General features: G+C 44.5%; 2 protein-coding genes and 1 long non-coding RNA gene across 4 annotated transcripts; 2 read left to right on the forward strand and 1 right to left on the reverse strand.

Annotated features, from left to right (window-relative positions):
- Positions 1–26,155: 26,155 nt before the first annotated feature.
- Positions 26,156–31,256, reverse strand: LOC132867922 (uncharacterized). The gene is made up of 3 exons (XR_009650787.1): positions 31,076–31,256; positions 27,688–27,894; positions 26,156–27,561 (listed from the first exon to the last, which is right to left on the reverse strand). It is a non-coding gene; the product is annotated as an uncharacterized LOC132867922 (long non-coding RNA).
- A 22,672-nt stretch (positions 31,257–53,928) lies between these two features.
- On the forward strand, positions 53,929–55,870 carry LOC132867923 (coagulation factor XIII A chain-like). Its single transcript, XM_060900889.1, has 4 exons — positions 53,929–54,283; positions 54,618–54,778; positions 55,179–55,315; positions 55,525–55,870. Exons 1-4 carry the CDS (start codon positions 53,986–53,988, stop codon positions 55,664–55,666), a joined length of 738 nt encoding a protein of 245 aa, XP_060756872.1. The 5' UTR covers positions 53,929–53,985; the 3' UTR covers positions 55,667–55,870.
- A 2,151-nt stretch (positions 55,871–58,021) lies between these two features.
- Positions 58,022–111,945, forward strand: LOC132867245 (polyunsaturated fatty acid lipoxygenase ALOX15B-like). 2 transcript variants are annotated; one of them, XM_060900045.1, is made up of 15 exons: positions 58,022–58,120; positions 84,209–84,365; positions 89,626–89,827; positions 90,151–90,232; positions 90,355–90,477; positions 95,463–95,566; positions 95,673–95,842; positions 95,977–96,120; positions 96,284–96,487; positions 102,866–102,952; positions 104,113–104,282; positions 104,388–104,509; positions 108,441–108,541; positions 110,454–110,624; positions 111,071–111,945. In XM_060900045.1, the coding sequence occupies exons 2-15, from the start codon at positions 84,216–84,218 to the stop codon at positions 111,248–111,250; spliced, it is 2,010 nt and encodes a 669-aa protein (XP_060756028.1). In that variant the 5' UTR covers positions 58,022–58,120; positions 84,209–84,215; the 3' UTR covers positions 111,251–111,945. The 2 variants fall into 2 exon arrangements, with proteins under 2 accessions (XP_060756028.1, XP_060756027.1); XM_060900044.1 differs by lacking the exon at positions 58,022–58,120 and adding an exon at positions 83,644–83,753.
- The last annotated feature ends 20,705 nt before the right edge of the window (positions 111,946–132,650 follow it).

The following is a 132,650-nucleotide window of genomic DNA, read 5'->3' on the forward strand; positions in this document are numbered from 1 at the left end:
AAATGCAGAGGCAACGGTCTTTAAAATTTCATCGTTTTGAGATGGACGAGTATCTCCAAAGACATACTGACTGCAGGCTATGTGTGTGTTTCTTTCTGCATGGATCAGGACATATTGCACCATTCAATTTTGTAGTATTCAGGCTTGCAAAGGGACCGCATGGCAAAGCATCTGTTATGACATGTCATGGGTTCTTTCCATAGTCATGGTGTGACAGCCATAAAAAAAACAACCACATGTTAACCTCTAGGGTGGGAAGACATTTTAGCGCACATGACAGAGACAGGGGAAGGAGAAGGAAACAGTGCGTGCGTGTGTGTGTATGTGTGTGTGTGTGGAGGAGAGAGAGGAAGAAGGAGAAAAGAAAGAATGAGTGTAAGATAGACAGAGCACGAGACAGAGGAAGTCGAGGACTTAACATAGAAAGCGATGCTGCCAGAGAAAGCAGGGTAGCATGAACAGCGAGCAGTGGAGCAATGTCATGCTGGGTTTACGATTATAGGGGTTAAACCTCTCTCTGTTGAGGCCCGACGGCCATCACAGAGATAGAGTAGAACCCCCGACACAGTCGGAGCCTGTGTGTCCTTCCTCGGGCGCTTCAGCATTGCACTATGATTGCTGTCCAAGCATGCTGCACCATCAGTAACAGAGCCCTGACACAATCAATGCCTGCAGATCTGATCTGCCATCGGCTGGCTGAACTATTCCCCTCCCCCCCCGTCCTCCCATTTGCAATTGTTGTGCTGACCGTAATGGCTATTGAGGGGGCTCCCAGGCCAAATAGATGATCCACAAGTCTAAATTACTCACAGAGTCCCTGATCGGTGGGAGCAGGCAGCGTGGCGACGTGCAGCCAATGAGGTGCAGTGTCAATTCCTGTCAAAAAGAGGACAAATGAATGACAGTGCCGGCACTGTTTATGCTCCCACCACCGCCTTTTAAGCCCATGCCGATGGGACAATGAGAGGTTAATTCATCACCAAACGCCAGTGTGCTACCACATAGTAGAAAGAGGGAGAGAGAGAGAGAGAGAGAGAGAGAGAGTGAGAAAAGAAATACGTTAGGAAGCATGCTAGCACAACCAGCGTGTCTCTCCAAATGCGCCGCATGATGGGCACGTTCAACAGCATGCATTTTTAACGGGCTGCCACTGCTCTCAGGGCTCCATTAGCAGCAGAGGGTCAGAGTGGCCCCATCTAGCGGGAGGGAAGATCTGGAGGGGGGTTGTGGGGGGGACGGAGTTGCTGTGAGTGCAGTGTCACCGTGTCCAAATGCAGATTCGGCCAGTGGAATTAGACGAGAAGCAAACCCCTCTGTTCCCAAGCTGTGACAGCCCCAAGAAAGCCACCATCTGCACCCACAAGCCTATCATGCCCACCGCAAAGCCTGCTCACAAAATAACGGGCTCCCATTCACCAAAAAATCTGGGTAGACCAATATTTCAGCGCCCTAGGGGAGTAGCCATAAAAAAGACAAACACACACACACACACACACACACCTGGTGCCCACTCCTTGTGCTCTCCAGGCAGCACAGAACATGCCCAGCACAAATCCCTCTGCTCCCCTCTCCTCACATGTCCCTTCATTCTGATGCTGCTCTTTTCAGATTGGCCCTAGCAGAGGAACTTTGCTTTTTTATGCCTCCGCAGCCGTTTCGGGTTGTCCGTGCGTCCGTCCGTCCGTCCGTCCCGAAACCTTGTGAACGCGATATCTCCAAGGCTAATGAAAGGAATTTCACCAAACTTTCACCATTTGTGCACTTTGGGACAAACATAAACTGATTAGATTTTGAGATCAAAAGGTCTAAGGTCAAGGTCACTGTGAGGTCAAATGTCTGTCCGAAAACCTTGTGAACACAATGTCTCCAAGGTTGATACAAGTAATTTCACCAGGTCAAGATTACTGTGAGGTCAAATGTCCATCCCCAAATCACAACTGAATAAGGCGTGTAGTCTACCGGGCGGAGGCATCCCCATCGACGCCATGGATAGACTCGAAAATGTCATGGGAAGTTAAAGGAACGGCCCTCTCCTGGCTCAGATCTTATTTAACTGATCGCTATCAGTTTGTTGATGTACAACCCCGATTCCAAAAAAGTTGGGACAAAGTACAAATTGTAAATAAAAATGGAATGCAATGATGTGGAAGTTTCAAAACTCCATATTTTATTCAGAATAGAACATAGATGACATATCAAATGTTTAAACTGAGAAAATGCATAATTTAAAGAGAAAAATTAGGTGATTTTTAAATTTCATGACAACAACACATCTCAAAGTTGGGACAAGGCCATGTTTAGCAATGTGAGACATCCCCTTTTCTCTTTACAACAGTCTGTAAATGTCTGGGGACTGAGGAGACAAGTTGCTCAGGTTGAGGGATAGGAATGTTAACCCATTCTTGTCTAATGTAGGATTCTAGTTGCTCAACTGTCTTAGGTCTTTTTTGTCGTATCTTCCGTTTTATGATGCGCCAAATGTTTTCTATGGGTGAAAGATCTGGACTGCAGCGTGGCCAGTTCAGTACCCGGACCCTTCTTCTACGCAGCCATGATGCTGTAATCGATGCAGTATGTGGTTTGGCATTGTCATGTTGGAAAATGCAAGGTCTTCCCTGAAAGAGATGTCGTCTGGATGGGAGCATATGTTGCTCTAGAACCTGGATATACCTTTCAGCATTGATGGTGTCTTTCCAGATGTGTAAGCTGCCCATGCCACACATACTCATGCAACCCCATACCATCAGAGATGCAGGCTTCTGAACTGAGCGCTGATAACAACTTGAATCGTCCTTCTCCTCTTTAGTCTGAATGACACGGCGTCCCTGATTTCCATGAAGAACTTCAAATTTTGATTCGTCTGACCACAGAACAGTTTTCCACTTTGCCATAGTTCATTTTAAATGAGCCTTGGCCCAGAGAAGACGTCTGCGCTTCTGGATCATGTTTAGATACGGCTTCTTCTTTGAACTATAGAGTTTTAGCCGGCAATGGCGGATGGCATGGTGAATTGTGTTCACAGATAATGTTCTCTGGAAATATTCCTGAGCCCATTTTGTGATTTCCAATACAAAAGCATGCCTGTATGTGATGCAGTGCCGTCTAAGGGCCCAAAGATCACGGGCACCCAGTATGGTTTTCCGGCCTTGACCCTTACGCACAGAGATTCGTCCAGATTCTCTGAATCTTTTGATGATATTATGCACTGTAGATGATGATATGTTCAAACTCTTTGCAATTTTACACTGTCGAACTCCTTGCTGATATTGCTCCACTATTTGTCGGCACAGAATTAGGGGGATTGGTGATCCTCTTCCCATCTTTACTTCTGAGAGCCGCTGCCACTCCAAGATGCTCTTTTTATCCCCAGTCATGTTAATGACCTATTGCCAATTGACCTAATGAGTTGCAGTTTGGTCCTCCAGCTGTTCCTTTTTTGTACCTTTAACTTTTCCAGCCTCTTATTGCCCCTGTCCCAACTTTTTTGAGATGTGTTGCTTTCATGAAATTTCAAATGAGCCAATATTTGGCATGAAATTTCAAAATGTCTCACTTTCAACATTTGATATGTTGTCTGTGTTCTATTGTGAATGCAATATCAGTTTTTGAGATTCGTAAATTATTGCATTCCGTTTTTATTTACAATTTGTACTTTGTCCCAACTTTTTTTGGAATCAGGGTTGTAGTATTGGGTTCTCTGAACTTGTTCAGTGCGGAAATGCAGAATGGCATGGTTTATTGACATGATACCAATCTACAACATGAAGGAATACCACATTGTTAAAACTGGCTTAAGCATGGGAATCGGCCTATCAGGAAGTTTCCACCTGTTTTTCCACATGTATTTCTTCCTAAGTGTGCCATCTGTGTAGGTGTACCTGCAGTTTAAAAGCAAGCCCACTCATTCTCTCCTTGTCTGTCTTCTGAGTCCTGCTTGTAGCCATTGAGAACACTAGTTTGATCAACACTCAGACTTCAGAAGACATTGAAAATATTCTGGTAATCATTAGTGGCTGAGCTTTTTCATATTTTTTTCAGTAGTAACTAATGCTACTACTGCAAATACTAATACTATTCATTTGACCTTGACAGTATGAAGTTTTATCATTCATTACTCAGACCTTCCACCATTACAAAGAATTTCAACAGAAATCAAACCACTATGAAAACTCTACTTGTCTCATGGTCTTCCTCCTTTTCTCAATCCCTAATCATCTCACTCACTCATTCTCTCTCTCTCTCAGTCATTCACATAGTCACTCACTCACTTGTATATTCACTCACTCAGACACTCACTCACTTACATATTCGCTCACTCACTTACATATTCACTCTCACTATCATAGTCACTTACTGTATATTCACACACTCAGATTCACTCACTCATTCATACACATGAATTCACACACTTATTGAATCACTCTACTCACATGCTCACTCACTCACTTGCTTATTCACTCACTCACAAACTCTCTCCTCCTCCCACCGTACAGAATAACGATGGTGATCTACACAGTGATGGTGTACACGGGGAAGAGAGCCTTGGCTGGGACAACAAGCTACATCTCCATCAAATTCCATGGTCCCCAGAAGGAGAGTGATGAAAAGGATTTGGATACAGGACTCTGCTCTGGCTTTTGGCAAGGATCAGTAGGTGCACACATATGGCAGCAAGAGCTGAGGAGGCTAATTGGTAGCCTACAGATGTTCACTATGGTTGACAGTATGTTGTCAAGGACCAGACAGGAGAGGAGATCAAATGCACTCAAACCACAGTTTAATAATAACAGGGGAAAAGGGAGTTGGGAGAATGTGTGTAGTTCAGTGGCAGGAGGACTGAGAGGCAGGGATGGCTGGTGGGAGCGTGGTGGTGATGTCTGAGGTCTCCCATCCAAGTACTGACCAGGTCCAACCCTGCCTAGCTTCTGAGATCAGACAGGATCAGGCATTGTCAGAGAGTTGTGGCTGTAGGCTGACAGCACTTGGGTTTCAGGCAGTCTCCCAGCAGTAGTCCCTCAGCAGGCTGGAGTTAGTGAGCAGGCTGGAACACAGAGTCACAGATCAGATAGCAAGATAGGGGACAGAAATGCAGGGTCAGGTTACTGGGGCTGACGAGTAGGGCTCCAGGCAGGGCTGCTCACACCGGGCTGATGGAGAGGCAGGCGAGCAGCAGGGCTGGGCAAGCTGGAGATCAGGTGAAGGTACATGAGAGGCAGGGTCGACAAGACAGAAGGCAGATCAGGTTACCGGGGCTGGAGAGCATACAGAGTCAGACGGAACAGAATATCGTCAGGAGTCAGAGTAGTAGGAACACAGAGCAGGTTATCACGCTGGAAGTTGCAGACGATCTGACACTGAGGCTTGGGAGAACTGCAGCTTAAATACACACAGGGGGGAAGCAGGTGATCGGCAACAGCCAATGACAGTCACTGAAAGTTAATAAGAGGAAGTGAGAGCGGGCGTGGCTGGTAATGCTGAGTGGAGATGTTACCTGAAGAGAGAAGCCCACAGGTAGGACCATGACAGAACCCCCCCCCCCCAAGGGACGGCTCCAGAAGTCCCTAGCCACAGATCCACCAAGACGGGCGGGAGGAGGGGGAATACCGGTGGAGGGTCAGAACTCCTCTGACCGGTCAGGGTCCAAGGCCTCAGGATCTGGTTCAGAATTGGACTCGGGGACAGTAGCGGTTGGCGCATCGTCATTCCGACAAGGACCCCTTGGTCGACTCCTCCGGTTGGCCGGCTGGTCCGGATGCAGGCGATGAAAGGTGCTGATGAGGGTACGGTCTAAAATTCTCCCAGCAGGAACCCACATCCTCTCCTCAGGACCATAGCCCTCCCAATCCACCAGGTATTGGAGGCCCCTGCCCCTGCGCCGTGACTTCAGCAGTCGCCGGACGGAGTAGACCGGGCCACCATTGATGAGGCGAGGAGGAGGAGGAGAAGGTGCAGCTGGGACCAGCGGGCTCTCGTGCACTGGCTTAATCTTTGAGACGTGGAAGGTGGGGTGCACTCTCATAGACTTGGGCAGTCGGAGCCGGACAGCAGACTGGCTGATTATCCTCTGGATCGGAAATGGTCCGACAAACCGAGGTGCCAGCTTACGAGACTCCACCTGGAGGGGCAGGTCCTTGGCTGACAACCACACCTTCTGGCCCACCCAGTAGGTGGGCACAGGCGTCCTCTGCCGGTTGGCTCCAATGGAGTAGCTGGTGACTGACTTGAGGAGTGCAGCGCGGGCTTGAGACCAGGTGCGGCGGCATCGGCGTGCATAGGTGAGGGCAGACGGGCAGGTGACCTCTCCCTCCTGGCTGGGGAACAGGGGTGGTTGGTAGCCATACACGCAGTGGAATGGGGACAGTCCAGTGGCTGAGCTGGTGAGGGAGTTGTGAGAGTATTCCACCCACAGCAGGTGCTCACACCAGGCCCTAGGGTTGCGTGACACCATGCACCGAAGTGCCTTCTCCAACTCCTGGTTAGTCCGCTCAGACTGGCCGTTGGACTGGGGTCGGAATCCGGAGGTGAGGCTGGCGGTGGCCCCGAGCAGGTGACAGAATTCCTTCCAGAAAGAGGAGGTGAATTGCGGCCCCCGGGCCAAAACGATGTCCCTGGGCAGCCCATGGATGCGGAAGACCTGCTGCAGGACGATCTGGGCGGTCTCTTTGGCCGATGGTAGTTTTGGGAGGGGAACAAAGTGTACCATCTTGCTAAAACAGTCCACGATGGTGAGTATGACAGTCATCCCATTAGAAGGGGGCAGACCCGTAACAAAATCCAGGGAAATGTGGGACCAGGGTCGCATAGGCACAGGCAGAGGCTGGAGCAAACCGGCAGGAGGCCGGCTGGAGGATTTATTCTGATTACAGGTAGGGCAGGCTCGGATGAAGTCTCGCACATCCCTGCTCATAGATGGCCACCAGAACCATTGGGCGAGCAGGTGGTAGGTGCGAGTGGAACCAGGGTGGCAGGCTAGACGGGAGTCGTGTCCCCATTGTATAACCTGGGATCGCAGGTCTTCAGGAACAAAGAGGCGACTTGCAGGGCATGCACTGGGGCTGGGTTGGTCACAGAGGGCTTCCCGCACTCGTTCTTTGATGTCCCAGATCAGAGCAGCAACGATACAGGGGTCAGGTAGGATTGGAGCCGGATCCTTGGAGAAGGCATCATCCTTCTGGAACTGGCGGGAGAGTGCGTCAGGCTTGGTGTTGCGAGATCCAGGCCGGTATGAAAGGGTGAAATTGAATCTGGTGAAAAAGAGAGCCCAGCGGGCCTGTCTGGGGTTGAGTCTTTTGGCGTTGCGGATGTATTCCAGATTCATATGGTCTGTTCAGACCAGGAATGGGACTACGCACCCCTCCAGCCAGTGACGCCATTCCTCCAGGGTGAGCTTGACCGCCAGCAGTTCCCGGTTGCCTATGTCGTAATTGCGTTCGGCCGGCGATAGCCGGTGGGAGAAGAACGCACAGGGGTGGAGTTTGTTGTCATCTGCTGACCTCTGTGAGAGCACTGCCCCAACTCCCACATCTGAGGCGTCCACCTCAACGATGAATTGCCGCTCCGCATCTGGCATCTGGAGGACGGGAGCAGTGGTGAACCGAGCCTTGAGGGTGGCAAAGGCTTCGTTGGCAGCCGGAGTCCAGGTGAAGAGCTGTTTGGTGCTGGTCAAGGTGGTGAGGGGTGACACAACAGTGCTGTAATTACGATTGAATTTCCTGTAGAAATTAGCAAAGCCCAGGAACTGCTGAAGCTTCTTCCTGCTCTCTGGTACTGGCCATGAAGTCACTGCTGAGACTTTGGCAGGGTCCATCTGGATGCTCCCCTCTGCCACGATGTACCCCAGGAACACCACAGACTTGGTGTGAAACTCACACTTCTCTGCCTTGACGAAGAGGGAGTTTTCAAGGAGACGACGGAGCACTTGCTGGACATGCTGGGTGTGTTCGGACAGGGTTTTAGAGAAGATCAGGATGTCATCGAGGAAAACGAACACGAACTTGTTCAACATATCTCACAGGACATCATTCACCAGAGCCTGGAATACCGCTGGCACGTTGGTAAGGCCAAACGGCATCACCCGGTATTCATAGTAACCGGTGGGGGTGTTGAACGCGGTCTTCCACTCGTCTCCCTCCCTTATCCGAACCAGGTGGTAGGCATTCTGGAGATCGAGTTTGGTGAAGATCGTGGCTCCCTGGAGCAGCTCGAAGGCGGAGGTAAGCAGTGGGAGAGGGTATCGGTTCTTGACGATGATGTCGTTGAGACCCCTGTAATCGATGCAGGGGCGCAGGGATCCATCCTTCTTTCCCACGAAGAAGAACCCAGCGCCGGCGGGAGAAGAGGATGGACAGATGAGGCTGGCAGCCAGAGAGTCACTGATGTAGGTCCCCATCGCCTTCCTTTCCGGGGCGGACAGAGAGTAGAGACGGCCCTTGGGTGGTGCAGTGCCTGGGAGTAGATCAATGGAGCAGTCGTAGGGCCGGTAAGGAGGCAAGGAAGTGGCCTTGGCTTTGCTGAATACCTCCCAAAGGCTGTGATAACACACTGGGACATTAGTGAGGTCGGGGGCAGAGCTGGCAGGTGGAGTACGAGGGGTTAGAGTGGAGGCTCGTAAGCAGGTCCGGTGTCAGTCCTTGCCCCATTCTCTTATCGCTCCAGTGGCCCAGTCGAGGTGAGGACTGTGCTGGCGGAGCCATGGATAGCCCAGGATGAGAGGTTGGCCGGGGGAATGGAGCAGGTGAAACTGGATGGTTTCACGGTGGTTGCCTGACAGACTCATTGGGACAGGGGCAGTGAGGCAGGTGACGGAGCCAAGGAGATGGCCATCCAGCGCCCTGGCTGGAACGGGAGAGGATAAGCGATGGCTTTGCAGACCCAACTGGTGCGCAAGCTCGGTATCCATGATGTTAGCCTCGGCGCCAGAGTCAACCAGGGCGGCCAGGGTGTGGGTGGAATCCGACAGATGAAGGCAAACTTGGAGCATAGGTTTCTGGCTGGTGGAGGATTGGATGATCATTGAGCTCAGCTGGGCCCCTCCTATGTCCGGTGAGCTCGAGCTTCTCCATGCGCTGATGACTGACTGAGTCTGGCGGGCCCTCTCTTGTCGACGGGTCTGGACCCAGCGGTCAATGCGGACGGCCAGGGCAATGGCCTCATCGAGTGTCAACGGTTGTTCATACGAGACCAATTCGTCCTTCATGTAGTCGGTCAGGCTGTGCAGAAAGGCGTCCACCAGCGCCTGCATGTTCCACTTGCTGCGCCGGGCCAAGGTCCAGAAATCGATCGAGTAGTCAGCCACTGTTCGTCTGCCTTGGCGAATACTCATCAGTCCTTCGGATGCCTCTACCGCCGACGAGCCCAGGTCGAAGACCTTAATCATCTCCGCTGCAAACAGGGAGAAGGAGGCACACGCCGGTGTCTGGCGTTCATACTCAGCAGTCCCCCACAGGCGGGCGCAGCCAGTCAGATGAGTGATGGCGAAGGCCACCTTCGCTGCCTCCGACGTGAAGGTTCTAGGCTGCAGGTCGAACAGCAACCGGCAGCTGGTCAGGAAAGCACGGACTTGGGAGGGGTCACTGTCAAAACGCTCCGGACTGCCGACCTTGGGTTCCGGGGCATCGAGTGCAGCAGGAGCACCTCCCGGAGCTGGCCAGTCAACGGCGGGTATGACAGGGGCTGATGCAACAAGGGGCGGTGATGGTTGACTCGGAGGAGCAGGGGGTACTAGGGCGGTGAGCAGCTGGAGTGCTTGGTCCAGTCATTGTTGCTGCTGACCAAGCTGGATCAGGGCTGCAACGTCAGCAGACATCTGACTGATATCTCCTTTGGTGTGTTGCAGCCGGTCTAGGGCAGAGGGTTCGGGCGCTGACTCCATGTCTTGGTCAGATCGTTCTGTCAAGGACCGGAGAGGAGATCAAATGTACTCAAACCACAGTTTAATAATAACAACAGGGGAAAAGGGAGTTGGGAGAATGTGTGTGAAGTTCAGTGGCAGGAGGACTGAGAGGCAGGTGGGAGCATGGTGGTGACGTCTGAGGTCTCCCATCCAAGTACTGACCAGGCCTGACCCTGCTTAGCTTCTGAGATCAGACAGGATCAGGTGTTGTCAGAGAGGTGTGACAGCACTTGGGTTTCAGGCAGTCTCCCAGCAGTAGTCCCTCAGCAGGCTGGAGTTAGTGAGCAGGCTGGAACACAGAGTCACAGATCAGATAGCAAGATAGGGGACAGAAATGCAGGGTCAGGTTACCGGGGCTGAAGAGTAGGGCTCCAGGCAGGGCTGCTCACACCGGGCTGATGGAGAGGCAGGCGAGCAGCAGGGCTGGGCAAGCTGGAGATCAGGCGAAGGTACAGGAGAGGCAGGCAAGAGGCAGAGTCGACAGGACAGAAGGCAGATCAGGTTACCGGGGTTGGACAGCAGACAGAGTCAGACAGAACAGAATATCATCATGAGTCAGAGTAGTAGGACCACAGAGCAGGTTATCACGCTAGAAGTTGCAGACGATCTGACACTGAGGCTTGGGCAAACTGCAGCTTAAATACACACAGGGGGGAAGCAGGTGATCGGCAACAGCCAATGACAGTCACTGAAAGTTAATAAGAGGAAGTGAGAGCGGGCGTGGCTGGTAATGCTGAGTGGAGCTGTTACCTGAAGAGAGAAGCCCACAGGTAGGACCATGACACATGCTAATTGTATGTAATATATATATATATTTTTTTTTCAAAACTGAATTGCCTAAATGTGCTTACATGAAATGTATTTTTAAATAAAAAAGCTCTACCAAGGCTCTCAAGTTTTGAATGCAGGCAAGAGTGACACCCCCCCCCCCCCCCCCCCCCGTTGGGGGGGCCGGTTGGACGGGTCGCAGGAATGGGGGAGAAGTGTTGCTGTTATTAATAACTGCTCAGACTTGCAGAAGAAAGGATAACACACGGCACTGACAATTCAACCGAATACAAAGTCTTTATTCAATTTCCGTGTATTGAAATAAGTGTATGTATGTGTGTGAGAGAGAGAGCAGAGAGAGAGATTATGACTGGTGTTTATTGTAAGTGTTTGTTGCCTTTTTGAAGTCCTTCATCATTTGTGTTGTTGACTCCCACTTAAAACAGTTCGGCTCAAGTCCAGCCATTTTCAGGGTCATGATACAGGCCAATGTCCCGTCCAGAGACAAGCTGTTTCGGGTTGAGGTTTTGTTCAGACTGACCATTGAAAATACCCTCTCGACATCAGCATTTGAATGAGGAAGCACCAAAACCAAGGTTGTTATCTTTGATAACCTCCCAAATTGGTTCAAGCCAGTCGCCTTTGAAAAAGGAACCAAGGGCCTCTATTACTTCCTTTTATCTTAATAATGAGCAAGTCATGTGTGCAAAAAAATTTCTTACTTTGTTCTTTTTTGAGGACATTCTTCCCTAAAACTCCTCAACGTCAAAGGATGTTGGGTCCTGTAATCTGTAATAGTCAGACTTTCCTCTTCCCTATATCTTCCCCTAGAGTCACGCAGTTTCTATATTATGAACAATAAAAACTTAATCTTTCACAAACGGGTCTTTCATAACTGCTGACAAGTTAAAAAAAAATCTTCACTCTTACTGGTATTCACATGCTGCTTTAAACACATGTTAGTGTCGCTGTTATTATTACTGACCAGCGTCTGTTATTGCCTGTGAACAAGTGGAGCGGCTCGCCAGGGGATCATTTAAACAGGTGTAATACAGCTCAGCTCCTGTAAAACCTTACCATGTCCATGCTAATTATCTGGGCAACATTCTCTCACAGCAGGCAAGTTGTCATTTCTTGTGTCAACAAGACACATTAGACAAGACAGAAGCCTTAGCATCGAGGTCTACCGGAAACCCACCCACACAGACCAGTACCTACTCTTCGACTCTCACCACCCATTGGAACACAAATTGGGGGTCATTAGGACCTTGCAACACAGGGCTCAGAACATCCCTACAACGGTAGACAGAAAAGAGAAGGAGCAGAATCACATCAAGAAAGCACTTCAGAACTGCGGGTATGCCAACTGGTCTTTCTTCAAGAGCAGAAAAAGGAACATAACAGACAAGGAGGATAACAGGAACAAACGCAAGAATATTGTCATTCCCTACATTTCTGGCCTATCTGAGAAACTCAGGAGGATCTTCTGCAAACACAACATTCCGGTACATTTCAGACCCAGTAACACCCTGAAGCAGAAACTGGTCCACCCTAAGAACAGAATAGCCAGGCACAAACAGAACAATGTAGTGTATGCTATTCAGTGCAGTGAGGAATGCATGAACTCATATATTGGTGAAACAAAACAACTGCTTCACGGGCGTATGGCTCAACACAGGAGAGCCAGTTCCTCAGGCCAGGACTCTGCTGCCTACCTTCATCTTAACAACAAAGGACACTCATTTCAAGATTGCAACGTACGCATTTTAGCCAGAGAGGATCGTTGGTATGAGCAAGAAGCCATTTTTGTCAACCTGGAATGGCCATCACTGAACAGAAGTGGGGGTCTAAGGCTACATCCACACGACAACGGCAACGAGATGTTATTTAAAAAAATATCACGGCCAAATGGGCAACGATCAGTAAAATATCAGGTCCATATGACAACGCAACGCTTGCTGAAAACGATGCAATACACATGCCACACCTCTAGGGGCGCTGTAAGACGGTCCCTTCGGAGACACCAGAACAATAGAAGAAGTAAGGACGCATGCGCATAAACTATTATGTGCGAGACTTCATATTAGCCACAAAGTCAGAAAAATCTGTTCGTAAAATTGCATTATAATGACCAAATACAATGAAAAGTATTTTTCCAGTCTCACCTGTGAAAGGTAATCCCATGTGATCTCGTTTAGACAGTAAACCTGTTGGTACAGTTAAATGCAGCACATGAATGAGGCATCTTTATTCTCCGCTTTGACCTATCCAATATGGCGGCGAGGATGATGTATGATTCTACGCAGAAGGCGGCGTCTTTAATGGTCCGGAATAAATTGAATGCTACACGTTGATGGATTAATTTGTTCTTCTACACCCTTTTTGAGGAATGTATTGTAGGACTTAAACCAACATCTGAAGAGGTGAGATCGCTCCTTTTTTTCCCTATTTTTGCTGGTGGGATTGACTCTGCCCTAAGGGCAGTCTCTCTCTCTCTCTCTCTCTCTCTCTCACTTTGCACCATTACACAATAAATATTCACAGTGAAAATATTTTGTAAGCTCGTTTCATGAACCAAGTTATAGGATTTGTTGACAACTCGCATCGAGTTTGTTACACTTCTACCCGGTGTGAAGCACTGACAGTCATGTGGTTGTGACGTCATCGTAAACAAATCCGTTCTACTCATCCAGACGACTTCGCAACGGCAACGTTGCCAGATTTTTCCACTCTGGAACCCGTTCTCAAAAGATTGCGTTTTGGGGCACCCAAAACGCCGGTGCCGTGTGGACGCCAGGCCGAAACGATAAACAATTGTATCGGATTCACCTGAATCCGTTGCCGTGTGGACAGGGCCTAAGACATCATTTATCAGCCACCTAGTCCTTGGCACACTTCCCAGATAACTGAATGCACACCAAAACTCAGCTGTTTTCAGTGATTCACAGGAGGACAGAGAGAATCAGCATTCCATCGATCACCTTAACGGGCAATCCATTGATCACCCTAACGACTCTCGAGGCCGTTCACATCCAGCCCCCATTGACCCACACCAACAGGATGACTCAACCACACCTTAGATGAGCTTTTCATCCATGAGAGGATAAATACCTGATACTCCCTATTAGTCAGACAAAACTGAAGAAGCCTTTCGGATGAGAGGTGAAACATCTTCAAGAATCTTCAAGCAAGTCCAGTTGCTCTCTTTTACCACCCACAGCATTTGGATTTGCTAGTCTTTGGTCCAATGAAAAATGCCGTCACATTTTTCTTCTTGCAGTGTCTTCCCATCTAAACAGAAATGTTGAAATGCCAAAAATGAGAACTAGGCCTAAAAAGTGTTTCTGCAGTTATTACAGAATCAGTAGGATTTATATTTTCCTTAAATTATTGCATAGGAATGACATACAGTGTGTTTCCATGCAGGGAGATAGCAGAGGTAGAACTCATACTTACAATGGCAATGATGTTTGATATTGATGTATATTTCTAAATACTATCATTCATTATCTTGAACTGCAATTATTCTTTTTTGAGAGTAATGCACATACAGTAATACTATGCTATTTGCACCCAGGTGTATATAGTCAAAAATGCTGTTTGCACTCGGTCGCGGTCGGCATAGTAAATGTGGCTATTTACACCCAAGTGTACATAGCATAGAATAGCAGAGACAAGCACCCGGGTGTCTGTAGCATACAATGCTACTTACACCCAAGCATACTTATGTGTATGGAAACAGCATAAGTCTTGATTTGCTTTCTGAAGTGGAAAGTGGGGGTGCTTCCTTAAGAGGCCAAGCTGAGTCTGCTACTGAGCAGGCATCACAGCAATATAATGCAGTTGTAGCCTAATGCCATTTCCATGTCAAAAGTACTGTATTCCTACATAAGAACTGCAAAGTATTCCTGTCTGAGAATGAGGCTCTGAAAGATAATTATGTATACCTTTCTTACAAAGTCCTGCTCCTCTACAAATCATTTGCACAATCTCAATAACTTTCTGTTCTCCTCACACCTACAGTCCCCTGGTCCTCCAATTAAGACCATTTGACCATCCCTCACACCCGATTGGGAGAGAGCTTCCATGTTGGTGCCCTCTGTGGAGCAAGCTACTCCTCTCCATCTGTTATCGCTCTTTTTTGGGCCTGTGCATAACACACCTAAAAGCACACCTTTTCAGCATGGCCTTTGTTCTCTAAACCCCTCCCTCCAACTCAGTCAAACCTTGGATATCTTGAAAGGCACAAAATGAAACCACTTGATTGTTGTTACTATTGTGCATTTTTATGAAGAATTTCAAAGGAATCAGATTTTGATATCTCTATCAAAATCTGATTCCTTTGAAATTCTTCATATTCAAGTCAAGTTTATTTGTATAGCGCTTTTAACAATAAACATTGTCGCAAAGCAGCTTTACATAATTTGAACGACTTAAAACATGAGCTAATTTTATCCCTAATCTATCCCCAATGAGCAAGCCTGCGGCGACGGTGGCAAGGAAAAACTCCCTCAGACGACATGAGGAAGAAACCTCGAGAGGAACCAGACTCAAAAGGGAACCCATCCTCATTTGGGCAACAACAGACAGCATGACTATAACATTAACAGTTTTAACATGAAGACAGTTTCGTTGATGTTGTAACTCTTCATTGATGGAAACTTGAGTGCAAAACTGTTCATGACAACTGCAGTCCTAAAGTTAGCAAGTCAACTGTAGTCCTCAGTCATAAAAGCATTACTGTAAGAGTCCAATGCGTCCTCCAGGTGTAACTTCCAACTGTCCTCATGGGGCCATCCTCCACAGGAGCAATGCGATAAGATTCCAACCAGACACAGGGCACCAGGATGGATCAAGCAGGTCCGAGGGGCAGAAGAGGTCAGCATCTCGATCCCAGGACCGACATGTAACTCAGAGAGACAGATTGGGGGGGGGAAACACAGGTTGTTAGGCATGCCCTAAAAATGACACAAGTATTAAGTCTGTGTGGTAGGCTCGCAGAGACGAGAGTCTTGACATCAGGCATAATACACAACAATGGCATGTTAATATGGTTAAAAAATATCATGAGCCTGCTCTGGCTGGATACCTGATTGGGTGATGGGAGCACACTCCTCAGCAATGATGGGATGCAGATGGGACCCTTAGGGCTGGCCAAGACAATTCAGTTACATTTCACCGGATCTGGGACATGCGACAGAATGTCTGACAGCCGATTCCCTGCAGGCTATGATAGCCATTCGAGGTCTCCACCCTCTCCACCAAAAGATTTCCTGTTGACTCCATGTATCTCAGAGGGACAGATTTGGGGGGAGGGGGGGAGAGAGGGAAAGAAAACACAGGTTGTTAGGTATGTCCAATGCCACCTGAATAAGTAGGAACAGTATACATATTGCACTGAGTACAAGCAGGGACTCCGGCAACTAACTATGACAGCATAACTAAAAGGGGAGAGCCAGAAGGCATGAGGGAGCCCCAGGACATAAAGCAGCCAGCCACTACACCATCAACAAACTCGAGTGAGCAAGCGAGTGGGGACTGACAGCATCCATACATCCCAGTTTACCAAAACACTCTATGTCTGAGGACCCTCCAGATCTACACCTTTACCTCATAAACACCATTAACAAAAGGCTTGACTAAACACTGAGACTGTGTCTGATTCCCGAACATTACATGGAAGGCTGTTCCATAACTGTGGGGCTTTGTAAGAAAAGGTTCTGCCCCCTGATGTAGCCTTCACTATACGAGGTACCAGCAGATAGCCTGCACCTTTTGATCTAAGTAGGTGTGGTGGGTCATAGAAGACCAGAAGTTCACTCAGGTACTGTGGTGCGAGACAATTCAGTGCTTTAAAGGTCAATAGTAGTATTTTATAATCAATATGAAATTTGATTGGGAGCCAATGCAGTGTGGATAAGACAGGCGTGATGTGGTCGTATTTTCTAGTTCTAGTAAGGACTCTTGCTGCTGCATTTTGAGCTAACTGGAGCTTGTTTATGCACTTATTGGAACATCCAGACAGTAAGGCGTTACAATAATCCAACCTGGAGGTAACGAAAGCATGAACTAGTTTTTCCACGTCATGTAGTGACATTAAATTTCTTAGCAATATTTCTGAGATGAAAGAAAGCTATCCAGGTAATGTTATCAATGTGAGTTTCAAATGAAAGACTGGGATCAATAATCACTCTGAGGTCTTTTACTGCTGCACGTGAAGAAACAGAAAGGCCATCCAGAGTCACTGTGTAATCAGAAAACTTACTTCTAGCTGCATGTGGTCCTAGTACAAGTACTTCAGTCTTGTCAGAGTTAAGCAGAAGGAAATTAATAAGCATCCAGTGTCTAATGTCCTTAACACATTCCTCAATTATATAAAGCTGGTGTCTCATCAGGTTTTGCAGAAACATACAACTGTGTGTCATCAGCATAACAGTGGAAACTAATACAATGTTTATGAATAATATCACCCAGAGGTAAGATATATAGAGAAAAAAGCAGTGGACCCAAGACAGAACCTTGTGGAACACCAAACTGTACCTCAGTACATCTAGAAATATCACCATTTATATCATTTATATCAGCAGATATTAATATAGGTAATACATGTAATGTCAAAAACACTGGTTCTTTCTGCCCATCAGTCAGTCAGTCAGTCTGTATTTATTTTAAATTGATTTACACACTGACATTAACATGTAAATTAGCAGTTGGCTGTCTTGTGTATTTTCTAATCACGTGGCACTGTGATTTTAAAAGAATGATATAAAAAACATTTACGCAATTGCTGTCACAGCCATGAGGACAGGGTTGAACCCAAGCACAGACTCCGAGTAAGGAGCAAACTTAGTTTTAATGCAGAACCACTGGAGACTTCTCAGACAATCCAGGAATTACATTTGAGATTGATTAAACAAGGACTAGCCAAACAGCAGCAGAGCCAAACCGTAGACACAAGGCTCTGACTAGGCCAAGCCGCATAGACTTAACTGACAAAATAATCCTGCAAGGAGCAGCACACAAGACTGGGTTTAAATACATACGAATTAACAAGACTAACAAGGTTAACAAGACACAGGTGAGGATGAAACAAGGTAATGATCAAACAAGGCACAGGTGAGGGGCAGAGACATGGACACAGTGGATAAGTACATGACTGGTATAAACAAAGAGCACATGGCAGACACAGGAAATGACTCAACCAAAACAGGAAGTGACAGATAAGACAAACAGACAGGGCAAAACAAAAGCACTAAACTACAAGACAAGGAGAAAAACACGAAATACAAAAACAATCAACACAGGATCCTGACAATTGCAACATGGGAAGAAACAGCTTCATGATGAGGCCACACCAATTTAATTAGTTGGTTCTCAGATTTTTTCAGGAAAAATATGACGCGAACGAGCAAAATTAAAAAAAAAATGCTCTGATGGTAAAATTAGCGGTGGAAATAGACCAAACAATATAGGCAAACTAGTAAACAGATAGGCTAAATAAACGATTGAATTACAGTCAATTAAACATCTACAATGCACAGAAAAAAAGATTTGACCAGGAATAGGCTACTTCACTGTTAAGGTTTTGCTGGGATTCGAACCTGGTTCGTTGGTGTGATAATCCAGCAAACCCCCACTAGGCCACCAGGGGGATGACTCAAATGCAGAGGCGTGAGGCGGAAGTAGAAAAAGAATCAAAAGGTTTATTTAAACTATATACACTATATACAGGGCAAAACAAAAGACAAAAAAAAAACAAAGAGTATAATCCAAAAGAAAAGCAAAGTGCAAAAATACAAAAGCTAAGAAGATCAAAAAACACAGTACAAAGGAAACTGGAGATAAACATAACAGCACAAAGACTCCGTGACAAGAGGACTGAACTCAGGGGTATAAATACACAAACTAATTAAGGACACAGGTGAAGATAATTAGGCAATTAACACAAACACAAAACACAGGAACAGTGGCGGCCTCTAGAGGCCAAAATAAACACGACATGAAAAGGAAATAACAGCGGCCTCTAGAGGCCAAAACAGTCCTAGTCCTAACAGGACCCCCCCCTCTAGGAGCGTCTCCTGACGTTCCCAGGGCGATCCGGATGGGCCGAATGGAAGTCCCGACATAGTTCTTTATCAAGGACATCCCGAGCAGGAACCCAGCAGCGCTCCTCAGGACCATAGCCCTCCCAGTCCACCAGATATTGCAACCCGCCGCGGACCCGGCGGGAGTCAAGCAGGCGATTCACAGTGAACACAGTCTGCCCCTGGAAGATGCGGGGGGGTGGGGGGTTCCTAGGGGCAGGGGCATACGTAGATGTCAGTACGGGCCGTAACAGGGAAACATGGAAAGTGGGGTTGATCCTCAGAGTCCGGGGCAACTGGAGCCGGTAGGAGACAGGGTTCACCCTGCGCACCACCTTGAAGGGGCCAATGTAGCGAGGAGCAAGCTTGCGGTTCTCCACCCGCAGTGGAAGGTCCTTAGTGGACAGCCAAACACGCTGCCCAGGGCGGAAAGCGTGTGCAGGTCTTCTATGGTGGTTGGCCTGAGTCTGGTTGGTTCTGGAGGTCTGTATGAGGGTCTTCCTGACCTTGCTCCAGGTCTTGCGACACCGTCTCACATATTGGTTGACCGAGGGCACCCCCGCGTCCTCCTCCTGGTCCGGGAACAGAGGTGGCTGGAACCCGAATTGGCACTGGAATGGCGACAGCTTGGTGGCCGATGACTGCAGGGTGTTGTGGGCGTACTCCGCCCATGGCAGCCAGGTGCTCCACGATGTCGGGTTATCCATAGCCAGGCCTCGCAGGGTGGTTTCCAGGTCCTGGTTGAGCCTCTCCGTCTGACCATTGGACTGTGGGTGAAACCCAGAGGAGAGGCTGGCAGTGGCTCCGATGACCTTGCAGAACCCGTGCCACACTCGGGAGGAGAACTGGGGCCCTCGGTCTGAGACGATGTCCTGTGGAAGACCAAAGACTCGGAAGACATGATTAAACAAAAGTTTCGCAGTTTCAAGAGCAGAGGGGAGTTTGCACAGTGGTATGAAGCGGCAGGCCTTGGAGAATCTGTCAACTAAGACCAAAATGACCGTGTTACCTTGTGACTCAGGGAGACCCGTGATAAAGTCGACTGCCACGTGGGACCAGGGACGCCGGGGAATGGTCAGAGGATGCAGGAGACCCTGGGGACGCTGTCGTGGGTTCTTGGTTCTGGTGCAAACCTCACAGGACAGGACAAATGACCTTACTTCCTTCTCCATGTTAGGCCACCAGAAGCGTCTTTTCAGGAAGTCCAGGGTCCTCCGAGCTCCCGGGTGGGCGGTGAGAGGGGAAGAGTGACCCCACTGGAGAACCTTGGCCCGGGCTTGATGTGGGACGTACAAGAGGCCTGGTGGCCCCGTCCCAGGACCGGGGTCCTGGCGTTGGGCTCGTCGGACAGCCTCCTCAATACCCCAGCGGACAGGGGCCACAATCCGGGACACAGGGATAATAGGCCCGACTTCATTCTCCCTGTTAGTGGCAGAGAACAGTCTGGACAGTGCGTCAGGTTTGGTGTTCTTGGAGCCGGGGCGGTATGAGAGGGTGAAGTCAAACCGACTGAAAAACAGGGCCCACCTAGCCTGTCGAGGGTTCAGTCTCTTGGCTTGCTGGAGGTACTCCAGGTTCTTGTGGTCAGTCCAAACCAGGAATGGATGTTGTGCTCCCTCCAGCCAGTGCCTCCACTCCTCAAGGGCCAGTTTGACCGCTAGCAGTTCTCGATCCCCCACATCGTACCGGGACTCAGCAGGACTCAGGCGGTGGGAGAAGTAAGCGCAGGGGTGCAGCTTTCCTTCCGAACGTTGAGAGAGCACCGCGCCGACACCACTGTCCGAGGCGTCCACCTCCACGATGAATGGTTGGGAGGTGTCCGGGAGAACCAGAATGGGTGCCGTGCAGAAGCGGTCCTTGAGGTCTTTGAACGCCTTTTCTGCCTGAGGAGACCAGCCATAAGATCCACCTGTCCCTTTGGTGAGGTCAGACATGGGTGCTGCCACAGAACTGAAGTTCCTGATGAACTTGCGGTAGAAGTTAGCGAATCCTAAGAACCGCTGAACCTCCTTAACGGACTTGGGAGTAGGCCAATCCCGGACGGCCAGGGTCTTGGCAGGGTCCATTTGGAGTTGGCCTGTCCGTACAATAAATCCCAGAAAGGAGACCTCGGGAACATGAAATTCGCATTTCTGGGCCTTGGCAAACAGATTGTTCTGTAGCAGCCTCTGGAGAACCTGGCGGACATGGTGGCGGTGCTCCTGCACGGTCTTGGAAAAGATAAGGATGTCGTCGAGGTAGACAAAAACGTATAGGTTAATCATGTCCCTTAAGACGTCGTTGATTAGGGCCTGAAAAACAGCTGGTGCGTTGGTGAGTCCGAAGGGCATCACCTGGTATTCGTAGTGCCCAGACGGGGTGTTAAAGGCAGTCTTCCACTCGTCTCCCTGTCGGATACGGATGAGGTGGTATGCGTTCCGTAGGTCCAACTTGGTGAAGACGGTGGCGCCTTGGAGCAGGTCGAAAGCTGTGGACATCAGCGGAAGGGGATATCGGTTGCGCACAGTGATCTTATTCAGGCCCCTGTAATCAATACATGGTCGGAGCCCCCCATCCTTCTTGCCGACAAAGAAGAAGCCGGCTCCAGCAGGTGAAGTGGAGGGTCAAATAAACCCAGAGACCAGGGCATCTTTGAGGTATTCCTCCATGGCCTTGCGTTCTGGCTGAGAGAGTGAAAACAGTCTGCCACGAGGAGGGGTAGTCCCAGGGAGCAAGTCGATGGCACAGTCGTAGGCCCGGTGCGGAGGAAGAACGGCGGCCCTGCTCTTGCTGAATACCTCCTTGAGATCCCAGTACTCTGTGGGAACTTGAGATAACTCGGTGAGATCAGGGGGCTCGGCAGGAGACACAGGAGAGCTAGAGAGCAGACAAGAGGCATGGCATGCAGGGCCCCATTCCACAACCTGGCTTGTTACCCAGTCTATGCGAGGGTTGTGGCGAGTAAGCCAAGGAAGGCCTAGAATAACTGGGAACTCAGGTGAAGGAATCAGGTGCAGGGATATTTCTTCCTTGTGACCTTGAGACTGGAGGAAAACAGGAGAAGTAACTTGGGTGACTCTTCCATCACCTAACGCTTGGCCATCGAGGGCAGACACAGACAGTGGGACTTCAAGAGGTGCAGTCGGAATATTGATGCTTTGGGCGAAGTGAATATCCATAAAGTTCCCAGCCGCCCCTGAGTCTATCAAAGCTTGACAAGAGTGGACAGACTCACCCCAGGAGATGGAGACCGGGATGTAGATTCCTTGACCAGGGAGTCCGGGAGAGAGGGTAGGCCCCGTCACAACCCTCCCTCGGCTGGACGGGGCGGTCCTTTTCCCAAGAGTTCGGGACATGATGCTCGGAAGTGACCAGGCTTGCCACAGTAGATGCAGCACTTGTCCCTCCTTCTGCGCTCCCTCTCAGATGCGGAGAGGCGAGTACGACCCACTTGCATGGGTTCTGGACAGTCACTGAAGGAGGTAGACGGTCTCCAGGTAGAGGTAGGGAGGCTGGGGGGGCTCAAGGCTTGGTGGCGTTCTCTCATCCTGTTGTCCAGACGAATAGCATGTGAGATGAGGGTTTCGAGGTCACTTGGGCATCCAATAGAGGCCAGACCGTCCTTGATGGGGTCAGACAGACCATGGTGGAAGGCTGACACCAGGGCAGTCTCGTTCCATCCACTTACTGCTGCGAGTGTTCGGAACGAGATGGCGTAATCTGCGACGCTTCCTCCTTGCCGGATGGACATGAGCTTTCGGGCTGCGTCGGTACTGATGTCTGCCTGATCGAAGACCCGAAGCATCTCTTCAGAAAACAGCTGGAAATCAAAGCACTCAGGTCCCTGTCTTTGCCAGATAGCAGTAGCCCAGGCTCGCGCCTTACCAGCTAATAAGGTGATCACAAAGGCAATCTTGCGGCGAGCCGTAGTGTAGGTGGTAGGCTGAAGCTCAAAGGTGAGTTGACACTGGGTAAGGAACTCTCGGCACTCACTGTGCTTGCCGTCATACCTCTGTGGTGCAGGAAGGCTGGGTTCGCGAGGTGAAGAAGGCAGCATGGCAGGAGGCACTAGAGCAGGAGTGGGAGCTGGATCAGGAGCAGGAACTGGATCAGGAGCAGGAGATGCAGGCAGAGATGTCAGCTGTGCCAGGGTTTTCCCAATTTGCTGAAGCAGTTCCTCGTGGCGAGCGAGGGCCTCACGTTGGCTGGTGAGCGTACGTCCATGAGCGTCCATGGTCGCTCCGAAGCATGTCAAAGCTGCCATAATTCCCTGAAGGTTGGCCGGGTAGACAGTTGAAGCAGCCTCTGCTGAGTCGGTCATGACGGAGTCTTTCTGTTAGGGTTTTGCTGGGATTCGAACCTGGTTCGTTGGTGTGATAATCCAGCAAACCCCCACTAGGCCACCAGGGGGATGACTCAAATGCAGAGGCGTGAGGCGGAAGTAGAAAAAGAATCAAAAGGTTTATTTAAACTATATACACTATATACAGGGCAAAACAAAAGACAAAAAAAAAACCAAAGAGTATAATCCAAAAGAAAAGCAAAGTGCAAAAATACAAAAGCTAAGAAGATCAAAAAACACAGTACAAAGGAAACTGGAGATAAACATAACAGCACAAAGACTCCGTGACAAGAGGACTGAACTCAGGGGTATAAATACACAAACTAATTAAGGACACAGGTGAAGATAATTAGGCAATTAACACAAACACAAAACACAGGAACAGTGGCGGCCTCTAGAGGCCAAAATAAACACGACATGAAAAGGAAATAACAGCGGCCTCTAGAGGCCAAAACAGTCCTAGTCCTAACATTCACAAGAAGAAAAGGATGTATTTACTTTTACAGAGTAATGTGACTTGTCATTCTTTTACTTTTATAGCTTGAATCTAAAGTTTGTGGCTTCGTGAAGCAAATGTTGATGTAGTTTTCTGTTTGTCTTCTTTATCTTAAGGTGTTTTTTCTCAATCAACCCAGAGAAGGGCAGTAAGTTGGAAGAAACTCGCAAACCCAGACTGCATGTGAACCCCCGTGTCCTCACCTTGATCCAGGAACTTTCGGATCATGAGTGGCATGATGTCTGAGAACGGACTAAAGTCAATGAGTTTTCCAATCAGTTGTCAGACTGTTGCAAAGAAGTTGCATCATAAAAATTAAGACTGCATCCAGTTGTTAACAGTTTCTCGATTTTTGTATTTGCTTAATAGCAAATTCATATCTATTTTTGTGACAATACCTTTGTTATTGTTCTAGAAAGTAACATTCTGTAATTCACAGAAAGTTAAAGGTCTTTGTTTTGTAAAAGCAGTTTTTTACATTCTTTGTAAATATTTTGTAGACCTTAAGATTCTTCCACCTATTTTTATAATTGGGTGAGTTAGATCCAATTCCAAAGTTCTGTTGGATTCTGTTTTGTAAAAACTCTCTAAAGACAAGTTTTTTTTTTTTTTTTACAATACTAAATCACAAAGCACCTTACAGATGATAGGAAGCTGCTCCCCAAATTCAAATTTGTCTTGGCAAAATACAGTAACAAGATCATTGAACAGTCTTATAAGATATAACATAAATACACATTTTACCTGGTTTTTTTTTGTTTCTTTCTTTAATCAAGATGTAGCAAAAATGTTTCTGTGACTTACCATCTTGACTTCTATCATCTGAATAAAATAGGGGCATATAGGGCAGAGAATTTTTCCAATAGCTCGAACATAACATTGGTCTCCTTGGTTTAGCAAACGCCTTGTACAGCTATTGGGCACATGCATGCATATATGCATAAATACTGTAGGCACTGCACACCAATTATTAATTTAGTCTTATGAAATTGACTGTCGTCGAATCCCACACCTTATTGAGAGGGTGATAGTAAAAATGTTAAATTCAGAGATTGATTGGATATGACAGAAGAAAAAAAAGATATTTTGGTTAATCACATCTGATAAATCAAGGCAGTGTTTAATAATACTGGAGCTGAATGTTTTTGTAAATGTACACCCAAAATAGAAGTTGATTGTAGTGTGATTTAATAATTGCCAAAAAATGTCTAAATAGGTTTGAAAGTTGTTTCTCATCTTATTGTTTCTGATAAAGTCAAAATGGTTGAAAAAAAAATTACATCTGTTTAGCGGGTGTATTTGCTTCATGTTTTATGTTCAGAAATGACAAATGAACACCGCATTGAAAATACATTTTTCAAAGGCATGCAAGTGTAAGGTTTTTTTTTATTATTATAGATACTCTTTATATGTGGCTTCTTCGTGTTTTAAAGTTGCATTTAAGTGGTAAATGTTTGTGGAAATTTAATGTTTATAGATATTATTTGAAAATATAATTATTACTAAAAAGAAAAATATTTAAAGCAAATTTAAATTCAGTTTTACATAAAATGTTAATAAAATTTTTATACTGGCATTTTAACAGTTTTAATCTGTTATTCAAAAGTATTTCTTCAGTAAGACTAAATTAAATTTCATGGACAACAAACAAACTATTTGTAAATCTTACTGGAAGAAAGTGTAAAATAATAGCATTATTAGGATAATTCATCAGAAAAAAGTTTGTTAAATTTACTTGGTAAAACTGTTTTATTACAAAAAAAATAACCCTTTTAAAAATCACACTTAAAATTTGTACAAAATTATGGGACAATCTGTTTATTTTACAGTTTAACACTGTTGTAATTACTGTTTGGTCAGTAAAACTGTTTACATGTTCACTGTATTTTATACTGAATTATTCTGGCAACCACAGCTGCCAGTTTTTTTTTTTGTAAAAACAATAGATTTTTTTTTTTACAGTGAAGTATATTGACCCTCTGTATATTAATATAGCACATCTGTATATTGCCCTTATGTATTAATGCCAATTATTTATTCCCACCTCTTTATAACTGCTCTTAACTGCACATACTGTTTATACTGTAGCCTATTTACCGCACTTGCTGCTCATTGCACTTCTGATTAGATGCTAAACTGTATTTTGTTTCCTTGTATTTATACATGTGTAATGACAAAGTTGAATCTAATCCAATATTAATATGCACGTTGAATACATGGACATATACTGTATGTATTATTTTTACATACTCCCTTACATTTTTTTAAATATTGAGGGAACAAAAGATGTGTTCTAACAAGGAAATGCAACATGATATTTTTGGTTTGATTCTTCCTAGAGACCTAAAAGTTCCTGTGAATTTTATGCATCTTGTCAATAGAGAAACAGTCCATTGTGTTGTAAGGTATTGCATCATCTATCAGATGACGGCTGGAATACAGGCATGCATGCTACTCAAGCACGTACACAACCAACTATGGATTCTGTTCATATGAGTGAATATGTGAATGAATAAGTTAGTGAGAGAGAGAGAGGATAAGTGAGTGAGTGAATGATACATAACATCTCTGTTGGTCAAGATGGAGAATGCAGATGATCAAAAGCACATAATGTTTTATTTACCAACATAGGCCTAATCTTGACATATCAAAATGAGTTGCAGAAAATAATAAATCCATATTTCATATCCTGATACACTCTTTGTCAGCATTATGCAGGTCCATCGCAACAGGGGCCGGCAAACCAGGCCTGTCCAAACCAGGCCCCAAGCTGAAGGGGACCACCGGGGTATGCAAAGTACACTGAAATGGCCCTGATTATATGCATGACTAATATAAGTTGGTTATGAAAATCAGTTGCAAACTTAATTTGGAACTTGGAATTAAGCACAGGCTCCAGCTTGCCTGTGACCCTGTAGAACAGGATAAAGCGGTTAGAGATAATAAGATGAGATGAGATGAGATGAGATGAAAAAAGCTTTGAAAAAAAGATTTTTTAGCTTTATCTTGCTCCATTTGGCTGAAATGTCATCTCTCTCTCATTATCTCTAGCCACTTTATCCTGTTCTACAGAGTCGCAGGCAAGCTGGAGCCCATCCCAGCTGACTACGGGCGAAAGGCAGGGTACACCCTGGACAAGTCGCCAGGTCATCACAGGGCTGACACATAGACACAGACAACCATTCACACTCACATTCACACCTACAGTCAATTTAGAGTCACCAGTTAACCTAACCTGCATGTCTTTGGACTGTGGGGGAACAGGAGCACCCGGAGGAAACCCACGCGGACACGGGGAGAACATGCAAACTCCACACAGAAAGGCCCTCGTCGGCCACGGGGCTCGAACCTGGGCCTTCTTGCTGTGAGGCGACAGCGCTAACCACTACACCACTGTGCAGCCTGGCTGAAATGTGACATATCAAAAAGATTTTTTTTCAAAGCCCCCCCTTCTGAATGGTCAATTTATGGCAATAAATCTGACTTTGGCATAGATTTCTTGTGTTTTAGTGTAATATTCTACACTGAAATTCTACAAAACACTTTTATGGAAAAGGAGTATGACTCCGTGTGATGTCAGTAAAACATTTTACTGTAATAGCAAATTACATTCGATATTGCAGTTGTTTGACTAGTGAGTGATAGCCAGGGCCAATTACATCTTGTAGAGATTTTGGATATTTTGCCACCATCTTCTTTGCAACTTCTGTAGAACTCCTTTTACCTAAGCAAGAACTTTTTCGCATCATTTCAGACACCACAATCCTGACCATCTCCCTCCTCATTTTTGGACTTGGCCGTTTTCCTCTCTCTAATGACTGCATCAGTTCCTCTGAGAACTTTTCCCATGGTATCTCAAAGGTATCCACCCAGTCTGCTTCAGAAGTCTGGTTGCTGCTGGAGGAGTTTGATGACACACTTTGCGGGGACAAAGACTGCAGTGACGCAGGAGTATCTGGCGAAGTATTACTTGAGGACCTGCTGGTTTCAGGAGTCTGGCCTTCAAAAGCACACAAAAAACAAACACATACAAGTTATCAGAACTGAATATGAATATCATGTTTGCAACTGATCATTTAAATGTTGCTTTTGACACTGAGTGTTTCTAGTAATACATTTCACTTACATCTGAATTTCCAAGCAGCAAGTGCTTTTCTGGCTTGAACTGGTCTTAATGCTGACAGCAAGTCTTCCTCAACAATGAACTGGAAGTCATCATATGTTTCCACTCCAATCGACTGTAATGTCTCCTCAAGAATGTCTTTTGAAGCCTCTGGAAGGTCAGGCAACACCTCATTGATGGCGCTGCTTAGAAATGTTTGCTCAGCTATTTCTGGAATAAAATCAGTTAGACAAGTTTTTTTGTGAAAAGAAGACAACTGTAATTTAACACGTAGTTAACTATGTACAGATTAAAGAGACTTTTACTTAGTGTCAAAGATAATCTCATGCCTGATTCACACTTTTTATTTATGTACATCCTTAAGTTTTTAATCGAACTTTTCTCTCCCTGTTTTATTTGTTTGTTTGTTTACATCCACATATCACACATATTTGTTTTAAGTGGGATTTCCATTATGGTATACAAAGACAATTCTATTTTGAAAACACACTGTGTTTCAGAGGAATAACTTGTTGTCCATTTACCTGATAAGAGGTCAAAGGCTAAAAGCCGACCAAGTCATTTACAAGTCATGTTAAGACACAATGTGCTTGAACTCTGTTTTGTCACTGAATACAGATTGTATTCAGAATGATAGACAGCTGTTTGTAGATCCATAACAAAATACACAGCAGTTTCATTTTGAATCAGAATTAAAACCAGTTCTCCAAACTCCATATACTCATCATATTTTGATATCAGGAAACGCCCCTTTTTATACAATGTTCCCTTATATTGTATCTCTGTGGAAACACTTGTGTCTTTTTCTGAAAATCCCAGGTCTTTTACTGCATGTTTTATTACATCACTGTGGAGGCTGAAGTAAAAAACACAACTGTCCTTGACCAGCAGCAGCTGATTGCAACATGGGAAGAAACAGCTTCATGATGAGGCCACACCAATTTAATTAGCTGGTTCTTGGATTTTTTCAGAAAAAATATGAAGCGAGCGGGCGAAATAAAAAAAAATAATAATAATGCTCTGATGGTAAAATTAGCGGTGGAAAAAGACCAAACAATACAGGCAAACCAGTAAACAGGCTAAATAAATGATTGAATTACAGTCAATTGAACATCTACAATGCACAGAAAAAAAGATTTGACCAAGAGTAGGCTACTTCACAAGTCTTTAACGAAAGTAAAGGGGGCGATTTGATTGGTTTTCGACATCACGTGATCTCACGTCACGTGACCTTTTCTGTTGGCGGGAGTTTTATTTCGATTTTTTTTTTTCATTTTGCATTTTCTTCAAGTGGCGATTCCGAGAACCAACTAATCGAATTGGTGTGGCCTGAATTGTAGTCAAAGCTAAACTTAAATAAAATAAATGAAATAAATGTAATGACCGCTTACAAACAAAGTACTGTAAGTACTGTGGCCTGATGTTTTACATGAATTAACACATTTTTATCTTACAGGAACTTGTTTCATATACATGTCTTTATTTCTCAGGAATGCCTAAGTCTTTTCAGACAGTGCGTGACCTCATCAAGTTCATTACCATGGTGATCTTCACGGCATCTGCCCAACATGCTGCTGTCAACAATGGACAGGTAATATTTTAAACTATCTGTGAGTCAATCAATTTGCCCCATGTTTTGAAAGAATGCTTAAAAAAAGAAAACCATGCCGCCACTTGTTTATTGAAGGTAGGCTACAAAGACGGTCTCAGTGAAGTTAGTGTGAGTTGAAATCGCGTGTTTGGGTTGCAGGTAATGTGCTGTGCTGTTTGAAGACACACCGCATACCTGTGGTGTTCTGTTGCAAAATTATTTCATGCATTATTTAATGCCTCATAGGTAGCCGGCCAGGCCTTCCTACACACTTCCGCTTGACTATCATCTCCCTACAGTGCTAATCTGGATTTGATCCCATTGAGCTCGTTGTCTCAGGAGGCATTTTAACTTGACCATTCAGCCTCATAGGTAGCTATGTCTTCAAACAGCACAGCACATTACCTGCAACCCAAACACGCGATTTCAACTCACACTAACTTCACTGAGACCGTCTTTGTAGCCTACCTTCAATAAACAAGTGGCGGCATGGTTTTCTTTTTTCTTTTTTTTGGTTTTCTTTTTTAACTCCTCCCTCTGTTCGCTGAATGGTCAAGTTAAAATGCCTCCTGAGACAACGAGCTCAATGGGATCAAATCCAGATTAGCAACTCCTCCCTCTGTTCGCTGAATGGTCAAGTTAAAATGCCTCCTGAGACAACGAGCTCAGTGGGATCAAATCCAGATTAGCACTGTAGGGAGATGATAGTCAAGCGGAAGTGTGTCAAGTTAAATGGTCAAGTTAAAATGCCTCCTGAGACAACGAGCTCAATGGGATCAAATCCAGATTAGCACTGTAGGGAGATGATAGTCAAGCGGAAGTGTGTAGGAAGGCCTGGCCGGCTACCTATGAGGCATTAAATAATGCATGAAATAATTTTGCAACAGAACACCACAGGTATGCGGTGTGTCTTCAAACAGCACAGCACATTACCTGCAACCCAAACACGCGATTTCAACTCACACTAACTTCACTGAGACCGTCTTTGTAGCCTACCTTCAATAAACAAGTGGCGGCATGGTTTTCTTTTTTTAAGCATTCTTTCAAAACATGGGGCAAATTGATTGACTCACAGATAGTTTAAAATATTACCTGTCCATTGTTGACAGCAGCATGTTGGGCAGATGCCGTGAAGATCACCATGGTAATGAACTTGATGAGGTCACGCATCAACAATGGACAGGTAATATTTTAAACTATCTGTGAGTCAATCAATTTGCCCCATGTTTTGAAAGAATGCTTAAAAAAAGAAAACCATGCCGCCACTTGTTTATTGAAGGTAGGCTACAAAGACGGTCTCAATGAAGTTAGTGTGAGTTGAAATCGCGTGTTTGGGTTGCAGGTAATGTGCTGTGCTGTTTGAAGACACACCGCATACCTGTGTTGTTCTGTTGCAAAATTATTTCATGCATTATTTAATGCCTCATAGGTAGCCGGCCAGGCCTTCCTACACACTTCCGCTTGACTATCATCTCCCTACAGTCCTAATCTGGATTTGATACCATTGAGCTCGTTGTCTCAGGAGGCATTTTAACTTGACCATTCAGCGAACAGAGGGAGGAGTTGTAAATGCAGAGCAGGAATGCTATCAGTTAAGGCAGGCTATCAGTCAAAGGCTGATCCAATCTTTTTAAACATAAACACCTCCAGCAAGCAATCGTTTCTCAATACCTGAATGTCCAGACCCTCTGTACGAAACAAAGTGTATTACGAGGAGCTGGTCTATTACCAGGTTACCTCATAGGCAACAGCCGTGTTTGTGCTGCAAGTTATTTTTAACATAATGTATTTTTTACTCACGTGTGTTGGCATGTTGTTGCAAGATCTGTAAAATTCAAACTATAGGCTACAATGTTGAGGTGAGATGGTAATTCCTTTGAACGGTAAGAGGTGTGTTTGACACATGATGAGCTACTGAGCACAGGAGTCGTCGATGGCTGGCACACTGATGCACTGCACTGGGAGAATGTATGTGAGAGGGGGAGTGGCTGCAGCAGATAGAGCGGCAGAAGGCAGAAGTGCTTCTTTTACAGTTTTTTTTCTGAATACTTAAACACTAACAGTGATTCTTTTGGTATGATTTCTGAAACGATTAACACTTTTAGCCAATCTATTAACAAAGTTTGCCAAACTAAAAGCCCAATCAGCTCTTTACACTCAATTTGAAATTTTGTAACTCAACTTTTGCTAAACTGTAAAACACAACACACTGCACAGCACACTTATTGCAGAACTGTAAACACAACTCACTGCATAAGACTCATTTTGCAATTTTATAGCACACTTACAAAAAATATTCACGTCTGTCTCTTCTACTCAGACTATTCTGAGAATTACCTTCCTACACTGACACATGCCAAAGCACTTTTTGATAATTACTTCATTCAACATTCAGACCTTTAGTACTGCAAAAAAAGACAGGTAAGGATTTGTCTGGATTACAATTTTGGACAATATTGGACGGAGAGTGAAAGAGGTATAAGAATTAGAGAAGTGGAAGAGGTGAAGAAATAAGGTAGAAAAGGACAAGAACCATTAAGTGAAAAAGTGTAGAAAAGGTTGAGATCAAATATCAAAATCTCTGCGAAAATAGTAAAAAAAAATACTAAGCTGCATGTATTACAAAGTTGTAAGATACTGAAAACTGACATGCACTGCACACAGAGTAAGCAAAAGCCAAATGTGTTTTCCATTCTTACTGTCAGTGTGCAGTTGGTGCTTTGTGTGCTTAATAATGTTATGGGTTGTGTGTTAATATAGCACATCTGTATATTGCCCTTAATGCCAATTATTTATTCCCACCTCTTTATAACTGCTCTTGACTGCACATACTGTTTATACTGTAGCCTATTTACCGCACTTGCTGCTCATTGCACTTCTGATTAGATGCTAAACTGTATTTTGTTACCTTGTATTTATACATGTGTAATAACAATAAAGTTGAATCTAATCCAATATTAATATGCACGTTGAATACATGGACATATACTGTATGTATTATTTTTACATACTCCCTTACATTTTTTTAAATATTGAGGGAACAAAAGATGTGTTCTAACAAGGAAATGCAACATGATATTTTTGGTTTGATTCTTCCTAGAGACCTAAAAGTTCCTGTGAATTTTATGCATCTTGTCAATAGAGAAACAGTCCATTGTGTTGTAAGGTATTGCATCATCTATCAGATGACGGCTGGAATACAGGCATGCGTGCTACTCAAGCACGTACGCAACCGACTATGGATTCTGTTCATATGAGTGAATATGTGAATGAATAAGTTAGTGAGAGAGAGAGGATAAGTGAGTGAGTGAATGATACGTAACATCTCTGTTGGTCAAGATGGAGAATGCAGATGATCAAAAGCACATAATGTTTTATTTACCAACATAGGCCTAATCTTGACATATCAAAATGAGTTGCAGAAAATAATAAATCCATATTTCATATCCTGATACACTCTTTATCAGCATTATGCAGGTCCATCGCAACAAGGGCCGGCAAACCAGGCCTGGCCAAACCAGGCCCCAAGCTGAAGGGGACCACCGGGGTATGCAAAGTACATTGAAATGGCCCTGATTATATGCATGACTAATATAAATTGGTTATGAAAATCAGTTGCAGACTGAATTTGGAACTTGGAATTAAGCACAGGCTCCAGCTTGCCTGCGACCCTGTAGAACAGGATAAAGCGGTTAGAGATAATGAGATGAGATGAGATGAGATGAGATGAGATGAAAAAAGCTTTGAAAAAATGATTTTTTAGCTTTATCTTGCTCCATTTGGCTGAAATGTGACATATCAAAAAGATTTTTTTTTCAAAGTCCCCCCTTCTGAATGGTCAATTTATGGTAATAAATCTGACTTTGGCATATATTTCTTGTGTTTTAGTGTAATATTCTACACTGAAATTCTACAAAACACTTTTATGGAAAAGGAGTATGACTCCATGTGATGTCAGTAAAACACTTTAGTTTGTGGCTTCGTGAAGCAAATGTTGATGTAGTTTTCTGTTTGTCTTCTTTATCTTAAGGTGTTTCTTCTCAATCAACCCAGAGAAGGGCAGTAAGTTGGAAGAAACCCGCAAACCCAGACTGCATGTGAACCCCCGTGTCCTCACCTTGATCCAGGAACTTTCAGATCATGAGTGGCATGATGTCTGAGAACGGACTCAAGTCAATGAGTTTTCCAACCAGTTGTCAGACTGTTGCAAAGAAGTCGCATCATAAAAATTAAGACTGCATCCAGTTGTTAACAGTTTCTCGATTTTTGTATTTGCTTAATAGCAAATTCATATCTATTTTTGTGACAATGCCTTTGTTATTGTTCTAGAAAGTAACATTCTGTAATTCACAGAAAGTTAAAGGTCTTTGTTTTGTAAAAGCAGTTTTTTGCATTCTTTGTAAATATTTTGTAGACCTTAAGATTCTTCCATCTATTTTTATAATTGGGTGAGTTAGATCCAATTCCAAAGTTCTGTTGGATTCTGTTTTGTAAAAAATCTCTAGAGACAACTTTTTTTTTTCACAATACTAAATCACAAAGCACCTTACAGATGATAGGAAGCTGCTCCCCAAATTCAAATTTGTCTTGGCAAAATACAGTAACAAATCATTGAACAGTCTTATAAGATATAACATAAATACACATTTTACCTGTTTTTTTTTGTTTCTTTCTTTAATCAAGAAATGTTTCTGTGACTTACCATCTTGACTTCCATCTGAATAAAATAGGGCAGAGAATTTTTCCAATAGCTCGAACATAACATTGGTCTCCTTGGTTCAGCAAACGCCTTGTACAGCTATTGGGCACATGCATGGATATATGCATAAATACTGTAGGCACTGCACACTAATTATTAATTTAGTCTTAAGAAATTGACTCTGTCGTCAAAACCCACACCTTATTGAGAGGGTGATAGTAAAAATGTTAAATTCAGAGATTGATTGGAATATTATGACAGAAGAAAAAAAAGATATTTTGGTTAATCACATCTGATAAATCAAGGCAGTGTTTAATAATACTGGAGCTGAATGTTTTTGTAAATGTACACCCAAAATAGAAGTTGATTGTAGTGTGATTTAATAATTGCCAAAAAATGTCTAAATAGGTTTGAAAGTTGTTTCTCATCTTACTGTTTCTGATAAAGTCAAAATGGTTGAAAAAAAAATTACATCTGTTTAGCGGGTGTATTTGCTTCATGTTTTATGTTCAGAAATGACAAATGAACATTGCATTGAAAATAAATTTTTCGAAGGCATGCAATTGTAAGTTTTTTTATTATTATTATAGATACTCTTTATATGTGGCTTCCTTGTATTTTAAAGTTGCATTTAAGTGGTAAATGTTTGTTGAAATTTGATGTTTATAGATATTATTTGAAAATATAATTATTAATAAAAAGAAAAACATTTAAAGCAAATTTAAATTCAGTTTTACAGAAAATATTAATAAAATTTTTATACTGGCATTTTAACAGTTTTAATCTGTTATTCAAAAGTATTTCTTCAGTAAGACTAAATTAAATTTCATGGACAACAAACAAAAACTATTTGTAAATCTTACTGGAAGAAAGTGTAAAATAACAGCATTATTAGGATAATTCATCGGAAAAAGTTTGTTAAATTTATTTGGTAAAACTGTTTTAGGGCAGCATGGTGGTGTAGTGGTTAGCGCTGTCGCCTCACAGCAAGAAGGTCCGGGTTCGAGCCCCGTGGCCGGCGAGGGCCTTTCTGTGTGGAGTTTACATGTTCTCCCCGTGTCTGCGTGGGTTTCCTCCGGGTGCTCCGGTTTCCCCCACAGTCCAAAGACATGCAGGTTAGGTTAACTGGTGACTCTAAATTGACCGTAGGTGTGAATGGTTGTCTGTGTCTACCGTATGTGTCAGCCCTGTGATGACCTGGCGACTTGTCCAGGGTGTACCCCGCCTTTCGCCCGTAGTCAGCTGGGATAGGCTCCAGCTTGCCTGCGACCCTGTAGAAGGATAAAGCGGCTAGAGATGAGATACTGAGATTAGATGGGAAAACTGTTTTATTACAAAAAAAAAACCCTTTTAAAAACACACTTAAAATTTGTACAAAATTATGGGACAATCTGTTTATTTTACAGTTTAACACTGTTGTAATTACTGTTTGGTCAGTAAAACTGTTTACATGTTCACTGTATTTTATAGTGAATTATTCTGGCAACCACAGCTGCCAGGTTTTTTTTGTAAAAACAATAGATTTTTTTTTACAGTGAAGTATATTGACCCTCTGTATATTAATATAGCACATCTGTATATTGCCCTTATGTATTAATGCCAATTATTTATTCCCACCTCTTTATAACTGCTCTTGACTGCACATACTGTTTATACTGTAGCCTATTTACCGCACTTGCTGCTCATTACAATTCTGATTAGATGCTAAACTGTATTTTGTTACCTTGTATTTATACATGTGTAATGACAATAAAGTTGAATCTAATCCAATATTAATATGCACGTTGAATACATGGACATATACTGTATGTATTATTTTTACATACTCCCTTACATTTTTTTAAATATTGAGGGAACAAAAATGTGTTCTAACAAGGAAATGCAACATGATATTTTTGGTTTGATTCTTCCTAGAGACCTAAAAGTTCCTGTGAATCTTATGCATCTTGTCAATAGAGAAACAGTCCATTGTGTTGTAAGGTATTGCATCATCTATCAGATGACGGTTGGAATACAGGCATGCGTGCTACTCAAGCACGTACGCAACCGACTATGGATTCCGTTCATATGAGTGAATATGTGAATGAATAAGTTAGTGAAAGAGAGAAGATAAGTGAGTGAGTGAATGATACGTTACATCTCTGTTGGTCAAGATGGAGAATGCAGATGATCAAAAGCACATAATGTTTTATTTACCAACATAGGCCTAATCTTGACATATCAAAATGAGTTGCAGAAAATAATAAATCCATATTTCATATCCTGATACACTCTTTATCAGCATTATGCAGGTCCATTGCAACAGGGGCCGGCGAACCAGGCCTGGCCAAACCAGGCCCCAAGCTGAAGGGGACCACCGGGGTATGCAAAGTACATTGAAACGGCCCTGATTATATGCATGACGAATATAAGTTGGTTATGAAAATCAGTTGCAGACTGAATTTGGAACTTGGAATTAAGCACAGGCTCCAGCTTGCCTGCGACCCTGTAGAACAGGATAAAGCGGTTAGAGATAATGACATGAGATGAGATGAGATGAAAAAGGCTTTGAAAAAATTATTTTTTAGCTTTTTCTTGCTCCATTTGGCTGAAATGTGACATATCAAAGCCCCCCCCCCCCCCCCCCCCCCCCCCCCTTCAGAATGGTCAATTTATGGTAATAAATCTGACTTTGGCATAGATTTCTTGTGTTTTAGTGTAATAGTCTACACTGAAATTCTACAAAACACTTTTATGGAAAAGGAGTATGACTCCATGTGATGTCAGTAAAACACTTTACTGTAATAGCAAAACACACTTTTGATTATTATGCGACCAATGGCTTGAATTGAATTGGATATCTAGATGGCATATTTGATATAATGCATGCTTATGAATGGGTTTAATATATATATATATATATATATATATATATATATATATATATATATATATATATATATATATATATATGTGCTATGTTCACAGTAGCAGTATACATTTTAAAACAGTATGATGATTGATATCACCAATTCAGAAACTTGGTGACATAGTATTGCCTATGGGGACCTGACTTTGACCATAAATTAATTGACTTATCAACCGTTTGGTCATGCAAATTTTCAAAAAATTATTTAACCATGAAGGTGTTATTTTATTTTGTAGGTAAATTAATTGGTATGTTATTTGACTTCATTTTAACATAGATTTGAAGAAAAAAAAAGTATTACCTTTGAAAACTTGATAGATGTGATTTGGCAAAATATGGCCGAAATTGCTTCATTCTTCAGATCATGTTTAGTTAAAAGGTGTGGCCTTCGACATCACAGGGGTACTGAGCAAACTATTTGTGTTTAACATGTGCCCAGGTGGTAGAAAGGTGTCTTATGATTGAATTCATGACAGATGGAAATTTGGTGAGATTTGGTGTTTTAAAATGTGCTCTACCAAATGGTTGAGCGGTCAGTTAAAGGGTTAAAAATGGGCGAATTAGCACAAAGTCTGTCTGTAATATCATTTTTGGAAAATCAACTGTAGTTAAATTGTGCTTGCCAAAGAGGGCGCAGCACGTGTGTGTGTGTGTGTGTGTGTGTGTGTGTGTGTGTGTGTGTGTGTGTGTGTGTGTGTGTGTGTGTGCAGAAATGCCTACCCCAAATTTTGAATTTCAGTATTCTTGAAAACATTTTTCAGTATTTTGGAATGACTTTCAGTAACATTAATTTATGCGCATTTCCATTATAAAGAGGTGTATATATACCAATATGTTTAACATTTAAATTATTAAAAAGAACTGTTTTGTGTGAATTGAATAAACAAAACGCAAGCAGCCATCTCAACTGAATTTCCACTCAACAAATTTCTAGAGCATACAATATATCACATTTTTATAAATACAATAGTGTTCCCTGTTTGCAGACATTACGGTTGACTACCAATCATTGGTATTGAATGCAACTCCTCAAAAGTATTATATTATATTGCCTGGCAAAATGTTCTACCTGTTAACGGATTCTAATAAAATTAAAAAAAAAATTCTTATTTCATACCAAAGAGAGTCCGATATTGTTATCTTAATGTCCCAATATATAAATACTTCAGCATAATGCTTCAGAAGAGACATTGAATAAAATGACATTTATAATTGTATTTAAAACAGTGGAATGATCAATTTTTTGCCACAATCCCAACAGCACTAATCATAAAATTCTGTTTTTGATCATACTACATGTACATTTGCACTTGCAACACTGAAAAGACTTTGAATTAAAGAAGTACAGCCAGTGTTTGATATTTCAGTGAATAAAAATCATACATGTAAAAAGAAAGTGAATAAGTTTAACTCACATTTCATGGCACTAATCGGCAAATTCAACTCCAAGCATAGGTCAACCATCACCGCTTCAGCACGTGTCACGTTCTGTGTCTTTTCATCCACAGATTTCATAAAAAACTGCTGGATACCCCCAGATTTACTTTCCGCCTGACTCAGCATTTCAGCATACTCCATATGTTTTTTTTGTAGTTGACATGCCGCCTGCAGTCATCGCGACCACCATGAGTGATGTTAATGTCAGTTCTACACAGTTTGCAGTGCGCATATCCATTGCCCTTTTGACTGGGTGTAATGCAATGCCATTCTACCGTATCGAAAATAGTGCGAACAAATGTGCGGAATCGGCGCATGTCACACACAGCATGTGTGGTTGTCGTAAAAATAAATAGCCTAGCCGTGAATCGCGCATGGATTGAAAAAGTCGCTTGGACATTTAAAAACAACTCACTGGAATTTTTTAAGACTTTATAATAATTCCGTACAGAATAACACTGTTTGCCGTAACATCGTATTTACGTAACTTTTCCGTACAAAATACGGCCAATCCATACTAGTAGGCATCTGTGTGTGTGTGTGTGTGTGTGTGTGTGTGTGTGTGTGTGTGTACACTATATTGCCAAAAGTATTTGCTCACCCATCCAAATTATCGGAATCAGGTGTTCCAATCACTTCCATGGCCACTGGTGTATAAAATCAAGCACCTACGTGTAGGCATGCAGACTGTTTTTACAGTTTGGAGCTGGCCCCCTCCTCTTCCAACATGACTGTGCACCAGTGCACAAAGCAAGGTCCATAAAGACATGGATGACAGAGTCTGGTGTGGATGAACTTGACTGGCCTGCACAGAGTCCTGACCTCAACCTGATAGAACACCTTTGGGATGAATTAGAGCGGAGACTGAGAGCCAGGCCTTCTCGTCCAACATCAGTGTGTGACCTCACAAATGCGCTTCTGGAAGAATGGTCAAAAATTCCCATAAACACACTCCTAAACCTTGTGGACAGCCTTCCCAGAGGAGTTGAAGCTGTTGATGTCGGTGGACCGACATCATATTGAACCCTATGGATTAGGAATGGGATGTCACTTAAGCTCATATGTGAGTCAAGGCAGGTGAGCGAATACTTTTGGCAATATAGTGTATGTGGAGGGGGGTGTATGTGTGATGGGGTGGACGTCTTTTTATTGGAATGGATCCCGGGGGGGTGGCTGGAGGGTCAGAGGTGAGGCCCCCCCACACCCTCCTTTAGGGAAAGAAAGCAAGGAGAAAAAAAAGCAAAGTTCCCCTGCTGGGGCCAATCTGAAAAGAGCAGCATCAGCATGAAAGGACATGTGAGGAGAGGGGAGCAGAGGGATTTGTGCTGGGTATGTTCTGGGCTGCCTGGAGAGCACAAGGATATGAAAAGGTTGCATGAGAATAAGAATGTCTGGTGTGAACATATGAAAACATGGGAACATTGCCAATGAGAAAATTGATTTCCTTGGAAGACAGGTAAGGATATGAAAAGGTTGCGTGAGAAAAAGAATGTCAGGTGTGAACGTATGAAAATGTAAGTTACGAAGGTAACTATGGATCTGTGAGACCGAGGGATGACCATCACTACGGTCTAAAAAAGGAATGATCACCTTCGTTCTGCCTATCACCGAGACCATATGTCAACAAAGTCATGTCCATGACCTCCAGAAGCAGAACGACTCACGTTATAAATAGCAGAGATTGCTCCTGGTTCAGTCTCCTACCTTGAGTGCCTCAGGATGGTCCGAGTGACATGGATAGTGACGGTCATCCCTTGGTCTCACAGATCCATAGTTACCTTCATAACTTACAATCTGTTTCGACCTCGCTCTGACCGTCACTACAGTCTAAAAAGAGATGACACATACCAAAAGAGTGGCAAGGAACCCAGAATTAATCATTAGAACCTCGCTCGGTCACGGACATGAGTGCGGCGTTGCCGACCGGAGCTGGGTGAGTTACGTCCACCCTGTAAAATCTGGTAAATGTGCATGGCATAACCCATGAAGCCGCTGCACAGATATCCCCTGCTGCCACACCTCTAAGGGCAGCCCAAAATGTAGCCACACTTCTGGTAGAGTGAGCCCTCGTACCCGAAGGGACCGGTATCCCCTGAGCCCTGTAAGCGTGGGAAATAACCTCCACCAGCCAATGAGACAGCCTGTTTGGAAAGCAGCAGCCCGCACTTTGCCGCCCCATAACAGACAAAAAGTTGAGAGTGCATTCTCCTCAAGGACTGTGTACGGGCCAGATAATAATAATAATAATAATAATAATAATAATAAATTTTATTTAAAGGCACCTTTCTAGCATCCAAGGACACCGTACAAAAATGAAAGACAAACCATACATTAAAATTACAAAAAAAAACAAACAAAAAAAACATTAAAACAAGTTACAATTCAAAATTAAAAATTAATTAGACAATACAGTGATTAAATTTGAAAAGCAAGTTTGAACAGGTGTGTTTTGAGTAAGGATTTGAACTGTGGAAGGGAATTGATATTTCTAAGTTCGTGAGGTAATGAGTTCCAAAGCCGGGGAGCAGAGCAGCTGAAAGCTCTGCTCCCCATGGTGGTGAGAAGGGCAAAGGAGACAGTCAAGTGGATAGAAGAAGAAGATCTGAGGGAAGGAGAGGGAGTGGCAACATGGAGGAGATCGGACAGATATGGGGGAGCGAGGTTGTGGATGGACTTGAAAGTTAACAGAAGGATTTTGAATTCAATTCGAAACTTGACTGGGAGCCAGTGGAGCTGCTGCAAGATGGGCGTGATGTGGTGGATGGAGGGAGTTCTGGTGATGATGCGGGCAGCTGAATTCTGGACCAGTTGGATCTTATGGACAGATTCGTGAGGGAGACCAGAGAGGAGGGAGTTGCAGTAATCCAGACGAGAAGTGACGAGGCTGTGGACAAGAATAGCAGTGGCATGGGGAGTAAGGGAGGGGCGGAGACGGTTAATATTGCGTAAATGGAAATATGCAGACCGGGTAATGTTATTGATGTGGGATTGGAAGGAAAGAGTGCTGTCGAGGATGACACCCAGACTCTTAACCTGTGGGGAGGGGGAGACAGAGCAATTGTCAATATAAAGAGAGAAACTGTCAATTTTGGATAGTGATGATTTGGTGCCAATGAGGAGAACCTCAGTTTTGTCACTGTTTAGTTTGAGGAAGTTGGAGGAGAACCAGGTTTTTATTTCTGCTAGGCAGTCAGTAACAGAGGAGGGTGGAAGGTTGGAAGTGGGTTTACTGGAGAGGTAGAGCTGGGTGTCATCCGCATAGCAGTGGAAACTGATATTATATTTACGGAAGATGTTGCCAAGGGGAAGGAGATAAATGATGAAAAGGAGGGGCCCCAGGACAGAGCCCTGGGGCACACCTGAAGTGACAGGGGAAGAGTGGGATGTGAAAGATTTAAGCTGAATGAACTGAGTGCAGCAGGAAAGATAAGATTTAAACCCGTCAAGGGGGGGTGTGAGTGATACCAATGGATGCTAATCTATTGAGGAGGGTGAAGTGACAAATGGTATCGAAGGCTGCACTCAGGTCAAGGAGGATGAGGATAGTGAGTAAACCAGAATCAGCTGCCATGAGGAGCTCGTTGGGGATTTTGATTAGAGCTGTTTCTGTGCTATGGAGGGGACGGAAACCAGACTGAAACTGTTCATACAGGTTATTGTGGAAGTGGAGTGGATGGAAGTGGAGTTGATTAGCTACTGTTTTTTCAAGAATTTTCGAAATGAAGGATAGATTAGAGATACGGCGTAGGTTATTGAAGTTGGTAGGATCTGCACCAGGTTTTTTCAATATTGGTGTTATTGCAGCAGTCTTAACCCTCATCCTACCATGCTATTTTACACCTTAATCTTACCATGTGGGGTCCGTTTGGACCCCAATACTTTTCTTTAAAATTAAAGCTTATAAAGACAAAATCACCAGATAAGTTTTGTTCAGAACATCTTGTATTAATAACAGCAATACACTAAAGGGCCCAAGGCATAAAGAACACACTTAACCTTCATCCTACCAGCCAATTTTACATACACAAACTACCAGGCAGGGTCCGTATGGACCCCAGGAGGGAATACCTTGAAATCAATGCAGTAAGAACCAATTCAATGCAGCAAACAGACATAACTTTATTGAAGAACAAAATCCACTATGGCTGAATATCAATGATGTATTATAAATGCAATAACATTGCAATAATATTGCAATAACTAGCATACATGTAGCAAATTATAGCGCCACAAAAAAAATTGGCATTATATACATGATTTTTGCAGCTCATGCAGCTGTAAAACATTCTGGATTACAACTTAGGTCTTTTCTTACAGAATTTAAAACAAAAAAGTAATTGTAAAATAATTTAGGGCTTTTGTTTTGCAGCCTGTGTTTATTGCAGCAGTGGGGTCCACACGGACCCCAAGAAGGAATGCCTTGGTAGTTTCATTATGGAACATAAAAGAAATAAAAGAAGTTAACTTTCAGTGTGCTATTCAATTATAAAATGAAAGACAAATAAACTTTACTCTGGGGTCCGGTTGGACCCCAGTAACAAATTAATTATACCTTCACAATGCAAAAAGCTGATCTTCTGGTGCTTTAGTGTTTTAATTAAGACATAAATTCCGACAAATTCATAAAACGGTGAGGCAGTATGTCACATATTTTTAAAATGGCAAACAAACATATAGGTGCGGGGTCCAGATGGACCCCACTTGGTAGGATGAAGGTTAAAGGACGTAGGAACAGTTCCAGTGGAAAGAGAGGAATGGATGATGGCAGAGATGAAAGGGACCAGAGAAGGAAGGCAGGCTTTAACAAGAACAGTGGGGAGGGGGTCCAGCTGACATGTGGATGGCTTAGACTTATGGATGAGATCTGAGATTTCTGAGGCAGTGGGAAGCTGGAAGGAGGAAAAGGAGTGAGAGGATGGAGGAAGTTCAGGTAAACTGATGGGGGTGGATTGTGAACCGAGATGCTGGTGAATTGTTTGGATTTTTTCAGCAAAGAATGACATGAGGGAGTTACAGAAAGCAGGTGAGTACAGATAAGCCCTCAAGGCCCTGACTGGGCACAAAGTGAGCAACTTGTCCTGCTCTGCCTGCGAGGCAGAGGAAGGCTGGAATTGGGACACCTGGTTGATGGACTGCTGATTAAGAACCTTTGGCAGAAAAGCTGGATTTGGCCAAAGCGACATGCCAGTGCCTCCTGCCTGCCACCTTAGACAGTCATCGCTAATGGAGAGAGCACACAGCTCTCCAACCCGCTTTGCTGAACAGAGTGCCAAGAGAAAAGCAGTCTTAAGGGACAAAGATCGCAAATCTGCATCTGAAATAGGCTCCTATGGACCTTCAGTGAGCGATGTTAAGACTGTGGGCAGATCCCAGCTCGGCGCCCGCAAGGTGCGACCTGGACGCAACCGGTGGGCTCCCTTCAAGAACTGGCCAATCAAAGAATGCCTACCCAGGGGTCTGTTGCCTGTGCCCTGGTGAAAGGCTGAAATGGCCGAAGCATAGACCTTTATTGTACTGACTGCCTTGCCTTGATCCAAATGGGACTGCAAGAAGCGTAAAACATGTGGCACAGGGCAAACTGCTGGCTCAAGACCCATGCCGGCACACCAATCTTAAAAGATCCTCCATCTGAGTGCATAGCAAGCTCTAGTAGATGGAGCCCTGGAGTTATCAAGTGTCTCTTGAACAGACTCGTCTAGCTGCTCAGTGACAGACTCTGCAGGGGCCAAACCCATAGACGTAGGGTACCTGGGTTCGGATACCAGATCCACCCATCCATGTGTGACAGAAGATCCGCTCTGCATGGTAACTGCCATGGCTGACCCTGCAGCAGCCGGAGCATGTCCGGGAACCAAGGCCTCGATGGCCACCGTGAAGCAACCAGCAGGACTAAGTGTTGGCCCTCTCCGATCCTCCGGAGGACCTGAGCTATGAGAGGGAGTGGAGGAAAAGCATACAACAAGCTTGTTGGCCATTCTTGTGACAGAGGCCGGTGCTGTCTCAGGGAGCCAAATGTCGATAAGATATAAATTGTTTGGTCTTTCCAGACGCAGTCTTTGCACGTCCACACCGCTCGTCCATATCTGTCCATTCCATCCATTCTATTCAAATTCAAATTGATCTCCGAAAAACGTATTCCTTGCAAAGCTGAAAGCTGCTCCGAGATAACAACCATTTTGTGGTTAAAGTTCTGAATGTCAACAGTCCGAGTGCCAACAGCTTTGCCCACCACTCCAATCATATCGGGTAGCTTTGTGGGGCTTTGAACAGCTGTCACCGTTGTCTTATTTCCTCGATATACCAGGGCAATGCCTAATCCAATCAGCAAAAGTCCTGTAATCATGGTTCCGAATAGGTAGATATCTTCAATGTCCTCCACAGAAAGAATTGCCAGGCACACAACCTGCCACCGCTCCTAGGCATCCATTGTGTAACCAGCCGCAAACATTCCAGCAGGACAGACGGGTTCCCCCGAACCCAGGCTTCTCATCGAGAAAACTGTGTCAATTTTGTTAGGAGACCAATTTATCAATTCCATGCTTGTTTTAGTTTAGAAAGTAATGCAGGGAGAGTCTCTTCAAAAAGTACAGCAGATGAGACAAGACACAGAAGCACAAGCAGGGAAAAAAAGGAGGGAGGGGGAGAGCAGAAAATGCGACCGCCTTCCATGGAAGCACGGAGAGAAAAAAAAAACACCTTCCTTAAATATAACATCAGTTTCCACTGCTATGCGGATGACACCCAGCTCTACCTCTCCAGTAACCCCACTTCCAACCTTCCACCCTCCTCCGTTACTGACTGCCTAGCAGAAATAAAAACCTGGTTCTCCTCCAACTTCCTCAAACTAAACAGTGACAAAACTGAGGTTCTCCTCATTGGCACCAAATCGTCACTATCCAAAATTGACAGTTTCTCTCTTTATATTGACAATTGCTCTGTCTCCCCCTCCCCACAGGTTAAGAGTCTGGGTGTCATCCTCGACAGCACTCTTTCCTTCCAATCCCACATCAATAACATTACCCGGTCTGCGTATTTCCATTTACGCAATATCAACTGTCTCTGCCCCTCCCTTACTCCCCATGCCACTGCTATGCTTGTCCACAGCCTCGTCACTTCTTGTCTGGATTACTGCAACTCCCTCCTCTCTGGTCTCCCTCACAAATCTGTCCATAAGATCCAACTGGTCCAGAATTCAGCTGCCCGCATCATCACCAGAACTCCCTCCATCCACCACATCATGCCCATCTTGCAGCAGCTCCACTGGCTCCCAGTCAAGTTTTGAATTGAATTCAAAATCCTTCTGTTAACTTTTAAGGCCATCCACAACCTCGCTCCCCCATATCTGTCCGATCTCCTCCATGTTGCCACTCCCTCTCATTCCCTCAGATCTTCTTCTTCTATCCATTTGACTGTCCCCTCCGCCCGTCTCACCACCATGGGGAGCAGAGCTTTCAGCTGCTCTGCTCCAGTGGTGTAGTGGAGATTTTTAAAGTGGGGGTATGCGATTCGTGACGTCTCCCCTTCTCCCCTCCCCTCTCTCTCTCTCTCTCTCCTTCTGTTCCTCTCCCTCGCCCCACTCCCTCACCGCGGAGGCGGGGGCCGGCTCCACCTCATTCATTTCTATGGAATTAATTGAAAAAAACCCCACTTTTTCAAACATCCGCTGCTCTGGCATGCTTTCACCTAGAGACATGATTCAAACTCTAAAACGTAGGAAAACTTCTCCTCTGTGGATCTGGCATTCAACTTTTCTGCTAGGTTCTACATTTTCGGATCAGTCCCGGCTCAAACGCCATGTGGGGTCCGGTAGAAAATCCGGCTTTATAATGGGTGTCTATTGCGTTACACACCAGTGGAGCTCATTTAGTTAGAGTGTAGAGAGCTTGAAAAAATAGCTCAAACTTTCTCGCTTAAACTGTGTTTTCAGCCAAAAATTTCACTCTACAGACATGATTTTCTCAAAAGTAGTAGTCACACTTGTCCTGATTCACACAATGTGTCTACCTAACCAATAGGATTTACAGTTTTTGAATGAGAAGCCTCAAACTGAGGAGAGTGCAGCTGGGAGGCCTCATTGACACCCATTATAAACGTGACAGAAAAGTCACTCATTTGTAACTCGCTCTAGTGTCCTCACTTTTAACACTACAGACAAAAAAATTACATCATTGTATTCAGGAGACCCTTGTAGCACTCACTGTGAAATAATTTTGTGAATAGCTGCTTTCGTTTTCAAGTTATTCGTCGTTGTTCAAGGCCTGCTCCTGAGCAAAAAACAGCAGAAAACTGACAAGATCTTGTGTGACTCAGCGCTCCTGCTCAGGCCCGTCACCATGCCGACTGGGGCCAGTGAGGGAGCAGAGAGGGGAGGGGCTGCTGTCTCAAGCACACACATGATCATTGTAGCGTCATAGCAGGTCACACATTCACGGCCAGCAAACATGCGTGACCAAATTGCTTCGCGCACTGCATCCTCTCACAATTTCCAGCAGGGGAATTGTCACCTCGGGAGAAGTGGGTGGACGGCGTACCCCCGTGTACCATGCCCACTACACCCCTGCTCTGCTCCCCAGCTTTGGAACTCATTACCTCCCAAACTTAGAAATATCAATTCCCTTCCACATTTCAAATCCTCATTCAAAACACACCTGTTCAAACTTGCTTTTCAAATTTAATCACTGCACTGTCGAATTAATTTTTAATTTTGAACTGTAACTTGTTTTAATGTTTTTTTTTTTTTTTAATTTTAATGTATGGTTTGTCTTTCAGGCGGCACGGTGGTGTAGTGGTTAGCGCTGTTGCCTCACAAAAACTGCGGCCCGTTGTTGGACCAGTGGACTACCATCCCCGGCTCCTGCGCTCACTCCGATCCTGGAAAGGAGGGATTAACCTCGGTAACATTCGGCCCCTTGGTCGGGCACCCCAGAAGGTATGTGGCTCGATTTCAGCCAAGATTGCCTTGGTCAAAGCAAGATCGATTGTCAACAAGACTTTCATATTGAATGACTTTTTTAGAACTCATGAACTGGATCTGCTTTGCGTAACGGAGACGTGGCTGAATGTGGGTGAGTCTGGCCCTTTCACTGAACTGCTGCCGCCTGATTGCACGTATTTTAGTTCACCTAGGACTACAGGAAGAGGTGGAGGCGTAGCCTCTGTGTTTAAAAACAGCCTGAAATGTACGCAAACATCAGTCCAGAATTTCTCTAGTTTTAAGCTAATGGCATTTGAACTCAAGCACTCTCAGCCAGTTTTTTGTGCTGTGATCTATCGGCCACCGAACTACAATAAGGACTTTATCAGTGACTTTTCCAATTTCCTGTCAGAAATTTTGCCAAAGTATGATCAAGTTCTAATAGTGGGTGACTTTAACATACATGTATGCTGTCCATCAAAGCAAATGGTTAATGACTTTCTGAACGTTATTGATTTGTTTGGTCTTATATGCCGCTTTTCCACTACAAACGCGGCTGAGCCGGGCTGAGCCGTGCCGTGCTGAGTCGAGCTGAGCGGGGCTGTTGGAGTTGCATTTCGACTACAACCGCGCTGAACCGTGCTGGCTGGAAGTGGGTGGACACATTGGGTGGAGTTAGCGAAAGTGGGTGGACGTCACGTGATGTCGTTAAGCAGCGCAAACAGTGACATCAGTGATCTTTTAAGCGGTAGTCTCACGACCCGAATAGTAAACAATAAACATGGAGGACATGGAGTCGTTAGTGTTGCTGGTCTTGGTGCTGTGGCTTGTTGTCACCGACAACGCCAACAGATACTGGCAAGAGCGTATAGATGAGGCGAGGCGCATAAGGCTTCAGAAATTCTCGTAATTCGTAATTCTCTTTCTTCCGGGTTTACGGTGTTTATAGATCCCAGCGTGCTCGCAGGGCGTGTGTGGGCATGTGAGGACACTCCTCCTCACCAATCAGTGCACAGGGGAGTGTCTGCTCACACCCCCAGCCTCACTCAGCTCGCTTTGGCTCGCTTCAGCCCCACTCCAAAACCGTGCGAGTTTTAGGGGCTAAGCAGGGCTGAAGCGAGCTGAGTCGTGCTGTTTTTTGGTAGCCGAAATGCGAGCCGTGTCGGGCTGAAGTGAGCTGAAGCGAGCTGAAGTGAGCTGAAAAAGGGTAGTGGAAAAGGGCCAATACAGTCTGTGACTGAATACACTCAAGTGCACGGTCACACATTAGATTTGGTACTCTCCTGTGGGTTATCTGTGTGTAACGTTAATATGTGCGATGCTGTTTTTTCTGACCATAGGCCTGTATTATTTGATGTCTCCCTCTCTTGTTAAGCTGAGCGTTGTGCCCCCGTGCGCTACCGCCGCATTTTAAATTCCACCACTGCTGCTCGGTTCTCGGCGGCTTTTTCTCCTGCCGCTGATAATCTTACAGAACACTCAAGTCCAGATAACCTAATCTACTCATTTAACTCTGCTTGTCTCAACATTCTCGATGCAATAGCTCCAGTCAAAAAACTGCGGCCAAGAAATAAAATAGAGCCCTGGTTAAATGATGTTACTCGCGCGTGCAGACAGGAATGCAGAATAGCTGAACGCAAGTGGAAAAAAGATAAGCTGCAAATTTCTTTTGATATCTTACAAAGCAACTGGGTCAAATATCAAAGAGTTGTCAAAAGTGAGAAAACAAAATATTTCTCTAATGTCGTCCAACAGAACAGCAACAATCCACGCACGTTATTCAAAACTATTGACAGTGCTTTAACTGCACCTCAACCTACCGGGAGTGATGCTACTCCCTTAAGATGTGAAGGATTTTTACATTATTTTGTGGAAAAGATCTCTAATATCAGATCTATTATATCTCCTCCCTTGGCTGATCCGTCCTCCTCTGTTACATGCCACAAGGTGTTTAGTGAATTTGAACCTGTGTCTCTCTCTCTCTCCTCCTGGAAACCATTGGGCAGCTGAAATCCACACCTGGGCCCACAGACACTATTCCTCCACGTCTCATTAAAGACACTATTGACACTACTGGAGCCAGTATTTTAGCCATAATAAACTCCAGTCTTACATCAGGCATTGTACCCATGCATTTTAAGCACGCTGTTGTGCAGCCTTTAATTAAGAAGCCAAACCTGGATACCTCAGTCTTCTCTAATTACAGGCCTATATCTAAGCTCCCATTTTTATCTAAACTGTTGGAAAAAAAATTGTATTTAAACAGCTTCAATCTCATTTAGATGCAAATAATCTTTTAGAGCCTTTTCAATCTGGTTTTAAAGCTCGGCATAGCACAGAGTCAGCACTCCTTAAAGTCTTTAATGATTTGCTGCAAATTACTGATAGTGGTGATTTTGTGATTCTGGTACTCCTTGACCTTACAGCTGCATTTGACACAGTAGATCATAGCATCCTTATTGATCGCTTAGAACAGTGGGTTGGCTTAAAGGGAACAGCCTTGGAATGGTTCAAGTCATATCTTGTTGACAGAAGTTTTTCTGTCAGCATTGGAGAACACACCTCTTCCTCTGCACCCCTCCCCTATGGGGTCCCCCAGGGGTCAATTCTTGGCCCTATCCTCTTCTCCCTCTACCTTTTGCCATTAGGTTCCATTTTAAAGAAATATAACATCTCTTTTCATTGTTATGCTGACGATACCCAGATTTATATGCCACTGAAGCCCACTAACTCCCAGTCAGTTTCTAAGCTCATTGATTGTCTTGAGGACATTAAAGCCTGGATGTCCTTGAATTTTTTAATTTTAAATGAAAACAAAACTGAGGTTTTATTCTGTAAACCCAGCAAGGCCTGCAAAAATAACTTGGACCTTGGCCCTCTGAGTCTTTTTGTCAAAGATTCAGTAAGAAATCTAGGTGTAATTTTTGACTCAGACTTCAAAATGGAGAAACAAATAAATACTGTTGTCAAATCTAGTTTCTTCCATTTAAGACTCCTATCAAAGGTCAAACCTTTTTTATCTCCTAGTAATCTGGAGACTGCTATACATGCTTTTATTACGTCCCGCCTTGATTACTGTAATGCTTTGTATGCTGGTCTTAGCTGCTCTTCCTTGTCAAGGCTCCAACTTGTTCAGAACGCTGCGGCACGGTTCCTGACCAGAACACACAAGCATGAGCACATCACACCTGTTCTGAAGGCTCTCCATTGGCTCCCTGTGCGTTTTAGGATACATTTTAAAATTCTGTTGTTTGTTTTTAAGTCTCTGAAACATTTAGCCCCATCCTACATAGCAGACCTCCTTCATCATCATACACCCCTGAGATCACTGAGGTCCTCTGACCAACTACTGCTAACTGTCCCACCCTCTAGACTAAAGAGTAGGGGGGGATTGTGCTTTTGCAGTTATAGGCCCCAAACTATGGAATGAACTCCCACTGCATGTAAGGCTTGCCCCCTCAGTGCCCATCTTCAAGTCCCGCCTGAAAACACACTTTTTCTCCCTGGCGTTTGATTCTCTATGAGTGGTGTGATGTTATGTGACTTGGTATAGTGAAGATCCATGTCTGTTGTCCATGATTTGCTTTTAGGGTCTCATCTCATCTCATCTCATTATCTCTAGCCGCTTTATCCTTCTACAGGGTCGCAGGCAAGCTGGAGCCTATCCCAGCTGACTACGGGCGAAAGGCGGGGTACACCCTGGACAAGTCGCCAGGTCATCACAGGGCTGACACATAGACACAGACAACCATTCACACTCACATTCACACCTACGGTCAATTTAGAGTCACCAGTTAACCTAACCTGCATGTCTTTGGACTGTGGGGGAAACCGGAGCACCCGGAGGAAACCCACGCGGACACGGGGAGAACATGCAAACTCCACACAGAAAGGCCCTCGCCGGACCCGGGGCTCGAACCCAGGACCTTCTTGCTGTGAGGCGACAGCGCTAACCACTACACCACCGTGCGCTTTTAGGGTCTATGTGTGATTTTATGTCTCTGTCTTTTATCTGCTTTTAGGTTTTATATATGATTTTTATGTATATTCACTTCATTCTTACTTATTTTTATTTATTTATTTAATTACTCTCATTTTAGATGGACTGTACAGCACTTTGGTCAACTGTTGTTGTTTTTAAAGGGCTTTATAATAAACCTGAACTTGAACTTGAACAGAAAGAAGGTCCGGGTTCGAGCCCCGTGGCCGGCGAGGGCCTTTCTGTGTGGAGTTTGCATGTTCTCCCCATGTCCGCATGGGTTTCCTCCGGGTGCTCCGGCTTCCCCCACAGTCCAAAGACATGCAGGTTAGGTTAACTGGTGACTCTAAATTGACCATAGGTGTGAATGTGAGTGTGAATGGTTGTCTGTGTCTATGTGTCAGCCCTGTGATGACCTGGCAACTTGTCCAGGGTGTACCCCACCTTTCGCCCGTAGTCAGCTGGGATAGGCTCCAGCTTGCCTGCGACCCTGTAGAACAGGATAAAGCGTCTACAGATAATGAGATGAGATGAGGTTTGTCTTTCATTTTTGTACGGTGTCCTTGGGTGCTAGAAAGGCGCCTTTAAATAAAATGTATTATTATTATTATTATTATTATTATTATCTGGCCCGTACACAGTCCTTGAGGAGAATGCACTCTCAACTTTTTGTCTGTTATGGGGCGGCGAAGTGCGGGCTGCTGCTTTCCAAACAGAGGCTGTCTCATTGGCTGGTGGAGGTTATTTCCCACGCTTACAGGGCTCAGGGGATACCGGTCCCTTCGGGTACGAGGGCTCACTCTACCAGAAGTGTGGCTACATCTTGGGCTGCCCTTAGAGGTGTGGCAGCAGGCGATATCTGTGCAGCGGCTTCATGGGTTACGCCATGCACTTTTACCAGATTTTACAGGGTGGACGTAACTCGCCCAGCTCCGGTCAGCGACACCGCCCTCATGTCTGTGACCGAGTGAGGTTCTAATGATTAATTCTGGGTTCCTTGTGACTCTTTTGGTATGTGTCATCCCTTTTTTAGACCGTAGTGACGGTCAGAGCGAGGTCGAAACAGATCGTAAGTTACGAAGGTAACTATGGATCTGTGAGACCGAGGGATGACCGTCACTATCCTTGTCACTCGGACCATCCTGAGGCGCTCAAGGTAGGAGACTGAACTGGGAGCAATCTCTGCTATTTATAAGGCGAGTCGTTCTGCTTCCGGAGGTCATGGACATGACTTTGTTGACATATGGTCTCGGTGATAGGCAGAATGAAGGTGATCATTCCTTTTTTAGACCGTAGTGATGGTCATCCCTCAGTCTCACAGATCCATAGTTACCTTCGTAACTTACGTTTTCATATGTTCACACTTGACATTCTTATTCTCACCCAACCTTTTCATATCCTTACCTGTCTTCCAAGGAAATCAATTTTCTCATTGGCAATGTTCCCATGTTTTCATATGTTCACACCGGACATTCTTATTCTCACGCAACCTTTTCATATCCTTGTGCTCTCCAGGCAGCCCAGAACATACCCAGCACAAATCCCTCTGCTCCCCTCTCCTCACATGTCCTTTCATGCTGATGCTGCTCTTTTCAGATTGGCCCCAGCAGGGGAACTTTGCTTTTTTTTCTCCTTGCTTTCTTTCCCTAAAGGAGGGTGTGGGGGCCTCACCTCTGACCCCTCCAACCCCCCTCCCCCCCCCCCGGGGATCCATTCCAATAAAAAGACGTCCACCCCATCACACATACACCCCCCTCCACATACAATATATTGCCAAAAGTATTCGCTCACCTATCATGGGAATTTTTGACCATTCTTCCAGAAGCGCATTTGTGAGGTCACACACTGATGTTGGACGAGAAGGCCTAGCTCTCAGTCTCCGCTCTAATTCATCCCAAAGGTGTTCTATCGCCTTGAGGTCAGGACTCTGTGCAGGCCAGTCAAGTTCATCCACACCAGACTCTGTCATCCATGTCTTTATGGACCTTGCTTTGTGCACTGGTGCACAGTCATGTTGGAAGAGGAAGGGGCCAGCTTCAAACTGTAAAAACAGTCTGCATGCCTAGGTGCTTGATTTTATACACTAGTGGCCATGGAAGTGATTGGAACACCTGTTTCCGATAATTTGGATGGGTGAGCAAATACTTTTGGCGATATAGTGTACATACACACACACAGTACACACACACACACACACACATATACACGTGCTGCGCCCTCTTTGGCAAGCACAATTTAACTACAGTTGATTTTCCAAAAATGATATCACAGACAGACTTTGTTCTAATTCGCCCATTTTTAACCCTTTAACTGACCGCTCAACCATTTGGTAGAGCACATTTTAAAACACCAAATCTCACCAAATTTCCATCTGTCATGAATTCAATCATAAGACACCTTTCTACCACCTGGGCACATGTTAAACACAAATAGTTTGCTCAGTACCCCTGTGATGTCGAAGGCCACACCTTTTAAGTAAACATGATCTGAAGAATAAAGCAATTTCGGCCATATTTTGCCAAATCACATCTATCAAGTTTTCAAAGGTAATACTTTTTTTTTCTTCAAATCTATGTTAAAATGAAGTCAAATAACATACCAATTAATTTACCTACAAAATAAAATAACACCTTCATGGTTAAATAATTTTTTGAAAATTTGCATGACCAAACGGTTGATAAGTCACTACACCCCTGTTCACAACAGTTACTTAAAAGCAAACACGAGCTGAGTTACTAGTGCTACAACTGTCACAATAGTGAGCTCTCTCTGTATGTCTCTCTCTGTCTGTGTAGGCACTGCAGAGGAACGCAGAGTTCTGGAGAAAGCGGAGGAGTTTGGCTGTCAGCGGGAGAAGGCTTCTGTGCCTCCGGCAGATGTGGAGGTAGAGATCCTTGCTCTGGAGGTGCAGTGGGGTGAAGATTTTGACCTGGAGTTGCAGTTCACCAACCGCAGCAGTCAGCAACGTGTGGTGAACATCTACATCAGTGGTAATGTGGTCTACTACACAGGAGTGCCGAGTGCTGAGGTCATCTTTGAGACACCGGTTGTGGAACTGGGGCCACAGCAGAGTAAGTGTGTATGTTTGTGTATGGTTGGGTGTGTGTGTGTCTTTTTGGTATTTCTAAGTGTCAGTCCACTTGTAAAACTCATTTTGTAACCTTAATTTTTTAAACACATTTCACCATCAACATGATTGTGCCTGTATTGGAGTGCGGTTTTAATAATTGCTTATTAATAGTAGACAATAAATTTGATGGCTAGCAAACTCATATGAATTAAATATCTAAATATTTAAGTGGTTTCACTTCAGATTTTCATCATAAAGCATCCTTATGCATATCATGGCTAAAATTTGAATGCATATTGCACTATATGTGCTTTACTGCCACCTATTGGTTCCAGGTAAAAAGGAAAAAATTGTGGTGCGCAGTAAGGACTATCAGAGTAAGCTGGTGGAACAGGGGAACCTGAACTTCATCACTACAGGGAAAGTGAAAGAGACGGGTCGAATCATAACCACCATGAGGGTTGTCTATGTGCACAATCCCAAACTCACTGTGCAGGTCTGATGCACCATCCTGATCAAAATCATTACAAACCAACCGATATTTGAATTGTTGATTTTACACACCAAAGTCTCATAATATACAAGCTGTTCTACTTTATGTTTTGGCTTATATTTTTAACTTCTGCCTAATATGTGGGGTTGGAAGTGAAATTAAAATGCCTGCCATTGGTTTGACATGAAATTTGCAATTTGTTTACATATAAACAGACATTTATGTCAATTATATGCAACTCTATTCAAACATCTGCATGTCATTATTTTGCAGACTGTGTTACTGAGGTTTGAGGTTTGGCTGGGCTTTTAAACTCCTAGGAGACATTGATGCCTTTCCTAATAATTCCACTGATTATTGTGGGCATTTTCCTCTTTATGGTCCATCTTTCTCTCTCTCTCAGGTGGCTGGTTCTCTCAGAGTGGCTGAAGAGATATATGTAACAGTGGAGTTCACCAACCCCTTCAAATTCAGTTTGGAAAATGTGTATGTGCGTACAGAGGGGCCTGGCATCGTGCCAATCAATACTAAACAGTACAGGTAAAAGATTTTCTCACAGGCACAGGATGTCAAATGGTCAGACATTAGTCTCACATCATTCAGAAGGGCTTCTCATGTGTGCTTTTATCTGGTGTCTTTGTTGAATGTACTAAAATGAACAAAATAATATTCATATTCATAAGATTACAAAAAGTGCATGCCCACCCCCCCCAACAACAACTTAAAAAATGTCTCTCTGTGTTTTGCAGCCTAATTGCCCCAGGCAGCTCTATAATATGGAGTGAGTGTTTCAGTCCTCGAAGAGCAGGAACCACCAAACTGATAGCCAGCCTGGACTGTGCTGCTCTCCGGCAGGTGTATGGGGAGGTGGAGGTCACCATCCAGCCATGAGAGAGAGAGAGAGAGAGAGAAAAGGAAAGAAATAATATTACAGAAATTCCATAGGTCAGTCTCTATAATGTTTGCTGACTGAAGAAAGAAAATCAGTTATATACTTTTAAACAATGTCTTGGACAAGCATCATGTTACCTTATTTACCATTTTACAGTTTTGTTTAAATGAATGTCAACATAATCGAGACCTGATTCTTAAATAAAGAGCATTTGAAAAACTTTTCTGCTGTAATTTTTGCACAGTCATCCCATTCCAAAATGCAGATGGAATAAACCCCTAATTCTTTGACCCAATGAACTGGCCTTATCTCAAAGCTTACAATATATAATATTAAATTAGATGATAGAAAGGTAGTCTATCTGTAAAGATTACCTTTAATTTTTAAAAAGGTTGCTGGTTCGATTCTCCGAACCAGCAGGACTGGCTCAAGTGCCCATGAGCAAAGCACCTAACCCCCAACTGCTCTGACAAGTGTGGTGGTGTACCTTGTGTCTGATTAGCCAAAGAAAAACTGATGATGTGATTATCAGTTCAGGCAAGAGCCCAGCCATTACTTTTGTTATATATCAAGAAATTGTTGTTTATCAAGAAATATCAAACTGGTAAAATAGCACTTCTCTGCTGATCAGACCTTCTAACTTGTCAAAGAGGCACAAATTCTTTACTATAAAAGTCAAGAAAGATGCTTGGAATTTCATGTCCACATTTCTTTATCATTGGTTTTGCTTGTAATATGCATCAATATTTAAAAAAATACAATGTGTGCAAAACAGATATATAAAAATGAATTGCTCATAGCTCATGAACCTCCTCTGTAAAGTGCTTTTTGGGACACTCCATGCCCTCGCTCTAATCCTAAGATGTGGTGTTATTTCTCTCTCCTCCTGCTGCCTTTCCATACTCTTCTATACATCCCCTCATCCTCTCTTCACACAACTGATTTAAAGTTATCTTACTCATTGCCATTTCTTTTCTGTCTTTTTCTCATATTCTGCCTTGCCTTTCTTTGTTTTATCATTTGACTCTGAAATACATTTCAACTGTTATGCATTCAAGTTTCAATCAATCAACTTGGACTCAAGTTGAACTTGCAACAATGAACTTGCACTCAAGTTTCCATCAATGAAAAGTTTGTAACTTTAACAAAACAGACTTCATGTTAAAACTACAATGATTTTCTTGGTTACACAGTTATACTTTGTGACTATATAGGATACAGTTATAGTAGCTAATTATTTATAATAATGCCGTCTGTTATCACCCAAATGAGGATGGGTTCCCTTTTGAGTCTGATTCCTCTCAAGGTTTCTTCCTCATGTTGTCTGAGGGAATTTTTCCTTGCCACTGTCACCACAGGATTGCTCATTGGGGATAAATTAGGGATAACATTAGCTCATGTTTAAAGTCTTTAATTTTTTGTAAAGCTGCTTTGCAAGTGTCTGTTGTTAAAACTGCTCTACAAATAAACTTGACTTGACATTATAATGATAGGAAGAATATATATCCATTAATCATGATTTTAAAATATTATTTACAGATAAACCCTCTTTAAATGACTTGATTGGCTGTTCTACTTTACCAGTAATACCCTGTTTGACTTTACCAATGTGTTATTGTTATAGTGGGACCAGTAAATATAATTTTTAAAATGTAAATTAATTTCTAAATTTTCTGCTGACATTTTACATGGCATTTCCTTATATGTAACATTTATAAACACTCAGTGAAGTTGTTACTTTTTTTTTTATAACCTTAACATGATTTACCTCATATGGCTATGCCATTTCACTGACCACTGGTTCTCTTGATTTTAATTTTGAAATAACATTTGCCATGCCCACAAAAGTGATGTCACATACCAAACACTTGGTTAATTTAACCAAATATTCCTGAGCAGAAACTCAGTAAAGAATTTAGATTTAGATAAATATGCTATATTGCCTACAAGTTTAGGTAGAGAAATTCTAGCTTAAGTATCCCACTTTATTCTCCTTTATGCTAATGAACTTATTTTAATAATAACCAAAACCTATCTATTTAGAGTACATTTACAGGTTCAAAAATACCAAAAAAAAAAAAACCTTTCAAATTACTTTTCTGATCTAATGTGTACAAATGATGTTCAAATCCCTCCCCACTGGGAAAAAAAAACAACAATAATCAGTTCCATATTGTGGTAAATACATAGACCTATATCAGCACTTTCTGCCTACAGGTTTTTCCTGAGTTTCACTACAGCCTGCTATAGTTTGATATAAATGAAAAATGTTACAAGCCTAACAGTTTGGTACAGTGGGCCTCTGGTAATCCTTCATTGCTCTAATATTCATCTTGTATTTGTACATGGACACTGATTCCCTTGAAAACAACAATAAGGAACGAATAGAAAGTAAAGAAGAAAGCAGCAGGACTACTTCTTTGGACTGTGGTGATCTTTTGGCTTTGATGAAGGTAAGAGACAGAGTTTATGTTTATGTTTCTCACACAGGATTTAATGAAAGGCCTATTGGGTGCCTCAGAAGTCTAACATTTTTATAGATTGACAGTTTTGTTCCCTTTTTTAAACTTCTAATCCCCCCTCATTTCTCATTATAATGACATAATACTATTATTTAATTTTCTCAAATAATTAATAAAATTATTTTTTATGAATCACGGAAAAATAAACAGATAAAATATGGGTTTACCGTCCAGAACTTCTATATATAAAATCTATTCATGAATATTAGTTATATATGAGCCCCTAAAACCAGGGCGGGCCATCCCACATTTTTTTGATTTCGAGAAATTTCAATTTAAAGTTGTTTTGCTGCATCTCTGAAGCACAGAATTTAACAAAAGCTAGAACAGAAAGACATCACTAGTAAAGGTAAAAATTTTATAAATTACACTTATATGCCCCACTTCATAGACCCTCTAACTCATTTTTTTCAAAAATGTGGGATGGCCCATCCTGGTTCCTAGGGGCTCATATGTTCATCTCATCTCATCTCATTATCTCTAGCCGCTTTATCCTGTTCTACAGGGTCGCAGGCAAGCTGGAGCCCATCCCAGCTGACTACGGGCGAAAGGCGGGGTACACCCTGGACAAGTCACCAGGTCATCACAGGGCTGACACATAGACACAGACAACCATTCACACTCACATTCACACCTACGGTCAATTTAGAGTCACCAGTTAACCTAACCTGCATGTCTTTGGACTTTGGGGGAAACCGGAGCACCCGGAGGAAATCCACGCGGACACGGGGAGAACATGCAAACTCCGCACAGAAAGGCCCTCGCTGGCCACGGGGCTCGAACCCGGACCTTCTTGCTGTGAGGTGACAGCGCTAACCACCACACCACCATGCCGCCCCGGCTCATATGTTGTTTAGAATATTACTTATAATAATCAGTGTACTTCCATCTTGTGTACAATATAGACTGAATAAAGTCTCTGGTCCTGACTGAAGCAGGAAGTGTGCAGGGGTTCTGACTTCATGCCTCTAACTATAACTAGATCTGTAATTACTAAAACATAGCTGTTATAATAGCTATATACAAAAACAAATAAAGAAAAATGAAGTAGCCTGTTTTAAGTAGTTTTTCAGTTTGTGGGTCTTAGACAGTGATTTGCCAACAATTACATTTTTTAAAATTTACTCATTAACCACATACAGTGGGTTTGTTTGTTTATTTGCTAGTTATATTTAATGTCATACTTTGTTACAAGCAGGGCTCTACACTAACTTTTTTTTTCAGGAGCACACGTGCTCCTAAGGGGGCGGCACGGTGATGTAGTGGTTAGCGCTGTCGCCTCACAGCAAGAAGGTCCGGGTTCGAGCCCCGTGGCCGGCGAGGGCCTTTCTGTGTGGAGTTTGCATGTTCTCCCCATGTCCGCGTGGGTTTCCTCTGGGTGCTCTGGTTTCCCCCAAAGTCCAAAGACATGCAGGTTAGGTTAACTGGTGACTCTAAATTGACCGTAGGTGTGAATGTGAGTGTGAATGGTTGTCTGTGTCTATGTGTCAGCCCTGTGATGACCTGGCGACTTGTCCAGGGTGTACCCCGCCATTCGCCCGTAGTCAGCTGGGATAGGCTCCAGCTTGCCTGCGACCCTGTAGAAGGATAAAGCGGCTAGAGGTAATGAGATGAGATGAGACGTGCTCCTAAGTTAAACATTTTAGGAGCACAGGGAAAAAAACGGGGGCACAAGCACAAGTAGGTTTTCATTTTAAAGGTTTATTGCAGCGCAAACCTTAGACACACCAACACATAAAGTGCAAAATTCAATTGAGAATGAATGAATGAACGAATGAATGAATGAACAAACAAATGAATAACGAACAACTGAATGAATGAACAAACAGTAGCTAAACAGAGAGCAGAGTTCAGCAGAGCTAACAACATCATCAAGGACAGCTCCCACCCTGGCTCTGAGTTCTTTGACTTGCTGCCCTCAGGCAGGAGTTACAGGTGCATCAAAGCAAGGACCAACAGACTCAAAAACAGTTTTTTCCCACAGGCCATAACCACCTTGAACAATTAGCCTTTTTCACATTACGTCACTTGCAGGGGAACTCATATCCGTTTTCAGCCTTTTGAATGGAAGAAGAGGTATACGGCGGCAACATATGTTAACAAAACTATGTCATTCACAGATAAGATTGATAATAATATTGCGCATTGTTGTTTATCATTACGTATTGTTAGCAACCATTCCAGTCACCTATCTGCCTTGTTTTGGAAAGGAAGTTTACTGACTTTCTATGGTTGCTACTTGTTAGCCAGCAGATTAGCATGCCGCCTCTTCTTCCATTCAAAAGGCTGAAAACGGATGTTGTTAGGGTTTTGCTGGGATTCGAACCTGGTTCGTTGGTGTGATAATCCAGCAAACCCCCACTAGGCCACCAGGGGGATGACTCAAATGCAGAGGCGTGAGGCGGAAGTAGAAAAAGAATCAAAAGGTTTATTTAAACTATATACACTATATACAGGGCAAAACAAAAGACAAAAAAAAAACAAAGAGTATAAACCAAAAGAAAAGCAAAGTGCAAAAATACAAAAGCTAAGAAGATCAAAAAACACAGTACAAAGGAAACTGGAGATAAACATAACAGCACAAAGACTCCGTGACAAGAGGACTGAACTCAGGGGTATAAATAGACAAACTAATTAAGGACACAGGTGAAGATAATTAGGCAATTAACACAAACACAAAACACAGGAACAGTGGCGGCCTCTAGAGGCCAAAATAAACACGACATGAAAAGGAAATAACAGCGGCCTCTAGAGGCCAAAACAGTCCTAGTCCTAACAGGACCCCCCCCTCTAGGAGCGTCTCCTGACGTTCCCAGGGCGATCCGGATGGGCCGAATGGAAGTCCCGACATAGTTCTTTATCAAGGACATCCCGAGCAGGAACCCAGCAGCGCTCCTCAGGACCATAGCCCTCCCAGTCCACCAGATATTGCAACCCGCCGCGGACCCGGCGGGAGTCAAGCAGGCGATTCACAGTGAACACAGTCTGCCCCTGGAAGATGCGGGGGGGTGGGGGGTTCCTAGGGGCAGGGGCATACGTAGATGTCAGTACGGGCCGTAACAGGGAAACATGGAAAGTGGGGTTGATCCTCAGAGTCCGGGGCAACTGGAGCCGGTAGGAGACAGGGTTCACCCTGCGCACCACCTTGAAGGGGCCAATGTAGCGAGGAGCAAGCTTGCGGTTCTCCACCCGCAGTGGAAGGTCCTTAGTGGACAGCCAAACACGCTGCCCAGGGCGGAAAGCGTGTGCAGGTCTTCTATGGCGGTTGGCCTGAGTCTGGTTGGTTCTGGAGGTCTGTATGAGGGTCTTCCTGACCTTGCTCCAGGTCTTGCGACACCGTCTCACATATTGGTTGACCGAGGGCACCCCCGCGTCCTCCTCCTGGTCCGGGAACAGAGGTGGCTGGAACCCGAATTGGCACTGGAATGGCGACAGCTTGGTGGCCGATGACTGCAGGGTGTTGTGGGCGTACTCCGCCCATGGCAGCCAGGTGCTCCACGATGTCGGGTTATCCATAGCCAGGCCTCGCAGGGTGGTTTCCAGGTCCTGGTTGAGCCTCTCCGTCTGACCATTGGACTGTGGGTGAAACCCAGAGGAGAGGCTGGCAGTGGCTCCGATGACCTTGCAGAACCCGTGCCACACTCGGGAGGAGAACTGGGGCCCTCGGTCTGAGACGATGTCCTGTGGAAGACCAAAGACTCGGAAGACATGATTAAACAAAAGTTTCGCAGTTTCAAGAGCAGAGGGGAGTTTGCACAGTGGTATGAAGCGGCAGGCCTTGGAGAATCTGTCAACTAAGACCAAAATGACCGTGTTACCTTGTGACTCAGGGAGACCCGTGATAAAGTCGACTGCCACGTGGGACCAGGGACGCCGGGGAATGGTCAGAGGATGCAGGAGACCCTGGGGACGCTGTCGTGGGTTCTTGGTTCTGGTGCAAACCTCACAGGACAGGACAAATGACCTTACTTCCTTCTCCATGTTAGGCCACCAGAAGCGTCTTTTCAGGAAGTCCAGGGTCCTCCGAGCTCCCGGGTGGGCGGTGAGAGGGGAAGAGTGACCCCACTGGAGAACCTTGGCCCGGGCTTGATGTGGGACGTACAAGAGGCCTGGTGGCCCCGTCCCAGGACCGGGGTCCTGGCGTTGGGCTCGTCGGACAGCCTCCTCAATACCCCAGCGGACAGGGGCCACAATCCGGGACACAGGGATAATAGGCCCGACTTCATTCTCCCTGTTAGTGGCAGAGAACAGTCTGGACAGTGCGTCAGGTTTGGTGTTCTTGGAGCCGGGGCGGTATGAGAGGGTGAAGTCAAACCGACTGAAAAACAGGGCCCACCTAGCCTGTCGAGGGTTCAGTCTCTTGGCTTGCTGGAGGTACTCCAGGTTCTTGTGGTCAGTCCAAACCAGGAATGGATGTTGTGCTCCCTCCAGCCAGTGCCTCCACTCCTCAAGGGCCAGTTTGACCGCTAGCAGTTCTCGATCCCCCACATCGTACCGGGACTCAGCAGGACTCAGGCGGTGGGAGAAGTAAGCGCAGGGGTGCAGCTTTCCTTCTGAACGTTGAGAGAGCACCGCGCCGACACCACTGTCCAAGGCGTCCACCTCCACGATGAATGGTTGGGAGGTGTCCGGGAGAACCAGAATGGGTGCCGTGCAGAAGCGGTCCTTGAGGTCTTTGAACGCCTTTTCTGCCTGAGGAGACCAGCCATAAGATCCACCTGTCCCTTTGGTGAGGTCAGACATGGGTGCTGCCACAGAACTGAAGTTCCTGATGAACTTGCGGTAGAAGTTAGCGAATCCTAAGAACCGCTGAACCTCCTTAACGGACTTGGGAGTAGGCCAATCCCGGACGGCCAGGGTCTTGGCAGGGTCCATTTGGAGTTGGCCTGTCCGTACAATAAATCCCAGAAAGGAGACCTCGGGAACATGAAATTCGCATTTCTGGGCCTTGGCGAACAGATTGTTCTGTAGCAGCCTCTGGAGAACCTGGCGGACATGGTGGCGGTGCTCCTGCACGGTCTTGGAAAAGATAAGGATGTCGTCGAGGTAGACAAAAACGTATAGGTTAATCATGTCCCTTAAGACGTCGTTGATTAGGGCCTGAAAAACAGCTGGTGCGTTGGTGAGTCCGAAGGGCATCACCTGGTATTCGTAGTGCCCAGACGGGGTGTTAAAGGCAGTCTTCCACTCGTCTCCCTGTCGGATACGGATGAGGTGGTATGCGTTCCGTAGGTCCAACTTGGTGAAGACGGTGGCGCCTTGGAGCAGGTCGAAAGCTGTGGACATCAGCGGAAGGGGATATCGGTTGCGCACAGTGATCTTATTCAGGCCCCTGTAATCAATACATGGTCGGAGCCCCCCATCCTTCTTGCCGACAAAGAAGAAGCCGGCTCCAGCAGGTGAAGTGGAGGGTCGAATAAACCCAGAGACCAGGGCATCTTTGAGGTATTCCTCCATGGCCTTGCGTTCTGGCTGAGAGAGTGAAAACAGTCTGCCACGAGGAGGGGTAGTCCCAGGGAGCAAGTCGATGGCACAGTCGTAGGCCCGGTGCGGAGGAAGAACGGCGGCCCTGCTCTTGCTGAATACCTCCTTGAGATCCCAGTACTCTGTGGGAACTTGAGATAACTCGGTGAGATCAGGGGGCTCGGCAGGAGACACAGGAGAGCTAGAGAGCAGACAAGAGGCATGGCATGCAGGGCCCCATTCCACAACCTGGCTTGTTACCCAGTCTATGCGAGGGTTGTGGCGAGTAAGCCAAGGAAGGCCTAGAATAACTGGGAACTCAGGTGAAGGAATCAGGTGCAGGGATATTTCTTCCTTGTGACCTTGAGACTGGAGGAAAACAGGAGAAGTAACTTGGGTGACTCTTCCATCACCTAACGCTTGGCCATCGAGGGCAGACACAGACAGTGGGACTTCAAGAGGTCCAGTCGGAATATTGATGCTTTGGGCGAAGTGAATATCCATAAAGTTCCCAGTCGCCCCTGAGTCTATCAAAGCTTGACAAGAGTGGACAGACTCACCCCAGGAGATGGAGACCGGGATGTAGATTCCTTGGCCAGGGAGTCCGGGAGAGAGGGTAGGCCCCGTCACAACCCTCCCTCGGCTGGACGGGGCGGTCCTTTTCCCAAGAGTTTGGGACATGATGCTCGGAAGTGACCAGGCTTGCCACAGTAGATGCAGCACTTGTCCCTCCTTCTGCGCTCCCTCTCAGATGCGGAGAGGCGAGTACGACCCACTTGCATGGGTTCTGGACAGTCACTGAAGGAGGTAGACGGTCTCCAGGTAGAGGTAGGGAGGCTGGGGGGGCTCAAGGCTTGGTGGCGTTCTCTCATCCTGTTGTCCAGACGAATAGCATGTGAGATGAGGGTTTCGAGGTCACTTGGGCATCCAATAGAGGCCAGACCGTCCTTGATGGGGTCAGACAGACCATGGTGGAAGGCTGACACCAGGGCAGTCTCGTTCCATCCACTTACTGCTGCGAGTGTTCGGAACGAGATGGCGTAATCTGCGACGCTTCCTCCTTGCCGGATGGACATGAGCTTTCGGGCTGCGTCGGCACTGATGTCTGCCTGATCGAAGACCCGAAGCATCTCTTCAGAAAACAGCTGGAAATCAAAGCACTCAGGTCCCTGTCTTTGCCAGATAGCAGTAGCCCAGGCTCGCGCCTTACCAGCTAATAAGGTGATCACAAAGGCAATCTTGCGGCGATCCGTAGTGTAGGTGGTAGGCTGAAGCTCAAAGGTGAGTTGACACTGGGTAAGGAACTCTCGGCACTCACTGTGCTTGCCGTCATACCTCTGTGGTGCAGGAAGGCTGGGTTCGCGAGGTGAAGAAGGCAGCATTGCAGGAGGCACTGGAGCAGGAGTGGGAGCTGGATCAGGAGCAGGAACTGGATCAGGAGCAGGAGATGCAGGCAGAGATGTCAGCTGTGCCAGGGTTTTCCCAATTTGCTGAAGCAGTTCCTCGTGGCGAGCGAGGGCCTCACGTTGGCTGGTGAGCGTACGTCCATGAGCGTCCATGGTCGCTCCGAAGCGTGTCAAAGCTGCCATAATTCCCTGAAGGTTGGCCGGGTAGACAGTTGAAGCAGCCTCTGCTGAGTCGGTCATGACGGAGTCTTTCTGTTAGGGTTTTGCTGGGATTCGAACCTGGTTCGTTGGTGTGATAATCCAGCAAACCCCCACTAGGCCACCAGGGGGATGACTCAAATGCAGAGGCGTGAGGCGGAAGTAGAAAAAGAATCAAAAGGTTTATTTAAACTATATACACTATATACAGGGCAAAACAAAAGACAAAAAAAAACCAAAGAGTATAAACCAAAAGAAAAGCAAAGTGCAAAAATACAAAAGCTAAGAAGATCAAAAAACACAGTACAAAGGAAACTGGAGATAAACATAACAGCACAAAGACTCCGTGACAAGAGGACTGAACTCAGGGGTATAAATAGACAAACTAATTAAGGACACAGGTGAAGATAATTAGGCAATTAACACAAACACAAAACACAGGAACAGTGGCGGCCTCTAGAGGCCAAAATAAACACGACATGAAAAGGAAATAACAGCGGCCTCTAGAGGCCAAAACAGTCCTAGTCCTAACAGATGTGAGGTTCTTCTGCAAGTGACATAATGTGAAAAAGGCTAATTACATGCACTGACTGATGCCACTTCTGGCAGGTGCAACAATGCACCAACAAGGACCTAAAAGGACAATATTCTCACACTTACCTGATACAGTGCAACACTTATTACAGTGCAACCTCACAGAGCAACTTTTTAGTTTTTATAGCTTTTGTATATTTTATATTTCTACACTTTTACATCCATACCCAATACAATGCAATACCAAATACAGTGCAATATCCTGAGTTTTGTAGCTGAACTGAGTTTCTATAACTAGCTAATTGTGCAATTAACATCTGCAATTTTCCTGCACCTTCTCCCGTCGTTCTAGCTTTCTTTACTACACTTTCTTCCTTGTCCGTTCTTTTATTCTTGTTTCCACCATCATTGCTTTTAAAAAATGCCGTTATTCTCTGCATAGCGAATATATTTCTCAGCTCGGTCTGAACCAGCTCTCAGTTATCTCTCAGTTGAATGATCTGATGAATCCCTAAAAAGCACTTTTCCCACCTAATGCCACACCCACAACATACAACCGTGGGAAAGAGGGGCAATCACAGAAAGATGAGTGGAAAACGGGAAATGTTACAGGGGATATTTATTGTGATAGTAGGCTATTGTAGTGTCAGCACAAAAGCACCAGACTCAACTTTAACTGAAAGTGTTATTCAGTAGCCTAAACTTATTCAAGCTACAGACCAAGAAGAATAAAAATGCTGAAATCTCATGTCCCGGTAAAACGCACTAGCATGGCAGAACGGCAAAAAAAAAATTACTTTTTCACTCCCCCTAAGATCCCTAGATCACCAAAATCATAAAGTATAAATAAACGTACAGTGTGCGAAATACTTTTTTGAGCTAGATTGCCCAGCGTGCAACCTGGCTCAAAAACTAGGTTGCACATCAAACTTTCAGGTTGCTCCACCTACAAGTGACTTTTTTTTTTTCAAATTAAGTACATACATTACCTAACAGCCTTTAACAACCTCACTAATAGCCTTTAACTAAAAGCCTTTAACAATGCTACCTTTAACAAGTTACAAGTCTTCAGTTTCTGATTCTGAAGATTCTGAAGAGGTATAGTCTGGAGACTGATCGGGTTCCCTGCACCTCCTCCCATACGGTGCAGTCCTTGGCCGGCATATACTCTTGCTGGCTGCCCACTATCGTCCAATGGCATCATCAGGAGAAAACGTGTCTACTTCCTCTTCAGAGAGTGTAACAGCCATAAGGCCAGTGAGAGTGTCTGCATGCAACCTGTTCCGCCAGTCAGACTTTAGCCTCTTCATGAGGCTGAATCCCCTCTCACATTCAGCTGTAGATACTGGCAATAACAAAATGATTTGGACCAGTGCCAGAATATCCACGAATCTTTCAGAGTGTTCGTGTATAATATTCTGCCACAGGTCGAGAAATTTGATACGGCCAAATGACAACTTTCTTCTGACGATGACTTTCAGTTCACCCCACTGAACGAGGCAGTTAGCAAGACTGACCAGCCTTCTCCAGTGGAACTCTGTAGTGATGGAAGATGGTAGATATCTTCTCCTCACCATAGCTGGTCAGTTCTTTAGCAGTAGGTGGCCATGTAGAGGGATCAAACACAAGTGCTGAGTGGATAAAAAAAGCCAAGGTGGACCATAGGCTGCGTATAGAGTCCCACCTGTCCAGCAACAACATACGGGAGGTGTGGCGGGGCATACAAGACATCACGAACTTCAGGGACTGTGATGCGTCAACAGGAGACTGGAGTGTGCCGCTGGCAGAGGAGCTAAATTGCTTCTTTGCTCGCTTTGAAACATCTCAGCGGCACTCATCTGCTCCAGCCCTGCCCCCACCACCACACAGTTCGTATATCACCCCATTCACTGTACAGGAGCACGATGTCAGACGGGTGCTCCTGGCAGTGAACCCCAAGAAAGCTGCTGGCCCAGATGGAGTACCTGGTAAGGTGCTCAGAGCACGTGCCCACCAGCTCACCCCTACCTTCACCAGGATCTTTAACCTCTCCCTGGCTCAGGCAGTCATCCCGCCCTGCCTAAAATCAGCTACAATAATCCCGGTGCCGAAGAAGTCTCCCGTCACCAGCCTGAATGACTACCGTCCTGTGGCCCTCACTCCAGTAATCATGAAGTGCTTTGAGAGACTAGTTCTTCAGCACATCAAGGACCACCTCCCCCAGACTTTGACCCCTACCAGTTCGCATATTGTGCGAACAGATCCACAGAGGACACCATCGCCGTAGCTCTACACTCTGTACTGAACCACCTGGAGCAGCAGCAGAGCTACGTCCGCATACTCTTTGTGGATTACAGTTCTGCTTTCAACACAATAATCCTGGACATCCTTATCAGTAAACTGGACACTCCCGGCCTCCCCCCTCTCACATGTGCCTGGATAAAGGACTTTCTAACTAACCGGCCCCAGACTATGAGACTTGGCCCCCACTTCTCCTCCACCCGCACGTTGAGCACCGGCTCTCCACAGGGCTGTGTGCTGAGCCCCCTCCTATACTGCCTCTACACCCACGACTGTAGTCTGACCCACAACAACAACAACCTTATCGTCAAGTTTGCTGACGACACCACAGTGGTCGGACTCATCTCAAAGGGAGATGAGGCAGCCTACAGAGAGGAGGTCCTGAAGTTGGCAGCCTGGTGTTCAGAAAATAACCTCGCTCTGAACACCAAGAAAACCAAAGAGCTCATTGTTGACTTCAGGAAGCACAGCACCGACGTAGCCCCCCCTACATCAACAGCATGTATGTGGAGAGGGTCCACACCTTCCGGTTTCTCGGTGTCCTCATCTCTGCTGACATCTCCTGGTCAGCAAACATTACAGCAGTCATTAAGAAGGCTCAGCAGCGGCTACACTTCCTGAGAGTCCTCAGGAAGTACAACCTAAACTCCAACCTGCTGCTGACCTTCTACCGCTCATCCATCGAGAGCCTGCTGACGTACTGTATTACAGTATGGTACGGCAGCTGCACTGCTGTAGACAGGGAGAGGCTCCAGAGGGTAGTTAAGGCAGCACAGAAGATCATTGGCTGGTCTCTCCCCTCCCTGATGGACATTTACACCTCCCGCTGCCTTAGCAGAGCTAAGAATATTATCAAGGACAGCTTCCACCCTGGCTTTGATCTGTTCGACCTGTTGCCCTCAGGGAGGCGCTACAGGTGCATCAGGACAAAGACAAATTGATTAAAAAACAGCTTCTTTCCAAAAGCCATAACCGCCCTGAACTCGGATATGCTCTGACTTTATAGTCTATTTATTTTACTATTTTACTATTTACTAATTTATAATGTGCAGTACTTTATAAGGTGACTCTCTCTATGCAATACTTTATAATGTGCAATACCTCACTCCATAATGTGAAACGCAACACATTCACCTCAGGACTGTGCACCTTACACACAGCACATACACCTCAAGTCTGTGCACCTTACACACAGCACATACACCTCAAGTCTGTGCACCTTACCTTACCTTGCAATACTTCATAATGTGTAATATTTTATCTTATAATGTGACTCTCTCATGCAATAATTTATAATGTGACTGTCTCTGTGCAATACTTTATATGTGCAATACCTCACTCCATAATGTGTAACACAGTACATACAGCTCAGACTGTGCACCTTACACCCCCCTTTTTTCCCCCTTCCTCTCTCTCTCTCTCTCTCTCTCTACACGCTGTTTGCACTGTTATTGGAGATGCTTTAATCTCATTGTACATGTGTATAGTGACAATAAAGGCATTCTATTCTATTCTATAACATCATTACTCAATAATGTATCCTTAAAGCGGCCATCAAGGTGGTAGTTGATGGTAGACAAAACTTGCACCACCTCTTCCACTACTGCCTCTTCTCTTGCCCGTCCCCTTGTCAGAGAGAGTGTTTTGTACCTTACTCCTTCATCATCTTCCTCCACCCCTCCATCATTTTCGTCTTCGCTTTTCCTCTGTCCTCACTTAGCTCCTCCATCTTCGACTTTTGTTGTCACCATCTCCAGAGTGACATCTCTCTTCTGGAAACTGGCACTTAGGGGTGCCAGAAATGTGAACACATAGAGGAGGAACTGCATAAACATCTCATCTCATCTCATCTCATCTCATCTCATCTCATCTCATCTCATCTCATCTCATCTCATTATCTCTAGCTGCTTTATCCTGTTCTACAGGGTCACAGGCAAGCTGGAGCCTATCCCAACTGACTATGGGCGAGAGGCGGGGTACATCCTGGACAAGTCGCCAGGTCATCACAGGGCTGACACATACCCGTACACACAGACAACCATTCACACTCACATTCACACCTACGGTCAATTTAGAGTCACCAGTTAACCTAACCTGCATGTCTTTGGACTGTGGGGGAAACTGGAGCACCTGGAGGAAACCCACACGGACACAGGGAGAACATGCAAACTCCACACAGAAAGGCCCTCGCCGGCCACGGGGCTCGAACCCGGACCTTCTTGCTGTGAGGCGACAGCGCTAACCACTACACCACCGTGCCGTCCCCGCATAAACATAAACTTTAATGACTTCAAAGTAGAGCTGTGCAATATATCGTATTTTTATCACGATATCGATATTGGTGTCAAACGATATCAAAATTCATAATATCGATATGAAACGATTTTTTGTCATTTGTCGAAAGGGACGTGCACAATATTTCTACAATGGCAATAAAACAACAATAACATTGACGTGACAGTAAGGTAAAACGAACCCTTCTGTCCCCTAAGGCACACCGTAGCCTTGCATACGTCATCCATTCTACTCCCGCGATATCTCCGCAACAGTAAAAGATCAGTTCTTCTGTTTTCATACGTGTCGGGTGATTTGATATATTGATTTCTTAATATGTTGTTTGATTTGCTTGCTAATAGTTATAATAATACAATTAACATATATTTACGTCATATTTTTGGATGTGGGACTGGGTAATGTAAAAATGGCATCTACGGAAAAAAACAAGCACAACAATATTAGCAGATATCCAGCTTGCTAGCTGTGTTAGATGTGTTAAACCGTGTGGATTTAAGTGGAATAATTGCGAGTCGTCCTGTGGTCAAGGCAGCATTTTAAGGTAAGGCAATTTGGTTATTAATGTTGCCCGCCGCGGCATGTTTACTTGGGTTCATTTGATTTTGACTTGTGCATCTGCAGCTAGAATCATGCTTTGAAGTAGGTTCTGCTAAGGACGGGTTTATTGCGCGATGTAGACGGACTCAGATGTAATTACATTGTTTTTAAAATTCCGTGCGCTTAAAACGGTGTCCCCCTGCTAATCATGTAGCCCTAATCATGTGTTGCTTTTACTTTTCTTAATGGCGAGTGAAATATCTCTGCAAATGATATTTCAATGCTGACATGCCAAAAAGATAGCGGAGTCCACATTTGGAAGATGAAGGAAGAGAAGCCTGATGCTTGAAAATAGATCGCTTAATCCACAACGCATATCTGTATTTGAGACATAACCTGTAACTAGTGGGGATGTTTTGGAATGACTGTGCATAGGGTGTTTTTGGCCACAGAACACTAACCCACAGTAGTAGGAGGACTACTGGGTTCGTGGATTTTGTCTGTTGACTGAACGAAGCATGGTGTTTGCCTTGTGCCATTTCACGTAGCATCTAGCCGCAGTGCCACCTACACTTTCAGGGAATGTTTACATGCCGCTGAGCTATTTTCATGTATGTTAATTCTTAAGGACTTGTCTCTATATTGTGCATGTTCACACATGGACTGGCCATCGGGAGTAGCGGGAGTTTTCCCGGTGGTTCAGTGTGGGCTGGCGGAGAAAAAAACAAAACAGTTGCGCGCTGGCCTTTAATATGATAAGCAATGTTAACAGTTTCTTTAAGAAACTGTTAACATTGTTTATTACAGTTGCACGCTGGCCTTTAATATGATAAGCAATGTTAACAGTTTCTTAAAGAAACTGTTAACATTGCTTATCATATTAAAGGCCAGCGCGCAACTTTTTTTTTTTTTTTTTCTCCGCCGGCCCACAAACTCCCGCTACTCCCGATGGCCAGTCCGTGTGTGTGCGTGTTTAATGTTGGTGTCTTAACAACACACAAGCTTACGTTGTAGTGTGTGTGTGTGAGAGAGAGATTTTATCCTTGGCTGGCTACGAGCCAGTGTGGACGTTACGCAGTAAATCACTGGTAATACCAACCAGCGCTGGCTCCATCCTCTGTGATCGGAAATGTTGAGTGAGGAGAACGTGAGCCTTGTGCAGGCGATAGGACCTATGCAAAGTACGCGCTTGCACAGTAAATAGTTTAAGTAAAAGGCGTTTCAGGGTACAACGGGAAGGGTTGACAGGTAGCCTATGAGGTCTGTACTATAAAAATGTGGCCCGGTGCCTCAGGTGTTGATGATCAGGGCTTTAAAAAAAGTTGTATAAATATCGTTTTAAAAATCACGATATCGATATTTACTGAAAAAATCGTGATATTGATTTTTTCCAATATCGAGCAGCCCTACTTCAAAGTCTGTACCAGACCTTTGGCCTTTGGTTTGCTGTCACCAGCGCCAGTCTCTACCACCTGTTCAAGGTGTGTGATGAGTGCAACATACCTCCTTTCTACCACACTAAGTGCTCTCTCTGTGTGGCCAAACCACCTAGTGCCAACTGTACTTAGAGGCTTCAGAGCTGTGAGGTTCAATGCATTCCCTGTTGCTTTCAGGCCAGAAAGGTTCAGTGGAGAATTCTTGTAACACTTATACAATGTTTGGAGTGTGTCCACTACATGTCTAAAGTACTGAACCTCGTTAAGAGTGTATTTGAACACCAGTTCAAGCTTGTGACCTGAGCAATGAAGGCCCAGAACATGATTGCCGGAAAACATACTACTCAACCGAGTGACAACTCCTGAAACATGCCCAATCATTACATTTGCTCCATCGACACCTGCAGCAATTAACTTATCAAGCCAATCAGTCACACCTAGATCATTCTCCATAGCTTCAACAACACGTGTGATTGACTCAGCATCTGCCTTTTGCACAGGTTTTAATGCAATGAGTTTTGTTGTTGGTCTACCGCAGGGGTCTTCAATCCTATCCGCAAAGGGCCGGTGTAGCTGCAGGCTTTCATTACAGCCAAACTGGAGGCTCACTTGATTGTTGACTGGAGACGAGGGTGAAATGATTAAACAAGTGAAATCAGGTGTAGCTCCTGCTTGGTTGGAATGAAAGCCTGCAGCCACACTGGCCCTTTGTGGATAGGATTGAAGACCCCTGGTCTACCGTCTTGAAGGATTTGAATGTACAGAATCTCTTCTTGAACACTGGATGAATCCGTAGAACCATCACATAGGATGGAAAAGAACTTGGAAGAAGCCACTGCAATCTTAAGATCAGCAAACATTGCTTCATGGATATACATAACAAAAGCTCTTGCATTTTTTTCATTCAAATGTGTGGCTCCAACACTGACACCATTGCATTTCTGCAACTGCACAAGGCCTTTGAAGTCTCTGAAGGGCCTTCCAGTCTTCGCCAAGTAGAACGCTGAGCAGAATAATACTTGCATTTGCGAAATTTCCTGCTGTTCCATTCTTTGTATAGCTCGTTGTAAGGGTCTTTCCTACAGGTTGTAATAAAAAGAAGTGTCCAGTAAATACGCTATTTTTCCAGTTGTGCATCATATAATACTGTGCAAAGAGTCTCTTAGGAAAGTCTATTAAAATGGGGGGATAATTATTTTCATGAAAAGAATCAAAATGTGCCAACAAATTAACCTAAAAAAATGCACCAATGTATGCACAAAAAAAGACTGTCCCCCATTGAATCATTAGCTGATAGCTGTCTCGCCCACATGGGCGCAGAGTGACCTACCGTACTTTGCCTTGCGCAAGTTTAAAATTATTTAAAATCCAACATTGTTTTCATGTGGTAAAATTAAACCATCCAAAGAAAATTACGCGGAGATATGATGATAGGGTTTATTTTCAAACGTATTTCGGAATCACCTGGCCCTTGTACGATTTAAAATGAATTTTGACAGGAAATAAATGGAATTTATTACGAACCTGACACGGTAGTTCTGAGATTCTCTTTCTTTTCTCGGCAGCCGTGTGTGTATCGGAGGCCTCGTGAACCGTAACACTGGTGATTTTCATAGTTTTACAACCATCAACAAAGGAGGTTTCCCCCCTGGTGCAAACTGTAAACAGATGTCACACACCATCTTCTCACCGTCTTCATCAACGATGTGACGAAGCCACAGCCAATTCTTGTGCCATTTTTCTTGAAAAGCATAGTTATAGACATGTTTGCGCTTGGATTTGGGAGGCTCAAGCTCCCCCAACATCGTTTCCTCGCGACTGGTGTCGGCGTCTGAAGGCCTCTGCATGCTCTTGCGACAAGGCTTTCGCAGATAGCTTTTCGCAGACAGTTGTAATTTATTGTTGAGCGGGGAGTTATAGGCGTGCGCGATGTTATTCACTGGCACAACGCAAGGGGGCGCGAAGTCGCTAGGAGTAGTTGGTGGGTGTGGTTAGTGGAGTGTTTATCCTCCGGTTACTTATAATGACTAGAACTTTTTTTTTTTATAATGACTAGAACTGGAGTCGTATAGATGTACGTACTTCCTCAATCAACCGCTCTTCATGCTGCTCCATCTTTGCTCGTGTTTTTAAAAATGCCGGTCGTGAAAACAAAACAAACCGGGAAAGTAGTGAAGCGGAAGTGTGTGTACAGCGGATGTAGAGTGGACCAATCAGAGCCCTCTTGTCTGCGACACTGTCTGCGAGGCTTCTGCGGTGGTCACAATTTTTGGGAGGTGCGCGCAGAGCGTCTGCGAAGGTGGGGGGGCTACGCAGACACTATCTGCAACACCGTCTGCGAGGACTGGGTTGTTAGCATAAATTGGCCTTGACTCCACTGCTGCCCCTTGTCGTTGTCCCTCAACGCTTGGAGTAGGAGCAACAGTTTCCGTGTTGTCATCTTCTTCTCCTTGACTGGTCGACGCCTTGGCAAAATACTTGAATAGGGTATTTTGTCCGGTCCCTGCCATGTTTACAAGCGACAAGTGCTCACAAAACTTTTCCAGAAAATTCGATACCGAGGCTTGGGAGTTCAGAAATTTCCATTTATTGTATACAACCAATCACAGGCATATTTTGAGTTCTCGGGAAACATCGCAGTTTCCTGGGTTATTCGTCAAGTTTCGCGCTTCTTGGTGATTGACTTGGCGTTACCACTTGTTGGCGCTGCTGTTGGCTGTGATTGGTGGCCAGTTAATTGAATTTGCCGCGTAAGTGGGCATGCCCAGTCCAGGTGCCACATCTGAGGGCTGCCGCCAGGGCTGCTGCCATGGTAACGGCACGTATAGTGGCACTTTCCAAGCTGGTCGTGTTACGTGCGTCCAAGTCTTGTAGTTCCCAACTGTACAGCTAATAGGCATGGGAAAGCGGTGTCCCGACTGCAAAATTTCAGGTAGCGCACTGCGCTACCTGGGTTTAAAATTGCGTTCCACCAAGCAAAATGTGGTTGCGCGGCGCAACTGCACAACCGGGTATTTCACACGTTGATGTATAATTTAGAAAATGTTTTATGTTCACGTTTATACATATATAACATGTAGGCTATGCTAAACTCATACTATGAGCGCATGTATTACATGTGCAACAGTCAATCTGAATGAAAGGTTTTGATAAAACAACATTGTTAAGACTGTAAGACACTGAGCTTACCAAGCAAACAAAGAAACAAAGAAATTTGTTCTTATACCCCGCTTTTCAATAGTGACAAGAGCTATATTTAATTGCTATTATTAACATAATTGTTCCTTCTACCTGCCACCTTATAGTATAAATAGTATTGGGTTCTCTTAACTTGTTCAGTGCAGAAATGCAGAATGGCATGGTTTATTAACATGATACCAATCTACAACATGAAGGAATACCACATTGTTAAAACTGGCTTGAGCATGGGAATCGGCCTATCAGGAAGTTTCCACCTGTTTTTCCACATGTATTTCTTCCTAAGTGTGCCATCTGTGTAGATGTATCTGTAGTTTAAAAGCAAGGCCACTCATTCTCTCCTTGTCTGTCTTCTGAGTCCTGCTCGTAGCCATTGAGAACACTAGTCTGAACACTCAGACTTCAGAAAACATCGAAAATATTCTGGTAAGCATTAGTGGCTGATCTTTTTCATATTTTTTTTCAGCCTGCACTGAAAAAGCCATCAGAAATGTTGTTTCCTTTTTAAGCTGATTTAATTTCCCCTGTGCCTTCTTTGATGTGTGTCAGAATACAAGGCTCTCATCTCATCTCATTATCTCTAGCCGCTTTATCCTGTTCTACAGGGTCGCAGGCAAGCTGGAGCCTATCCCAGCTGACTACGGGCGAAAGGCGGGGTACACCCTGGACAAGTCACCAGGTCATCACAGGACTGACACATAGACACAGACAACCATTCACACTCACACCTACAGTACGGTCAATTTAGAGTCACCAGTTAACCTAACCTGCATGTCTTTGGACTGTGGGGGAAACCGGAGCACCCGGAGGAAACCCACGTGGACACAGGGAGAACATGCAAGCTCCACACAGAAAGGCCCTCATCAGCCACAGGGCTCGAACCCGGACCTTCTTGCTGTGAGGCGACAGCGCTAACCACTACACCACCGTGAGAATACAAGGTTTTAGAGAAAATAATATTTAGATTGTTTTTAATTCAAGCTTTTTCATCAAAAAGAAAATGAATTGTTATTATGCCACAGAGGCCTCATTGCACACAGCAACAGGAAAGTATATCTGCCAATTTTCCCTTTGTTTTCCCTCCAACCAAGCTCGATTCCCTTAGTGCCCACAGAGAAGAACACAGTATCCCAAATCTTAGAGGAATCATGATTCTGCTCTATTGTCATGAATCACTCATGAATAAACATAAAACAAATATAGCTGATGCACTTCCTAGTGCACTGACTAGATTCCAAACACATTTGGAATCACACAATTTGAGGCAGAAAGTCACACCAGAGAAAATGTACTGTATAGGCAACGGTCTTTAAAATTTCATTGTTTTGAGATGGAGGAGTATCTCCAAAGACATACTGACTGCAGGCTATGTGTGTGTTTCTTTCTGCATGGATCAGGATATATTGCACCATTCAATTTTGTAGTATTCAGGCTTGCAAAGGGACCGCATGGCAAAGCATCTGTTATGACATGTCATGGGTTCTTTCCACAGTCGTGGTGTGACGGCCATAAAAAAAACAACCAACTTGTTCAGTGCGGAAATGCAGAATGATATCATGTCAATAAACCATGCCAATCTACAACATGAAGGAATGCCACATTGTTAAAACTGGTTTGAGCATGGGAATCGGCCTATCAGGAAGTTTCCACATGTATTTCTTCCTAAGTGTGCCATCTGTGTAGGTGTACCTGTAGTTTAAAAGCAAGGCCACTCATTCTCTCTGTAAGGGCCAGCTAAGCAATAATAATTTAAGTTAAAAACAGTTAAAAATGAATGATGATAATTTAAGAACATAGAAAACAGTTTAGAACATAGAAAAAGAACATAGAAAAGAGTTCCATGTTCTAAATCTTATGATGTGACATCACTGACTGTGTATACCTTAGTTTCGAGTCAGAACACGGTGGAAGCAACACAGTCTTTTGACCATGCGTCAGACCTTGTGATTTACCTTGTTGTTTTTAAGTAAACATTTTAGAAAGACAAGGGAAGTTGTCATGTCTTGTCACTCACGTGGAAAAAGAGTTTTTTCAACTGACTCCAGAAGTGGTACAGTAAACAAGGAAGAGCTAACAGAGTGCCATTACATTTAGTCAAAAGACTTGCTTAACGAGCAGAGCAGCGGAGCTGGAGTTGCACTGTGTATGTGTGAGAGAGCGGGGCCCGTTGCATGAAAGGAAAGAAGGAGAGCTCACCCAAGGATGCTGAAGCAGAAACGGACTATTGTTTGAAATATTCTCCAAGACAACATACTGATAGATCCTCGTAATATCCAAGTGCAGTAAGACGAGCAGACGTGAAGTGGATAATTATGGCGCTCGAGACAAAATTAAAGGACGATTGCAAACAAAAAATGCAAGTTACGGATTTCCCCTGTGAATTGTAATGCAAGTCTTGAGTCAAACAACGTGGAGTTTGGCATTATTTTGAAAGGTTGTATTGCACTCATTTTATGAAGAAAAGTGACTTTGAAGAAAAGTGCTTTTAAACTTTGCAAACTACCGTACTTGAGCCTTTACTCTGCAATATAAGATGGCTAATGAAAAGGAGCCAAGATGTCTTGAGGATACAATGGAACAGGGAAGGTCACGCAAGCTGACAGAGAAAGCACTACAGGAGAAATTACAAAGGCACATAGCACTGAGGAAGCACAACTTAGGAGCTCTCACAAGTAAAATAAGGGACGTGGAGACATTGAAGAGTGATGCTCAAAATTTACAAAGAGTCAAAGAAGTGATGGAAAATGATTTTGCACTTCATTTACAGGGGCTTAGTCGCCACAACAATGAAGTCGTAAATCTTTTGGCTGAAAATGAAAAAATATATGACCAGGAAAAATGGTTTGAACCCAAAGTGGCATCCATCAAAAAATTTATGAAAGAAACTAAAAAATGGATTGCAGATGTACATGAATCTGTACTGCAAAGAGAGAAGGATGAGGACATTGACCTCCAAGATACTGTTACACCAAGTGACAGCGTTTCTCAGGTTGATGTCAATGATGATGGGCACACCCGCCCATGTGGATCTCAAGTTAGTCGCACGTCATCCACAACATGAGTCTCAGCAACACGCATTAAACAGGAAGCGGAACATGCAGCCCTGCTTGAACGTGAGGCTGCACAGAAAAAAAGGCAGCAGCTTGAGCTTGAAATGGCTGCATTTCAAGTTCAAAAGGAAACTGAAATAACCAGACTTAAAGTCGCAAAGGAAGAACTTGAGCTGGAGACTGCATTAGCTGAAAGTAGTGCAAAAATAAAGGTGCTCAAAGAATATGAGAACTCAGAAGATGGTTTGAGTAGCCACAGACAAGCACAAAAGCTACGAGGTGGGAACGTGAAGCAAGAAAGAACCAGCTTTCCTCTTCAACCAGGCAGCATGAACTTTCACGCACCACCACAAACGCGGCACAATGTGGTTCCACAAGATTTGAACTATAATGTGCCAACCAACAGAGATGTGGACGTAATAAAGGTCATGCAAAATCAGAATGTAATTACTGAACTGCTAGTTAAACAACAGAAGCAATCTCCGCTACCTGTGAAGGATATTCCTGTCTTCAGAGGTGATACACTGCAATACAAATCGTTCAGAAGAGCATTTGAGCACTCAGTAGAACAAAGGACAGACAATGATCAAGACAAATTGTACTTTTTAGAACAGTTTACAGCCGGTGAACCCCAAGAGTTAGTCCGCAGTTGTGCACACATGCTACCCAGCAAAGGCTACTACAAAGCAAAGTGTCTGCTTCATAAACACTATGGGGATGAGCTACAGATCGCCAGAGCATACATCGATAAGGCATTAAAATGGCTGCAGATCAAGTCAGACGATGGAAAGGCATTGAGTGCTTATGCAATGTTTTTGGTTGGATGTCGCAACTCTATGGAGGACATAGACTTCTTAGATGAGATGGACAATCCTACTAACCTATGAACAGTGGTATCCAAACTACCTTACAAAATGAAAGAACGCTGGCGTGCTGAAGCTTTTGATATCAAAGAGCGAAGAGACATAAGAGCAAGGTTTGCTGATTTAGTGAGTTACATAGACCGCCAAGCTAAAATAATGCTTTATCCCCTCTTCGGTAATATACCAGACAGCTGCTCAGTCACAACTGGAAAAACTGAGCACAAAGAAAGGTATCCTGCAAAGAGAGAGATCCGTGGAAGCAGTTTTGCCACAAACGTTTCAGCTGAAAACCAACGGTCTCGAGGATCATATGTGAAACCAGCAAACTCAAGCAATACAGGGATTGCCTTTGAGAAGCCATGTTTGTACTGCCAGCAATCTCACACCCTAGCTACATGTAGCCAAATCAAAATGCAGCCACACAAAGAACGCATGGAGTTCTTGAAGCTAAAGGGCCTGTGTTTTGGATGCTTAACCCCTGGCCATCTCAGCAAATTCTGCAAAAGAAGAATTGAGTGTAAAGAATGTGCATTAAAGCACCCAGACATTCTACATACACCAAAAAGGGAAGTTTCTGTCTCACCTGACAAGAGTGATGGCAGCCACAGAAATAAAGTAAGTTCTGTTTCATCTGAGAAGGCTTGTGGTGCTCATAAAGAAGAAGTATCATGTGATCAAGTTTCTATCGCTCAAGAATCTTGCAGCCTCACAGGGGCCGGAGAACCTGAATGTGTGCTGTCAATAATACCAGTGAAGATTAAGTCAAAAAAGGGTGACAAGGATGTGGAAACATTTGCTTTCATGGATCCAGGAAGTACAGCAACATTCTGCACTAGAGACCTGCAAAGAAAACTGAACGTTAAAGGGAAAACAACGCAAATACTTCTCAGCACCATGGGTCAAAACAAACCTGGGGAACAGAAACTCATGAACAGTTATGTGATATCGGACCTGGAAGTGTGCGGACTGGAAGACAACAAGTATATTCAGTTACCTAAGGTGTACACTCACAACAACATACCTGTTCACACTGACAACATACCAAAGCAATCAGATATAGAGAAGTTGCCTTACCTCAAAGAAGTACGCTTGCCAGAAATAGAAGCGGATGTAGGCCTACTTATTGGAGCAAACTGTCCAAAGGCAATGGAGCCATGGTGCATCATCAACAGTAGAGATGGAGGACCTTATGCGGTGAAGACTGCTGTTGGCTGGGTCGTGAATGGGCCCATAAGAAAAGAGCTGGATGACACAGAGAATAAACCACCTCAATGTTCAGTGAACAGGATCTCTGTGATGGAAATTGAGAAGTTGCTGGTCCAACAATACAATGCTGACTTCCCAGAGCGTAACTATGACGACAAAGAAGAGTTGTCACAAGAAGACAAACAATTCATGCAGTCTGTGCAGGACACAGCAACTTTAGAGAATGGACATTACAGCATTGGATTGCCATTCAGGAACAGAAGGCTTCAAATGCCTAATAACCGTTGTGTGGTAGAACAGCGCATAGCCACTCTACTCAGAAAGTTCAAGAAGAATCCTGGGTTCTATGAAGAGTACAAAGTCTTCATGGACACCACCATTGACAAAGGCTTCAAGTTCCAGCACATCAGCTGAACCGTGATGACAACAGGGTGTTCTACATACCACATCACGGGGTGTACCAGCCTATAGAAAGGAAAGAAAGCCTTCAAAACTATCCAGAAGTCAAAAGCACAGTTACAGTCAACACAATCGAAGTCAAAGATAACATGGAACCAATTAACAATTTGATCTACTACTACTCTGACTGGCATAAGCTAAAAAGGTTGGTTGCCTGGATTTTAAAGGTAAAGAAAACTTTGCAGCAACTGAAGGATGAAAGAAAAGAGTTCACAAGAACAATCAGTCAAACTGAAAAGGACCCTGAAAGGCAAAGATCAAAGTTAGGACAGCATATGGAAAAATGCAAAACAACGATAGAACGGAAATCACTTACCTTGGATGATCTGGCTGCCACAGAAAAGGAAATAATTATGTTTAGCCAAAGACAGAAATTTGGAGAAGAAATCAAAGCTCTGCAAAAAGGCAAACAAGTCAGTTGCAACAGTCGGCTGTTCAAACTAGACCCAATCCTTCAAGATGGCATTTTGAGAGTCGGAGGAAGACTTAACAAGTCGGCTATGCCAGAAAATGTCAAACATCCAGCGATACTCTCTAAGCACAGTAGAGTCGCCACACTGATTTTGAGAGACATACACCAAAGAACAGGACACTGCGGACGGAGTTATGTTTTGTCACAACTAAGATGCAAGTATTGGATCCCACAAGCCAATTCTGCCATCCGAAAGATAATCAATAAGTGCACAGTGTGCCGCAGGACTAATGGAAAGGTCGGAGAGCAAAAGATGGCGAACCTACCTGAGGACTGCCTTATGCCCGACAAACCACCTTTTATGAACACAGGTGTTGATTACTTTGAGCCATTTGATGTCAAGCGGGGCCGGAGTACAGTCAAGAGATATGGCGTGATGTTTACCCACCTCACCCTCAGAGCTGTGCATACTGAAGTTGCAGACAGCCTTGATACAGACTCCTGTATTAGTGCCATTCGATGTTTTGTAAGCAGAAGGGGTCAAGTCACCATCATGCGCTCTGACAACGGCACAAACTTTGTGGGCGCTGAAAGGGAGATGAGAGAAGCCATACAGCACCTGGATAATGATAAGATTGAAAGAGCTTTGCAACCAAAGGGAATAAAGTGGATATTTAACAGTCCAGCAGCTTCCCACCAGGGCAGGATCTGGGAAAGACAGATTCGCACAGTGCGAAGAATCCTCAATTCCCTGTTGAAAGAACAAGCTGTGAATGATGATTGTCTTCAGACAATAATATGTGAGGTCGAGAGCATCATCAACGGCAGGCCGCTCACAAGTATCTCAGATGATGTGAATGGCCTTCAGCCTCTAACACCTAATCACTTATTGCTGCTGAAGTCTCAACCCAGCGTGCCACCAGGCATCTTCAGCAAAGATAACACATATACAAGAAAGCGATGGAAGTAAGTCCAATATCTTGCAGATTTATTTTGGACTAGATGGACGCGTGAGTATCTTCCTCTCCTCCAAGAACGCCAGAAAAGGTCAAGACCAAGGAGAAACTTTATTACTGGAGATGTCATGTTACTAGTGGACAGCTCTTCTCCATGCAATTCCTGGCTCATGGGAAGACTAGTCGAAACATTACCAGATTCCAGCGGAATGGTGTGAAGAGTGAAGATAAAAACCAAGACCAACATCTTGGAAAGACCTGTCAACAAACTGTGCTTGTTGGAAGAAGCAGCGTCAGAAGAGACGATTGAGTGAGAAGATGTGAAAAAAGGAAAAATCATAAGAAGCCAGTTGGACTGTTCAGAGATATTGAAAGTAATTTGAATGTTTAAGTTTGTAATTGCTTAGTCTTCCTGCCTAACCAATTAGGGGCTGGGTAATGTAAGGGCCAGTTAAGCAATAATAATTTAAGTTAAAAACAGTTAAAAATGAATGATGATAATTTAAGAACATAGAAAAGAGTTTAGAACATAGAAAAAGAACATAGAAAAGAGTTCCATGTTCTAAATCTTATGATGTGACATCACTGACTGTGTATACCTTAGTTTCGAGTCAGAACACGGTGGAAGCAACACAGTCTTTTGACCGTGCGTCAGACCTTGTGATTTACCTTGTTGTTTTTAAGTAAACATTATAGAAAGACAAGGGAAGTTGTCATGTCTCGTCGCTCGCATGGAAAAAGAGTGTTTTTTCGACTGACTCCAGAAGTGGTACAGTAAACAAGGAAGAGCTAACAGAGTGCCATTGCACTCTCCTTGTCTGTCTTCTGAGTCCATTTGATATGTTGTCTATGTTCTATTGTGAATACAAAAGCAGTTTTTGAGATTTGTAAATTATTGCATTCCGTTTTTATTAACAATTTGTACTTTGTCCCAACTTTTTTGGAATCAGGGTTGTAGTATTGGGTTCTCTTAACTTGTTCAGTGCGGAAATGCAGAATGGCATGGTTTATTGACATGATACCAATCTACAACATGAAGGAATGCCACATTGTTAAAACTGGCTTGAGCATGGGAATCGGCCTTTCAGGAAGTTTCCACCTGTTTTTCCACGTGTATTTCTTCTTAAATGTGCCATCTGTGTAGGTGTACCTGCAGTTTAAAAGCAAGGCCACTCATTCTCTCCTTGTCTGTCTTCTGAGTCCTGCTCATAGCCATTGAGAACACTAGTCTGATCAACACTCAGACTTCAGAAAACATCGAAAATATTCTGGTAAGCATTAGTGGCTGATCTTTTTCATATTTTTTTCAGTAGTAACTAATGCTACTACCACTACTACTGTTACTACTACTACTACTACAGAAATCAAACCACTATGAAAACTCTACTTGTCTCATGGTCTTCCTCCTTTTCTCAGTCCCTAATCATCTCACTCACTCATTCTTTCTCTCTCTCTCTCTTAGTCATTCACATAGTCACTCACTCAGTTGTATATTCACTCACTTATTCACTCATTCAGACACTCACTCACTTACATATTCGCTCACTCACTTACATATTCACTCTCACTATCATAGTCACTTATATTCACACACTCGGTTTCACTCACTCATTCATACACTTATGAATTCACACACTTATTGAATCATTCTACTCACATTCACATGCTCACTCACTCACTTGCTTATTCACTCACTCACAAACTCTCTCCTCCTCCCACCGTACAGAATAACGATGGTGATCTACACAGTGACGGCGTACACGGGGAAGAGAGCCTTGGCTGGCACAACAAGCTACATCTCCATCAAATTCCACGGTCCCAAGAATGAGAGTGATGAAAAGGATTTGGATACAGGATTCTTCTCTGGCTTTTGGCAAGGATCAGTAAGTGCACACATATGGCAGCAAGAGCTGAGGAGGCTAATTGGTAGCCTACAGATGTTCACTATGGTTGACAGCGTGTGTTAATTGTATGTAATATATATTTTTTTTCAAAACTGAATTGCACTAAATGTGCTTACATGAAATGTATTTTAAAAAAAAGCTCTACAAACATAAAGACAACAGGTGTGTTGTATTGTGAACAAAGGAATTGCATTCATATAAATCTTTTGATTCTAAGTTAGTTTCATTATATAGGAGCTCTGAGGGATTCTGACTGATTCAAAGTTACCTGAATGCAACTCAACATTCTTCATTTACTTTGCTTTGTGTTTAATGTGGGAACAACATGTACCACACAACATGGTATAGTTTTGTTAGTTTGTTTCATTCAGTGTTTATCTGCACTGTAAACCCCAACTGCTCAGTGAACTCAAAATATTAGTGGAAACTGATTACCACTAACATTTCATTTTTTTCTGAAGTTTTAAACTTTAGATATTTCAAGTTTTTGGAAAATGAAGTACTTTATACTCAATAAATCTGAGCTAATGATTTTTAAATTTGAGTGCTAGTCAGCTACTCAAATATTTTAATTGATGTCTGTAATGATTGTTGAAGGTGGGTGGAGCACAGAAGCAGGGCAGCCCAGAACTGAGTGTTACAAAAAATTTTATTTTAGCTTTTCAGCTTTCCCTTTCACACTCTCCCAGTCAGACACGCACGCACACAAGTGTCCAGGTTGGGGAGCGCACCCTTTCTCTGCTCTCTCTCTCCTTTATGAGTTAAACCCATAATAATAATTAATCTCGAGGTTGATTCCTTTTTTGAACTTTATTTCATTTTATTATTATATTTCTACTATTGTTTAATTCTTATTATTTTTCTTCCCCAATTATTTTATGTAATTTTATTTTCTATTGTTTACTGTTCTGCTTTTACTTCTGTAAAGCACATTGAACTGCCACTGTGTATGAAATGTGCTATATAAATAAACTTGCCTTGCCTTGCCTTTAAAAGGGCACGGTCACTGGGGGAGACACACAAACACAGGTTAATTCACGTCAGGTGCAGTGATTCTGCCACTTACCTTCCCTGACTCCGCCCTCCATTCACAGACCGATGCTTGACCACGCCCCCACTGCCACATACCCCCACCGCCCAACTCAGGCCGGGGAGCTGTCCGGCCTGCAGCTGTCTCCCCCCCTCCCCCTTGACGGGAGAGGAAATCCGCCACAACCATCTGCGCCCCCGGCCTGTGGACCACCTCGAACTTAAACGGCTGGAGTGCCAGATATCAACGGGTGATCCAGTGTTTCCCACAGACCAGGTAGCAATTTGTGGTGCTCCACTGTGCCGATGAGGGAATCGTGCGTGGTGGTGTCGTGGCGGTCGGTGGAGTCGGTCATTGGGGTGTATGCAAAGTGTTGACAGCGGGCGGTGTTCAAACACACAGTATTTTTCTTCAGAGTCACCTGCTGGGACTATTTTAAAGCTGACTCCCCCCCTCCCCCTTGACGGGAGAGGAAATCCGCCACAACCATCTGCGCCCCCGGCCTGTGGACCACCTCGAACTTAAACGGCTGGAGTGCCAAATATCAACGGGTGATCCGGACGTTGGCATCCTTCATGCGGTGGAGCCACTGCAGGGGCGTGTGGTCCGAACAGAGGGTGAAAGGGTGCCCCAGCAGGTAGTAGCAGAGGGCGAGGACCGCCCACTCGATGGCGAGGCATTCCTTTTCTATTGTGCTATACCTGCCCTCGCGCACTGACAGCTTCCGGCTGATGTACAGCACTGGACGGTCCTCCACCTCCTGGGACAGAACAGCCCCCAGCTCTCTGTCCGAAGCATCTGTCTGCAAAACAAAGGGGAGAGAAAAGTCAGGGGAGTGTAACAGTGGCCCCCCACACAGTGCAGCCTTTACCTCAGAGAAAGCCCGCTGGCATTGCTCCGTCCACTGGACCGGATCTGGTACCCCTTTTTAGTGAGATCAGTCAGCGGGCTGGTGATGTCCAAATAATTAGTTATAAACCTACAATAGTAGCCAGCCAGCCCCAGGAACTGTCTCACCCCCTTTTTGGTCTTGGGCCTCGGGCAGGCTGCAATCTCTGCTGTCTTATTGATTTGGGGACGCACCTGCCCATCGCCCAAGTGGAACCCCAGATACCATACTTCCATCTGCCCAATCGCACACTTCTTCAGGTTGGCTGTGAGACCCACTTGCCTCAGCGACCTAAGGATGGCCCTTAGGTGGTTTAAGTGCCACGGCCAGTCATTAATATAAATAATTATATCGTCCAAGTATGCAGCCACGTAGGTAGCATGGGGGCGGAGGACCCTATGCATAAGCCACTGGAACGTAGCGGGCACCCCAAACAGCCCAAAAGGAAGTGTGACGAACTGGTGTAAGCCAAACGGTGTGGAAAAGGCCATTTTCTCTCGGGATAGTGGAGTCAAGGGGATCTACCAATATCCTTTTGTCAAATCCAGTGTCGAATAAAAACAAGCCGTGCCTAGTCGATCGAGCAACTCGTCAATACGAGGCATCGGGTACGCATCGAATTTAGACACAGCATTGACTTTTCTATAGTCCACACAGAACTGGACCGACCCGTCGGCCTTGGGAACCAAGACCACCGGGCTGCTCCAGTCACTGTGGGACTCCTCGACGATGCCCATTTCAAGCATGGCCTCGAGTTCTTCCCGAACCATTTTTTGTGTGTTCGGGCAGTCTGTAAAGGAGGCTGCGCACTACTACCCCTGGGGGCGTCTCAGTGTGGTGTTCTATGAGGTGGGTGCGGCCGGGCAGGGGTGAGAACACTTCAGAAAATTCTGTCTGCAACTTGGCGACCTCCATGAGTTGGGTTGGAGAGAGGTGGTGTCCACAGGGGACCGGAGTGGTGGGCGATGTCAATTTTCCCTTTTGAACCTCTGGCCCCAGCTCCACCTTCTCTGGAACCACCGACACCAATGCCACGGGAACCTCCTCGTTCCAAAGTTTTAACAGATTGAGGTGGTAAATCTGTAATGCCCCGCCCCATCCATTCGCCTCACCTCATAGTCGACGTCCCCGACTCGCCGTGTGACCTCAAAGGGTCCTTGCCACCTGGCGATCAATTTGGAGCTCAATGTGGGCAACACCACGAGCACTTTATCTCCCGGTGTGAATTCCCTAAGGCACGTACCCCTGTCGTACAGATGGACTTGACGCTCTTGGGCCTGCCGCAAATTCTCCTGGGTTAGGTGTGAGAGTGTGTGGAGTTTGGCGTGCAGGTCAATAAGAGAGAGAAAAGAGGGGAGAAGAGGAGACACGCTGTCCTGCCGTCGGAACAGCCGCCATATGGTCCTCTGCCAGCACAATGGCCTGATCCAGCGACGCTGGGCGATGGCACTGGACCCACTCCGTTGTTCCTTCCGGAAGTCGGGCAATGAATTGCTCCAGCGCCACCAGGTCGACGATTCCCTCGGCATCGTGGTTGTCAGCCCTCAGCCACCACTGGCAGGCGTCCCGGAGTTGCTGGCCAAACACGAACGGCCGGCTGACCTCCTCCAGGCGCAGCGCGCTGCCGTTGCTGCTCCAGGGTGTGCCCCAAGCGTTGGAGGATGGCTGTGCGGAGGTCGGTGTAGACCAGCCGGCTGTCGGCGGGGAGTTGTAGCGCGACCAGCTGTGCCTCGCCCGTTAGCAGGGGGAGGAGGCGCGCCGCGCGCTGTTCCACCGGCCAACCCCACGCCTCTGCTGCCTGCTCAAAAAGAGTGAGGAAGGCTTCAGGGTCGTCCTGCGGACCCATCTTCGTTAGGGTGAGGTGGGGAGGGTCCGCGGCGGTGGACCCCCCGACGCGAGGAGGTGCCAGAACGCCTGGCGATTGTCCTGCCGCACCAGCACCAGGGCTTCGAACCGTTGCTCCTGCTCCTTCCGGAGGGTGAACAGTACCTGGTGCTGGCTCTGTTGGGCCATGGCAAGGGCATGGACCAGGTCCTTGAAGGGGGAGGACTCCATGGGGCTGTTCTCTTCTGTACTCCCTCCCGGGTTTCAGCACCACTGTAATGATTGTTGAAGGTATTGAAGCATGGCAGGCCAGAACTGAGTGTTACAAAAAACTTTATTTTAGCTTTCCCTTTCACACTCCCAGTCAGACAGGCATGCACACAAGTGTCCAGGTTGGGGAGCACTCCCTTTCTCTGCTCTCTCTCTCCTTTTAAAGGGCACGGTCACTGGGGGAGACACACAAACACAGGTTAATTCACGTCAGGTGCAGTGATTCTGCCACTTACCTTCCCTGCAATTTGGTCCTCCAGCTGTTCCTTTTTTGTACCTTTAACTTTTCCAGCCTCTTATTGCCCCTGTCCCAACTTTTTTGAGATGTGTTGCTGTCATGAAATTTCAAATGAGCCAATATTTGGCATGAAATTTCAAAATGTCTCACTTTCGACATTTGATATGTTGTCTATGTTCTATTGTGAATACAATATCAGTTTTTGAGATTTGTAAATTATTGCATTCCGTTTTTATTTACAATTTGTACTTTGTCCCAACTTTTTTGGAATCGGGGTTGTATATCACGTGGGAAAATTGCAAAAATAACACTGTAAACAATACTACGGTATAATATACATTATTCATTGTAACAGTGCATTTAACCTTTTCCTGACTCAGCCGAACAGGGTTTTACATGATGTTTAGCCACTATATAATTTAGCAAAGGATTATGGGTTATGATATCAGCTCCTTTCTATTGTGCTACAATTTAAGTTATTTGAACTTAAATGTTTTGAGTTGATTCAAAATTAGTTGTTACTTACTTATGGTGAGAATCCAGTTTACAAATTGTGGTTTTAACTCAACAGAGGGGCACATGTCCTTATTAAGTTGATATATCAGTGGAATGAGTATTGTAAAAAACATGAAAAAGTAGCACAATTGCTAAAAGTTGCATTTTTATGGCTTCAGTGTATTGCAAAGGATCATGGGAGTGAGAGAACACTCAAAACTTTTAAGGTAACAATCAAAACTTTTGAATTGGTCTGAAAGGTATTTATTTTTGGGAAAATGTACATAAATTTTTAAATTGAAAAACTGAAATGTTAGTGGCAATAAGTTTCCACTTAAACATTATGTTCATCAAACGTGTCGGGGTTTACAGTGTGTACCAGACAGGCAGAGTGGAGATCATGTCGCACAATCACATCACACCTCTTTTAAAACTAAAAATACTGTAAGTACACACAGAATCTCCCCCCAAAAACCCATCTATATCTTTACAGGAACGGACAATTAAGGTAAAGTGTAAAGCATCTCTGGGGGAGCTCATACTTCTGAAACTCTACTCCAAGCCATTTTTGGATGTTGACAGCGAGTGGTTTTGTGATAAGATCTTGATTACAACGCCTGAAGGGGATGAGATTTTGTTTCCATGTTACCGTTGGTTGGGCTGTAACGAGGAGCTTGTTTTAAGACCAGCTAAAGGTAAATCATAGACTTAGTGGCTGCACATCACATTTACTAGTGAACTTGAAAATTCACCGGCAATATTTTCTTGCAAATGTACAGTATTATTTTGTACACACACACACACACACACACACACACACACACACACTTTTTTGCATACTGCAGATGAATTTCTGGCCAACAAATCAATGCACAGTTTTGCTTTATACTGTAATAATAATAATAATAATATGTTTTTCTTTGTTGATAATAAAAAGATTTAGGTCACATTACCAAAACAAAAAACAAGATTATCGAACTTTTCATTGAATGTTGCCCTTTGTACATTTCCATCTCAGCTTTGCTCGAGTTCCAGGATAGCAACCCAGCAGCCCATCAAGAAAGAAGGAGACAGCTAGAAGATCGACAGGAGATATTTAGGTTTGTGTGGGTTGTCAACGCCACTGGGACTTTATACATATTGCCAGTTGCCTGAACAAAAATGACATCCTTTAGCTATATATTAAAATACCCTTTAATCTGTCTGCATATTCTTCCCACAGATGGAGTGTGTACGCACAGGGCATCCCCCACAATATCAGTTTTGACTCTGCCCGTGCTCTGCCAGCTGAACTTCGGTTCTCTTACACGAAGGAGATAGAATTTCTCTTAACGGCTGAAAAGCAGTAAGTCTGAAGTGACTTTTTCCATGGCATTGTTTGCAAAGTCTCACAAAACTGTTGGAATTGTGGAACCACAGAATTAATGTATAAATTAAATGTATTGTGATCTTATATTCAATTCAGTTCAATTTGTTGTTATATTTATAGTCAAAATCACCATTGACCATGGTATGTAAATGTAGGCCTAAAATAAATTTTGCAAATGTGAATAAATTTTCATTGAACAAGGGGATGGAATCCAAGGTGGACCAGGCAACATTTGGCGCTGTTTTTAGGTTAACTTATCAGCTTCATAGTAACTTTGATGCTTAAAGGAGATATAGAATGGAAAACTATCCAAATAATTGATAATATAAGTGTATATATGTGGGTATGGGTACATATGGATATATTATATAGGAAGTGAGTATTTGTGTGTGTGTGTGTGTGTGTGTGTGTGTGTATATATATATATATATATATATATATATATATATATATATATATATATATATATATATATAAGCATAATATGCATAATTATGATATGGGTGTCTGTGTACGTATGGATGTGTATAGTTATACGTATGTGTATATGTGTGTATTGTATGTATTGTATGTGTGTATATATGCATAGCATAAGTATTTGTATATATATGATTTGATTTGGGTGAGGGCGGCACGGTGGTGTAGTGGTTAGCGCTGTCGCCTCACAGCAAGAAAGTCCGGGTTCGAGCCCCGTGGCCGGCGAGGGCCTTTCTGTGTGGAGTTTGCATGTTCTCCCCGTGTCCGTGTGGGTTTCCTCTGGGTGCTCCGGTTTCCCCCACAGTCCAAAGACATGCAGGTTAGGTTAACTGGTGACTCTAAATTGACCGTAGGTGTGAATGTGAGTGTGAATGGTTGTCTGTGTCTATGTGTCAGCCCTGTGATGACCTGGCGACTTGTCCAGGGTGTACCCCGCCTTTCGCCCGTAGTCAGCTGGGATAGGCTCCAGCTTGCCTGCAACCCTGTATAAGGATAAAGCGGCTAGAGATAATGAGATGAGATGAGATGATTTGGGCGATATTATACCATGTTGGTATGTTTTGTTTTGTTTTTGTTGATTTTGCTTTCTTTTGTATATATAGTTTATTATGCTGGAAAGTGATGTTTGATTAATGGTGGTATAGAGGGTTAGGATTTGATAAATCGTTTCCGAACATTATTATGTTATTGCCTTGTGGCTATGCTATTCTGTTTATGATGATGTTTTGATGATTGCATTTTTTATTTTTGTTTTTTTGTTTGTTTTTATATCTTCTTTACTGTTCGGAATAAAGCAATCAATCAATCAATCAAAAAAAAACATTTTTGCCTTGGCTTTGATGAATTAGGAGAAGTTGTGCATGGCCAAAGAGCTATCATGAACATGAGGCATGGTTGTGCCCTCCTTCTTGAACTTAAAAATAGCCACTAAAAGATGGGCGAATTAGAACAAAGCCGACAAGTGATGTCAAATAGCACAAAGCCATTCAGTTCAATTGTGGTTGCCAGAGAGGGCACCATTTAGCCAAAAGGGCCATTTCAATACTCTGCGAGAATTTACGCCATTGTTGCTAATTGGCGACTCTAGGGGGAGCTCCATAGGTAAAAACTTGTAGGCTTGTCTGGTGTACCTCTAGGTGAATTTTTATCTTTCCTCTCACCACTTGCCATGTTTCGCCAGCTAAATCATCATTATCTTGTGCTACTAGTATAGACCTGGTTTGAATCCTATCTCACTGGACGATCATTCAATGTGTCATGGCTAGGGCAAACATCTGCACGACAACACCTCACCACAGGGGTGCCCCAAGGCTCAGTGCTGGGGCCCCTCCTCTTTGCCATGTATACCACGTCGTTGGGTCCAATCATCCACTTGCATGGCTTCTCCTATCACTGCTATGCAGATGACACCCAGCTCTATCTGTCCTTTCCTCCTGACAATTCCACAGTGTCAACACAGATCTCTGACTGTCTTTCTGACATATCTGCATGGATGAAAGAACACCACCTCCAACTGAATAAAGGTTGATTGAATTGAATTGAATTGAATTGAACCTCTCCAAAACTGAACTGCTGGTCCTCCCAGCCAAGCAAGCCATACATCACAACATCAACATTAAGATAGACTCCCTAGCTGTTGCTCCCACCAAGGTTGCAAGAAACCTGGATGTAATGATTGATGACCAACTGACCTTCGCTGATCACGTTGCTGCTGTCGCCAGGTCGTGCCACTTTTCTGTATTCAACATAAGGAAAATCAGGCCGTACCTAACCCAACATGCAACCCAGCTCCTGTTTCAGACCTTGGTTATTTCTCGCCTTGACTATTGCAATGCCCTCCTAACAGGTCTTCCAGCTTGTACTGTGAAACCACTACAGATGATCCAGAATGCTGCTGCGCACCTGGTTTTCAACCAGCCAAAAAGAGCACATGTCTCACCGCTGTTCATGGAGCTCCACTGGCTACCCCTAGCTGCTCGCATCAAATTCAAATCACTAATGTTGGCCTACAGGGTGATTGATGGGTCTGCTCCAATCTACCTTAATACCCTCATAAAGCCATATGCTAACCTCCAGTCACTCCGCTCCTCCAAGGATCGTTGTTTAGCATGGCCAACACCTCGCACAGGTCAATCCAGGCTATTCTCATCTATTGTTCCACACTGGTGGAATGCCCTTCCAAGTACTACTAGAACAACAGACACTCTCTCCACCTTCAAGAAATTCTTGAAGACCCAGCTCTTCCGAGAGTACCTCTTGTCCTAGAACCTCCAACTACCTGGAATGCACTAACTATGCACTTACAAGATCACACTCTTGGACTTTCAACTCCTGTCAATTTCTTGTTACCAAATCGCACTCCTAGTAAGGTATTTACTTGTGTTTAGTTGTGTTGTAGCTTGATTGTTAATCCTCCTTTTGATAGTCGCTTTGGATAAAAGCATCTGCTAAATGCATACATGTAAAAGTAATGCTAGCCAGGCTAGCGTCACCTAGTGCTTCCGCTCAATTTCACATTTAGCCACACCTCTGCGTCAGGGATCTATCCAAAGGCTTAGGTTTTCACTGACTCTGGCGAACAGAGGGAGGGCTGAAAGCGATGACGTTGAACTCAAGTGGTGCATTCCAGCGCATAACATACGTCACAACAAAGCAGTAGCGATTGGTTAAAGCAGGAAGTTTCTGCCCACTAGGAAGCACGTATCCCAATGGATAGGTTCCAGACGCTTTGCACAAAGTGACACGATGTGAAAGCGTTTCATGCATCAGGCTAGGGAACTGCAGCAGTGCTGTGAGAAATTATGTCTCAACAATAGAAAGTGAAGACATTACTGTTGGTATCGATCATGGGTGTAGTGGGCATTTGACATGGGGTACGGGGTCCCCCCACTTCTTGGAACAGATAATTTATGTAGTTTTCACTTTTTTAATATAAGCCATTCATTTATAAAGGCGTTGATATGAGTGGTACCAATAAAGGCACATATCAAGCAAACCTCTTCAATAAGCCCTCTATTGCCATAAACGAATGTAACTTAAACATTATAGGATGAGCTAATCATGCAGTGACACTGTCAACGTTGGTTTTGGAGGTGCATGTGACCTTCTTTGCAATTAGGCCTGAATCATTAAAATTGTATAAACCAAATACACAAGTGTAAAAGTCCATATTCTACAAGTACTGGTGGCAGATTTTAACCCTTAAACAGAGCGGTTATGAATTACTGCAGTGAAACAAACAAACAAAACCTACAGGCCTATACCTCTCATATGTCCTGACATAGTTATGCTTTGTAGAATATGTTAAAGATCACTGGGACGAGGATGAGTCCATATTCTACAAGTACTGGTGGCAGATTTTAACCCTTAAACAGAGCGGTTATGAATTGCATGTGCATTCTTCTACAAGTACTGGTGGCAGATTTTAACCCTTGAAAAATTTAAGGACCTAATTTAAATACTTTTCTAGATAAAGCTATCTCTAAGTGGCTCCCCAGAAAACTCTAATCAAAACCGGTCCAAGGTTAGTTGCAAAAATATTTTTTTATGCCAAAACTATTAGGAGTTGGGAGCTAAAATTTGGGACTTTTCCTACTGGGAAGTGTATGAACCTTCTGGAATTTTTTCAGCCAAATCCGGAGAGGGGGTTAGATGATTAATTGAAAAAACAAGCTAACAGTAGCCTAGGCTAGCCTTAGGCTACTGCGCTGAAAACATGGGTCATACGTATGATATTGGTAATTCTTACAAGCACTGCATAACATTAATCCAACTATTAAGCATCAAAACGAATGTTACTTAGGCTACTTACCTAGTGAACACAGACTCCCTTATCTCAAGCAAAACGTACAGTTGAAAGCAGTGACCCATTTTAAAAAGCTACTAAAGACTGTCAGTAGCCTACATTCACCTACTCCTAGTCTAACATTAACATTACGTGAGAGGATTTCATTCCAAACTGGAGGAGACATAACGTTAGATCATTTCGTTAAATTTAATATCCTATCTAAATAACGTTAGCCTAAACTATCATACTTCGGCAAAGCACAATATATAAACCAGAATTCGCTATATTTACAATTGGCTTACCTTTCAAACAGCACCGTATGGTACAGGGATGCTGTCCGCTGATTGGTGGATCACAGCAGATGCCACTTTTTGTCAACATGCCACTGGCACAAGCCACATGTCGATTAATCCTCTTCCGCATGCCACTGATCATTGACTTGCCACTTCTGTATGTCAGTGACCTCCATCGACATGTCATTGACACATGTCACATGTCGATTAATCATCTAACCCTTACTGCAAATCTGAGATTTGTTGAGCGGGAGCATTCAGAGATTTGACATGGAATGACCCATATTTGCAACATTGTTTTGCATTATTTATCCTATCCCTCAAGCTAAATTAATTGTGGAGATCTACATAAATTAATTTAAGTTGTATTATTAATGGACTGTGTATCAATTCTGTGTGTTTAGGTTACTTGAACTTAAGCTAACAGGATTAGCTCACTGTAGAAAATCATGGGAAAGCATCAGCCAACTGGAGCCAATCATTTGTGGATTCAGAAGCGAAACCTTGAGTATTCTCTCTTAAACAGAGCTGTTATGAATTACTGCAGTGAAACAAACAAACAAAACCTACAGGCCTATACCTCGCATATGTCCTGACATAGTTATGCTTTGCAGAATATGTTAAAGATCACTGGGACGAGGATGAGTTCTTTGCCTACCAGTTCCTGAATGGCCTCAACCCCATGGTGATCCAGCAATGCTCAAACCTGCCAGACAACTTCCCTGTTACTGAGGAGATGGTCAAAGACTCCTTGTATGGAAACACCTTGGAGCACGAAATGAAGGTATGTGTTTTTGGTGCGTGTTGGATGGCTAGTGAAAAACAGTACATCACTTTATTACATCAAGGTAAAACATCACATTTGTCATGCAGGTGTTGCTTAATTAGTTGATTACTTGTTTGCCTTCAACCATCCAGAAAGGGAACATCTTCCTGTGCGACTACAAGATGCTGGACAAACTAATAGGAAATGTGGTGGACGATGAACAGCAGTACCTCACAGCTCCACTGGTGCTGCTGCACTGCAATCATCATGGAAAGATGCTGCCCATCGCCATTCAGGTAACAACTCCATAAAATATTAGCTATCATTTTAACCACTTGAACTTTAGGCTGTTTTGTGGGTAATTTCACACAATAATTGTGAGCCCCTAGCCTCCTCATCAGAGAAGCACCCCAGGTCCCTGTATCACTGCACTTTTTATGTGTTTATTATTTTCCACAGTTAATGCAGACCCCTGGACCTGAGAACCCCATCTTCCTGCCCACCGACTCCAAGCATGACTGGCTGCTGGCTAAGATCTTTGTGCGGGCCGCAGAGTTTAGCGTGCACGAGGTGGACTTCCACCTGCTCAGAACTCATCTGCTGGCCGAGGTGTTCACCGTGACAACCCTGCGACACCTCCCACCTGTACACCCACTCTTCAAGGTATTTAGACTAACATGCATGATTTGAGTTGTCAGACATCCAGGGATGTTAAAAGAAAGAAAATTGAATGTTATAGGCAGAATTTTTTGCCAATTTTTCCAACATTTGCCAATTGGTTCATTCTGAACAGAAATAGTGTTTTAACATTTCTGGTTATGGGTTCCACATTAAAATTGTTGTTCCTGAGTTGGTTAGAACAACTAACTAAATAAATAAATGAATAAATTCATTTCCTAGTACATACAGTATATATGCCATGTCCCCAGCTGTGGGACATACAAATCGGTAGGTGTACCTTTAACACTTTCAAACTGGCTATTAGTTTACCTTTTGTCCTTTAGTCTCTATCCTACAGCAATCACTAAAACAGCCCTCTGCTTTATTCAAGCTGCATCACTGTAGTTATTATAATTTATAGAGCTCCGGCGCTTGACCTCACGCCACCTGTTAGGACTTGGACTGTTTTGGCCTCTAGAGGCCGCTGTTATTTCCTTTTCGTGTCTTGTTTATTTTGGCCTCTAGAGGCCGCCACTGTTCCTGTGTTTTGTGTTTTTGTTAATTGCCTGTTAGTCCTAATTATCTTCACCTGTGTCCTTAATTAGTTTGTGTATTTATACCCCTGAGTTCAGTCCTCTTGTCACGGAGTCTTTGTGCTGTTATGTTTATCTCCAGTTTCCTTTGTACTGTGTTTTGTGGATCTTCTGAGCTTTTGCATTTTTGCCTTTTTCTTTTTGAATTATACTCTGTTTTTTTTTTTGTTTTGCCCTGGATTGTATATAGTGTACATAGTATAAATAAACCTTTTGTTACTTTTTCTACTTCCGCCTCACGCCTCTGCATTTGAGTCATTCCCCTGGTGGCCTAGTGGGGGTTTGCTGGATCATCACACCAACGAACCAGGTTCGAATCCCAGCAAAACCCTAACAGAAAGACTCCGTCATGACCGACTCAGCAGAGGCTGCTTCAACTGTCTACCCGGCCAACCTTCAGGGAATTATGGCAGCTTTGACACGCTTCGGAGCGACCATGGACGCTCATGGACGTACGCTCACCAGCCAACGTGAGGCCCTTGCTCACCACGAGGAACTGCTTCAGCAAATTGGGAAAACCCTGGCACAGCTGACATCTCTGCCTGCATCTCCTGCTCCTGATCCTGCTCCAGTGCCTCACTGCCTTCTTCACCTCGCGAACCCAGCCTTCCTGCACCACAGAGGTATGACGGCAAGCACAGTGAGTGCCGAGAGTTCCTTACCCAGTGTCAACTCACCTTTGAGCTTCAGCCTACCACCTACACTACGGATCGCCGCAAGATTGCCTTTGTGATCACCTTATTAGCTGGTAAGGCGCGAGCCTGGGCTACTGCTATCTGGCAAAGACAGGGACCTGAGTGCTTTGATTTCCAGCTGTTTTCTGAAGAGATGCTTCGGGTCTTCGATCAGGCAGACATCAGTACCGACGCAGCCCGAAAGCTCATGTCCATCCGGCAAGGAGGAAGCGTCGCAGATTACGCCATCTCGTTCCGAACACTCGCAGCAGTAAGTGGATGGAACGAGACTGCCCTGGTGTCAGCCTTCCACCATGGTCTGTCTGACCCCATCAAGGACGGTCTGGCCTCTATTGGATGCCCAAGTGACCTCGAAACCCTCATCTCACATGCTATTCGTCTGTACAACAGGATGAGAGAATGCCACCAAGCCTTGAGCCCCCCCAGCCTCCCTACCTCTACCTGGAGACCATCTACCTCCTTCAGTGACTGTCCAGAACCCATGCAAGTGGGTCGTACTCGCCTCTCCGCATCTGAGAGGGAGCGCAGAAGGAGGGACAAGTGCTGCATCTACTGTGGCAAGCCTGGTCACTTCCGAGCATCATGTCCCGAACTCTTGGGAAAAGGACCGCCCCGTCCAGCCGAGGGAGGGTTGTGACGGGGCCTACCCTCTCTCCCGGACTCCCTGGTCAAGGAATCTACATCCCGGTCTCCATCTCCTGGGGTGAGTCTGTCCACTCTTGTCAAGCTTTGATAGACTCAGGGGCGGCTGGGAACTTTATGGATATTCACTTCGCCCAAAGCATCAATATACCTACTGCACCTCTTGAAGTCCCTCTGTCTGTGTCTGCCCTCGATGGCCAAGCGTTAGGTGATGGAAGAGTCACTCAAGTTACTTCTCCAGTCTTCCTCCAGTCTCAAGGTCACAAGGAAGAAATATCCCTGCACCTGATTCCTTCACCTGAGTTCCCAGTTATTCTAGGCCTTCCTTGGCTTACTCGCCACAACCCTCGCATAGACTGGGTAACAAGCCAGGTTGTGGAATGGGGCCCTGCATGCCATGCCTCTTGTCTGCTCTCTAGCTCTCCTGTGTCTCCTGCCGAGCCCCCTGATCTCACAGAGTTATCTCAAGTTCCCACAGAGTACTGGGATCTCAAGGAAGTATTCAGCAAGAGCAGGGCCGCCGTTCTTCCTCCGCACCGGGCCTACGACTGTGCCATCGACTTGCTCCCTGGGACTACCCCTCCTCGTGGCAGACTGTTTTCCCTCTCTCAGCCAGAACGCAAGGCTATGGAGGAATACCTCAAAGACGCCCTGGTCTCTGGGTTCATTCGACCCTCCACCTCACCTGCTGGTGCCGGCTTCTTCTTTGTCGGCAAGAAGGATGGGGGGCTTCGGCCATGTATTGACTACAGGGGCCTGAACAAGATCACTGTGCGCAACCGATATCCCCTTCCGCTGATGTCCACTGCTTTCGACCTGCTCCAAGGCGCCACCGTCTTCACCAAGTTGGACCTACGGAACGCATACCACCTCATCCGTATCCGACAGGGAGACGAGTGGAAGACTGCCTTTAACACCCCGTCTGGGCACTACGAATACCAGGTGATGCCCTTCGGACTCACCAACGCACCAGCTGTTTTTCAGGCCCTAATCAACGACGTCTTAAGGGACATGATTAACCTGTACGTCTTTGTCTACCTCGATGACATCCTTATCTTTTCCAAGACCATGCAGGAGCACCGCCACCATGTCCGCCAGGTTCTCCAGAGGCTGCTACAGAACAATCTGTTCGCCAAGGCCCAGAAATGCGAATTTCATGTTCCCGAGGTCTCCTTTCTGGGATTTATTGTACGGACAGGCCAACTCCAAATGGACCCTGCCAAGACCCTGGCCGTCCGGGACTGGCCTACTCCCAAGTCCGTTAAGGAGGTTCAGCGGTTCTTAGGATTCGCTAACTTCTACCGCAAGTTCATCAGGAACTTCAGTTCTGTGGCAGCACCCATGTCAGACCTCACCAAAGGGACAGGTGGATCTTATGGCTGGTCTCCTCAGGCAGAAAAGGCGTTCAAAGACCTCAAGGCCCGCTTCTGCACGGCACCCATTCTGGTCCTCCCGGACACCTCCCAACCATTCATCGTGGAGGTGGACGCCTCGGACAGTGGTGTCGACGCGGTACTCTCTCAACGTTCGGAAGGAAAGCTGCACCCCTGCGCTTACTTCTCCCACCGCCTGAGTCCTGCGGAGTCCCGGTACGATGTGGGGGATCGAGAACTGTTAGCGGTCAAACTGGCCCTTGAGGAGTGGAGGCACTGGCTGGAGGGAGCGCAACATCCATTCCTGGTTTGGACTGACCACAAGAACCTGGAGTACCTCCAGCAAGCCAAGAGACTGAACCCTCGACAGGCTAGGTGGGCCCTGTTTTTCAGTCGGTTTGACTTCACTCTCTCGTACCGTCCCGGCTCCAAGAACACCAAACCTGACGCACTGTCCAGGCTGTTCTCTGCCACTAACAGGGAGAATGAAGTCGGGCCTATTATCCCGGTGTCCCGGATTGTGGCCCCTGTCCGCTGGGGTATTGAGGAGGCTGTTCGACGAGCCCAACGCCAGGACCCCGGTCCTGGGACGGGGCCACCGGGCCTCTTGTACGTCCCACATCAAGCCCGGGCCAAGGTTCTCCAGTGGGGTCACTCTTCCCCTCTCACCGCCCACCCGGGAGCTCGGAGGACCCTGGACTTCCTGAAAAGACGCTTCTGGTGGCCTAACATGGAGCAGGAAGTAAGGTCATTTGTCCTGTCCTGTGAGGTTTGCACCAGAACCAAGAACCCACGACAGCGTCCCCAGGGTCTCCTGCATCCTCTGACCATTCCCCGGCGTCCCTGGTCCCACGTGGCAGTCGACTTCATCACGGGTCTCCCTGAGTCACAAGGTAACATGGTCATTTTGGTCATTGTTGACAGATTCTCCAAGGCCTGCCGCTTCATACCTCTGTGCAAACTCCCCTCTGCTCTTGAAACAGCAAAACTTATATTTAATCATGTCTTCCGAGTCTTTGGTCTTCCACAGGACATCGTCTCAGACCGAGGGCCCCAGTTCTCCTCCCGAGTGTGGCACGGGTTCTGCAAGGTCATCGGAGCCACTGCCAGCCTCTCCTCTGGGTTTCACCCACAGTCCAATGGTCAGACGGAGAGGCTCAACCAGGACCTGGAAACCACCCTGCGAGGCCTGGCTATGGATAACCCGACATCATGGAGCACCTGGCTGCCATGGGCAGAGTACGCCCACAACACCCTGCAGTCATCGGCCACCAAGCTGTCGCCATTCCAGTGCCAATTCGGGTTCCAGCCACCTCTGTTCCCGGACCAGGAGGAGGACGCGGGGGTGCCCTCGGTCAACCAATATGTGAGACGGTGTCGCAAGACCTGGAGCAAGGTCAGGAAGACCCTCATACAGACCTCCAGAACCAACCAGACTCAGGCCAACCGCCACAGAAGACCTGCACACACTTTCCGCCCTGGGCAGCGGGTTTGGCTGTCCACTAAGGACCTTCCGCTGCGGGTGGAGAACCGCAAGCTTGCTCCTCGCTACATTGGCCCCTTCAAGGTGGTGCGCAGGGTGAACCCTGTCTCCTACCGGCTCCAGTTGCCCCGGACTCTGAGGATCAACCCCACTTTCCATGTTTCCCTGTTGCGGCCTGTACTGACGTCTACGTATGCCCCTGCTCCTAGGAACCCCCCACCCCCCCCACATCTTCCAGGGGCAGACTGTGTTCACTGTGCATCGCCTGCTTGACTCCCGCCGGGTCCGCAGCGGGTTGCAATATCTGGTGGACTGGGAGGGCTATGGTCCTGAGGAGCGCTGCTGGGTTCCTGCTCGGGATGTCCTAGATAAAGAACTGTGTCGGGACTTCCATTCGGCCCATCCGGATCGCCCTGGGAACGTCAGGAGACGCTCCTAGAGGGGGGGGTCCTGTTAGGACTTGGACTGTTTTGGCCTCTAGAGGCCGCTGTTATTTCCTTTTTGTGTCTTGTTTATTTTGGCCTCTAGAGGCCGCCACTGTTCCTGTGTTTTGTGTTTTTGTTAATTGCCTGTTAGTCCTAATTATCTTCACCTGTGTCCTTAATTAGTTTGTGTATTTATACCCCTGAGTTCAGTCCTCTTGTCACGGAGTCTTTGTGCTGTTATGTTTATCTCCAGTTTCCTTTGTACTGTGTTTTGTGGATCTTCTGAGCTTTTGCATTTTTGCCTTTTTCTTTTTGAATTATACTCTTTGTTTTTTTTTTTTTTTTTTGCCCTGGATTGTATATAGTGTACATAGTATAAATAAACCTTTTGTTACTTTTTCTACTTCCGCCTCACGCCTCTGCATTTGAGTCATTCCCCTGGTGGCCTAGTGGGGGTTTGCTGGATCATCACACCAACGAACCAGGTTCGAATCCCAGCAAAACCCTAACAGCGACCTAAAATCGCCGCCATTTTGTGATGTGATGCTGTGATGTGACACACGATGTGAAGTACTGAAAGTAGCCACAAACACCATTTCTTGCCATCAACAGTGTAGAGGGGAAAGGGCTTGTGACCACTTCCCCATTTTCCGATGTTAATTTGCTCTGTGTTATGAAAATGAGGCCAATAACAAACCACCGTTTTCTCTGTACTCTCAATGGCAAGGGTGTAAGCCGGCCTCACAGTATGGTGTCCAAACAAACAGAACACCCGACCACTTCCTGAGCTCTATAGTATGTCTTCTTACAGCTTATACAAATTGAGTAACGTGCATTTGGATTTGCTAGTCTTTGGTCAAATGAAAAATGTGGTCACATTTTTTTTCTTGCAATATCTTCCCATCTCAACAGAAATGTTGAAATGCCAAAAATGAGAACTAGGCCTACATTTCAGCAAAGAAAATAAGGCCTTTTATGTCAATGCAAGCTAATGTTCATCATGGCCTAGTGCCAAAACAGATTTGTGTCTAAGACAAACATGTTTGATTCGCAGCCTAAAATATTCACCTCTTATGATTTCTTTTGAGACTTTGATTGCCTGCTAGTGGCATTAGTATCAAAATGTGTTATGTTTTTTATACATATTTGTTTGTTTTTCTGTTTTTTTAGCTCCTCATTCCCCACACTCGCTACACACTCCAGATCAACATCTTGGCACGAAACCGGCTGATTTCCAACAATGGAGCCATTACAGTGGTATAGACCCATATAAAAGTGTTTCTGCAATTATTACAGAATCAGTAGGATTTATAATTTCCTTAAATTATTGAATAGGAATGACATACAGTGTGTTTCCATGCAGGGAGATAGCAGAGGTATAACTCATACATACAATGGCAATGATGTTTGATATTGATTTATATTTCTAAATACTATCATTCATTATCTTGAACTGCAATTATTCTTTTTTGAGAGTAATGCACATACAGTAATACTATGCTATTTATACCCAGGTGTACATAGCATAGAATAGCAGAGACAAGCACCCGGGTGTCTGTAGCATAGAATGCTATTTACACCCAAGCATACTTATGTGTATGGAAACAGCATAAGTCTTGATTTGCTTTCTGAAGTGGAAAGTGGGGGTGCTTCCTTAAGAGGCCAAGCTGAGTCTGCTACTGAGCAGGCATCACAGCAATATAATGCCGTTTCCACGTCAAAAGTACTGTATTCCTACATAAAAACTGCAAAGTATTCCTGTCTGAGAATGAGGCTCTGAAAGATAATTATGTATACCTTTCTTACAAAGTCCTGCTCCTCTACAAATCATTTACACAATCTCAATAACTTTCTAATCTCCTCACACCTACAGTCCCCTGTGGTCCTCCAATTAGGACCATTTGACCATCCCTCACACCAGATTAGGAGAGAGCTTCCATGTTGGTGCCCTCTGTGGAGCAAGCTACCCCTCTACATCTGTTATCGCCCTTTTTTGGGCCTGTGCATAACACACCTAAAAGCATACCTTTTAACCAAGGCCTTTGGTCTCTAAACCCCTCCCTCCAACTCAGTCAAACCTTGGATATCTTGAAAGGCACAAAATGAAACCACTTGTTGTTACTATTGTGCATTTTTATGAAGAATTTCAAAGGAATCAGATTTTGATAGCTCTGTGAAAATCTGATTTCTTTGAAATTCTTCATATTGTAATTTGTATTTGGAGTATTTCCCTTATTACCTGTAAAGCTAACAATAACTTATACCAGATGTACAAAGCAAGCAGACAGAAGTATCAAGAGTTACTCTCCCCTATAATCCCTAATAAATTTAGACACAGTGACTGGAGAAGTAATTCAGTGACTTTTGAAATGGCAACTAGCACCATGTCCAAAAATTTGTAATTTGTTTAATCTTAGTATTCAGGCATTGGTGGTGATGCCTTGGTTAGTTTACTGAAGCGGGCAACAAAAGCCCTGACCTACAGCTCCCTCTGTCTGCCTGAAAACATCTCTGAGAGAGGCCTGGAGAACGTCCCCAACTACCACTACAGAGACGATGGGATGCAACTGTGGAACATCATCAACAAGTATATTTACCAGTCAGAACACTGCTGCTTACTGTAATACACAGAGATTTTATTCACTTTATTTCACATTTTATACACTGCATTAAGACATGTGGCCATTTGCAGGTATGTTGGAGGAGTCGTGCAACATTACTACAAATCTGATGAGGACATGCAGAAGGACACAGAACTGCAGAACTGGATCAGTGAGATTTTCACCAAGGGTTTCCTAGAAAGAAGCAACACAGGTATACACAGAAATAGTGTCCTTTAAAGGCCTATAAGAAATGACTTAAAAATGGCAACAGAACAGTAATACATGTAATGTCAAAAACACTGGTTCTGTCTGCCAATTAGTCAGTCTGTCTGTATGTATTTATTTACACACTGGCGTTAGCATGCAAATTAGCGGTTGGCTGTCTTGTATATTTATCACGTGGCACTGTGATTTTAAAAGAATGGTCTAAAAAGATTTACGCAATTTCTGTCACGGCCATGGCCACGAGGACAGGGTTGAACCCAAGCGCAGACTCAGTAAGGAGCAAACTTAGTTTTAATGCAGAACCACTGGAGACTTCTCAAACAATCCAGGAATTACATTTGAAATAGATTAAACTAGAAACAAGGACTAGCCGAACAGCAGCAGAGACAAAACATAGGCACAAGGATCTGACTAGAACAAGACAAGACACAAACTTAACTGACGAAATAATCCTGAAAGGAGCAGCACACAAGACTGGGTTTAAATACATACGAAATTAACAAGACTAACAAGGTTAACAAGACACAAGGTAATGATCAAACAAGGCACAGGTGAGGGGCAGAGACATGGACACAGTGGATAAGCACATGACTGGTATAAACAAAAAGAGCACATGGCAGACACAGGAAATGACAATCAAAACAGGAAGTGACCGATAAGACAAACAGACAGGGCAAAACAAAAGCACTAAACTACAAGACAAGGAGAAAAATACGAAAAATACAAAAACAAATCAGAGGATCCTGACAGTACCCCCTCTCCAATGCACGCCTCCTGGCATCCACAAGACCCCCACCAAAAGTCCAACCTGGGCGGGTGGAGGGGGATCAGGAAGAAGGGACAAAGCTGACAGGAGCTCAGGAGAAAAGTTCAATGGGCAGGTAAGCCTTCTCTGGCAGTGCAGACAATGCAACGCAAAGCAGATGCAGGCTCTGGCTGGGCAGCAGGCTCTGGCTGGGCAGGCATTGGAGACCCCGGCATGACGGGAGGTTTAAGCAAGGCAGGGAAGTCAGGCTTGACAGAGTCACGAAGTGGGGACTCTGGCGAGACGAGACTCTGGCGAGACAGGAGACTCAAATGCAGACTTAAATGGAACACGCTGAGACAGAACGGGACAGACTGGGATGGGACTACAAATGGCTTAGGAATAGGAACATTAACAGGGACAGGAACAGATACAGTAACCGGCACAGTGACTGGAACAGTAACAGGTACAGAGACGGGCACATTGACAGATACAGGGACTGGGACAGGCACTGAGATGCTGACAGAAATGGGGACAGAGGCAGGCACAGCGATAGGAACAGTAAAAGGCACAGAGATAGGAACAAGGATAGGGATACAGATAGGAATAGTGAATGAAACAGTAATGGGGACAGTGATGTTGACAGTGACAGGAACGCAAGTGGGGACATTGACAGAGGTTGTGGCTGACGTGGGAACAAAGTCTTCCCCAGGGACTGGGGTGGGATTGGACACGACAGGCTCAATCTCGGGGACAAAGACACCCTCAACTGCTTTGGACTGAGGGAGAGGGTTAGAAACAGACAGACACACAGGGGTGGACTCAGACATACACAAATCCTTAGACCAGGATTCTGAAGGAAGCACAGGATCCAGAGCAGACATTGAAAGACCACTTGGAGGAAAAACAGGGCAAGACACAGAATTGGACACAAGAGCAGGTTTAGAAACAGGGATGGAAACAGACACAGGGAGTGAAGCACATCTGGGCACACCCTCATTGGCAGATAAGGGAACAGGGGGAGATTTACAGAATTCAGGGACAGATAGAGAGGCTGAAAGGGGCTGTTTGCAGGGAAGCGGGCTCAAGCACCGGCTGGGCGTCGGGAGGCTCCTCTGCAGTTTTAACCACACTTGAACTGATCATGGCCTGGACAGGATGTGAGGGATCTGGCCCGACTTCATTCTGCTGTCGGAGGACCAACTGGGTTGATGAAGGTCCTAGACATCCTCCCAAGGCCTTAACTCTGACTGGGGCAGCTGGAGCTTGTGCAAGCTGACAAGGTGCATCTCTGACTGGCAAAACCTCAGAAACAGACATGACTTGGGATTTTGGTGTGGCACCACGCGGATTACACAAGGGTAGGAGAGCTGTTGAAAAAGCTGGTCGGAAGGCAGGGGTGCTGGAACTGTGAGGCACGCCAGGTGCTCGAGCTTTGCTGTTTGGGGAGGCGCCTGATGACTAATCGAGTTCCCCAAAATGCAGCCCTTGGTAAGGAGGTGTCAGAGATGGAACAGTCTGTCTCAAGGTCAGAAGATTCAGACTCCTGCTCCTCCTCAGTTGTCCACTCCTTGCCCTCGGTGTCCCACTCACCACAGTCAGTATACCACCCCTCATTAGTAATCCAGTCATTGTCAATTTGAAGGACTTTCCTAGACCGGGATTGTCCAGGATTGGGCAGGGCTAGCATGGAAGGAGCAGAAGAAGCAGAAGTGAGCATGAAGCCTCCAACAGCTACAGAATGTTGAGAACCGGGAGTGGGCACTGGGCTGGACTCCACGTGAAGCGGTGTTGAATTAACCTCCCCATTGTCATTAGAGTCCTGGAGGTTCTGAAAACTCTTCTTAAGGACAGCGGTCTGAATGGCTAATGACTCCATCTCTGGAAACCCAGTGAGCCTAGTCTTGCATCTACAATAACAGCGTTCTCCATTAAACAAACAGCAGCAAGCTTATGCTCAATGTCAGAGGTGCCACTGACTACGGATAACAGAGCTATGAAAGTTGCCCTCACTTCCTCTACCTCTTGAAGAAGGCATCCAAGATCTGCTGGGTCCATGTTCTTGGCAGGATTATTCTGTCACGGCCGTGGCCACGAGGACAGGGTTGAACCCATGCTCAGACTCAGAGCAAGGAGCAAACTTAGTTGTAATGCAAAACCACTGGAGACTTCTCAGACAATCCAGGAATTACATTTGAAATAGATTAAACTAGAAACAAGGACTAGCCAAACAGCAGCAAAGACAAACCATAGGCACAAGGCTCTGACTCAAACAAGCCAAGCCACATAGACAAGACTGACAAAATAATCCTGCAATGAGCAGCACACAAGACTGGGTTTAAATACATACGAATTAACAAGACTAACAAGGTTAACAAGACACAGGTGAGGATGAAACAAGTTAATGATCAAACAAGGCACAGGTGAGGGGCAGAGACATGGGCACAGTGGATAAGCACATGACTGGTATAAACAAAGAGCACATGGCAGACACAGGAAATGACTCAATCAAAACAGGAAGTGACAGATAAGACAAACAGACAGGGCAAAACAAAAGCACTAAACTACAAGACAAGGAGAAAAACACATATCATCTCATTATCTCTAGCCGCTTTATCCTTCTACAGGGTCGCAGGCAAGCTGGAGCCTATCCCAGCTGACTACGGGCGAAAGGCAGGGTACACCCTGGACAAGTCGCCAGGTCATCACAGGGCTGACACATAAACACAGACAACCATTCACACCTACGGTCAATTTAGAGTCACCAGTTAACCTAACCTGCATGTCTTTGGACTGTGGGGGAAACCGGAGCACCCGGAGGAAACCCACGCGGACACAGGGAGAACATGCAAACTCCGCACAGAAAGGCCCTCACCAGCCACGGGGCTCGAACCCGGACCTTCTTGCTGTGAGGCGACAGCGCTAAACACTACACCACCGTGCCGCCCCGGAGAAAAACACGAAATACAAAAACAATCAACAGAGGATCCTGACAATTGCAACATGGGAAGAAACAGCTTCATGATGAATTGTAGTCAAAGCTAAACTTAAATAAAATAAATGAAATGACCGCTTACAAAGTACTGTAAGTACTGTGGCCTGATGTTTTACATGCATTAACACATCTTTATCTTACAGGAACTTGTTTCATATGCATGTCTTTATTTCTCAGGAATGCCTAAGTCTTTTCAGACAGTGCATGACCTCATCAAGTTCATTACCATGGTGATCTTCACAGTATCTGCCCAACATGCTGCTGTCAACAATGGACAGGTAATATTTAAAACTATCTGTGAGTCAATCAATTTGTCCCATGTTTTGAAAGAATGCTAAAAAAAGAAAACCATACCGCCACTTGTTTATTGAAGGTAGGCTACAAAGACGGTCTCAATGAAGTTAGTGCGAGTTGAAATCGCATGTTTGGGTTGCAGGTGACAAATGTGCTGTGCTGTTTGAAGACCCACTGCATACCCGTGTTGTTCTATTGCAAAATTATTTCATGCATTATTTAATGCCTCATAGGTAGCCGGCCATGCCTTCCTACACACTTCCGCTTGACTATCATCTCCCTACAGTGCTAATCTGGATTTGATACCATTGAGCTCATTGTCTCAGGAGGCATTTTAACTTGACCATTCAGCGAACAGAGGGAGGAGTTGTAAATGCAGAGCAGGAATGCTATCAGTTAAGGCAGGCTATCAGTCAAAGGCTGATCCAATCTTTTTAAACATAAACACCTCCAGCAAGCAATCGTTTCTCAATACTTGAATGTCCAGACCCTCTGTACGAAACAAAGTGTAGTACGAGGAGCTGGTCTATTACAGTACCAGGTTACCTCACAGGCAACAGCCGTGTTTGTGCTGCAAGTTATTTTTAACATAATGTATTTTTTATTCACGTGTGTTGGCATGTTGTTGCAAGATCTGTGAAATTCAAACTATAGGCTACAATGTTGAGGTGAGATGGTAATTCCTTTGAATGGTAAGAGGTGTGTTTGACACATGATGAGCTACTGAGCACAGGAGTCGTCGATGGCTGGCACACTGATGCACTGCACTGGGAGAATGTATGTGAGAGGGGGAGTGGCTGCAGCAGATAGAGCGGCAGAAGTGCTTCTTTTACATTTTTTTTCTGAATGCTTAAACACTAACAGTGATTCTTTTGGTATGATTTCTGAAACTATTAACACTTGTAGCCAATCTATTAGCAAAGTTTGCCAAACTAAAAGCCCAATCAGCTCTTTACACTCAGTTTGAAATTTTGTAACTCAACTTTTGTTAAACTGTAAAACACAACACACTTATTGCAAAACCATAAACACAACTCACTGCATAAGACTCATTTTGCAATTTTATAGCACACTTACAAAAAACATACACTTCTGTCTCTTCTACTCAGACTATTCTGAGAATTACCTTCCTACACTGACACATGCCAAAGCACTTTTTGATAATTACTTCATTCAACATTCAGACCTTTAGTACTGCAAAAAAAGACAGGTAAGGATTTGTCTGGATTACAATTTTGGACAATATTGGAAGGAGAGTGAAAGAGGTATAAGAATTAGAGAAGTGGAAGAGGTGAAGAAATAAGGTAGAAAGGGACAAGGACCATGAAGTGAAAAAGTGTAGAAAAGGTTGAGATCAAATATCAAAATCTCTACGAAAACTGTAAAAAAATACTAAGCTACATGTATTACAAAGTTATAAGATACTGAAAACTGACATGCACTGCACACAGAGTAAGCAAAAGCCAAATGTGTTTTCCATTTTTACTGTCAGTGTGCAGTTGGTGCTTTGTGTGCTTAATAATGTTATGGGTTGTGTGTACTGTTGTGTACAAAAATACCATTTTGAAAAGAGTGCGAACAGCAAAAAGTGTTTTTGCACAGAGTGCAAAAAGTGCTTTTGCAAGTAATTTATGATGTTTTGCTAATTGGGTGAAAGGTTTTGTGATTTGTGTATAGAGTTTTGCAAAAATAGCCAAACGTTGTGCCTAATCGGTCAGAAAAAACTGTGACGATAACTGTATTTGTTGTCCAAAAAACACCAAACTTGGCACTGTACTCACTCGTGCCATTAGCAAGACACATGCAAATGGTTCGAAAGTTGCTTGGAACAAACACACAGACAGACGTTCCTTCCATTTATAGATAGAAAGATACTCTTTTGTCATATTTCCCCAGTTTGACTACGGTGGCTGGATGCCCAACTTTCCCACTGCACTCCGAAAGCCCCCACCCAAAGAGAAAGGCCAGACCACTGAGGAAACCATCATGGAGACACTGCCCAATGTCAGCACAACGGTCAATGGAATGGCTGTTCTGAAATTGCTAAGCACAAAGTCAACAGATCATGTGAGTACGCGCTGCCCATTGACAGTCATGTTTAAAGACCGCCTTTATATTTAACAGATTTGGGGGAAAATACAGCATTAAAGGTGGGATAAGCAATGTTGAACGATGTAACATTTGTTCAGTTCAAAGTCATACATACTATATTTTCCCCAATTTTTTTGGATGCCATAACTTCCTGCTTTGAGTCATGATGGCATGTGATAGAGGTTTAATCAATGGAACACAAATACACAAACAGAAATACACACACACATACACACACACATGCAAGCACACATGCGTGTGCATGCGTCCCAGTTATAGCCTAAATATCACAGACGATGACATATGGATGACTTACACCTGTGGTGGCATTATTTGCCATCTTCACCCTCACTGGTGTCATGTTGCCTAATTCTGAACATGTTCATCATATCAGCATCTTATTTTCTTATCACTCTCTGCAGTATCCTCTTGGAAATTTCCCAGAAGATCTGTTTGATGAAGAGGTTCCATGCAAGCATATTAAAGAATTTACAGAGGCCCTGGAGAAGTTGTCAAGTAGCATCAAGGAGCGCAACAAGAGCCTGAAACTCCCCTACACCTATCTAAGCCCTGAGAATGTAGACAGCAGTGTAGCTCTTTAAAAGAATATGCTGTATTTTTGAAAGAGCTTTCTTTATATAAATAAAAATGTCAACAAAAATAAAATATAACCAACCAACCTGAAAAACAAATCAAAAATACATTGGATATACATGTGTAGATGGCTGATGACTGAGATAAGATCTTAAAAGTACCGGTAGTGCACCTCCATGCCTCGCTATGCTGCATACCTCCTTTTTGCTCCACTGCCCCTGCACACCACACAGTCCTATTCCCACCCATCCTTTTCATCTTGACGTTTTCCAATGTGGGCTAGGCTATAAAAAAAATCGAAACAATCTATATAATCTTTGTTATCATCACAGCATACTCCCGCATACTTCCAGAAAAACCCTTTTTCATGAAATGCCACAAGTCTTCCAAGGAAATCAATTTCCTTATTGGCAATGTTCCCATGTTTTCATATGTTCACACCAGACAGACATTCTTATTCTCTTGCAACCTTTTCATATTGACGTTTTCCGATGTGGGCTATGATGCGAGCCTCAAATTCTTTGCAGTTTTACATTGAGGAACGTTATTCTTAAATTGTTGCACTGTTTGCCCATGCAGTCTTTCACAGAGCAGTGAACCCCTCCCCATCTTTACTTCTGAGAGACTCCGCCTCTCTGGGATGCTCTTTTTATACCTAATCATGTTACTGAGCTGTTGCCAAGTAACCAAATTAGTTTGGAGGGTTTTTAGGGGCCAAGCAGCGAAGCTGGCGAAGGCCCCTAATGAGTTTGTCGGTTTTCTTATAGTTATTATTATTATTAGGGGCCAAGCAGCGAAGCTGGCGAAGGCCCCTAATGTGTTTGTAGGTTTTCTTATTATTAGGGGCCAAGCAGCGAAGCTGGCGAAGGCCCCTAATGAGTTTGTCGGTTTTCTTATAGTTAGGGGCCAAGCAGCGAAGCTGGCGAAGGCCCCTAATGTGTTTGTAGGTTTTCTTCTTCTTCTTCTTATTATTATTATTATAGACAATTCAACTTTCTCCTTAGGGATGTCTATGGCAGCCCATAGAACCGTATGTAGGAAAATGCTCAAATTTGGCACACACATTCTAGACAGTCTCAGCATTCCCCACAACAATTTTTAGGTCCCGACCCCCAACCCTCTAGCGCCACCAGCAGGTCAAAGTTGCAGGTACATTTCTGCTTGTAACTTTTGAACCGTTGGTCCAATTTTCAAAAACTTGGTATCCCTGGAATCCTTGGGTCAAGACGAATCCAAAGCACCCCATGACGTCATTTTCCGCCCATATAGTTTTCCCGCCATTTTGAATTTTGTGAAAATCACTTAAAATGCTTCTCCTCCCTCAATTTTTGACCAATTTCTCCCAAACTTGGTAGATGGCAACTGTGGACTAAGCTGCACAAGAAACTTACCCGGATTTTAGAATTTCATAAGCGTTTGGCCGTGGCAGCCAATCAAATTTGGCTGCGCAGACGCCAAACAGGAAGTGTGCTCATATTTCGGCCGCCCTTTGGCGTATCTTAACGCAACTTGGTGAGATTATGCCCCACCCCTCCCTGAAGGAACACAAAAAAATTGGAACAAATTGGCTGCTAGGGGGCGCTATAACTAGGAAAAATGACTTTTGGCTCATATCTCATGATGCGTTTGGGGCAGAAACAAAATTCCACTATCTCTGGAATCCTTGGGTCAAGACGAATCTATCGCACCCTATGACGTCATATTCTGCCTTGAGGATTTTCCGCCATTTTGAATTTTGTTAAAATCAATGAAATTCTATGGCAACCCATAGAACCGTCAGACGAGAGTTATTCAAATTTGGCACACTGATTCTAGGCTGTCTCAAGGTTCTTGTCACCAAATTTCAACTCACCACATCAAACTCTCTAGCGCCACCAACGGGTCAAAGTCGCAGGTACATTTCTGCTTGTTACTTTTGAACCATAGGTCTGATCGTGAAAAGCTTAGTATCGCTGGAATCCTTCCTTCAGACCGAATCCAACACTCCCTCTCTCGTCATATTCCACCTGGTAGATTTTCCGCCATTTTGAATTTTGTGAAACTCAATTAAAATGCTTCTCCTCCCTCAATTTTTGACCAATTTTTCCCAAACTTGGTACATGGCAAGGATGGATGAAGCTGCACAAGAAACTTACCCGGTTTTTAGAATTTCTTATGCATTTGGCCGTGGCATCCAATCAAAATTGGATGCGCAGACGCCAATCAGGAAGTGTGCTCATATCTCGGCCGTCCTTTGGCGTATCTTAACGAAACTTGTTGGCTTTATGCCCCACGCCACCCCAAAGGAAAACAAATCATTTGGACCAAATAGGCCGCTAGGGGGCGTTATAACTAGGAAAAATGATTTTTGGCTCATATCTCATGATGCGTTTTGGGCAGAAACAAAATTCCACTATCTCTGGAATCCTTCCGTCAAAACGAATCCAACACGCCCTATGGCGTCATATTCCACCAGGTAGATTTTCCAAAATTTTGAAATTTGTGAAAATCTATTAAAATCCTTCTCCTCCCTCAATTTTTGACCAATTTCTCCCAAACTTGGTACATAGTAACTTTAGACTAACTGTCTGCCTGGTCAGTTCTTTCTGTTGCCATGGCAACTTAGGCTGGGTCACACTGCTTGGCCCCGCATTGCTGCTTGCAGCTATATTTATTATTATTATTATTATTATTATTATTATTATTAGGGGCCAAGCAGCGAAGCTGGCGAAGGCCCCTAATGTGTTTGTAGGTTTTCTTATAGTTATTAGGGGCCAAGCAGCGAAGCTGGCGAAGGCCCCTAATGAGTTTGTCGGTTTTCTTATTATTATTATTATTATTATTAGGGGCCAAGCAGCGAAGCTGGCGAAGGCCCCTAATGAGTTTGTCGGTTTTCTTATTATTATTATTATTATTATTATTATTCAACTTTCTTCTCCTATGGGAAGTCAATGGCAGCCCATAGAACCACACATAGGAAAATGCTCAAATTTGGCACACACATTCTAGACAGTCTCAGCATTCCCCACAACAATTTTTAGGTCCCCACCCCCAACCCTCTAGCGCCACCAGCAGGTCAAAGTTGCAGGTACATTTCTGGTTGTAACTTTTGAACCGTTGGTCCGATTTTCAAAAACTTGGTATCCCTGGAATCCTTGGGTCAAGACGAATCCAAAGCACCCCATGACGTCATTTTCCGCCCATATAGTTTTCCCGCCATTTTGAATTTTGTGAAAATCAATTAAAATGCTTCTCCTCCCTCAATTTTGGATCAATTTCTCCCAAACTTGGTAGATGGCAACTTTGGACTAAGCTGCACATGAAACTTACCCGGTTTTTAGAATTTCGTAAGCGTTTGGCCGTGGCAGCCAATCAAAATTGGCTGCGAAGACGCCAAACAGGAAGTGAGCTCATATTTCGGCCGCCCTTTGGCCTATCTTAACGAAACTTGGTGAGAGTATGCCCCACCCCTCCATGAAGGACCCCCAAAAAATTGGAAGAAATTGGCTGCTAGGGGGCGCTATAACTAGGAAAAATGTCTTTTGGCTCATATCTCATGATGCATTTGGGCTAGAATCAAAAATCCACTATCGCTGGAATCCTTGGGTCAAGACGAATCCATCGCGACCTATGACGTCATATTCTGCCTTGAGGATTTTCCGCCATTTTGAATTTTGTTAAAATCATTGAAATTCTATGGCAACCCATAGAACCTTTAGACGAGAGGTATTCAAATTTGGCACACTGATTCTAGGCTGTCTCAAGGTTCTTGTCACCAAATTTCAACTCACCACATCAAACTCTCTAGCGCCACCAACGGGTCAAAGTCCCAGGTACATTTCTGCTTGTTACTTTTGAACCGTAGGTCTGATCGTCAAAATCTTAGTATCGCTGGAATCCTTCCATGAAACCGAATCCAACGGTCCCTGTCTCGTCATATTCCACCTGGTAGATTTTCCGCCATTTTGAATTTTGTGAAAATCAATTAAAATGCTTCTCCTCCCTCAATTTTTGACCAATTTTTCCCAAACTTGGTACATGGCAAAGATGGACTAAGCTGCACAAGAAACTTACCCGGTTTTTAGAATTTCGTATGCGTTTGGCCGTGGCATCCAATCAAAATTGGATGCGCAGACGCCAATCAGGAAGTGTGCTCATATCTCGGCCGTCCTTTGGCGTATCTTAACGAAACTTGGTGGCATTATGCCCCACGCCACCCCAAAGGAAAACAAAAGATTTGGACCAAATAGGCCGCTAGGGGGCGCTATAACTAGGAAAAATGATTTTTGGCTCATATCTCATGATGCGTTTTGGGTAGAAACAAAATTCCAGAGCCTCTGGAATCCGTCCCTCAAAACGAATCCAACACCCCCCATATTCCACCAGATATATTTTCCACCATTTTGAAATTTGTGAAAATCTATTAAAATCCTTCTCCTCCCTCAATTTTTGACCAATTTCTCCCAAACTTGGTACATAGTAACTTTAGACTAACCGTCTGCCTGGTCAGTTCTTTCTGTTGCCATGGCAACTTAGGGTGGGTCACACTGCTTGGCCCCGCATTGCTGCTTGCAGCTATATTTATTATTCAACTTTCTTCTCCTATGGGAAGTCAATGGCAGCCCATAGAACCACACATAGGAAAATGCTCAAATTTGGCACACACATTCGAGACAGTCTCAGCATTCCCCACAACAATTTTTAGGTCCCCAGCCCCAACCCTCTAGCGCCACCAGCAGGTCAAAGTTGCAGGTACATTTCTGCTTGTAACTTTTGAACCGTTGGTCCGATTTTCAAAAACTTGGTATCCCTGGAATCCTTGGGTCAAGACGAATCCAAAGCACCCCATGACGTCATTTTCCGCCCATATAGTTTTCCCGCCATTTTGAATTTTGTGAAAATCACTTAAAATGCTTCTCCTCCCTCAATTTTGGACCAATTTCTCCCAAACTTGGTAGATGGCAACTTTGGACTAAGCTGCACAAGAAACTTACCCGGTTTTTAGAATTTCATAAGCGTTTGGCCGTGGCAGCCAATCAAAATTGGAGGCGCAGACTCCAAACAGGAAGTGTGCTCATATTTCGGCCGGCCTTTGGCGTATCTTAACGAAACTTGGTGAGTTTATGCCATACCCCTCGCTGAAGGACCCCAAAAAATTTGGAACAAATTGGCTGCTAGGGGGCGCTATAACTAGGAAAAATGTCTTTTGGCTCATATCTCATGATGCGTTTTGGCTAGAAACAAAATTCCACTGCCTATGGAATCCTTGGGTCAAGTCGAATCTATCGCACCCTATGACGTCATATTCTGCCTTGAGGATTTTCCGCCATTTTGAATTTTGTTAAAATCAATGAAATTCTATGGAAACCCATAGAACCGTCTGACGACAGGTTTTCAAATTTGGCACACTGATTCTAGGCTGCCTCACGGTTCTTGTCAGCAAATTTCAACTCAGCATCTCAAACTCTCTAGCGCCAACAACAGGTCAAAGTTGCAAGTACATTTCTGCTTGTTACTTTTGAACCGTATGTCTGATCGTCAAAATCTTAGTATGGCTGGAATCCTTGGGTCAACCCGAATCCAACGCACCCTATGCCGTCATATTCCGCCTGGTATATTTTCCGCCATTTTGAATTTTGTGAAAATCAATTAAAATGCTTCTCCTCCCTCAATTTTTGACCAATTCCTTCCAAACTTGGTACATGGCAACTTTGGACTAAGCTGCACTAAAAACTTACCCGGTTTTTCGAATTTCATAAGCGTTTGGCCGTGGCTGCCAATCAAATTTGGCTGTGCAGACGCGAAACAGGAAGTGTGCTCATATCTCGGCAGCCCTTTGACCTTTCTTAACCAAACTTGGTGGGATTATGCACCACCCCTCCAAAATGGCCCATACCACATTTGGTGCACATTGGCCATTAGGGGGCGCTATAACTTTCCAAAATGTGTTTTGGCTCTTACATCATTGAGCTCATATCTCAGCAGTCTTTTAGCACAGACACACACACACACACACACCTAGTACACTGGAAGTAATTTCAGCCATCACAGTCAATCGAATTTGACGGTGAAGCCGTGCATGCCTCTAACCGTCTGGTTGGAGGTACATTCCTGCTTGTAAACACTTCCTGTGCGTGCCTATGACCGTCTGCCTGGTCAGTTCTTTCTGTTGCCATGGCAACTTAGGCTGGGTCACACTGCTTGGCCCCGGATTGCTGCTTGCAGCTATATTTATTATTAGGGGCCAAGCAGCGAAGCTGGCGAAGGCCCCTAATGAGTTTGTCGGTTTTCTTATTATTATTGGGGGCCAAGCAGCAAAGCTGCGAAGGCACCCATAGTGATTCTATTGTTTCTTATTATTATTATTATTATTATTATTATTATTATTATTATTATTATTCAGTCCACTTCCGCCTCTGCAAGTCTATGGCAGCCCATAGAACCGTCTGGTAAAAAGTTGTGAAATTTGGCACACTGATTCTAGACACTCTCAACATTCCTCTCACCAAATTTCAGGCCTCTACCTCAAACCCGTTAGCGCCACCAACAGGTCAAAGTCCCAGGTACATTTCTGCTTGTAACTTTTGAACCGTTGGTCTGATTTTCAAAAACTTGGTATCCCTGGAATCCTTGGGCCGAGACGAATCCAACGCACCCCATGACGTCATTTCCCGCCCATATATTTTTCCCGCCATTTTGAATTTTGTGAAAATCAATTAAAATGTTTCAACTCCCTCAATTTTTTACCAATTTCTCCCAAACTTGGAAGATAGCATAATTGGACCAACCTGCACAAAAGTTATACCCGGTGATTTGAATTTCACAAGCGTTTGGCCGTGGCAGCCAATCAAACTTGGCTGCAAAGATGCGAAACAGGAAGTGTGCTCATTTCTCGGCCACCCTTTGGCGTATCTTAACGAAACTTGGTGCCTTTATGCAGCACCCCTCCCGAAAGGGCCCCAAAAAATTTGGAACAAATTGGCTGCTAGGGGGCGCTATAACTAGGAAAAATGTCTTTTGGCTCATATCTCATGACTCGTTTTGGCTAGAAACAAAATTCCACTATGGCAGGAATCCTTGGCTCAAGACGAATCCATCGCACCCTATGACGTCATATTCTGCCTTGAGGATTTTCCGCCATTTTGAATTTTGTTAAAATCAGTGAAATTCTATGGCAACGCATAGAACCGTCTGACTAGAGGTTTTTAAACTTGGCACACTGATTCTAGGCTCCCTCAAGGATCTTGTCACCAAATTTCAACTCAGCACCTCAAACTCTCTAGCGCCACCAACAGGTCAAAGTTGCAAGTACACTTCTGCTTGTTACTTTTGAACCATATGTCTGATCATCAAAATCTTAGTATCGCTGGAATACTTGGGTCACCACGAATCCAGCGGCCCTGTCTCGTCATATTCCACCCAGGAGATTTTCCGCCATTTTGAATTATGTGAAAATCAATTAAAATGCTTCTCCTCCCACAATTTTTGAAGAATTTCTCCCAAACTTGGTACATGGCAACTGGGGACTAAGCTGCACAAGAAACATACCCGGTTTTTAGAATTTCTTAAGCGTTTGGCCGTGGCAGCCAATCAAATTTGGCTGGCAGATGCAAGACAGGAAGTGTGCTCATTTCTCGGCGAACCTTTGGCGTATCTTAACGAAACTTGGTGACTTTATGCAACACCCCTCCCCAAAGAGCAGCAAAAAATTTGGAACAAATTGGCTGCTAGGGGGCGCTATAACTAGGAAAAATGTCTTTTGGCTCATATCTCATGATGCGTTTTGCCTAGAAACAAAATTCCACTATGTCAGGAATCCTTGGCTCAAGCCGAATCCACCGCACCCTATGACGTCATATTCTGCCTTGAGGATTTTCCACCATTTTGAATTTTGTTAAAATCAATGAAATTCTATGGCAATGCATAGAACCGTCTGACTAGAGGTTTTTAAACTTGGCACACTGATTCTAGGCTGCCTCAAGGATCTTGTCACCAAATTTCAACTCAGCACCTCAAACTCTCTAGCGCCACCAACAGGTCAAAATTGCAGGTACATTTCTGCTTGTTACTTTTGAACCATACGTCTGATCATCAAATTCTTAGTGTGGCTGGAATGCTTAGGTCAAAAGGAATCCAATGGGCCCTGTCTCCTCATATTCCACCCAGTAGATTTTCCGCCATTTTGAATTATGTGAAAATCAATTAAAATGCTTCTCCTCCCTCAATTTTTGGAAAATTTCTCCCAAACGTGGTACATGGCAACTGGGGCCTAAGCTGCATAAGAAATATGCCCGGTTTTTAGAATTTCTTAAGCGTTTGGCCGTGGCAGCCAATCAAATTTGGCTGGCATATGCAAAACAGGAAGTTTGCTCATTTCTCGGCCACCCTTTGGCGTATCTTAACGAAACTGGGTGGCTTTATGCAGCACCCCTCCCCAAAGGGCAGCAAAAAATTTGGACCAAATTGGCTGCTAGGGGGCGCTATAACTAGGAAAAATGTCTTTAGGCTCATATCTCATGATGCGTTTTGGCTAGAAACAAAATTCCACTATGTCAGGAATCCTTGGCTCAAGACGAACTCATCGCACCCTATGATGTCATATTCTGCCTTGAGGATTTTCCACCATTTTGAATTTTGTTAAAATCAATGAAATTCTATGGCAATGCATAGAACCGTCTGACTAGAGGTTTTTAAACTTGGCACACTGATTCTAGGCTGCCTCAAGGATCTTGTCACCAAATTTCAACTCAGCACCACAAACTCTCTAGCGCCACCAACAGGTCAAAATTGCAGGTACATTTCTGCTTGTTACTTTTGAACCATACGTCTGATCATCAAATTCTTAGTGTGGCTGGAATGGTTGGGTCAAAAGGAATCCAACGCACCCTGTTTCATCATGTTCCACCCAGTAGATTTTCCGCCATTTTGAATTATGTGTAAATCAATTAAAATGCTTCTCCTCCCTCAATTTTTGACCAATTTCTCCCAAACTTGGTAGATGGCACCTGGGGACTAAGCTGCATAAAATACTTACCCGCTTTTTAGAATTTCCTAAGCGTTTGGCCGTGGCAGCCAATCAAATTTGGATGGCAGATGCAAAACAGGAAGTGTACTCATTTCTCAGCCACCCTTTGGCGTATCTTAACGAAAGTTGGTCGCATTATGCAGGACGCCTCCCCAAAGGGCCACAAAAAATTTGGAACAAATTGGCTGCTAGGGGACGCTATAACTGGGAAAAATGTCTTTTGGCTCATATCTCATGATGCGTTTTGGGTAGAAACAAAATTCCATTATCTCTGGAATCCATGCCTCAAGACGAATCCATCGCACCCTATGACGTCATATTCTGCCTTGAGGATTTTCTGCCATTTTGAATTTTGTTAAAATCAATGAAATTCTATGGCAACGCATAGAACCGTCTGACTAGAGGTTTTTAAACTTGGCACCCTGATTCTAGGCTGCCTCAAGGATCATGTCACCAAATTTCAACTCAACACCTCAAACTCTCTAGCGCCACCAACAGGTCAAAATCACAGGTACATTTCTGCTTGTTACTTTTGAACAATACGTCTGATCATCAAATTCTTAGTATCGCTGGGATGCTTGGCTCAAAAGGAATCCAACGCGCCCTGTCTCGTCGTATTCCACCCAGTAGATTTTCCGCCATTTTGAATTATGTGAAAATCAATTAAAATACTTCTCCTCCCTCAATTTTTGAAGAATTTCTCCCAAACTTGGTAGCTGGCAACTGGGGACTAAGCTGCATAAAAAACTTACCCGGTTTTTAGAATTTCCTAAGCGTTTGGCCGTGGCAGCCAATCAAAATTGGAAGGCAGATGCAAAACAGGAAGTGTGCTCATTTCTCGGCCACCCTTTGGCGTATCTTAACGAAACTTGGTGGCATTATGCAACACGCCTCCCCAAAAGGCAGCAAAAAATTTGGAACAAATTGGCTGCTAGGGGGCGCTATAACTGGGAAAAATGTCTTTTGGCTCATATCTCATGATGCGTTTTGGGTAGAAACAAAATTCCATTATCTCTGGAATCCATGCGTGAAGACGAATCCATCGCACCCTATGACGTCATATTCTGACTTGAGGTTTTTGCACCATTTTGAATTTTGTTAAAATCAATGAAATTCGATGGCAACCCATAGAACCATATGACTAGAGGTTTTCAAATTTGGCAGCCTGATTCTACGCTCCCTCAAGGGTCTTGTCGCCAAGTTTCAACTCACCACCTCAAACTCTCTAGCGCCACCAACAGGTCAAATTCGCAGGTACATTTCTGGTTGTTACTTTTGAACCATACGTCTGATCGTCAAAATCTTAGGATCTCTGGAATGCCTTGGTGACATCGAATCCAACGCGCCCTGTCTCGTCATATTGCACCTGGTAGATTTTCCGCCATTTTGAATTATGTGAAAATCTATTAAAATGCTTCTTCTCCCTCAGTTTTTGACCAATTTCTCCCAAGCTTGGTACATAGTAACTGTGGACGAAGCTGCACAAGAATCTTACACGGATTTATGAATTTCTTAAGCGTTTGGCCGTGGCAGCCAATCAAATTTGGCTCCTCAGACGCAAAAGAGGATGTGTGCTCACATCTCGGCCGCCCTTTGGCAGATCTTAATGAAACTTGGTGGCCTTTTGCCAGACGCCACCAGAAAGGTCCCCAAAAAACTTGGAACAACTTGGCAGCTAGGGGGCGCTATAACTAGGAAAAATTACTTTTGGCTCATATCTCATGATCTGTTTGGGCTAGAAACAAAATTCCACTATCTCTGGAATCCTTGGCTCAAGCCGAATCCATCGCAGCCTATGACGTCATATTTAGCCTTTACGATTTTCCGCCATTTTGAATTTTGTAAAAATCAATTAAAATGCTTCTCCTCCCTCAATTTTTCACCAATTTCTCCCAAACTTGGTAGATAGCAACTTTGGACTAAGCTGCACAAGGGCATTACCTGGCCCAAGTGCATTCTGCTGGCCTTCCGACTAGGCTCATATGTTGCTTGGCCCCCACATTGCTGCTTGCAGCTATATTTGGGGGCCAAGCAGCGAAGCTGCGAAGGCACCCATAGTGATTCTATTGTTTCTTATTATTATTATTATTATTATTGGGGGCCAAGCAGCGAAGCTGCGAAGGCACCCATAGTGATTCTATTGTTTCTTATTATTATTATTATTATTATTGGGGGCCAAGCAGCAAAGCTGCGAAGGCACCCATAGTGATTCTATTGTTTCTTATTGGGGGCCAAGCAGCGAAGCTGCGAAGGCACCCATAGTGATTCTATTGTTTCTTATTATTATTATTATTATTATTATTATTATTATTATTATTATTATTATTATTCAGTCCACTTCCGCCTCTGCAAGTCTATGGCAGCCCATAGAACCGTCTGGTAAAAAGTTGTGAAATTTGGCACACTGATTCTAGACACTCTCAACATTCCTCTCAGCAAATTTCAGGCCTCTACCTCAAACCCGTTAGCGCCACCAACAGGTCAAAATCCCATGTACATTTCTGCTTGTAACTTTTGAACCGTTGGTCTGATTTTCAAAAACTTGGTATCCATGGAATCCTTGGGCCAAGACGAATCCAACGCACCCCATGACGTCATTTGCGCCCATATATTATTCCCGCCATTTTGAATTTTGTGAAAATCAATTAAAATGTTTCAACTCCCTCAATTTTTTACCAATTTCTCCCAAACTTGGAAGATAGCATAAGAGGACCAAACTGCACAAAAGTTATACCCGGGGATTTGAATTTCACAAGCGTTTGGCCGTGGCAGCCAATCAAATTTGGCTGCGAAGACGCGAAACAGGAAGTGTGCTCATATCTCGGCGGCCCTTTGGCCTATCTTGACGAAACTTGGTGGGATTATGCGCTACCCCTTCTCAAAGGGCCACAAAAAAGGTGGAACAAATTGGCCGCTAGGGGGCGCTATAACTAGGAAAAATGTCTTTTGGCTCATATCTCATGATGCGTTTGGCCTAGAAACAAAATTCCACTACGCCAGGAATTCTTGGCTGAAGACGAATCCATCGCAACCTATGACGTCATATTCTGCCTTGAGGATTTTCCGCCATTTTGAATTTTGTTAAAATCAAAGAAATTCTATGGCAACGCATAGAACCGTCTGACTAGAGGTTTTTAAACTTGGCACACTGATTCTAGGCTGCCTCAAGGATCATGTCACCAAATTTCAACTCAACACCTCAAACTCTCTAGCGCCACCTACAGGTCAAATTCACAGGTACATTTCTGCTTGTTACTTTTGAACAATACGTCTGATCATCAAATTCTTAGTATCGCTGGGATGCTTGGCTCAAAAGGAATCCAACGCGCCCTGTCTCGTCATATTCCACCCAGTAGATTTTCCGCCATTTTGAATTATGTGAAAATCAATTAAAATGCTTCTCCTCCCTCAATTTTTGAAGAATTTCTCCCAAACTTGGTAGCTGGCAACTGGGGACTAAGCTGCATAAAAAACTTACCCGGTTTTTAGAATTTCCTAAGCGTTTGGCCGTGGCAGCCAATCAAAATTGGAAGGCAGATGCAAAACAGGAAGTGTGCTCATTTCTCGGCCACCCTTTGGTGTATCTTAACGAAACTTGGTGGCATTATGCAACACGCCTCCCCAAAAGGCAGCAAAAAATTTGGAACAAATTGGCTGCTAGGGGGCGCTATAACTGGGAAAAATGTCTTTTGGCTCATATCTCATGATGCGTTTTGGGTAGAAACAAAATTCCATTATCTCTGGAATCCATGCGTGAAGACGAATCCATCGCACCCTATGACGTCATATTCTGACTTGAGGTTTTTGCACCATTTTGAATTTTGTTAAAATCAATGAAATTCGATGGCAACCCATAGAACCATATGACTAGAGGTTTTCAAATTTGGCAGCCTGATTCTACGCTCCCTCAAGGGTCTTGTCGCCAAGTTTCAACTCACCACCTCAAACTCTCTAGCGCCACCAACAGGTCAAATTCGCAGGTACATTTCTGGTTGTTACTTTTGAACCATACGTCTGATCGTCAAAATCTTAGGATCTCTGGAATGCCTTGGTGACATCGAATCCAACGCGCCCTGTCTCGTCATATTGCACCTGGTAGATTTTCCGCCATTTTGAATTATGTGAAAATCTATTAAAATGCTTCTTCTCCCTCAGTTTTTGACCAATTTCTCCCAAGCTTGGTACATAGTAACTGTGGACGAAGCTGCACAAGAATCTTACACGGATTTATGAATTTCATAAGCGTTTGGCCGTGGCAGCCAATCAAATTTGGCTCCTCAGGCGCAAAAGAGGATGTGTGCTCACATCTCGGCCGCCCTTTGGCAGATCTTAATGAAACTTGGTGGCCTTTTGCCAGACGCCACCAGAAAGGTCCCCAAAAAACTTGGAACAACTTGGCAGCTAGGGGGCGCTATAACTAGGAAAAATTACTTTTGGCTCATATCTCATGATCTGTTTGGGCTAGAAACAAAATTCCACTATCTCTGGAATCCTTGGCTCAAGCCGAATCCATCGCAGCCTATGACGTCATATTTAGCCTTTACGATTTTCCGCCATTTTGAATTTTGTAAAAATCAATTAAAATGCTTCTCCTCCCTCAATTTTTCACCAATTTCTCCCAAACTTGGTAGATAGCAACTTTGGACTAAGCTGCACAAGGGCATTACCTGGCCCAAGTGCATTCTGCTGGCCTTCCGACTAGGCTCATATGTTGCTTGGCCCCCACATTGCTGCTTGCAGCTATATTTATTATTATTATTATTATTATTCAACTTTCTTCTCCTATGGGAAGTCAATGGCAGCCCATAGAACCACACATAGGAAAATGCTCAAATTTGGCAGACACATTCGAGACAGTCTCAGCATTCCCCACAACAATTTTTAGGTCCCCAGCCCCAACCCTCTAGCGCCACCAGCAGGTCAAAGTTGCAGGTACATTTCTGCTTGTAACTTTTGAACCGTTGGTCCGATTTTCAAAAACTTGGTATCCCTGGAATCCTTGGGTCAAGACGAATCCAAAGCACCCCATGACGTCATTTTCCGCCCATATAGTTTTCCCGCCATTTTGAATTTTGTGAAAATCACTTAAAATGCTTCTCCTCCCTCAATTTTGGACCAATTTCTCCCAAACTTGGTAGATGGCAACTGTGGACTAAGCTGCACAAGAAACTTACCCGGTTTTTAGAAGTTCATAAGCGTTTGGCCGTGGCAGCCAATCAAAATTGGCGGCGCAGACGCCAAACAGGAAGTGTGCTCATATTTCGGCCGCCCTTTGGCGTATCTTAACGAAACTTGGTGACTTTATGCCACACCCCTCCATGAAGGACCCCAAAAAATTTGGAACAAATTGGCTGCTAGGGGGCGCTATAACTAGGAAAAATGTCTTTTGGCTCATATCTCATGATGCGTTTTGGCTAGAAACAAAATTCCACTGCCTATGGAATCCTTGGGTCAAGTCGAATCTATCGCACCCTATGACGTCATATTCTGCCTTGAGGATTTTCCGCCATTTTGAATTTTGTTAAAATCAATGAAATTCTATGGAAACCCATAGAACCGTCTGACGACAGGTTTTCAAATTTGGCACACTGATTCTAGGCTGCCTCACGGTTCTTGTCAGCAAATTTCAACTCAGCATCTCAAACTCTCTAGCGCCAACAACAGGTCAAATTTGCAAGTACATTTCTGCTTGTTACTTTTGAACCGTATGTCTGATCGTCAAAATCTTAGTATGGCTGGAATCCTTGGGTCAACCCGAATCCAACGCACCCTATGGCGTCATATTCGGCCTGGTATATTTTCCGCCATTTTGAATTTTGTGAAAATCAATTAAAATGCTTCTCCTCCCTCAATTTTTGACCAATTCCTTCCAAACTTGGTAGATGGCAACGTTGGACTAAGCTGCACTAAAAACTTACCCGGTTTTTCGAATTTCATAAGCGTTTGGCCGTGGCTGCCAATCAAATTTGGCTGTGCAGACGCGAAACAGGAAGTGTGCTCATATCTCGGCAGCCCTTTGACCTTTCTTAACCAAACTTGGTGGGATTATGCACCACCCCTCCAAAATGGCCCATACCACATTTGGTGCACATTGGCCATTAGGGGGCGCTATAACTTTCCAAAATGTGTTTTGGCTCTTACATCATTGAGCTCATATCTCAGCAGTCTTTTAGCACAGACACACACACACACACCTAGTACACTGGAAGTAATTTCAGCCATCACAGTCAGTCGAATTTGACGGTGAAGCCGTGCATGCCTCTAACCGTCTGGTTGGAGGTACATTCCTGCTTGTAAACACTTCCTGTGCGTGCCTATGACCGTCTGCCTGGTCAGTTCTTTCTGTTGCCATGGCAACTTAGGCTGGGTCACACTGCTTGGCCCCGGATTGCTGCTTGCAGCTATATTTATTATTCAACTTTCTTCTCCTATGGGATGTCAATGGCAGCCCATAGAGCCACACATAGGAAAATGCTCAAATTTGGCACACACATTTTAGACAGTCTCAGCATTCCCCACAACAATTTTTAGGTCCCCACCCCCAACCCTCTAGCGCCACCAGCAGGTCAAATTTGCAGGTACATTTCTGGTTGTAACTTTAGAACCGTACGTCCGATTTTCAAAAACTTGGTATCCCTGGAATCCTTGAGTCAAGACGAATCCAAAGCACCCCAGGACGTCATTTTCCGCCCATATAGTTTTCCCGCCATTTTGAATTTTGTGAAAATCAATTAAAATGCTTCTCCTCCCTCAATTTTGGACCAATTTCTCCCAAACTTGGTAAATGGCAACTTTGGACTAAGTTGCACAAGAAACTTACCCGGTTTTTAGAATTTCATAAGCGTTTGGCCGTGGCAGCAAATCAAAATTGGATGCGAAGACGCGAAACAGGAAGTGTGGTCATATCTCGGCTGCCCTTTGGCCTATCTTAACGAAACTTAGTGGCATTATGTCCCACCCCTTCCAAAAGGGCCACAAAAAAATTGGCCCAAATTGGCTGCTAGGGGGCGCTATAACTAGGAAAAATGGCTTTTGGCTCATATCTCATGATGCGTTTGGGCTAGAAACAAAATTCCACTATCTCTGGAATCTATGGGCAAAGACGAATCCAGCGGACCATATGACGTCATATTCTGCCTTGAGGATTTTCCGCCATTTTGAATTTTGTTTAAAATCAATGAAATTCTATGGCAACCCATAGAACCGTCTGACTGGAGGTTTTCAAATTTGGCAGACTGATTCTAGGCTCCCTCAAGGGTGTGGTCACCAAATTTCAACTCTCCACCTCAAACTCTCTAGCGCCACCAACAGGTCAAAATCGCAGGTACATTTCTGGTTGTTACTGTTGAAGCATACGTCTGATCATCAAAATCATAGTATCGCTGGAATCGTTGGGTCAAAACAAATCCAACGCACCCTGTCTCGTCATATTGCACCTGGTAGATTTTCCGCCATTTTGAATTATGTGAAAATCAATTAAAATGCTTCTCCTCCCTCAATTTTTGACCAATTTATCCCAAACTTGGTTCATAGCAACTGTGGACGACGCTGCACAAGAAACTTACCCAGTTTTTAGAATTTCCTAAGCGTTTGGCCGTGGCAGCCAATCAAAATTGGCTGCGCATACGCGAAACAGGATGTGTGCTCATATCTCAGCCGCCCTTTGGCGTATCTTAACGAAACTTGGTGGCATTATGCCACACCCCTCCCGAAAGGGCCACAAAAAAGTTGGACCAAATTGGCCGCTAGGGGGCGCTATAACTAGGAAAAATGTTTTTTGGCTCATATCTCATGATGCGTTTGGGGTAGCAACAAAATTCCACTATCTCTGGAATCCTTCCGTCAAAACGAATCCAACAGGCCCTATGCCGTCATATTCCACCAGGTAGATTTTCCACTATTTTGAAAGATGTGAAAATCTATTAAAATCCTTCGCCTCCCTCAATTTTTGACCAATTTCTCCAAAACTTGGTACATAGTAACTTTAGACTAACCGTCTGCCTGGTCAGTTCTTTCTGTTGCCATGGCAACTTAGGCTGTGTCACCCTGCTTGGCCCCGCATTGCTGCTTGCAGCTATATTTAGGGGCCAAGCAGCGAAGCTGGCGAAGGCCCCTAATGTGTTTGTAGGTTTTCTTATTATTATTATAATTCAACTTTCTTCTCCTATGGGAAGTCAATGGCAGCCCATAGAGCCACACATAGGAAAATGCTCAAATTTGGCACACACATTTCAGACAGTCTCAGCATTCCCCACAACAATTTTTAGGTCCCCACCCCCAACCCTCTAGCGCCACCAGCAGGTCAAAGTTGCAGGTACATTTCTGCTTGTAACTTTTGAACCGGATGTCCGATTTTCAAAAACTTGGTATCCCTGGAATCCTTGGGTCAAGACGAATCCAAAGCACCCCATGACGTCATTTTCCGCCCATATAGTTTTCCCGCCATTTTGAATTTTGTGAAAATCAATTAAAATGCTTCTCCTCCCTCAATTTTTGACCAATTTCTCCCAAACTTGGTAGATGGCAACTTTGGACTAAGCTGCACAAGAAACTTACCCGGTTTTTAGAATTTCATAAGTGTTTGGCCATGGCAGCCAATCAAAATTGACGGCGCAGATGCCAAACAGAATGTGTGCTCATATCTCTGCCGCCCTTTGGCGTATCTTAACGAAACTTGGTGGCTTTATGCCCTACCCCTCCAAAATGGCCCACAAAAAATTTGGAACAAATGGGCTGCTAGGGGGCGCTATAACTAGGAAAAATGACTTTTGGCTCATATCTCATGATCTGTTTGGGCTAGAAACAAAATTCCACTGCATCTGGAATCCTTGGGTCAAGACGAATCCATCGCACCCTATGACGTCATATTCTGCCTTGAGGATTTTCCGCCATTTTGAATTTTGTTAAAATCAATGAAATTCTATGGCAACCCATAGAACTGTCTGACTAGAGGTTTTCAAATTATGCACACTGATTCTAGGCTGCCTCAAGGTTCTTGTCACCAAATTTCAACTCACCACCTCAAACTCTCTAGCGCCACCAACAGGTCAAAGTTGCAGGTACATTTCTGCTTGTTACTTTTGAACCGTATGTCTGATCGTCAATCTCTTAGGATCGCTGGAATACTTGGGTCAAAACGAATCCAATGCACCCTATAGCGTCATATTCCGCCTGGTATATTTTCCGCCATTTTTAATTTTGTGAAAATCAATTAAAATGCTTCTCCTCCCTCAATTTTTGACCAATTCCTTCCAAACTTGGTAGTTGGCAACTTTGGACTAAGCTGCACAAAAAACTTACCCGGTTTTTAGAAATTCATAAGCGTTTGGCCGTGGCTGCCAATCAAATTTGGCGTTGCAGACGCAAAACAGGAAGTGTGCTCATATCTCGGCAGCCCTTTGACCTTTCTTAACCAAACTTGGTGGGATTGTGTCTCACCCGTCCAAAAGGGCCCTTACCAGATTTGGTGCACATTGGCCATTAGGGGGCGCTATAACTTTCCAAAATGTCTTTTGGCTCATATATCATTGAGCTCATATCTCAGCAGTCTTTTAGCACACACAGACACACACCTAGTACACTTGAAGTAATTTCAGCCATCACAGTCAATCGAATTTGATGGTGAAGCCGTGCATGCCTCTAACCATCTGGTTGGAGGTACATTTCTGCTTGTAAACACTTCCTGTGCGTGCCTATGACCGTCTGCCTGGTCAGTTCTTTCTGTTGCCATGGCAACTTAGGCTGGGTCACTCTGCTTGGCCCCGCATTGCTGCTTGCAGCTATATTTATTATTCAACTTTCTTCTCCTATGGGAAGTCAATGGCAGCCCATAGAACCACACATAGGAAAATGCTCAAATTTGGCACACACATTCTAGACAGTCTCAGCATTCCCCACAACAATTTTTAGGTCCCCACCCCCAACCCTCTAGCGCCACCAGCAGGTCAAAGTTGCAGGTACATTTCTGGTTGTAACTTTTGAACTGTTGGTCCGATTTTCAAAAACTTGGTATCCCTGGAATCCTTGGGTCACGACGAATCCAAAGCACCCCATGACGTCATTTTCCGCCCATATAGTTTTCCCGCCATTTTGAATTTTGTGAAAATCAATTAAAATGCTTCTCCTCCCTCAATTTTGGATCAATTTCTCCCAAACTTGGTAGTTGGCAACTTTGGACTAAGCTGGACAAGAAACTTACCCGGTTTTTAGAATTTCGTAAGCGTTTGGCCGTGGCAGCCAATCAAAATTGGCTGCGAAGACGCCAAACAGGAAGTGTGCTCATATTTCAGCTGCCCTTTGGCCTATCTTAACGAAACTTGGTGAGAGTATGCCCCACCCCTCCATGAACGAACACAAAAAAATTGTAAGAAATTGGCTGCTAGGGGGCGCTATAACTAGGAAAAATGTCTTTTGGCTCATATCTCATGATGCGTTTGGGCTAGAAACAAACGTCCACTGCCTCTGGAATCCTTGGGTCAAGACGAATCCATCGCACCCTATGACGTCATATTCTGCCTTGAGGATTTTCCGCCATTTTGAATTTTGTTAAAATCAATGAAATTCTATGGCAACCCATAGAACCTTTAGACGAGAGGTATTCAAATTTGGCACACTGATTCTAGGCTGTCTCAAGGTTCTTGTCACCAAATTTCAACTCCCCACATCAAACTCTCTAGCGCCACCAACGGGTCAAAGTCCCAGGTACATTTCTGCTTGTTACTTTTGAACCGTAGGTCTGATCGTCAAAATCTTAGTATCGCTGGAATCCTTCCTTGAAACCGAATCGAACGCTCCCTGTCTCGTCATATTCCACCTGGTAGATTTTCCGCCATTTTGAATTTTGTGAAACTCAATTAAAATGCTTCTCCTCCCTCAATTTTTGACCAATTTTTCCCAAACTTGGTACATGGCAAAGATGGACTAAGCTGCACAAGAAACTTACCCGGTTTTTAGAATTTCGTATGCGTTTGGCCGTGGCATCCAATCAAAATTGGATGCGCAGACGCCAATCAGGAAGTGTGCTCATATCTCGGCCGTCCTTTGGCGTATCTTAACGAAACTTGGTGGCTTTATGCCCCACGCCACCCCAAAGGAAAACAAAAGATTTGGACCAAATCGGCCGCTAGGGGGCGCTATAACTAGGAAAAATGATTTTTGGCTCATATCTCATGATGCATTTTGGGTAGAAACAAAATTCCACTATGTCTGGAATCCTTCCGTCAAATCGAATCCAACACGCCCTATGGCATCATATTCCACCAGGTAGATTTTCCACCATTTTGAAATTTGTGAAAATCTATTAAAATCCTTCTCCTCCCTCAATTTTTGACCAATTTCTCCCAAACTTGGTACATAGTAACTTTAGACTAACTGTCTGCCTGGTCAGTTCTTTCTGTTGCCATGGCAACTTAGGCTGGGTCACACTGCTTGGCCCCGCATTGCTGCTTGCAGCTATATTTAGGGGCCAAGCAGCGAAGCTGGCGAAGGCCCCTAATGTGTTTGTAGGTTTTCTTATTGGGGGCCAAGCAGCAAAGCTGCGAAGGCACCCATAGGGATTCTACTGTTTCTTATTATTATTATTCAACGTTCTTCCGCCTCTGCAAGTCTATGGCAGCCCATAGAACCGTCTGGTAAAAAGTTGGGAAATTTTGCACACTGATTCTAGACAGTGTCAACATTACTCTCAGCGAATTTCAGGCCTCTACCTCAAACACTTTAGCGCCACCAACAGGTCAAAGTTGCAGGTACATTTCTGCTTGTAACTTTTGAACCGTTGGTCCGATTTTCAAAAACTTGGTATCCCTGGAGTCCTTGGGTCAAGACGAATCCAACGGACCCCATTACGTCATTTTCCGCCCATATAGTTTTCCCGCCATTTTGAATTTTGTGAAAATCACTTAAAACGCTTCTCCTCCCTCAATTTTTGAACAATTTCTCCCAAACTTGGTAAATCGCAACTTTGGACTAAGCTTCACAGGAAACATACCCGGTTTTTAGAATTTCTTAAGCGTTTGGCCGTGGCAGCCAATCAAATTTGGCTGCGAAGACGCAAAACAGGAAGTGTGCTCATATCTCGGCCACCCTTTGGCGTATCTTAATGCAACTTGGTGGCGTTATGTAACACCCCTCCCCAAAGGGCACCAACAAATTTGGAACAAATTGGCTGCTAGGGGGCGCTATAACTAGCAAAAATGTCTTTTAGCTCATATCTCATGATGCGTTTGGGCTAGAAACAAAATTCCACTATGTCAGGAATCTGTGGCTCAAAACAAATCCATCGCACCCTATGACGTCACTTTCTGCCTTGGGGATTTTCCGCCATTTTGAATTTTGTTAAAATCAATGAAATTCTATGGCAACGCATAGAACCGTCTGATTAGAGGTTTTTAAACTCGGCACACTGA

The sequence above is a fragment of the Neoarius graeffei genome, chromosome 19 (assembly GCF_027579695.1).
Source record: "Neoarius graeffei isolate fNeoGra1 chromosome 19, fNeoGra1.pri, whole genome shotgun sequence".
NCBI lineage: Eukaryota > Metazoa > Chordata > Actinopteri > Siluriformes > Ariidae > Neoarius > Neoarius graeffei.

Bases quoted from the DNA above. Each gene is read 5' to 3' on its own strand.
- LOC132867923 (XM_060900889.1), top strand. From the start codon at position 53,986: ATGTCTCTCTCTGTCTGTGTAGGCACTGCAGAGGAACGCAGAGTTCTG. The intron at 54,779-55,178 runs GTCTGATGCACC...TCTCTCTCTCAG, and splicing joins ATCCCAAACTCACTGTGCAG to GTGGCTGGTTCTCTCAGAGT. The intron at 55,316-55,524 runs GTAAAAGATTTT...TGTGTTTTGCAG, and splicing joins ATCAATACTAAACAGTACAG to CCTAATTGCCCCAGGCAGCT.
- LOC132867245 (XM_060900045.1), top strand. From the start codon at position 84,216: ATGGTGATCTACACAGTGACGGCGTACACGGGGAAGAGAGCCTTGGCT. The intron at 95,843-95,976 runs GTATGTGTTTTT...TCAACCATCCAG, and splicing joins CCTTGGAGCACGAAATGAAG to AAAGGGAACATCTTCCTGTG. The intron at 96,121-96,283 runs GTAACAACTCCA...TATTTTCCACAG, and splicing joins TGCTGCCCATCGCCATTCAG to TTAATGCAGACCCCTGGACC.